This window comes from Nycticebus coucang, chromosome X (genome assembly GCF_027406575.1).
Source record: "Nycticebus coucang isolate mNycCou1 chromosome X, mNycCou1.pri, whole genome shotgun sequence".
NCBI lineage: Eukaryota > Metazoa > Chordata > Mammalia > Primates > Lorisidae > Nycticebus > Nycticebus coucang.
In genome coordinates this window covers 144,988,359-145,132,537 of record NC_069804.1, presented here as the reverse complement: position 1 = coordinate 145,132,537, position 144,179 = coordinate 144,988,359, and the positions used below count along the sequence as shown (strand labels likewise).

The 144,179-nt window shown below is 41.5% G+C and overlaps 2 protein-coding genes and 1 long non-coding RNA gene across 8 annotated transcripts; 2 read left to right on the top strand and 1 right to left on the bottom strand.

The window, feature by feature from the left end:
• Positions 1 to 34,048: 34,048 nt before the first annotated feature.
• TMEM255A (transmembrane protein 255A) lies at positions 34,049 to 96,802 on the top strand. Of its 2 annotated transcripts, XM_053580922.1 has the most exons (10): positions 34,049 to 34,333; positions 41,027 to 41,169; positions 52,143 to 52,205; positions 54,381 to 54,470; positions 59,424 to 59,492; positions 60,967 to 61,038; positions 61,427 to 61,515; positions 69,297 to 69,459; positions 85,711 to 85,854; positions 94,467 to 96,802. In XM_053580922.1, exons 1-10 carry the CDS (start codon positions 34,276 to 34,278, stop codon positions 94,623 to 94,625), a joined length of 1,050 nt encoding a protein of 349 aa, XP_053436897.1. In that variant the 5' UTR covers positions 34,049 to 34,275; the 3' UTR covers positions 94,626 to 96,802. The 2 variants fall into 2 exon arrangements, with proteins under 2 accessions (XP_053436897.1, XP_053436898.1); XM_053580923.1 differs by lacking the exon at positions 60,967 to 61,038 and having other exon boundaries at positions 34,110 to 34,333.
• A 261-nt stretch (positions 96,803 to 97,063) lies between these two features.
• On the bottom strand, positions 97,064 to 104,705 carry ZBTB33 (zinc finger and BTB domain containing 33). 3 transcript variants are annotated; one of them, XM_053580543.1, is made up of 2 exons: positions 104,444 to 104,705; positions 97,064 to 101,994 (listed from the first exon to the last, which is right to left on the bottom strand). In XM_053580543.1, exon 2 carries the CDS (start codon positions 101,990 to 101,992, stop codon positions 99,959 to 99,961), a length of 2,034 nt encoding a protein of 677 aa, XP_053436518.1. In that variant the 5' UTR covers positions 101,993 to 101,994; positions 104,444 to 104,705; the 3' UTR covers positions 97,064 to 99,958. The 3 variants fall into 3 exon arrangements, with proteins under 3 accessions (XP_053436518.1, XP_053436520.1, XP_053436519.1); XM_053580545.1 differs by lacking the exon at positions 104,444 to 104,705 and adding an exon at positions 104,209 to 104,260; XM_053580544.1 differs by lacking the exon at positions 104,444 to 104,705 and adding an exon at positions 102,690 to 102,732.
• Positions 104,706 to 109,939: 5,234 nt separating this feature from the next.
• On the top strand, positions 109,940 to 121,668 carry LOC128578444 (uncharacterized). Of its 3 annotated transcripts, XR_008377722.1 has the most exons (5): positions 109,940 to 110,394; positions 111,922 to 112,083; positions 112,673 to 112,758; positions 114,131 to 114,219; positions 118,698 to 121,668. It is a non-coding gene; the product is annotated as an uncharacterized LOC128578444 (long non-coding RNA). The 3 variants fall into 3 exon arrangements; XR_008377720.1 differs by lacking the exon at positions 114,131 to 114,219; XR_008377721.1 differs by lacking the exons at positions 111,922 to 112,083; positions 114,131 to 114,219.
• Positions 121,669 to 144,179: the final 22,511 nt, after the last annotated feature.

The following is a 144,179-nucleotide window of genomic DNA, read 5'->3' as shown; positions in this document are numbered from 1 at the left end:
TGTAGTCATTACCTGGCTCCCAACCAAGACCCCAGTTAATTTCTCACCACCTTGACTCACTCATTTGCTACTTTCTATTTCTCATCCTGTGAGGATGGACATCCTGCTTAATCAATTAATTACTTAAACAAATGTTTATAGAACATTGATGATATGTTAGATACTGCGCTTGGTTCTGGGGATACACTAAGTAGAAAATGAAAAAGACAGTCACCACTCTCACAATGTTTTCCCTTTAGTTGGGGAGACAGACATTAAACAAATAAATCACATAAAATTATTGGTCACTAGGAAAGCATAACATTCTCTTGTTTCACTCATTTGATCTGTGCTGCACCACGGAGAGCTAGACACTGTCCAGATTGGATCATATCTCTTACCACTTTTCCTTGATGGAGTCAGACTTCACTCCTGGGCCCTAACTAGGTGAAAGGTCAGTCTAAACTTGTAGACCAGCTAGGATGTAGAACACTCCAAGGAGTGGAGTCCTGTTACTTTCCAAGACAGGCAGTGACGCCGGTGATAGAAAGGAGGGTCAGGGGAACAAGGTAGAATCTGCCGAAGCCTTGAAAGACTAGGTCTCAGTTGGCATTAGTAGAGCCATCCTTTAGGAGAGAACACATTTGCCAAAGGGGTGTTTGGAAGCAAATCTGCGAGCCATCGCTCCTAAAGAACCTACACAGTGTCTTCATTTTTGGCTATTAATTAGCTGCACAAATCTTCCTCCCCTTCCTCAAAGTTCACCCTTTTCTCTGCCTATAAAGAAGGGATCACGTACTCCAAACTAGTGAGATATTTCCCTGGATTGCTACTCACCCTTCCTCCTCCTAGGTGAATATTTTCTCTCTCCAATAGGATTATGAGAACCTTGAAGACAAGGCCTGTACTTTACACTTCTCCTGTAATTCACTTCTACTCCTTCCATTCCCAGCACAGCTTGCATCTGTTCAGTGACACAAACAATCTGTTCTTTAAAAAGTAACTAGCTAAAAAAAGGAATAATGCTGTGAAATGGCATGGTGTTTACAAGCAGATTCATGGTTATTTTATTTATAAAGATTTCCAGGCTTCTTTGGTCAGTCACCCTTATGGTATCAACAGAAACATCTTCCCAAGGAATTTGGGAAAAAGAGATTGGTTTTCCTAGTTTAACAGATAGAAAGTCAGGTAGGTGTTAGTTTGAACCAATCACATGCTAGTACAGTACTGCTAGGAATAGAAGCAAAGAAACATTATCCCCAACTCTCACTTTAATCATTACCTTGTCCTCTTTCTTAGTTTAATCCCTTTGGTCATGAGTCAGGAACCTTTCCAAGCATAATGCCAAAGCTTCTGCCACTGTTCCTCCCTGAGGCAAGGAGCACAGGGTAATTAACTTCAGAGGAGGGAGTGAGATAGAAGGTTGTTACCTCTCAGGTATTGCAACTTGAACATCAAGGAGAGAAATCAACTTTTAGGAGAGAGCAAGAGGAGGGTTAAGGGAGGGGAGGGGGTAGGCCAGGTAGAGGGAGGGTAATTGGTTGGACCTCACCGATGGTGCATATTGCAAGGATACATGTCAAATCTATTCAGAGTAGAGTATCGATGTCTTAGCACAACAATTAAGTAAGTGAGGTAAAGGCTGTGTTAACCAGTTTGATATAAGCATTCCAAATTGTCTATAAAATCAGCACATTGTAACCCCATTAATGCATTAATGTACACAGTTATGATTTAATAAAAAACGAATTATGAGCACATTTAAATGATAAAAAGCAAAAAAAGAACAAAAAACAGATGTGGCAGCAAGGTGACTCTCCCAAGTAAGGAAAAGCAAAAAGCTATGACAACTGCAAAAATTAGCCCAGGTACTGAGTCTGGCTGTTCACTTATCAGGATTAGGCTTGGGAGATCTTGGGAAGTCCATAATTCCTAACTTGAGTCTAGAGAATAATAATGGTGTAATAGGAAAAGCATAGAATGTAGGCTTTGATATTGCAGTATACTTGACTAAAGTTAACATATTGATGCATCTACTAAAAAATGAAAGCATCTTAGAACACTATAACTATAATCACTTCTGTCCAGATAGTTCTTCCTTTTTAAAACTTGTGAAACATACATACAACAAATTGAATGGCTTTTTTAGAGTTTTGATTCACAGAAAAAGTGAGGGAAAGGTACAGAGATATAACATATAATCCCTGCCCCACACATGCATAACTCCCCCATCATCAATATCACCCACCAGAGTGGTACATTTGTTACAATTGATGAACCTACATCAACACATCATTATCACCCAAAGTCCATAGTTTACATTGGGGGTTTATTCCTGATGGTTTACATTCTAAGGGTTTTGACAAATGTATAATGACATGTATCCACCATTATAGTATCATTCAGAGTAGTTTCACTACCCTAAAAATCCTTGTGCTCTATTTATCCCTTCCTTCCTCCTAACCCTAGCAACCAGTGGCCTTTTTATGGTCTCTATAGTTGTATCTTTTCCAAAATGTTATGAGGTTGGAATCCCACAGCATATAGCCTTTCAGATTGGTTTCTCTCACTTACTTTCTCTCACATTTAAGGTTCTTCCATATCTTCTCATGGCTTCATACCTCATTTCTTTTTATTACTAATTACATACAGATTTTATGCATAAAATATCATTGTGCAGCCTAATGAAAAATTATAAAGCTAATACCGTAGGGTAATCACTACTGAGGTCAAGAAAGAGAAGACTGATAGCACTCAAGAAACAACATATCTCCCATGAGGACTTTAAAAGACAACTAGTCTGAGTCCAGGCGGGGTGCCTCATGCCTATAATCCTAGCACTCTGGGAGGCCGAGGCAGGTGGATTGCCTGAGCTCACAGGTTCCAGATCAGCCTGATCCAGAGTGAGACCTCATCTCTAAAAATAGCCAGGCACTGTGGCAGGCGCCTGTAGTCCCAGCTACTTGGGAGGCTGAGACAAGAGAATCACTTGAGTCCAAGAGTTTGAGGTTGCTGTGAGCTGTGATGCCACAGCACTGTGCCGAGGGTGACAAAGTGAGACTCTGTCTCAAAAAAAAAAAAAAAATACAACTAGTCTGGACTCTTCAAAATTTCAATAACATGAAAAGTTAGAAGGTCTGTTTTAAGTTAAAGGAATCTAAAGAGACAAAGCAATGCACACTATTTTAAATTGCACATGAACTTCATGGCCACCCTGTATACTTGCTCTCCATTCTTCTCTCGGCTCCTACACAAATCAAAAAATTAAATAAAGTGACAATTCTAAGAAATATCGTGTCAAATTTGTAAAATTTGTGACTGTTACATGTATAGTAATAATATCTAAATAGGAGGAAAATGAAATGCAACTAAATAGGAGTAACATTTATATTTTACAACAAATAAGTTACTATAAATCAGAATGTGATTCTGATAAGATGTATAGGGTAATCCCTAGACTGACCACTAAGGAAATAACTAAAAAGTATACTGATCATAAAAATATTAAAATGCAACCTAGTTTCTTGAACCCTCAATGAATCCCCAACAATAAAAAAAATATTAAAATGCCTCATTAAAAATTCACTTGCTACAAAAAAAAAAAGAAAAGGAGGAATATAGGAACAAAGAAGACATGATACATATATAAAAAAGCAAAAAGAAAAATGGCACACATAAATTCAACTATATAAATATGACAATGTGAATGCATTAATCCAACCAACAGGCAGAGGTTGCAAGAATGGATTAAAAAAATAAATTCAATATATGCTATCTGGTTTTGGAACCCATCAAAGATAAAATATATTGAAAATAAAAGGAAGGAAAATAATAATCATGCAAACAGCAACCACAAGAAACCTGGAGTGTCCATAACAATATCAGGTGAAACAGACTTTCAGACAAAAATTATGAGAAATTAAGAGAGATACTTTATAATGATAAAAGTATCAATCATCAGGAAGATATAACAATTATAAATATGTATATACCTAAGAAAAGAGTATTAAAATACATGAAGGAAACTGACACAATTAAAGGGAGAAATAGACAAATCAACAATAATAATGGATACTTCAGTGCCCACTTCAATAATGCATAGAACTACACAGAAGATCAATGGGGAAATGGCAAACTTGAACAATGATCTAAACCAACTAGACCTAATAGACATCTATAGAAAACACCACCCCACAACAGCAAAAGGCACATTCTTCTCAAGTGCATATAGAACATTCTCTGGGATACACCATATGCAAGGCCATAAACAAAGTCTCAATAAATTGAAAAGTACAGAAATAATATAAAGTTTATTCTGTAATCACATGTAATAAAATTAGGAATCACAAACAAAAAAAAATTCAGAAATTCAGAAATACTTAAAAATTAAACAACAAACATAAATAACTAATAAATCAAAGAATAAATCAAAAGGTAAATAAGAAAACATGTTGAGATGGATGAAAAAGAAGACACAACATACTAAAACTTATGGGATCCAGCAAACAGTGCTACAGGGAAATTTATAGCTGCAAACATCTGCATCAGGAAAGAGGAAATATCTCAAATCAATAACCTAAAGACACATTAAACACAAATTAAGCAGAAAGAAGGAAATAATAAGGATTAGAGTGGAAATTAATAAAATAAAGAGAAAAAGTTTGAGAAAATCAATAAAGTCAGAAGCTGTGGCTTGGCGCCCGTTGCACAGTGGTTATGGCACCAGCCACGTACGCTGAGGGTGGCGGGTTTGAACCCGGCCCGGGCCAGCTAAACAACTGCAACAAAAAAATAGCCAGGCATTGTGGTGGCACCTGTAGTCCCAGCTTCTCGGGAGGCTGAGGGAAGAGAATCGCTTATCCCCAAGAGTTTGAGGTTACTGTGAGCTGTGACACCACGGCACTCTACCAAAGGTGACATAGTGAGACTCTGTCTCAAAAATAAATAAATAAATGAAGTCAGAAGCTGATTCTTTTTTTTTTTTTTTCGACAGAGTCTCCCAAGTAACTGGGACTACAGGCACCTGCCACAACGCCTGGCTAATTTTTTTGTAGTAGTTGTCATTGTTGTTTTGCAGGCCTGGGCAAGGTTCAAACCCACCAGCCCCAGCTGGCCCCCTAACCACTGAGCTACGGGTGCCAAATCCAGAAGCTGATTCTCTGAAAAGCTCAACAATACTGACATACCCTTAGCTAGATTGACTAAGAGAAAAATAGAAGAGTCAAGTTACTAGAACCATAAATGAAAGAGGGGACGTTACTATCGATCTTACAGAAAAAGATACGGTTATTAAGGAATACTACAATCAAACTGTATCACCATAAATTCAATAATGTGGATAAAATGGATAAATTCCTAGAAAGGCACAAACTACTGAAACTGACCCAAGAAGAACTAGACAATCTGAATAGACCTATAATAAGTAATGACAATAAATTGTAATCAAAAAATAAAAACTCATAAAGAAAAGCCTAAGACCAGGAAGCTTCCCTAGTGAATTCTATCAAACTTAAAAAAAAAAATTAACACCAAAATTTTGCATATATTTCCAAAAACTTCAGAGAAGGGAACTATTTCCCAACTCATTCTCTGAGACTAGTAGCACAAGACCAATACCACAACCAGACAAACACATCAGAAGAAAACTAAAGACTAATATCTCTATGAGTATGGATGCAAAAATCCTCAACAGAATACTAACAAAACTGAATACAGTACCATGAACAAGTGGGATTTTATTCCAGAAATGCAATATTTTGGTTTAATATCTGAAAACAAATTAATGTAAATGATAACTCAATAGATGGTATCAAATGCAGAAGGGCATCTGACAAAATCCAACACCCTTTCATGATAAAAAAAAGAAGAAGAAAAACACTCAACAAATTAGGAATAGAAAAAGACTTCCTGAACCTGATGATAGGCATCTACCAAAAACACACACACACATATACAGCTAACATTATATCTAATGTTGAAAGCAGGATGGTTTCCTCTCAAGATCAAGAACAAAACAAGAATATTCATACTTACCTGTTCTATTCAACATTGTAGGCAAGAAAAAGAAATAAAAGGCATTCAGGTTGGAAAGGAAGGATCTATTCAGAGATGACATGACTTTGTACAAAGAATCCACAAAAAAATGTTAGAACTGATAAACAAATTCAGCAAATTTGCAACATGTAAAATTAATACATAAAAATCAATTGTATATCTATGCGCTAACAATGAACAATCTGAAAAGAACATTAAGAAAATAATTCTAGGCTTGGTGCCCTAGTGCAGTGGTTATGGCGTTGGCCACATACACCAAGGCTGGCAGGTTTGAACCTGGCCCAGGCCAGCTAGACAACAATGACAACTGCAACAAAATATAGCCGGGCGTTGTGGCAGGTGCCTGTAGTCCCAGTTACTTGGGAGGCTGAGGCAAGAGAATTGCTTAAGCCCAGGAGTTTGAGGTTGCTGTGAGCTGTGACGCCACAGCACTCTCATGAGGGCGACATAGTGAGACTCTGTCTCAAAAAAAAAAAAAAATAGAAAAGAATTCTATTTACAATAGCATCAAAAAAGAATAAAATACTTGGGTTGTGCCTGTGGCTCAAAAGAGTAAGGTGCTGGCCCCATATGCTGGAAGTGGCGGGTTCAAACTCGGCCCTGGCCAAAAACTGAAAAAAAAGAAAAAAAAAGAGTAAAATACTTAAGATTAAATTTAACCGTGGAAGTGCAAGACTTGTACATACATAAATTAAAAACTAGAAAACATTGTTGAAAGAAATTAAAGACCTAAATAAATGGAAAGACATCCATCCATGTTCATGGATCAGAAGACTTAATATTTTTAATAACACATCTCTAAACTGGTCTAGAGAACCAAGGCAATCTCTATCAGAATTTCAGTTGGCCTCTTTGTGGAAATTAGCAAATCCTAAAGTTCATATGTGAATATACAGGACCCAGAATAGCCACAAAAATCTTGAAAAAGACAAAAATTGTATGACTCACACTTCCTGTTTTTAAAATTTACTATAAAGCAGTAGTTATCAAGATCATGTGGAAACAACCAATTGCTGAGCGATAGCTAGGTCAAGGAGGAGATAAAATCATTAGATTCCTTGAACAAAATTACATTGAGGCCATAAACTATCAAAACCTGTGGGATACTACAAAAGCCGTCCTAAGAAGGAAATTCGTTGCATTAAATGTCCACATCTAGAAATCAGAAATAGTGCAAATCAACAATCTAATGAATCATCTCGAGGAACTGGGAAAGGAAGAGCAATCCAATCCCAAACCCAGCAGAAGAAAAGAAATAACCAAAATAAAATGAGAACCAAATGAAACTGAGAAAAAAAAATAAAAAGAACCATTCAGAAGATTGACCCCCCCCAAAGTTAATTCTTTGAAAAGATTAATAAAATTGAAAAGCCCTTGGCCAGATTAACCAGAAACAGAAAAGTAAGATCTCTAATAAACCCAATCAGAAACAAAAAAAGAAAATAACAGATACCACAGAAATACAAAATATCATCACTGAATACTGCAAAAATCTCTATCACAGAAATTTGAAAATATGGAGGAAATGGACAAATTTCTGGAATCATACTACCTTCCCAGACTCAACCAGGAAGAAATAGAACTCTTGAACAGACCAATATCAAGCATTGACATTGAAGAAACAACAAAAAAGCTTTCAACAACAACAAAAATTTTGGACCAGATGGATTTACACCAGAATTCTACCAAACCTTCAAAGAAGAGCTTGTATCCATATTGCAGAATCTATTCCAAAACATTGAGAAGGAAGGAACCCTGCCACACTCCTTCTATGAAGCAAATATCATCCTGATACCAAAACCAAGAACAGATACAACAACAAAAACTACTGACCAATATCATTAATGAATATTGATGCTAAAATGCACAATAAAATCTTAGCAAATAGAATTCAGTTACATATCAAAAAAATAATTCATCACAACTATGTGGACTTCATCCCAGGGATGCAAGGCTGGTTCATCATACACAAATTGCCAGGTGCAATGGCTCACACCTGTAACTCCAGCACTCTGGGACGCCAAGGTGGGTGGATCACCTGAGCTCAGGAGTTCAAGACCAGCCTGAGAAAAAGTGAGACCTTGTCTCTACTAAAAATAGAAAAACTAGCCAGGCGTTATGGCAGGTGCCTATAGTCCCAGCTACTCAGGAGGCTAAGGCAAGGGTATCACTTGAACCCAAGAATTTGAGGTTGCTGTGAGCTAGGATGCCACACCACTCTACTCAAGGCACAGAGTGAGACTCTATCTCCAAAAGGAAAAAATATATATACATATATATACACACACACATATACACAGATCTATGAATGTAATTCACCACATAAACAGAAGCAAAAACAAAGACCATATGATTCTCTCAATAGATGCAGAAAACACATTTGACAAAATTCAGCATCATTTTTTGATAAGAACTCTTAAAATTGGCATAGATGGGACATTCCTTTAAACTGATACACATAAAAACCATCCATAACAAACCCACAGCCAACATCATACTGAATGGCGTAAAACTGAAAGCGTTCCCACTTTGAACCAGAACCAGACAAGGATGTCCACTATTGCCACTACTATTCAACATAGTGCTGGAAGTCCTAGCCAGTGCAATCACGTAAGAGAAGGGTATCAACAGTATCCAAGTGGGGACAGAAAAGGTCAAACTATCAATCTTTGCTAATAATATGATTTTATACCTAGAAAACCTCAAGGACTCCTGGAATTGAACAAGAAATACAGCAATGTCTCAGGTTATAAAATCAATGTACACAAATCAGTAGCCTTCATATATGCCAACAACAGTTAAGCTGAGAATCAAATCAAAAACAAAATACCCTTCACAGTAGTATCAAAGAAAATGAAATACATCAGACTATATTTAACAAAGAATGTGAAGGGTCTCTACAGAGAGAACTACGAAACGCTGAGAAAAGAAATTGCAGAGGATGTTAATAAATGGAAGAACATACCATGCTCGTGGCTTGAAAGAATCAACATTGTTAAAATATCCATACTACCCAAAGCAATCTACAGATTCATGTTGCATGTAATTGTAGTTTATTAATTTCTATTGCTGTATATTATCCCACTGCATAAATATCTTAGTTTTTTTTTTTTTATCCTTTCTACTGCTGTCTAATATTGGGTTATTTTAGTTTAAGGGCTACTAAACCAATGCTGCTACAAACATTCTTGTACATGTCTTTAAACAAATACATTTCTACTGGGTATATACCTAGAAGTGGAATTTCTGGGTCATAGAAAATGCATTACCTTCAAATCTACTAGACAATGCCTTTTTTTTTTCAAAGTGGTTAAATCAAATTACATCTCCAATAGCAGTATGTCCGAGTTCCTTTTGTTCAATATCCCTGCTAACAGTTGGTATTGTGTTTTTTTTTTTAATTTTTAGCAATTCTGGTGGATGTACGATGGTATCTCATAATGATATATATTTTTTAGAGACAGAGTCTCATTCTGTCATCCTGGGTGGAGTGCAGTGTAGCTTCAAACTCCCGGGCTCACTAGATCATGCCTCATGTCTCAACCTTCTGAGTAGCTGGGACTAAAGGTGTGCATTACTATGCCTGGCTTTTTTTCTTTTCTTTTTTTTTTTTTTTTTTTTTTTTTTGCCATTTATCCAAGTAGTCTAGTTACTTTTACTAAGGAAGAATTAGATACAAAGATCTGGACATTAGATGTGCTTGTTGCTATTAGGGCATTATTACCATTAGACCTTATCAGTTAACAGAGACAAAATATGTAAGTAACATATATATTGAGAACCATGAGGACCTGTTGCAGTGGTTTGTGCCTATTATTCCAGCACTTTGGGAGGCTGAGGCAGCAGGATCACTTGAGGCCAGGAGTTCAAGACCTAGCTTGGACATCATAGCAAGATTCCATCTCTACATACACAAAAATATTAGCTGAGCATGATGGCAGGTGCCCATAGTCCCAGATACTTGAAAGGCCGAGCTGGGAGGACCACTTCGGCCTGGGAGTTGGAGGCTACTCAGGGAGTATTTATTAAAGAAAAACAGCTAAATTTTGGTAAGAACAGCAATGTCTGTGGAGTTTTAATTTGCTCTATGCCCATCCCCTTCTCTCTGGCTGTACAATAGCCTTTAAAACTGATATCCCACAATCATATGAAAAATTGGCTCTGAGGTTCTACATAAGCAGGAAATGATGGCTAAGACAAAGTTTCAAATAGTCTGCTTAAGTGTTGAATGCCCCCAAATGAACATAGAGCCCTTCAGTAAAGAGAGACTTATTGGTTCCAGGTACTTAAGCAAGTCTCTAATCATTAGCTGACCACCATGCTCACCAAGCAGAAACATCAGTGATCACATATAACAAAAATAAAACTTTCAGTTAAACCAGCTGCCTGAGGCCATAGGCCTGGTCAAAGTTCCATTGAATGCCTTCTTCAAGAGCTCAGCATTATGCATACTGAGAAGTGAAGCATGCCTTTTTACTCAATAATGTCCGGAACTCTAAAGAGGATAAGAATTATTCATGTATTGTGGCCTTAGTATATGTAGAGATGTGTATGACCTTGATTTATATTTTGAGTGTCTAGGAGGCAAGAGATTCTGAAAGTTCTTCATGCCAAAGGAGGCAACTTTTAGGCAACCACCCAAGAGTTTGTAAAAATGTGCAGATGGGACCATTTGTTGGCCAGGGCATTCAATGTTAAGATGAATGCCTGAAGTGTGGCCAATTGTACTGTCTCTTGGGCCCCATCCTTTTCAGGGACATTCTGGTTAAGGAATGAAAAGCAGTAACATTCTGCTAAACTCCATCATGGATGATGGTGGATGAATATGAATTTCCATTCTTTTTTTCTTTTTCTTTCTTTTTTTTTTTTTTTTTTTGAGACAGAGTCTCATTCTGTTATCCTGGGCAGAGTGCTGAGGTGTAATTGTAGCTCACAGCAACCTCAAACTCTTGGGCTTGAGTAATTCTTTTGCCTCAGCCTCCTGAGTAGATGGGACTACAGACAGCCAGCTAGTTTTTTTTTTTTTTCTGTTTTTAGTAAGATGGGGTCTCATTCTTGCTCAGGCTAGTCTCAACTCCTGAGCTTAAGCAATCCACCCATCTCGGCCTCCCAGAGTGCTGGGATTACAGGAGTGAGCCACCACACATGACCCTAAATTTCCATTCTTGATCACTCAGTTGACCCTACTAGGATCCCTAGGTCACCAAAGGGCCTGGGAAAAGGTTGATTTTCTCCAGCATCATGGCCTCTGGCAAGTTACTGAGGCTAGGAGAGGCCAATCCCTCCTGTAGGTGGGATCTACTAGAAAGCCCAGATTTGGCTCCATTCTGTAGCAAGGCGACCTCAGTAACTATGCTGTGGTTATGGGGTACTGCTTCAATAACCCAAGGCATAATGAGCAGCTGGGTATAGAAGGTCACAGTACAGGGGCTATAACAACTTGGATTTTCAGGAGAGCCTAGTATATGGCCAGCAACTGCTGCTCAAATGTTCTGTGTATGTGGTGCAGAGGGGAGAAGGGAAGCTTCTCATATCAGAAGCCTATAGACAATTTATGGTCATCATAGGTGGTCCAGAAACCCCAGCAGGCATGAGAAGAGGTGGTCAAAGCTTCTATGGTGAAATTGTCTTCGAAGGCGCTTATGGGAGTGCCTATTGATTTCAATTTGGACAGATTCTAGAGATTTTTTCTGGAGAAGATCCCTTTCAAAGTGGGCTGATTTGCAAATAACAGCATCAGTGAGATTAAGTAACATTTGTACATGAGGAATATGTCACTTCCAGAACCCAAAAAGTGCTAAAAGATGTTAATACTCTGAGCGCTGAAAGGGTCAATAGCTGTTTCCTGACAGTGTCAGGGATGGCACAGCCTTTGGTTTACTAAATCATTTTCAGGAACTTAACAAAGGTGGTGGGGCCCTGCACTATGTATGGAGCAATGGTCTATCCCATTATTACGAGCTCCTATGTATTTGTATGTCCTTAATAAATGGGTCAACTGAACCTCCTTGGAGGAGAATGTCATCAATGTAATGTCATACGTGTATCCCCAGAAAAAGATGAGTGAAGTGAGGATCCTGCCTGCAAAGATTGTGTGCAATGACAAGGCCTGGTAAACGTGTATTTTGTCTTTTATGAGGTGAAGACAAGCTGCAACTGAGAGGCTATTGAAATAAACACTGAGCAGAACACATTATGCAAATGTGTAATAGCAAAATATTTACTGGTTGCTGATTCCCTGGAGTCAGTAATTCTCATAATGTTGGGTATTGGGAATGGGAATGTTAATAGATAAGACCATAGCATTGAGGTTGCAGCTGTTTACTGCAAGTAACCATTCATTCTTCTCAGGTTTAAGAACAGGACAGATTGAGATGTTAATGGAGGAGCAACTAGGGTAATCGCACCTTTACTAATTAGATCTTATACATTAAGTGTCAATCCTGGAAGCCCTGTTTTAAGTTACATTGGGCTATATTAACTATTTTAACTAGGGGAACCGTGGTATCTCATTTATCCAAGCCAATTTTTAAGTGCCAAAGACTTAATTTAACTTTAATTTATTACTCGCAAATCGGAGTGTCTATGCCCCAATACAGGGTATTTTAGGGTAATGGGTGCTATGACCATGAAGAATTTAGACAAAACATTTCTAATGGTTAAGATGAGGTATGCTGGCCGGGCGTGGTGGCTCACACCTGTAGTCCCAGTGCTGTGGGAGGCCGAGGCGGGTGGATTGCCTGAGCTCAGAGGTTCAAAACCCATATGAGCAGCAGTCAGCCAGAGTAAGACCCCGTCTCTACCAACAACATCAAAAACAGCCAGCACCACAGGAGAAAGAAGAAAATCAACAAAAAAGGAGTACTTCAAACAAACATGAACAAGCACACTGAAATTAAAAAAAAAAAAAGATGAGGTATGCTTATTCATTCCCTATTTTATGTTCAGTAACTCCCTTAAGATTATGGGATGTACCTTATTTACATATAATGAGTCCCTTGATATAACTGTAATTTGAACCTCAGTATTGATTAAGTTCATGAAAATTTGCCAATTGTGCCATTTCAGCAAATGTTGATATTAGAACCTTTAAAATTGACCATGCCTAACTTTCAGGGTGGTGGTGTCCTTCTTTTCTACAAACCCCACAAAAGGCTATCCTAAGGCCATCCTAGGGTGCACAATCACAAACAAGGTTTGTATAGCTATGCCAAGCAGCCACTGATGTAATGAGGCTAGACACAGTGACCAGAGAGCTCTAGCCCCACCCTTGGTAAGTGGGACTCAGGTGCCAACTGGCTAGGCTTTTGTATTGTGTCATCTTCACAAGCAGAAGCCTCAGAGACTACCTGCCAAACACAGGCCAAACCTGAAAGCATATCATGCCAAGGTGTACTAAATAAACAACAGTTCTTGCCTTGAGGATTATAGCACTTAGAGTAGGAAGAGATGGTGACATCTGGCAAAGACAACACAGCGCCATGAAAGCCAAAGCACAAGTCCACCAGCAATTGGCAGTTCCATTCCAAGCAGAATTTGCCATACCATAAAACCAGTTAATTAGCCATGAACAGTTAATTAAAGCTTACAAGGTGTCTTTGGTCATGGTTGGTGCACCTTGTTCATGATACCAATTGTTTTGATTATTTCCTCTTTATCTCATTGGTGATGGAGGGGTCCCAACCTAAGGTTATGGGATTGCTGAACACATCCAATACTAGACAGATGAGATCAATAGCAATTTATTAGTCCTATATACTTACAACCCAGAGGAGGAAGATACTAGAGTCACAAGAGGTTTGCGCTCTGGAGCAATGAATAACCAGGGGCTGTGGGAGGTATGCTCTGTAGTATCAAGAAGACAAAGTGATCTTCGGTTACCTTGGGAGAATGTGATTGGCTTGTTTAAACAATTCTTTGGGCTGGCAGAAAACTAAAGCCACCTGCTGTTAAAGGAAAAAATTATTCAGTTATACCCATTGGAGATGGTAAGGCAGACTTTATTCAGTACCATAATGATAGGTGTAGGGACGACTGGCTTTGCACTGTGGGAGCTGTTTTCCAATATGCCATTGGAAATTAGGAATATATAGCCAAGGATTAGGGTGGGGATCAGAAGATGGAAAATTATCAAAGAGGAAGCATCAGGGAGAATTCTGACCAAACTGACCTAAGAGGATTCTTCCTGAAGGCAGGACAGGGTAATGAGACATCACCAGGGGGAGAATGGAGGATGAAGAACTCAATTAGATATGGAAGGTAGTCAATATCAAGGGTGAAATATTCTAGTTAAACTGATTTAGCAGGATTCTTGTTATAATTGGACAGTGCAAAGATGAATATGGGATTCCAAAAGTCAGACATCATTAAAAAGGAGTTCATGGGAGACTGAGTAGGGTTTGGTCAATGAGCAAATCTTTGTCACTACTCAGAGGTAAGCAAGAACTATGCCTGGTCCTCATGATAGAGAGGGTTGTTTGGCTAGATACCTTATCTGTGGAAGCAGAGTGGGGAAGGGAATTTGTAGTTAGGCCAATTTTATCATGTCAAGGCAGCACATTATATTAATTTTAGGCCTCATACCACATTCCCTCTTTTTCCTTTTTGGTTTAAAAGACAACTGCATAAAGCAATCATAATAAATCTGTGTTGGAACACACGCAACACATAAAAATGTGATTTGTATAACAGTAGTAGCACAAAGGAGGGAAAAGGGAATGGAGTTATATTGGAGCAAAGTTCTTTTATAATATTAACATTCAGTTATTATTAATTTCAACTAGATTTTTACAAGTTAATATGTTAATTGAAATCCCCAGGGAAGGCACTGAGGAAATATTATAATTCTAAATATAGCAAAAGAAACAGGGTGATTAAAATGGTAGACTAGAAACTACCTATATGACACAAAATAAGGCAGTAATGAAAGAACGGATGAACAAAGAAGACATGACATATATAGAACAAATAGGAAAACAGCAAACATATATTCTACCTTTTGTTAATTACATTAAATTCAATATATTAAGAACTGCAATCAAAAGGCAGAGGTCAGAAGAATGGATAAACAACATGATTCAATTATACACTATCTACAATAGACCTGATTTACATTCAAAGAAACAATGAAGTTGACAGTAAAAAGATGGAAAAAGACACAGCATGTAAACAATAACTAAAAGAGAGTTGCAATGAACAAATATACTCCAGACAAAATAGACTTTAAGGCAACAATTGTTACTAAGGAAAGGAAAGGAATTTTATAATGATAAAGGGGCAATAATCAAGGAAGATAAAATAATTATAAACATTTACACACTTAAAACAGACCCTCAATATATATGAAGAAAAAATTGACAGAATTGCAAAGAGAAATAGACAATTCAGCAATAATAATTGAAGACTTCAATACTGAACTTTGACCAGTAAATAGAATGATTAGACAGTAGATCAACAAGGAAAAGAAGACTTGAACAACAGTATAAACCAACTAGACTTAACAAACATCTATAGAATGCTCCACTCTGCAACAGCAAAATGCATTCTTTTCACGTGCACATGGAAAAAACATTTTCCAGGACCAGATAGCTTCACTGGTGAATTCTGCCAAGCATTTAAAGAAGAATTAAAGAAGAGTTAACACCAATCCTTCACAAATTCTTTCAAAAAATAGAAGAGAAGTGAACACTTTCTAATTGATTCTGTGTCAAAACAAAACTACAGACCAATATCCCTTTTGAATTTATTCACTAAAATCCTCAAGAAAATACTAACAAACAAATCCAGGAATATATAAAAAAGATTATACCTCATCATCAAGTGGAATTTATCACAAAAAAAATGCAAGATTTGTTCAGCATACAAAAAGCAATCAGTGTAATATAACATATTAATAGAATAAAGAAAAAATAACATGATCATTTCAATAGATTCATAATAAACATTTGACAAAGCCCCAAACCCTTTTTTTTTTTTTTTTTGTGATTTTTGGCGGGGCTGGGTTTGAACACGCCACCTCTGGCATATGGGACCAGCGCCCTACTCCTTGAGCCACAGGCACTGCCCAAACCCTTTCATAATAAACACTCAACAAACAAGGAATAGAAGGATGCCTCTTTAACATGATAAAGGGCATCTATAAAAATTCCACAGCTAGCATCATAATAGTGAAAACTTTTTTCCTAATGGCAGGAATAAGACAAGGATTTTCACTCTCACCCCTGCTATTTAAGATTTTACTGGCGGTCCTAGCCAGAGTAATTAGGTGAGAAAACTAAGTAAAAGGCATCCAGATTTGAAAGGAAGAATTAAAACTATCTTTTTCTGCACATGACATAATCTTGTATGTAGAAAATCGAATGGAAACCACAAAAAAATTAAAGCTAATAAATGAGTTTACCATAATCCTAGGATAAAAAATAGACAAAAATTAACTGTATTCCTACAGACTTCCAGTGAACAGTCTGAAAATGAAATTAAGACAATAATTGCATTTATAATTGTATTGAAAAAGAATAAAGTACAATACTTGTACACTAACAACCACATAACATTGATGAAAAAAAATACACCTAATAAGTGGAAAGTCATTCTATTTTCATGTATTGAAAAACTTAATATTATTAAGATGGCACTATTCCCCAAACTGATCTGCAGATCCAAAGTAATTTCTTTCCAAATCTCTGCTGCCTTTTTTGCAGAAATTAACAAGCCAATCCTAAAAGTCAAATGGAAATGCAAGGGACCCAGAATTTCCAAAGCAATATTTAAAAAGAACAAAGGTGCACACCTAACCAATTTCAAAACTTACTACAAAATGAAAGTAATTAAGACTGCATGGCACCTGAATAAGGATAGACATATAGATCAATGGAATGTAACTGAAAATCAAGAAATAAAACTCACATTTACCATCAACTGGTCTTCAACAAGGGTACCATCACCATTCAGTGCAGGGAAATAATAATGTTTTCAACCAACAGTGTTGAAAGAACAAATATACACACCAAAAATTAAAGTTGGAGCCCTACTTCATACCAAATACACAAATTAATTCAAATGTATCAAAGACCTAAGTGTATGTTAAAGCTATAAAACTTTTAGAAAAAAGGCTCTGCACTGGTAGTACAGTGGTTACAGTGCCAGCCAAATACATTGAGCCAGGTTCAAGCTGGGTTTGAACCTGGCCCAGGCCAGCTAAACAACAATGATAACTGCAACAAAAAATAGCTGGACATTGTGGTGGGTGCCTGCAGTCCCAGCTTCCTAGGAGGCTGAGGCAAGAGAATCGCTTCAGACCAAGAGTCTGAGGTTGCTGTGAGCTGTGACGCCACGGTACTCTGCCAAGGGTGACACAGTGAGACTGTCTCAAACAAAAAAAAAAAAAAAAACTTTTAGAAGAAAGCATAAACTTAAATCTTTGTGTACTTGGATTGGGTAATGGATTTTTAGCTGTAACACCAAAAGCATAAGTGACAAAAGGAAAAAAAAGCTAATTGGATTTCATGAAATTTTAAAAAGTTATGCTTAAAAGGAAACCATTAAGAAAGTAAAAACTGGGCGGCGCCTGTGGCTCAGTGAGCAGGGCGGGTGGCGGGTTCAAACCCGGCCCCCGCCAAACTGCAACAACAACAAAAAAATAGCCCGGCGTTGTGGCAGGCGCCTGTAGTCCCAGCTACTCGGGAGGCTGAGGCAGGAGAATCGCCTAAGCCCAGGAGTTGGGGGTTGCTGTGAGCTGTGTGACGCCACGACACTCTACTGAGGGCAATAAAGTGAAACTCTGTCTCTACGAAAAAAAAAAGAAAGTAAAAACTGCCGAGCGCGTTACCTCACGCCAGCACTGTGGGAGGCTGAGCTGGGAGGATTGCTTGAGCTCAGGAATTGGAGACTTGTCTGAGTGAGCATGAGACCCTGACTCATGAAAAGAAAAAGTTGACGCCTGGCACCTGTAGCTCAAGCCGCTAAGGGGCCAGCCACATACACCAGGGCTGGGGGGTTGGAATCCAGCCCAGGCCTGCCAAACAACAATGACAACTACAACCAAAAAATAGCCAGGCATTGTGGCGGACGCCTGTAGTCCCAGCTACTTGGGAGGCTGAGGCAAGAGAATCACTTAAGCCCAGGAGTCAGATGTTGCTATGAGCTGTGATGCCATAGTACTCTACCCAGGGCAACAGTTTGAGGCTCTGTCTCAAAAAAAAAAAAAAAAAAAAAAAAGAAAGAAAGAAAGCAGAAAAAAATTGAAAAACCCAGCCAGGTGCCACTGCGAAGGCCTGTAATCCCAGTAGCTTCAGGAGGCTGAGGCAACAGGATGCCCACAGCCTGAGTCTGAGGTTGCAGTGAGCTATGACGCCTCTGCACTTTGCTCAGGGCATAGGGTGGGACTCTGTCTCAACAACAAAAAAAAAAAAAAAAAAGAAAGAAAGAAAAAGAAGGGCGGCGCCTGTGGCTCAAAGGGGTGGGGCGCTGGCCCCATAAGCCGGGGGTGGTGAGTTCAAACCCAGCCCTGGCCAAAAACTGCAAAAAAAAAAAAAAAAGTACAGAAGGTGGACTGAAGTTATTAAAAAAAAAGAAAAAGAAAGAAAAGAAAAAGAAAAAAAAGTTAAAACTAACATACCATAGAATGGGAGAAAAAGTCTTGAAAATCATATATCTGATAAGAGACTTGTATCTAGAATATATTAAGAACTATTGCAACTTGAAAATAAAAGGATAGGCAGTGCCTGTAGCTTAGCGGGTAGGGTGTCAACCACATACACCAAGGCTGGTGGGTTCGAACCCAGCCTGGGCCAGCTAAAACAACAATGACAACTGCAACAACAACAAAAAATAGCCGGACATTGTGACCGGTGCCTGTAGTCCCAGCTACTTGGGAGGCTGAGGCAAGAGAATCACTTAAGCGCAAGAGTTGGAAGTTGCTGTGAGCTGTGATGCCACAGTACTCTACCCAGGGCAACAGCTTGAGACTCTGTCTCAAAAATAAATAAATAAAAGGATGAATAACCCAATTAAAAGATGGATGAAGGATCTGAATAGACAGTTCTCCAAAGATATGTAATATGTAGAACAAATGACAAGTAAGGAAATGAAGGAATTCTCAAAATCATTAGTCACTAGTACAGGCAGTCCCCAAGTTGCAAACATCTGACTGACATATGACTCACACTTATGAACAGAGGCTATTACAGCTAATAGGTAAGTGTACACGTTCCAAATAACATACAAATTCAACTTAAGAACAAACCTACAGAACCTATCTACTTTGTAAACTGGGGGCTGCCTACCTGTATTAGGCAGGGTTCTGTAGAGAAACAGAACAATAGGAGATTTATGTACACCTATATAAAACATACTTATGAGGTAGGACAATTAAGTTCATGAACTCATTCTACAAAATGTGCTACATACCTCATTGCTTAGTATCACTATGATGACCTTTGAAGTACTCTTCTTGGGAAGCTATGCACTAATGCCAGTGCCTAGTCCAATATTGGAACTCTTTTTCTGGAATAACCATCAGAGCTGTCATTATATGACACTCAAAAACACACGACAACAATAATCAACTCCACTCAGCAAGACCCTGCTCCATGTCAACATGAACACAAATGTGAGATACTGATATGTCAAGGTTGTGAAACCTTACTGAGTTGCTTGTATAGTTGTTTGGACAGCATACAGTGGCAAGTTCATGAACTTAATTGTCAGAATTTATACAGCAACAACTCTGATGGCCATTCCAGAAAATGAGTTCCAAAATTGCTTTGAAGGGTGGACTAGGCACTGGCATCAGTGCATAGCTTCTCAAGAGGAGTACCTTGAAGATGACCATTAGTGGTATTCAGCAAAGAGGAATGTAGCACTTTTTCTAGGGTGAGTTCATGAACTTAATTGTCAGACCTGGTATGTTAGTGAATATTTAGGTTGTTTACATCTTTTTTGGCTATTATGAATAATGCCACTGTGACCATTCATTTTCAAATATTTGTGTAGACATACGGTTTCATTTCTCTTGGGTATATATCTACAAATAGAAGAGCTATGAAGTATAATTCCATAATGAACATTTTGAGGAATTGCCAAACTATTTTACAGAGCGGCTCCACCATTTTACATTCCAACAAGGAATGTATGAGGTTTTTAATTTCTCCACATCCTCTGCAGCATTTGTTTTTATCTGTCTTTTTTGTTATATTCATCCAAGTGGTATCTCATTGTGGTTTTAATTTGCATTTCCATATAGTGTGATAGCTAATTTTTATTTGTCAACTTAATTGGGCTAAGTGATGCCCAGATAGCTGATAAAACTTCCAGGTGTCCCTGTGAGGACCTTTCTGGAAGAGATTAGCATTTGAATAAGTAGTCTGCATAAGGATGCCTTCACCTATGGTGTTAAGACTGTAGGGTATCATCCAATCTGCTGAGAACCAAAATAGAACAAAAAGTGGAGGGAAAATTCACTCTCTCTGATCAGTGACATCTATCTTCTCCTCCCCTTGACATTAGTGTTCCCGGTTCTCAGGTCTTCAGACTGTGATAGAATTACACCTTTGGCTTTCCTGATTCTCCACTGATTCTCCAGCTTGCAGGTGGCAAATTGTGAAACTTCTTGGTTTCCATAAAAACGTGAGCCAGTTCCTACTATAAATCAAACTCTCTTTCTTTCTTTTATATAGATAGATAGATAGCTATGTATATAGAGAATATATAGATTGATTATATATGCATATACATATATATACAGCAGAATCTCTATAAATAGACCACCAGGGGGCTGTAGCACACTGGTCAACCTATGGAGTTGGTCAACGTAAGGAACTAGGCCTACTGTACTGATATATAATGTGGTGCATGTCTGGTCTATGAAAATTAGGTCAACTTAAAGAGGTGGTCAATGTAGGGAGGTGGTCAACTATGGAGGTTCTACTGTATGTGTGTATGTATGTGTGTGGATATAGATATAGATATATAGAGAGAAAGTTCCTTATCAGATATATAATTTTCAAAAATTTTCTCCCATCCTGAGTGTTGTCAGTTTTTACTTTCTTAATGGTATCCTTAGCCAAAGGGTGGTACCAAGCAAAGTCTAGGAATCTTGAAGTTCTCTCAACTCCCCATGGAGTAATAGGGTGGTCAGCCCTTTCTTTGAGTTTAGAAAGAAGGAGTTCAAAACCAGACTGACCGGGCGGTGCCTGTGGCTCAAAAAAGTAGGGCACTGGCTTCATATACTGGAGGTGGCAGGTTCAAACCCAGCCCCGGCCAAAAACTGCAAAAGACCCCCCAAAAACAGCCTGACCAATATCTCTACAAAATAAAAAATAAATTAAAATAACAACAATTAGAAAGAGTTATTAGAAAGGGATAGCTCTATCCATTTGGGTTCTTTAGGTCCTGAAAGGCTACCCTTTCCACTACAAACTATATCCTTAATGGTTCCAAGTACTGCTCTCACCCCCAGTTGGGTCCCTGTGGTGATTCTGGGGTAAACTCTGGAGGGATTTCATGGAAATTTTCAAAGACAAGAAAGAAATCGTGACTAGCTCATCCAAACTATCTCTACTCCTGGGAAAATGTCTTACACCACATTTCCTGTAAGGAAGGCCCTGTATAGTCAGCTTGGATAAATGTATTGAATGTTATTTGAGCAGTAGGGGATGGCAGTCACATAGGTCTCTGCTGCGTTCCCTATGTGTTAAAGAGTATAATATGACATCAGAATTTCTCCAAGTCAGTGTAACAACCTCTGTGCTTTCGACAGAAGAGTAGGCCAAGAAGGGTTAATTAGACTGGGAGACTCCAGTCATTTTGTGAAAAGAGGCCAGTTTTCATTTCATTTAAGCCTAGACAACACCTATGGAGGGAGGGAAGGGGTATATGCATACATGTGTATATGTGTGAGTGTGTTGAAAGGAAGCTGTCAGTGAAGGCCTTGAGGCCAGGGGGAGGCCATTAGGAGTGATGGATCTGAGGGGACTTGAGGAATGGATAATGATAGGAGGGGGTTAAAGGAGCTGACAAAGAAGACCCTAGGGGCAGGAGGGAGGCTGACAGTAAAGGTCCCTGGAATGGGGAGGAACTGCCAATCCTGACAGTGATGACCCTACACGCCGCTGCCATGGAGGGGCTGCTGCTGTTTGCTGTATTTCCTTACTAGTTGATCCAGTATCCTAGTCAGGGCCTCCTGGGCTGGACTAATAATCTACGTGCTCCACTACAATGCCAACACATCAAACAAGCCACCATTAGAACAGGATCATTTTCCTCCAGGCAGCTGCTTGCTGCAATCATTCTGCTGATTAAATTTCATTCTGGAAAGTACTGCACAGACATCAATCAGGTGTCACAGCCACTCCATCCTATAGAGCCAAAGCCTCTCTGACCTTTAAAAATACACCAAACAGTTGCTAGAACACATCTCCCTGGGGAGGACAGATCCTCAGGCCAGCCCACAGACATCCAGGCTGTTCTCGCCCCCTTCCAACTGATCTTCCTCGCCTCTGGAGAAAGCAAAGCGAAAGAGATCTTTCTGATATTTTTGCCTCAGCAACTCTGGCATCCTTCTGTTTTGGTAATACCATCAACCCCCTACATATGTGAATTTGAAGGTCTGGAAGGGGTTCCGCATCTCAAAATAGCTTCTCCACTGGCCTGTTCCATTGCCTAACATTTTTACAGTAATAAGCACACCTGCTGGTGAAAAAATTGTAGTCTCTAGAAAGTCCCTTTTTAAACAAAATAACACAAAACCAGTTTATATAGAAGAACAAATTCATAAATAATAATGGCATCATACAATCACAGAGCGCTTTCCCTTCCTCTCAATGTATTTGCTATATGTTATTTCATTTTCTCTTTACATCAGCTTTGCGAAGAAGATATTATTATAATCCCCATTTTATAGATGTCAAAATAGAGCCTCAGAGAGACTGACTCAGTCAAAAAACTCAGGCTACAAAATGGTCTTCTGATGCCAAACCTTAAGCATTTTCTGTCATGCCAACACAAATGAATACTGGCAACTGAGAATTCTAGAAAGAAATATATTTTGATGGGGGTTGCAGGCAATGGCTAAGGGGGCCCCCTCCAAGCAGGATGTCAAAGAAATGGCCTAAAAACAGCTCTAGGGCATGTTGGAGACAATGAGACGTGGGTAAGGGAGGCTGACAAGTTGGGAAAGTGCCTTAAAGCAGCCTGATCTTCTCACCAGTGTAGATGTTAGTGTAAGTCCTCCCCTATTCCTTTCCCCCAAGCTGGTAGGTGGCAAATAAAGCGCCTTATCTCTAATTGGGCCTTTTTTCCAGGAGTGGTGAAGAGGTGTTGGATATAACTGGAGGAGGGACAATCACGTATTTGGGTAACCCTGGGTAGGGCTACCCTTGGTGACATGTACTAGCAGCCTCTGGTTGTCTACTTATTTCAGGCAGTGCCCATTCAAGTCTAGGACATTAGGACTAAGAACATTATAATACCGTATAAATAATGTAAGACAGTGCCCTGTCCTTACAGCATAATGTAATTTAAAATGCAGTGTGTCGTAGACTGCAACTTAATTGGAAAGGATGCCTTGGACCATTCAGGACACTACAGAACATTTGGCATAACCATTAAACACTGTTCTCCAGAGCCCAGGAAACTAATTGCAAATGGTTAGGTAATGCACAGCTGATGGAAAGAAGATGCTCCTTTAAACTGATGCCATAGTATATGTACAGGGATGTTTATTGCAACATTACTTGTAACTATGAAAAACAGGCACTAAATTAAATGTTCAACCATGGGAAGGTAGTTAAATAAGTTTGAAACTTTCACACAATGGAACGTTATGCAGTAGCTAAAAGAATGAGATAAACTTATATTTACCGACATGGAAAATATGTTCATGAAATAGTATTGGGTTTTTAAAAAAGAAAGTAGCAGAATAATATTTATAGCTTGCCTACATTTTTATTTATTATCTATTTGTGTAACTGTGTGTGTGTGGGGGGCACATATATTTGTATATGCACAGGAAAAGTGGGAAAGTCTGGGAAAATATACACCATATCTTTAATAAAGGTGACCTCTGAAGAGTGAGATTAGGGAGGAAAAGGCTTTCACTTTTTAATTTATACAACGCTTAATTGGTTGAAATGTATGTGCATATTTTTCTTTTGTAATTTTTGGGTGTTTTTTAAAGGAAGGCAGCTTTTGTTGAGCAACTCCCTTCTCGTATAGCAGGATTCTGGGTCCCTGAGGAGAGTTGAGCAAGGGGCATGGATTTAAGTGCATTTCACCTTCATTGGAACTTCTTACAGGTCCAATAGAGCTTCATTTCTTTTACTATTTTTTTTTAACTAAATCATAGCTGTGTACCTTAATGCAATCATGGGGCACCATACACTGGTTTTATATACAATTTGACATATTCAACCGTACCAAAGGAATCCACTCTAATAAACAATTGCTGATTTTATCTATTTTACCTTGCCCTTAAATTTCTTCCCCTCTCCCACCTAGCCAGAGTTCCTTTTATCTTCCCAGACAGGTCAGTTTCCCAGAAAGCTACTCCAATCCACAGAGTAGACAGCCCCCTACCGGTGTAATGTAGGGGGGATAGACAAAGTTAGACCAGAAAAAGTATTTGCCTACCTGCCAGCACCAACAAGCTTTAATCACACAAGGAGAGAAAAGTACAAATGCTCCTGAGAAAAGTGACACGTTACCTAAAACTTGCATTCTGGCAAGGAAGACAACGCAAAGTCGTGTGTGCACATGTGTGCGTGTGCGTGTGTGAATGTGTGTGTAGAGAGAGAGAGAGAGAGAGAGAGCGCGCACCAAAGTATAATCCGTGAGTCCTGAGCAGTCCAAAGCACACACTCCAAGGCAGAGTGCAATTTATGAAACATTCACTGTTTAATTCATTTATAAAATAGAACTTGGAGAGTTTTGTGCTTTTTAAAAATATATGCTCATTGAATGTTTGAAAGATACAGCCAAGTATAAAAAGGAAAGCAATTTCCTGTAATTGCACTACTCAGAGATAGCTACATCACATATTTGTGTCTATCTAGTCATTTTTCTGCATATATATGCAATTTTAAACAAATTGTTATCAAACTATACATGAACTTCTTAGCCTAATTTTTCACTCATTATTATATACATTTCCATGCCCTTAAATATTTGAAAACACGATTTTAATATCTACAGAACATATGCATAATATGGCTATGGTATCATCTAAATAATCATTCCCCTAATTTTGGTTGTTTCAAGGTTTTTTTCCAGTCTTTTTCTTACTTATAAATAATATTGATATGGACATCCTTGAACATAAATCTTAGTCATACAGATTCCCAGAAGTGGAATTACTAGGTCACAGAGTGTAAACATTTTTTAAAGGCTCTATGGAGCAGTTCAAACTGGTAGCGTGTCCATTGATTCCCAGGAACTACTGAACACAGAAATCCTCTCCAGTACAAACCTGAACCAAGCAGTTGGAAAATGCCACATCTAATTAGGTGCTTAATGAATGTTTTTTGATGGGGATAAGGGAAAATGATATACTGAACCCTGTAATTAATCAGAGGGAAAAAACAAAACAGGGCCAATATGGCTTAACTGAATCCTATTCTACTACGCCCACCAACTGTCATCTCCGGCAGGTAAGCCAGGACTTCTAAACTGTGAGATTCCCTAAATGATCCCCTAACCCAGTTCCTGTGGGCTTAAGGCCACTCTCTGTCATACCCTGCAATTTTCTCCCTGATTTAAAAGTAACACACATGGCGATTTTCTTTTCCTATATGGATGTTTTCCTTCAGTGAATAGTTTGCTGTATAAAATAAGCTACTTATGTTTAGTCATTGACTGATCTCACTCTAACCTTAACACTTGGTGGTTATTAACCTATGTTACATTTATTATAAAATTCTAAAACCCATTATCTAGCCTTTGTGAATATCACTGTGTCCCCAGTGTATTCATTGCTCCATGCGTTGTAGTTCTCTGTTGCTATTTTATGCCTTCGAATTGGGGAAATGTGAAATTCTGTGAAACAGAAGTACTGACCTTAAAAAGAAACTACCTCACTTATGTAGCAGGAAACATAGTTTGTTCTCAGTAGCTCAGTGAGTAGGGCGCCGGCCACATACACTGAGGCTGGCAGATTCGAGCCCAGCCTGGGCCTGCTAAAACAGCAATGACAACTGCAAACAAAAAATAGCTGGGTATTGTGGGGGTGTGCCTGTAGTCCCAGATACTTGGGAGGCTGAGGCAAGAGAATCACTTAAGCCCAAGAGCCAGAGGTTGCTGTGAGCTGTGATGCCATGGCACTCTACCAAGAGTGACAAAGTGAGACTCTCTCTCCAAAAAAAAAAAAGAACTTTCCTAACGAGAAGTTAGTTAGTACGTATACCTGCATCTTTTGATGTTTTTTGTTAATATTTCCAAACAATATACTCTGAAATCTGAATCATCTCTTTATATTCATTTTTATATAATTTTCCCAATGTTCTTTATTACACAATAGTGATCAGGAAGGAGATGTAATTTCCATTCCCTGCCATAATAGCTAAACAGGTATCACATTCTGAGTTGGAGGGAGTTTTGTTACGTAAGAATGAACCACTAGGGCGGCGCCTGTGGCTCAAAGGGGTAGGGTGCCAGCCCCATATGCCAGAGGTGGCAGGTTCATACCCAGCCCCGGCCCCGGTCAAAAAAAAAAAAGAATGAACCACTATAGGGTTTAATTGATTGAAGATGAACTTTGATGTGATATATTTGAAAGCTATTAAATGCAGCTAACAATGCTTAATGAAGAATATGATTTTAAAAATTTGCTTTTTAAAAGGGGTCTGCAGCTCTCAAAATCAATAACCAAACAAAAGCAAAAGTATAAATGGAAAAAAATCTGGAAAATGCATTTCAACCTATAAACTTCTGTTATATCTGGGAAGTAGAGTTGTGGGGGAAGGAACAATTTGCTGCATCAAGTGCCTCTGAAGTTTGGGGAATTTTTACAGTGTCATGTTTTATTTTAAAAGTAAGCAGAATAAAGTATAAATTAAAAGTGTTATGTATTCAACAAGTGTTTAGGGCGGCGCCTGTGGCTCAGTCGGTAGGGCGCCGGCCCCATATACTGAGGGTGGCAGGTTCAAGCCCAGCCCCGGCCAAACTGCAACCAAAAAAAAAAAAAAAGCAGGGCGTTGTGGCGGGCGCCTGTGGTCCCAGCTACTTGGGAGGCTGAGGCAAGAGAATCGCTTAGGCCCAGGAGTTGGAGGTTGCTGTGAGCTGTGTGAGGCCACGGCACTCTACCGAGGGCCATAAAGTGAGACTCTGTCTCTACAAAAAAAAAAAAAAACAAGTGTTTAAAGGCCAACTGTGTGTCAAGTGTAATTAAGTAAATGATCATTGTAAAAATTTTGCGAGCTAAATGTAAGGAAGACTTTGGGTATGTGCAACAGTGAACAATAATGAATACAACAATGAAAACACCTGAGCAGTTGGAGGTTGCTAAGGTACAGTCACGTGTGGCTCAACAACAGGGATACCTTCTGAGAAGTGTGCCATTAGGAGATTTCATTGCTGTGCAAACATCACAAGCCTGGATGATACAGCCTACTACACACCTCGGCTGTATGGGGTGGTCTATTGCTCGTAGGCTACACACCTGTGTAGCATGTTACTGTACTGAACACTGTAGACAGTGGTAAGTAGGTGTGTACCTAAACATAGAAAAGGTACAGTAAAAATACAATACAAAAGAGCAAAAATGGTACATCTCTATAGGGTACTTACCAGGAATGGAGCTTGCAGGACTGGAAGTTGCTCTGGGTGAGTCAGTGAGTGAGTGGTGAGTGAATGTGAAGGCCCAGGACGCTACTGCACACTACTGTAGACTTTATAAACCCGGTACACTTAGGACACACTAAATTATGAAAAAAATACTTTTTTCTTCAATAATAAATTACCCTTAGCTTACTGTAACTTTTTTACTTTACAAACTTTTTAATCTTTTACATATTTTTACTCTTAACACTTTGCTTAAAACAGACGCTGTGTAGCTGTACAAAAAATATTTTCTTTCTTTAATCCTTATTCTGTTTTTTTGTTTTTTTCTTGCAGTTTTTTTGGCCCGGGGCTGGATTTGAACCTGCCACCTCCGGCATAGGGGACTGGCGCCCTACTCCTTTGAGCCACAGGCGCCGCCCTGTTTTTTCTACTTTTAATTTTTTTAATTTTTAAACTTTTTTTGTTCAAAAAACACAAACACACACATTAGTCTAGGCCTACACAGAGTCAGGATCATTGATATCACTGTCTTCCACTTCCACATCTTGTCCCACTAGAAGGTCTTCAGGGGCAGTAACATGCATGGAGCCATCATCTGCTATGGTGACAATAGCTTCTTCTGAATACCTCCTGAAGGACTTGCCTGAGGCTATTTTACAGTTAACTCGCTTTTATATAAGTAGAAGGAGTACACTCTAAAATAATGATAAAAAGTATTGGATAGTAAATACATAAACCAATAACATAGTGCCTTATTATCATTCTCAAGTATTATGTACTGTACATAATTGTAGGTGTTGTATTTATGAGTTTCTTTTTCTTTTTTGAGACAAGGTATTGCTCTGTCACTCAGACTGGAGTGTAGTGGCATGATCATAGCTCATTATAGCCTCAAATTCCTAGTCTTAAGCAATCCACCAGCCTCAGCCTCCCAAAGGGCTGGGATTACAGGCATGAGCACCTTGGCTGGCTGATGCTGTACTTTTATACAACTGGCCGCATAGTAGGTTTACAAAAACAAAAATGTGAATAATACACTGTGCTATAATGTTATGGTGCTATGATATCACTATCACTAGGTGATAGAAAATTTTCATCTTTATTATAACCTTATGGGACCACCATAGTATATATGGTCTGTCACTGCCTCATTTTGTGGTGCATGACTGTACTTGTGGACTGTGACACAGTGTTATCCGGTGCTGAAACCCTCCCCCTTCTTGCTCCTAGATCTGTGGTTCCCATTGGATGCCTTGTGCCCAACTGAACTCACTTATTTTTTTTAATTTATTATTATTATTATTATTATTATTATTATTTTGTAGAGTGCCTTGGCATCACACAGCTCACAGTAAACTCCAACTCCTGGGCCTAGGTGATTCTCCTGCCTCAGTCTCCCGAGTAGCTGGGACTACAGGCACCTGTCACAATGCCCGGCTATTTTTATGTTGCAGTTTGGCTGGGGCTGGGTTTGAACCTGCCACCCTGAGTATATGGGGCCAGCGCCCTACCCACTGAGCCACAGGCGCCGCCCCTGAACTCACTTATTAACTGGCCCTTCTTGTTGCTGATTGTAAACAGGCGTGTCTACAGTTTTGAATATCTCCTTTTTCAAGGTGAAACCAAGAGGGTGTAGTGATCCAGACACTTTAACATGTTGCTGATGAGAATGTACTTTGCTACAAATATTTTGGAGGACAATTTGACAATACATATTCAAACCCTTAAAGGTATTTGGACTTGATGATAAAAATCAGAATAGTGGTTACCTATGGGGATGTTATTGACTGGGAAAGGGGTTCAAGGGAGTCATGTGGGATGCTGGAAAGGTTCAAAGTCTTGATCTGGGTGGTGGTTCACAAGGGTATATATGTCTGCATGTGAAAATTCATTGGTATGTCTGATTTACTACATGTATGTTGATAAAAAATGCTTAATTAAAAATATGTGTTCAGAACTTTTGAACCAATAATTCCACTGTAGTATTGTACCTAATGGTGAAAAAGGTACAAAGATTCACAAGGTCTGATAATTAATTCACAAACTCATCCTAGAAAAAGTACTACATACCTGATTGATGGATATCACTGCAGTCACCTTTGAAGTACTCCCCTTGGGAAGCTATGTGCCATTGCACAAGGTCTGACAATTAAGTTTGCGAACTTGCCACCGTCTACTTACATTGGCAGCACTATACAAACAACTGAGTAAGGTTTCATAATTGTGGTATGTCAGCGTCTCACAGCTGTGTTTGTGTTGACATGGGGTGATGTCTTGCTGAGTGGAGTTCATTGTTGTTGTTGCATGTTTTTTGTGTGCCATACAATGACAGCTCTGATGGTCATTCCAGAAAAAGAGTTCCAAAATTGCTTTGAAGGGTGGACTGGGTACCAGTGTCAGTGCATAACTTTCCAAGAGGAGAACTTTGAAGGTCACTGTAGTCATCGTCAGCAATGAGGTATGTAGTGCTTTTTCTAGGATGAGTTTGCAAATTGTCAGACCTTGTAGTTCATTGTATTATTTGCAATGTTGAAAAATTAGAAACCTCTAACATAACAGTGGAGTGGTAAATAAGTGATGTTTCATCCACTTAAAATCATATTATCAAAGATTTCTTACTGGTATTGGAGAACGTTCACTCATGACATAATGTTTGGTAACTAAGACAGGTCACAGAATAGAAAGAAAACAATTACCAAGTAAAGACAAGTACCAGTGCTGTTTCCTAGTACCCAAAGAAAATGACCAGCTGAAGTGGGATGGGAAGAAGTTAAGCTTTGTGGGTAAAATAATACCCTCAACATTGTTTCTCCTCAGTGAAGATGCAGCTGTTTGTGGTGCAGGCACTGACCTAAGGTAGTCTGGTGGGCACAACTCCAACCTCAATTAGGGATGTTTGGATGCTTTGAGATACTTCCATTATTCTGAAGCTCCTTTCTGTCCTTGGCACTCTGAGAACTGACGGTGGGTGGTGATAACCAAACTGGGATGTGTATGTGCATGTGCAATTTATAAATACTTGTGTGGCCACCTTTGTAAATGTACATGGATGGGTGTACGTCTTTGTTTGCATGTAGACGTGAAACCTTAGCCTACATTCCCAAATTTGGGATCAGGAAGGTACTATGGTAATTTAATTAGTCAAGTTGGTTATCCAACTACAGAGGTGATTGAGTACTATGGTTATTTCCAAGGTGAATGTGCTAGAGAAAGAGCGCCATCTGGCATTTTTCTAGTGGTCTGAAAGCTTCTGTAGAGGGCCCTCATCATTGGTTTGAAGAAGATGGAGAGAAATAGGCTGCAGCCCCATTGGCAAATGTTTCCTGATGCTATAAACAGTTTGCAACCTAGGGCAACACTGTATGCTTGATTAAGCTTGCAATGAAAAGGGTTTATTTTAAGCCAGTTTAATAATTTCTTTTTTATCAGAAGCTAACCAAGCACTTTTATAGTAGCCATCCCTTGCATGAAAGACGTATTTCTTCATCTAGGTGGATTGCCTCTTGGTAAATTTTACTACGAGCCTATTTAGGTATAAAATACACATGTGTTTTGACATGAAAGGAGTCAATGAAAAAATTGCCTCTTTCTTTTTCATCATCCAGCTCACTCTGAGTTAAAATAAACTTTCTTCTGGAGGAAAAGAGGTCTATATACCAGGCTTGGTTGAAATGTGGGTTTTCTTCCCCCTCGTTCCCATTCTAGTCCTTCCCCTTATCCTGGATCCTTTATCCAAACAAGCACACCATCTCTGGGGAGAAGACTGCTACTACTCTCCGAGCTGCTGCAGCTGCTGCTATTGTCACTGCTACTGGTCTCAAAGTCATTTTTAACTTGACTGAGTGCCTGCTGTGTTCCAAGTCCCATAAGGCACCCCAAGAGACAGAACAAAAGAAATATACAGCATGCAGTTCTTTAAAATAGCCAGTTCCTCTAGTACTTTTAAAAAATAATGCTCCATTTTCATGCCGTATTTGGGAATACAGATGTCGCGGAAAGCAAAGCTCACCCCCATTAAGGGCACCTCACTAGTGTGTGGTTTTGATTATAAAGGTCAAATTACCTACGCACTCTGCATTATTTGATGGGGAGAGTGTTTCTCTCTGAACCGAAAAGGCCTCAATCTGTCCATTGAAACCAGCATGTTAACAAGTTTCTATTTGGCTTCTTTAGGGATCTCTAGCTGTATGGTTGCCCTAGAGGAGCCACGCATCACTAAAGACGGTGTTAAACAGTCTTTCCCAGCCTGTATAAAAACCTCTTTTCTTCAAGGCTACTTTTACAGAAACAAAATATGTTAATTAGGAAGCACTCCTGAGAAATCAGTGCTGGTTGCAGGAGTTCTTCACACTAAATATGAGATATTTAGAATAGGAGGAGAAAGAGAAGTAAACAGGACTGAAAGATGATAAGTGCACGAGTATAAATATGGGATTTCTCTCTGCCTTTGTGGACCTTATGGAGACTCTGACACATAAGTCAAGCACACTTAAGACACACACACCTTTACAATAATGGGCATCTTGTTTCTATCTAGGACATATGTCACAGATTTCTAAACCACATCTATAGTGTAGGGCTGCTAATAATACCTGACACAGCATTCAGCTTGGCCCCTGGGGTGCCCAAGTTCTTTAGAAAGGGCTTCCTTTTTAACCTTCAAGAAGCATCTTTTCTTCCTTTGGAAGATGGGAAAGGGCAAGAGCTCTCAGTTCACCAGTAAAGAAACAAAGCTTTACGGTAGATTTGCCAGGCAGATCTGGAAAGAACCAAGTTATCTTCCTCATCCCATTGACTCTCAAGAGGGTTTTATACTCAATTTGGTTTGGGTTTTTGATGGTGGGGGGCTACATCGAGAGAAAGTTGCAGCAACCATCGGGAGGAGGTGTTTGGAAAGAGATCTGGCAAGGAGAACCTGGGAGCTCCTTGCTAGGACAGAACAGATATCTTCAAACAAGTATATTCCCTGAGATCTGGCAGGTCCACAGGGCTGAGTTTCCAAAGAGATGGAAAATATTATCCCTGTCCTCACCCTCTACCTCCCCTGGCTACAAGGAAGATATCTTGAGGTCATTCCAAGGAGTGCTTAACCTGTTCTGCTGCTGTTTTGAGGACATCTAAACCACCCTTCTGGGTCAACAACACAGTGCTTCTAGTCCAATATCCTAATGAGGTCTGGAAGAATAGTTTGGAGAAGAACTTGGCTGTCTTTAAAGATCAGGGACATTCTCATCTCATCCCCAGTTTCCCTTAGTAATCCATAGTGGATCTGCCAGCCATGACTTTATTTTCACTCTTTCCAAAGCTACTTGTGTTTTCATCCTGTTGCACCTCTTGAACTAATTAATTCCTTAGGTTTTCAATATGCTATAAAGAATAACAGTTCTTTTTGGATGCCATAGCAAGGAGAGCATTGCCCCCAGAATCCAAAAGATTTAGGTTTGAATCCCACTCTGCTACTGACTAGCTAAGTAAACACGAAACATCTTTGTCCCTTTTCTGAGACTCAATTTCCTCTTCTGTAAAATGGGATAATCAATAACTCTTCTTCCTCCCTTGTGTGGCTGCTGTGATGAGAAAATGAGATCCTTGATGCACATACATAAAAGTACCTTGAACAACAGTACAAACTCGGATGTTGACAGAGGGATCATATTTGCTTTAGCTGAATCTCCTTCTAGCTCTTAGGGTGCTGTTGGTTCTAGAATTCTCAGATCTGGTGAATAAGGCTGTATTCCCTCTCTCCATTTCTGCATAATTTTATACACTCTGGTCACATCCCTTCCCAGCCTTCATCGTTCTAAACTAAAGAGTCTGCATTTGTTTAATCTATCTTCATATGGCAACCCCCTCCACCACCACCCCCATCCCCTTGATTATAGAGTGGCCCTTCTCTGGATCATCTCCAGATCCATTATGTCATTCTGGAAGCACTAAGACCAGACCTGCACAAGTGTGTGTGTGTGTGTGTGTGTGTGTGTGTTCCTCAGCTCTGAACCTCTGACTCTGTCCCCCTCCCCAATTATAAATCCTAGAACAGGATGATTGCCCAAGACCCTCTCCAAACTACAGAGGAGGCCGATTGGCCCCTGGCTGAAGCCTCCCCCTCTTTCTCTGCGCAGCCCTGGCCCCAAGGGGCTAAAACGGCTCCCTGTCTGGCTTGGGAGGCTGGGAGGTGGATAACTAGGATGGGGAGACGGGGGGGGGGGGTCTTGCGCAAGCGCACGCGGCTGCACGGACCGCCAATGCTGCTGCCTCCCGGAGCAGAGGGAGGCAGAAGAGGAGGGAGAGAGAAGAGGGGAAGGGAGGGGGAGGCGGCACTTGGGCTGCATCTCGTAACCAGAGGCAGTCTCGCACAGCTCTGGGAGGGAGCGAGAGAGGCAGCCGCGGAGTAGGATGCTCTGTGGGGTGCCCTAAGCCAGGGGCGCTTGAAGCAGCTTCAGGGACTGGGGCAACCGGGCGGCTTTCACCATGCATCAGTCCCTGACTCAGCAGCGGTCCAGCGACATGTCCCTGCCCGATTCTATGGGTAAGTCCAGCCGCCCTTCCTCCGGGTGGCGGCAGCAAGGGGTGAGTGCACTGGCCTCTGGACTGTGAGTGCCCTGGCCGCCCCGAAAACCAGAGAGCGGGAAGCGAGGCTAGGGGGCTCCGCGCGCCCCAGCGTCTAGGTGGTGGACCAGAGCCCCAAGGGAGCGGCCCGGCTGCGGCCGGGGCGAGGCGCGGAGATTGGAGAGCCAAGCTTGCGTCGGAGTATCTCTGCCCCAGAGTGCGGGTGTGTGCGTGTTTGTGTGCGTGTGTCTACAGACTTACAGCCAGGGGTAAATCCCAGCTGTCTGAGGATCAAAACACTTTCCTGCAACCTGCACCTCGGTTTTCCATTCAACACTCCCTCTTTGCAAAGTACTCGTCACTTCTAAGAGCTCACGACTAATCATAAATAGAAGAAGCAGGGTCCTTGCCCCCTCCCAACTCTCTTGAAGCTGCCCTGAAATTCAGAGCTGCGGTGAGCAGGGGGGACTGATTTGCACCTCGCTGATGGGGGGTTTGCGCAACCCTGGGGGATGGGCGGGAGTAGGGGGGAGAAGATGGAAAGGGGGCTGGTGGGAGGGGAATTTCTGCGGAATCACTCAAGACAGCCCAACCCTGCTGTCTTCAGCAGCAGGATCAACATTCTTTGAATTTGATTCCTATCCTGCTCCAAACGCACGGAGTGTGCGTGAGTGTGAAAAAAGCGGTGGTGGGGGGGGGACGATTGAGAGCGCGAGAAAGAAACGTCGAGCGCGAGCCCGCGCGTCTTCTGAAGTCGCGCTTTTCTGCTCTGGAAGGGAGGGGGAGGGGCACTTTTCGACACCTTTCCTCACTGAAGCCGGGGGGCAGCTACCTTTGGGCACTAACTTGGCTGCCCCTCGAAGCTGTTTCTTGGTGGTTACCACCAAAAAACAAACCCAGCCCCCCTCAGCTGTTAGGCATCTTCCCAAGCTCTATGATTTCACTGCGCGGAGAAATTAATTTGGAGCCCAGGAGAGCGGGAGGGGATTGTCAAATCATGATCCCACCTAATTTTGAAATTCGCCTCGGATACACTTCAACCAAATCGAATTCTCTCTTTCCAACATACTTTACATTATGCAAAAACCCTCTCCCCGCAATTCCTCCGATCTAGCCTGCTCAGATCTTTGATGAATTTGCGGGGACATCTCGAAGGGAGGGGGCGGGGAAAAGATTGAGCCCTTACTAACTGAAAAAGACTCAATCTCAACAAAATTCGTTCACCGGAGGAGCCCCAGAAAGTGTTTTCTCCTGGGTAGTGTAAAGATCTATATTTTCAATGTTTTTGCACATTCAGTATACAAATTTGCTCTTTTTCATTTTTAAGGGTGTAGTTACTTACAGTGAGATACAAATGGGGTCAACAATTCGGGTCTGAATCCAGAGCCCAGCAGTACCAGACTCCCCCCTAACTCCCAGCTCGCTCTCGCGCGAGTGCTCGCTCTATACACGCACACGCAGATACACACACACACGCACACACTGCACTCCTTACCTTGGCCAGCTGTGGCGCCAACGCAGCTCTGGCTCCCCGACGCCAAGCTGTTGCGCTACGGAGGGCTGGGTGGAAGAGCGCTAGGGTTACGCAGCGCCCATTCCCGCTGCGGGTGACAAACACCTCCAACCAAGCCTTCCCTCCCGGCCGTCTGCGCGCGGGGAGTGGGCAGGTCGGTGGTGCAGAGCTTAAAGAGTTGCTACTTGGCACACTGCTCTGTGTGTTGGGGAACAAGACGAAGAGAGTTCTTTCTTGGGCTCCCAGAGGCCCTCAGCTAATCTTACGTTTCTAGAAAGGTCTGCGCAACAAGGAGCTGAGTGGGCTTTGCCCAGCCCAGTCTCGACGCTGCGGGGAAAGACTCATAAATCCCATATAGACGCAGAGTTGGCACCACGCATTCCGCTTTTTAAAGTCCGCAGACTGAGGACACTAGCAAATTCCTGAGTCGAGTGGTAACCCTGGGTTTCCACAGTTTGTACAGGGGAGTCTCCCCGGAGTTCCCTGGCGCTGGTCCCACACAGCCCAGGCCTGAATCAGCGTCTAGGCTACTTAGGAGCTACTCCCACTTAACTCGGCTCTGGCAACACCACCTTCTCTTGCACGAGGGGAGAGGGAGAATGGGTGGGTAGGTTAGTATTTCAGCCTCTGAAGGCAGCATTTCTGAGGGGATTCCCTTTATAGACAAGACAGAACCGCAGCCAAAACGATAAAATTTAGAACACACAGACACACAGTGCACCCTCAAGATGCCTGCACTGTAGCTTGCTGGCTTCCTGGTCATGGAGCGGTAAGTCCAAGGTTTGGCAATTGGTCAGATGGTAATTTGACTGCAGGGCCCCTCAATACCCTCGCAGCAACCCCCTTCTCCCTTTGGGTAACACCGCCCCCAGGCGCTACTGGCACCTCTACTACAGCAAGGCATTGCTTCCTACCCAAATAACATTCATAATTTACTGGCAGCCTTGGATGTCTCCATTCAAAGAATTGTCTGAAGTTGGGGGGATGTGAATTTCAGCCCCTCTAAGGAAATGTTTGGGAGTTTGGCAGGGCCTTGAGACGCTTGCATGGGTAGCCACCTGTCTCCACCAATGCTCAAGGTTGGGACTTCCTGGAACCCACCCTGTGTGGCAAAGCTGACTCAGGTAAGGCAAATCCTAATCAGTTCAAAAGATCAACCCGAAGAATTAGCCAGCCATCAACAACGCACTGTAACAGGCAGAGTACTGGGTCCCTATCTTTGCTGTATCCCAATGAAGATTATATAGCCTACCTGTTCTCTTGGGAAGGGGTGATCAAGAACATGTACAAGGTAAAAACACAAGTGATGAAGACAACATCCTCCCTTCTAGCAACTGACATCTTCTTTCCTGTCAGATACCTAATCCTGGAACTGATGGACATGATATGGATTGTGGACCAGCCCTGCAGTGACAATTGTAATGGTAGCAGTCACAGTTGATATACCCATTGAGTAAGGTATCTAGGAACTTGGGGACATGAAATAATGAGCAATTAGAGTGAGAAGAAAACATCTTGGAGGAGGGGAGTTTTGAGCAGGTTTCAAAGGAAGGGAGGAACCTAGAGTCAAAGACCGCAGTGCAGGTGGGGGCTCTGATTAGGGGAAAACTCGGAGGAGAGAAAAGCTGGTTGTTTTTAGAAGGGTGGAGACAGCAAATAATTGGGCGCTTTTAGAGCTGAGCAATACTGGTCGTCACTCCACTGGGGTGGAGGTGGGGCACTGCAGAGGGAGGGCTGCAGTAGTTCTGCAGGGAGGCTGCTGGAGTGGGGGGGCAGGCATTGCCAATGAGATTTCAGAGTCTCTCACCATTGTTGGTTGCAGGAGTGGTTGTTATTTAAACAGAAATGTACTGAGCACCAAGTAAACAGGGTCATGAGAGAGATTGAAATTGTGACACTCATTGGCCAGAAGGCTTTAATTTGGGGGAGCCCTCATGGGTACCCTATTTTAAAAAATCAATTCTATAAACATAGCCCATATGTATTCACACAATTCCTCCTACAGCCTTTTTGATTAGAAGGGAAACAATTCTGAGATGCCACTTATTGTTTATTCAACAAGTACTGCCGGCTCACTAGGTATCAAACACTGTGATAGGCACTGTTTTCAAGTACCTGCTGCTTTATTTAAGTATCTCACTGTGTCTTAGTTTTTCTTTGATGTGTCAATTTACTAAACAAAACAAAATCAGAATAAGATGGCCCTGTGTTCCATCTAAGGTAAGCCCCAAATTGTACCCTAATAAGAACAGGGCTCTACTTCTCCCTTCTAAAATAAAATAATCATCAGGAAAATGTCCTAAGCAGACATAATGAGCAGTCTCATAGGAGCCTGGGCCACACCTTCCAAGAACAGGTAGGTCTTGCTCTAAGTAGATGTGAATTTTTTTTTTTTTTTATTTGGCCAGGGCTGGGTTTGAACCCACCACCTCCAGCATATGGGACCGGCGCCCTACTCCTTGAGCCACAGGGGCCGCCCAGTAGATGTGAATTTTATTAAGTCAAATTGATGCTAAAGATAAATTGAGGGGTGATTCCTCATTTTCAAAAGGAGTCACGGGGGGGGGAGGGTTCCTTAACATAGTCAACTCCTCAAGTGCAACCAGAAATAATCTTATTTTATATAATTATGGTCTTTAGAGTGTAAAATAAGAAGTGATGGGGTGAGGAGATGTGAGGGACAGAGAATAGATATTCAACCTAGTGATAAAGTCTTCTTAGGAATTCAATCCAAAGCAAATCTTACCTGGGGGTAAGGCCCCTGTGGATCTGTAGGATCCTTATCTGGGTTTCTCAACTGACTGATTTTTCAGTTTAGGTTCTAAAGCAGGGTAAAAAAGACATAGATTTTCAAATGACACCATGTGGTTTGCTGAGTCACTTTTCTGACCTGGCTCCTGTGCTTTTAAGAGTTCGACAGATATTTGCAAAGAAGACCCAAGATCTCTGATTAAGATTAAAGGCCATTTGGTGGGGAAGTAGCAGAGCAGGCAAGTGAAACAACAACAACAAATTAGAAAGAGCATGCACACACACACACACACACACACTCCAATTTAGTCTCTCGAGTTTTCTGGGTAAGGTGTTGAGACACTGGTGGGTCACAAAGATACCCTTGGTGTATCCAGACGTCCCCTCACATTTTGCCAGAGGCAGGGGAGGGCTAGAGATCACATGAGTGCCAAAGGAGAAAGGAAGACAAGAATGGTAGGCAATGAGGCTAAGTTTGTATTAGAGCCCCTCTGTGAACCAACTCACAGATTCACTGAGGAGCATCTGTCATCAAATAGACTTAGTGACTCTGGTTAGAGACTCATTTAGGCTCCCTAGAAATCAAGAGGAAGGATAGGTAACCTTCTGGTAAACAGAAGAAATTAATCCTGTCCCCACCCCCATTCCCTTCCCAGCCTCCGCAGTCTGAATTTCCCAGCTTTTCTCATTGTGTTGAACACCAGTCAGCTTGTCCTTTGCATTCCTAATAACCCTCTAACGCAAAGGGCCCTGATGTCGCAGGTGCCTCTAGCGGGTCTCTATGTTTTTCCCCATGGAGTCTGGATTTAGGTCTCACTGGAGAAGCCTCATTTCCCAACTCTCCTTACCTCTCCACCCAGGGTGAGACGTAGAGGTTTAGTATGTGGTGCCTATAAGCCCTCAAACTACTTCTACATTTCAATGTAAAATAGTCTTAGAATAGTCCCCTATTAGAAATGACCCTGATGAGTCACATCCCTCACTTTCCAGGCTGACGTCAGGGTAGATCGCCAGCCCCTCCCACCTCCCTGGGAGGACTGTACTGGGGAAGACAAGATGGATGGTGGGGCTAACCCAGAGTGGCACTCTGACGCTTTTCTTCCATATCAGAGGGCATATCTGCAGGAGGCTGCCAGGCTGGCCACAGCCCCTCCTTCTCACCACCCACCACCAGGCCCCCTGGGTCTCACTTGGTTTTCTAGTCTTCCTCCCCCTTCCTCCATCCCCTCTCCCCTCCCTTCCAGTGGTGCAGTCTGGGCGGCTTCTCTTGGCAACTGATTCCTGAGGCTGCAGTGAGGCCTCCCAGAATGACAAGTCTTATGATCAGACCCAAGTGGTCTCTTTAGGGCCATAAATGACAGTCAAGCCACCTGGATGGGTGACCCCATCATAGGACTACCCACTGCTTCACCTTCTATGCTTCCACTAGAGAACTGGACTTTCATAGCAGTCCCCATTTGCTTTTTTTTTTTTTTTCTGAGATCTCCTAGGTGGGAATTCTTCCCTGGTATTTTCTGTTCAGGGCCCCCCCCCATGTCAGAGAAATGCCTGCAGTGTGTGGAGTGGTGCTGAGCTCCTTTAAAAACAATTAAATTGAAAAGTGAGCTTAGATGCCATTTTTCTATCTGACTTAATAAGCCTGGTTTTGAAAAAAATATTGGTTTGCTCTATCATGCCTGATAAGCCCTGAGTAGGAGAATGGGTTTCTCATCATTTATATTTATGTAAACCTCACATAAGCCTAAATGTGTATAAGTTGTAATCCTCCCTATCTACTTCCCCCGATACGTATCTTTATAGACTAATGGCTTCCAAACACTTACTTTATTACACACATTTGTTTTGTGACAAATCCTGCCAATGCACCATTTTAAAGTTTATACATGAGGTGGCAAATGTCAGATATAAATGAAAAAAAATTCCAGTAACCTGGCTTCGTTCTGATATTTACCCTGGAAATGAAATTTCATATTTCTAGCTTATGAAGAAAACCTCCTTAACTGCATATTGGCTTTAAAATATTTTCATTTAATACCCCCACACAGGCACTTTCCATTTATCATATGCCTTATAATTTGGCCTAAAAAATACTCTACTGAGTATGATACATCTTTTATAGAGTGCCAGAAGCAGAAACATTTGTTTTGTTTTTATGTAACTGGTAAAATTTTCTCTGTTGTTTATTTTTCAAACTGGAAATATTTTTGATTACAAAAATGGCACCCGATGACTGCAAAAATTAAAATTGTATTTCCCTAATTGTACTTCCCCTAATCCCACTCCCTAAAAATAACCCCAGTTACCAGTAGGAATGGGAAAGGAAAACCTTTCTAGTGTTTTCTTTTTTTCTTTTAGATACTCCCTTCCTCAGCTGACATGAACAATTTCAGTTTCTCTCTGTGCTTTCAGGAGCCTTCAATCGGAGGAAAAGAAACTCCATATATGTCACCGTGACTTTGCTTATTGTGTCTGTGTTAATTCTCACGGTGGGCCTTGCTGCAACCACCAGGACCCAGAATGTGACTGTTGGAGGTTATTACCCAGGAGTTATTGTAAGTATAGAAGGCTTTGGTAGGTCTTAATAGCTTGCTGACCACAGAAATTCAGGTTCTACTCCAATGGTTTTAATTCTGTTTGAATTTCCAATGTGTGCTAGGATTTCCTCCTTTATATCTCTCTATATTTATAGAGAGAGGCAACTCCGGGCCTGTTAATCAGAAGAATCCAGTACTATCCTGCCTTAGAGTGATCCTATGCAAGTCATCTCACTCTTTAACACCTTAGGTTTCTGGGTTAGGAAATGTTACTAACTAGCGTTATTAACCTTAGGCTAAAGTCCTTTCTTTCTGGGCATTTCCTATAACAGAGGTTACCTGACCTCACCTGAAATCTGAGGACCCTGGCAGCTTGACACTCTATAACCAATAGCGCTAATCACTAAAGTGATCCTTCATTCCTATCAGGAAAAAGATTGGGAAGATATATTTCTAAAGTATGTATATTTGTTCATTTATATATTATATACATGTTCATAATATTTCTATAAACACGGAAATCAAAAAATAGATAAAAATGAAATAATTTGTAATACTATTTCATGCAAACACTAACTAAAATGTCACAGGATGATATGCACTTAGTGTGAAGTTTGTCATTAAAGATAGTGGCTATAAGTACTTATTTCAAATGACCCACTAGTTCATTGTTAGTATTTTTGGCTGAATTCTTAATCAGATGTGATTAGATTGTCATTAGAATAATGGGAGGGTTTTTTCTTTTTTTTTTGAAACAGGGTCTCCCTTTGTCACCCAGGCTAGAGTGCAGTGGTGTCATCAAAGTTCATTGCAACCTCAAACTCATGGGCTCAAGCAATCTTCCTGCCTCAGCCTACGAAGTAGTTGGGGCTATCAGTGTGCACCATCATGCCTGGCTAATTTTTCTATTTTTTGTAGTGGCAGAATCTTGCTATGTTACTCAGGCTGGTCTGCAATCCTCTCTCCTCAGGCTCCCAAAGTGCTAGAATTATAGGTGTAAGCCATTGCAACTGGCCAGAATCAGGGTTTTTAATGTTGATCCCACGATATGGCTAATAAAAAGCTCACCCGGGGTCCAGGACATAACTGCAAGAGGGACTCCACCTAAGAAATTCAAATATTATGATTTGGTTGTTTTTACTCTCACATTAACCTGAAATTTAAAAAAAAAAAAAAAACCTCACCCTGGGAAGTAGGAGGATCAACTCTGCCATTTTCTTGTTGTTCATATGTGTTTACATTATTAGAGTCATCTTCAATTTGTGGCTTCTCAATAGGAATATTTCCAAACATCTTGTCCACTGTGTTGGGATTCATTGAGTTAAAACTGGATAATACAATCTAGACATACATAAAATGCCCCACCATCAACCCTTTGCTGCTTGAAACTTACTTTCCTATCTTAGGATAGATCATTTGATCACCTGGCATTCATACAAATGGAGGGTGCCAGTGACAGTCTGTTTATTGAATATTAGTAATGCCTAATTTCTTTCTTATTATTTTAGATAAATAACAAATAGGAAATGGGAGTTTTAATCATTTCTTTTCATATTATAGTGGATTATGTTTCCTATCCCCATCCCCATCTGCATGCAATTCCCTTTGGAGACTGCTGAACTTGTCGCATGAAAAAGCCTCATTTGGGTCTACCACACTGCTGTTGTCCAAAAACCTAACTCTAGAGGTTGGATCATAATTTTGATATCACTTCAGTGTCTCCCCCAATTGCAATTGCTAGAGAGTAGAATAAAGAAAAATATATGTATATATACTTTTTAGGGCAAAGAAATCAGATAAATTGTTTTGTTTCATCTCTCTCTCTCATCTTTTTTGAGAGGTGGAGGTTGGAGAGAGAAGCAAAGGAAGGGGAAGGGATTAAGGATGATGTCTTGGACAAGCCAGCACTGTGAATGACCAAGCCTGGAGTCCGTTGCCTAGGTCACTGACTCCAAGAGCCTTTGCTAAGCTGGGTTCTGACGTGGGTTGTGCCTCTCTGGAGCTGAAGGCTACCAAGGAAAGTGCTTCCACAGCTCTAGGGCAGGCCGAGCTCCCCACAGCCAATGGCAGGTGACCCACAGACACCAGTTTGGTGCCCTCTGTTAAACATGTGATGTGAGAACTCACCCAGTCCACTTCCTGTGGCAAGGCAATAAAACCAGACGTCAGCAGGATTGGTTTTTATTTTTAAACACAAGCGAGGGGGATAGGGCAGGGAGGAAGGGAGGGGGTAAGATAGCATTTTGGTGGCTTGGAAAAGTAATTTATAGGGTCGGTGTGACTTTGTGTGTTTCAGGTAGCTGCATTAGTGCAATACTTCTGAGTGATGAGCAAATGCTCCAGCCAAGATTCAGAGTCTCTGTGGGTGAGGGGAAAGTATTTTCCATGTCATTTAAGAGCACAAACTCCTATTCACGAACAGTGGCTATGAACCTTCTCTGTAGAATCTCTGACCATGGGTGGCTAGGTTGGAATACATTAACAAAGGAAGGAGGGAGCCTGATTGCTGCTATTCAAGTACCCGATGTTCAGCTAGCCCTGGAAGTTGAAGCCATGGGGGCATGTGTCTGCGTGTGTTCACTAAGAGCTCAGATGGAAGTGTTAATAGGAGAGCCACCCCTAACGGACAGTGTGCCCCCATGGTTTAACCTTTAAAAATGTGCTCTCACAGTTCCTGGAGATTGTTTCTTTAAAATGCATTTTAATTATAGAAAGTGAAGGAGGGGAAAATAGCAGTTTGAAAAGCAGAAAAATCCTTTGGAGTTTATAGGTCAGAAAATGTAACAAATACAGTTACAACTCATACTTCTGAACAGTACACACCTGAGAATTCAGATTTATCTAGGAATTAGTTTAGTTATTAGGGAGTTACTGTAGAAATTCTAACCCTGTGCTTCCCTCCCCCCCCCACCCTGCCACCCTGGTGTGAACAAGAATGACCTGGTGACCCCGTGAAAAATGCAGATCTCAACGCTTTATCCCTAGCGACTCTAATTCAGTAGGTCTAGGTGGCCCAGGAATCCGAATTTTCTTTTCATGAGCTAACCTTGGAGTGCAAAAGTAATACCTGTTGACTCCACATTTTAATGAGCACCCCAGGGGAGTCTAATTCCGGTGGACCCGCAACCACCTAGAGAATTAAAACACAATAAAATATGCTTAGCAGTAAAAACCAGAAGGAGCTTAATGTGGCATTTTAAGATTCTGCACTGTCAAATTGGACACTTTGAATATGAATTACCATTGTATAGAACTATAAAAAAAATTCAGGTTATTAAGAATTGTGGCTCAGCACCTGTGGCTCAAGCGGCTAAGGCGCCAGTCACATACACCTGAGCTGGGGGGTTCGAATCCAGCCCGGGGCTGCCAAACAACAATGACGGCTGCACCCAAAAAATAGCCGGGTTGTGGCAGGCGCCTGTAGTCCCAGCTACTTGGGAGGCGGAGGCAGGAGAATCGCTTGAGCCCAGAAATTGGAGGTTGCTGTGAGCTGTGATGCTACAGCACTCTATCGAGGGTGATAGCTGGAGGCTCTGTCTCAAAAAAAAAAAAAGAAAGAAAAAGAAAAAAATTCTGTTGTCCTGGGTGTTCACTGCTCCTTCTTCTTCACTCAGGAAGGTACAGATGTCTCTGATGCACCTTCTGTCACCTTGTGACCTAAGGGTATAGAAAAATCTGAAGGAAGATTCAGGGACACCGCAGAAGCCATAAAATGCACTACCTATTAAAGGAAGCAACTACCAGTCATTGGCAAGCCTGAGAGAAACTCTCGATTTTGGATATAGGATTGGATTAAGTGTTCAGTCAAATATTTCTTTCTTTCCTTTTTTTTTTTGAGGCAGACTCTTGCTTTGTTGCCCTCAGTAAAGTACTATGGCATCACAGCTCACAGCAATCTCAAACTCTTGGGCTTGAGCAATCCTCTTGCTTCAGCCTCCCAAGTAGCTGTGACTATAAGCATCCGCCACAACATCTGGCTATTTTTAGAGACGGGGTCTGGCTCTTGCTCAGTCTGGTCTCAAACTCCTGAGCTGAATCAATCCATCCGCCTCGGCCTCCCAGAGTGCTAGAGTCAAATTATTTTTGAAGACCAAAGATTTAAAAATGAGAAGAATATTTCTGAATGTGTTCGATATGATGGGTCATTCATTCAAAATTTTTTATTCTTATACCAACAAATAATGCCAAAATCTACAGTGAGGATCATTATGGTAAGGTGTTTACCCAGTCACCATTTTTTTTTTATTAAATCATAGCTGTGTACATTAATACGATCATGGGGCACCATACACTGGTTTTATAGACCATTTGACATATTATCATCACACTGGTTAACATAGCCTTCCTGGCATTTTCTTAGTTATTGTGTTAAGACATTTACATTCTACATTTACTAAGTTTCACATATATACCCAGTCACCATTGTTTAGACAACATCAAGGAATAAATAATTAGAAAAAACAATACATACCAAATAAAACTTCAATGTCCTCAATCCAGGACTCTACCCTAAATAATTATCAGTATATTTATGAGAGTAAAAATCAATGTAATAAACATAGAAAAATCTTGAACGAAGACTCATGCTCTAGAAAATATCAGAAAGCTCAATCTCTAAAGATCTAGTACAAATCTAAAAAAAATGGGAGAAAGTGTTTCATCCATGTTGCAAGCTTATTAGCCACTAAACTATCCATATTCAGGAGTATTTCTACAAATGTAATGAATGTGTAGAAGCTATTACCCAGTCACTACATTAGTCTCAAAATCAGGAAATTCATACTGGAGAAAATTTATACACATGGAATAAATGTAAGAAAGTCTTTAATCAGTCATCCAATCTAAGAAAATATGACAGAATGTTGCTGTTTTGGATTCTAGTTAAATGTGTTAACAATACATGAGATTTAAAATTTCTAAACAGACAAATTAAGAAGTTATTAGATTAGTAGAAGACTCAATATACAACAAATTAAGAAGTTATTAGATTAATAGAAGACTCAATATACAAATCATTTAAATATTGTGGTCTCTAGCATTTAAAATGAAATTCAATGTACATAACTCTCAATCATGCAAAACATTTCAGGGGCATCTTTGCTTTGTCCAGTCAGATGCCCTAATATAATGAGGTGCCTTCTTACAGTTTGTTAGCTACTCTACCTGAGCTAGAATGTGGTATCATCATTCTAGGAGACATATGCACACATGTATCTTTAAAGATGTTCTAATCTGCATAGGCTGAACTGTAAAGTTAAAAAGAAATGGGCGGCGCCTGTGGCTCAGTGAGTAGGGCGCCGGCCCCATATGCCGAGGGTGGCGGGTTCAAACCCAGCCCCAGCCAAACTGCAACAAAAAAATAGCCAGGCGTTGTGGCGGGCGCCTGTAAGTCCCAGCTGCTCGGGAGGCTGAGGCAAGAGAATCGCGTAAGCCCAAGAGTTAGAGGTTGCTGTGAGCCGTGTGACACCACGGCACTCTACCTGAGGGCGGTACAGTGAGACTCTGTCTCTACAAAAAAAAAAAAAAAAAAGAAAAAAAAACCAACAAAGAAAGACAATCTGGCTTAAGAATTTAACTGTCCTCAAATAGTCAAGCTATATTTCATTCTAGAAAGGTTCTGAGGAGCTTTCTGCTCTGAATGCCAAAAAAAAAAATCCAAGAGCAGTGTTGCCTGAAGCTGAAAAAGGCAGGTGAGAGAGATTGCTTAGATGCAGGAGAAAGAGGCCTTTAAATGTGTTTCCCAAGGAACCCACAAGATGGAGTTGGCCCCCTGGACAGTGGAGATAGCCTTTCATTCTTGTACCCTCTCCTCAGCTGTTGTACTTGTAGGGCCCATACTAGCCTGAGGGTTTTTTGTTGTTTATTTTTCAGGAAAGAAACCCGGAGTTTCTTTCCCATTACCTTGAGAGAGGGGATAAGTTAACTGAAAATCATGTCAGAGTTATTAGAGAACAGGGACAGCAGAGACAATTCAAAACAATTAACAGCCCAGAAAACTTCCCTGGGCCAGTGTGTGGCTTCTTCACATGTAAAGACTCCTGATAAGTCCAAAAAAAAAAGCATGATTAACTTGCATGCTCAGGAAATATAAGGAACTCTGGATAGTGGGACTTTGTTGTTAATTGTGAATTAGGCAGAAATATTCCCACCTCATGTTAAAAATGTTTCTAAAATCTACGTTCATTCTAAACTGTAACTTCCTAACTTAGTGTGTACAGTTCAAAAATGAGATTTGAATCTTGATTTGCTGGATAAGACTTTTATAACGCCACAAAGTTCTGTCACCTTGTGACCTAAGGATATAGAAAAATCTGTAAGGAGGATTTGGGGACACCACAGAAGCCATAAAATGCACTACCTATTAAAGGAAGCAACTACTGGCTTTCTGTTGCCCCCTTATCATGCCTCTACGCAGAGGCCGTCAGCCTGGTCTCCAGTTATTTCTCTTTGGCCAAAATCGTTAATTCACAGTCCCCTAAACATGACTTGGGATTTCCAGCCTTAGTGCTGTCACTCACATTACCCTGCCACACCTGCAAGGTGCTCCCTGCTCTCTGTCTGTTCCAAATACTCTGTCACATCCCAACTTAAAGACAACAGCAGAAACATTTCCCAACTGCTAGTGTCCACAGTGGTTGCTGGAAAATACTCATATCCTGCTTTGTGGCATGAGGTCCATAATCCCTTATCTGAACATTTGGGCTTGATGTGAGTCAGAATTCAGAATTTTGTTGTTGTTGTTATTTTAGAAAGATTATACAGTGCCTATATCATACATTATCTAACACCCCAACGGGGGCTTGAGAAGCACCCCATAATCAAGCATCATCATGTTTCTATAATAAAACATGAATTTTTACACTAAGTGGGATAAAGATTATAAAATAACCTCAGATCAGTTCAAGTTCAGGTTTTGTCACCAAGGTAGCTACAAAAAAATTCCTTCTGGTTTTGAGAGCTTTGTGGCTTTGGGGATTATGGAAAGGAATTATGGACCAGTTTACCTAATTATAATATGAGCTCTTTAAGCCTGAATCTCATCGTTCTTGATCATACCCCATCCCATTTCCTGGCTTTCAAATCACAGATTGAACACAGTGCTTCCCACAGAGATGATGTCCAATTAATATTTACTAAGTGACTAATCCTTCTGAGCCTCAGCCCTGGGTGTCTGGGGCAGTGGATAGGAATAGGCATAAGTGATAGGGTATGACCCAACAAGAGCCCCTGACTCTGACTTTGATTTCTAACGATTTGTCTTTTTGCTTCCACAAGTGGAGGGCAGCCAAAACAAAGCAAACTGGTTATTTGTTCAGGTAATGATGAATCAAGATGGAGGGCCAAAGGTCTGAAAGATTCCATGAAGCTCTCAATGGGAGACCACAGAGCTTATCCTTCTGAGGTTTTAGTAGCAAAGAGTTGATTAGCAGTAGCCACCACTTTTCAGTAAATGCCATTGGTTTTCCCCTTCTTTACTTTCAGCCCCTCAGCTTTACCTCAAATAGACCTTCTCACACCACCCATCCAGAGAACTTCTTCCTTAAGAGGCAATAATGAGGCCCTTGGTACTCGAAGGTCACTATTCTACTGACACTGGTCACAAATAGAGCACAGTGTGGCTGAAAGAACATTACCTGTTAGGGAACCTGAGGGCTAGTCCTGGCCCCACCATTAACTTGCTGTAAGACACGATAAATCCTTATACTTCTCTAGTCCTCCATTTTTTGATCTATCAAATGGGAATGATATCAGCTTCACCAAACTCCATAGCAATTCTGTGACCAAAGTGGGCGGCAGGTGCTTCTTTAACTTAAAATGCTTTTCATTTGTAAGGTAGTTTTTGTGACACTGGTGAGTTCATGAGCCTGTCATTCAGGGAAGTGCATTCTTTCAGGCATAACACAGTAGATATTCCCTGCTTGCCATACAAATGGCTCTTCCTCCATGAAACCTTTGAGCTACCATTTATTTAGCAGACTACCACATGCAAGTCATATTACAATGCATACTTTATCTCATTTAATCGTCACAGCAATCTGTGTGGAAAGTACTGTTATGGTTCCCATTTTATAGATGGGGAAGCCAAAGCACAGGGTGGTTAAGGGACAGGCCCAAGGTCACACAGTTTATAAGCAGCAGGCAAGGGATATCATCCAGAACGAACTATTCCTTGCTCCTAAGCCACTGTGTTCTTTACCTGTGGGTCCTTAACCCACAGTCTGTCTCTCCTTTACTAGACTATAAGCTCTTGGTGGGCCCATGTCTTCTTATTCATTTGACATACAGGTATTCAGTGAATGTTAGAAAATTGAATGCAGAGCAGCACCTGTGGCTCAGTAAGTAAAGCGCTGGCCCCATATACCGAAGGTGATGGGTTCAAACCCAGCCCCGGCCAAACTGCAACAACAACAACAACAAAAATAGCCGGGCATTGTAGTGGGCGCCTGTAGTCCCAGCTACTCGGGAGGCTAAGGCAAGAGAATGGCCTAAGCCCAGGAGTTGAAGGTTGCTGTGAGCTGTGTGATGCCATGGCACTCTACCGAGAGCCATAAAGTGAGACTCTGTCTCTACAAAAAAAGAAAAGAAAACTGAATGCATTGGAATGGAATAGAATGGAATGGGAGAAGGAGAGGAAAGCAGATGAAGGAAGTGTCTGGCCTGGGATTTCCAGTTCTGGAGTATCTTGTCTTTCCAATCAATTCCACAAAGCTTTCACCCACCCTTTCTGATAACTGCCATCAGGGAGTTATTTGAGAGTGTCAGGAATAGGGAGTGTCTTTGCTTCCCATCTTGGGCAGATTGTTATTAGGGTTCAGGAGACATTCTGTCAGTATCTATGGAAGCTGATGGACTGTTTGGTAAAAGGACTTATTTTCCCTGTAAGAAGCTGCCTCTGAATTTCTCTCAATCTCTACAAATGGCTCAGAGTTTCATAAGCACAGACTATTAGTGGGCTTCCTCCTGAAAAATAAAGGCCATGCCCTTGGTGTGTGCCACACCTTCTGGGGGCAGGACATGATTGCAAGAGGGACTTTACCTAACAAATGCAATCAGTGTAACCTGGCTTATTGTACCCTCAATGAATCCCCAACAATAAAAAATAAATAAATACAATAAAGGCCATGGAACATACCAGAGGGGGAGATGAAATAGAACAGGGAAACTCTCTTATGAAATAGAGCAAATAGGGGTATTTGCGAAACTTGGTAAATGTAGAATGTAAATGTTTTGGCACAGTAACTGAGATAACGCCGGAAAGGCTATGTTAACCACTGTGATAAAAATGTGTCAAATGGTTTATGAAGTGAGTGTATGATGCCCCATAATCATATCATTGTATACAGTTATGATTTAATAAAAAAAAAAAGAAATAGAGCAAATAATGCTAGGATTTTCCAGCTTAAGTCAAGTTAGAGTGGCTGAAAAGTTAAATGGTTTTTAAAAATAGTAACAACAATCACTAGAGCAAAATAATATTTATGGAGTACTTACTGTGTGTCAGGGACCACACAAAGTTCTTTGAACCTATCATCCTGGCTACCCTCACAAAAGCTCTATAAAGTGGTTTCTACTGTGGCCCCTAATTTACAGACAGGGAAATTGATGTTTAGAGAGCTTAACTCATTTGTTCAAGATTGTACAGACATAAGTGGAAGAGCTGGGGTTGGAAATCAGGCTAGTGTGATAACCAGGTTTTAATCAGTATGCCTTATGGCAACACATTTTAATTATGTTTGCAATAAGACAGGGTGGGAGACAGGTGTAGATTAGCTATTGAATGAGGATGTTCTCAAATAGAGGCCTGGGATATAGCCTCATGCACTCCAGTGTCTACTTCTCAAGCGGGCTTGCTGGTTGAGTGGCCCTGCGGAAAGAGTCCTTGGACACTCACATTCATGCCTTCTCTCATTCCCTTTTATTCTTGGGGTCCTGAGACAACTACCCAGTCCCCCTACATGGCCCCATCAAGCTCCTGCTCAGTCCACAGGTCTGTTAGATTTCCAAGCCTAGGTGCAAGATTTGGGGGCCTCGGAGTGAAGGATGCCCCTGTGAACCAAGGTAAGGCTGCAGATGGAAACCCAGACCATTAGTGAGGCTAAAGAGAAATGTAACTACATCACCGAACTTGTGTTAAGATTTATTGGTCCATTCTCACCACTTTTTACTTCTTCCATTTCCATCCCCATCAACAGCTATCGGTTAGCGATCATTTTCAGCTGTGACTGGCAGACTCGGTCCACTAATGGCAGAGCTGAGAGGGCACTGGGATCTGCTACACTGAGCCATAATCCCAGCCACTTAGACAGGGAAATTGGTTTTCAGGGTTTTACACTGCCATTTCTGTTCACCCTTTAATGAATGCTTTCTGTCCATAAATGAAGCAGAGATGGAAGAAGACGTGAATAAGCGCTAACATAAATTGCAATGGGTCAACCACAAATATAGGCTTTCAAAAAAAAGTTTTTTCTTTTTCTTTTTTTTTTGTGTGTGTGGGTTAAGGTGTTTGCTGATTTCTAAAGTACTTCCTGAGTTTGATTAGTATTCCAGATGCATCAAAAATTGCTATTGCAAACCTTTATTTTGTGATCTATGCATCAGAGTGAAAAGTCTTTTTCAAAGAAGATAAAGATCAAAATATAATGTGTGCTTTTCACCATTATATGTCTCTTACTGACTCACCTGATAGGTAATAGATATTGAAATTGAAATAGGCAAGCTCTGAAAAGCTGTGGTTGACCTTTACTTCCAGTTTTGGGGCACATAAATTTCTTTTTAGATGTGATTCATAGCTACACAGAGAAATTGGCAAATGGTGGGAGAAAATACTTTTATCGTACATGCTGTATTTGTGTAAGTAACAACTGCTTGTGGCCTTAGCGTCTATACCCCAGTTATTTTCCATTATCCTGAACCATATTCAGGAGCTGGAGTGATTGTGTGGTCAGCCTAACTGTCTTCCCACATGCTATGTTCGCCATGTTGCTTTACAGCTCGGCTTTGGATCGTTCCTTGGAATCATTGGATCAAACCTTATTGAAAACAAACGGCAGATGGTAAGTTTTCATTCCTATAGATTCAAATTCTTAATCTGAAAAAGCTCAACATTTATGTAGATAATTAACACATCTCTTACGTGTGCATAAATTTGCCCGTAAAAGAACGGCCTCTTCACCCTTTCTCCTAAGCCCCTAGGGAACTTGTTTTACAGTGACCCTGTGCTACAGGACTTGTTCTCATCTTGCCTGATGCTCCCTCACTGACCTAGCTAGTCTCAGTAAGGACAGGTATAGAATATTCTGGATCTTGCCCTTTGCTTTCCTTCTCAATCCTAAAGGTGTTCTCTAGTCAGGCTATTGTCCATGCCTAGAATGGCTTTGCTTCTGTGATTTCTGTTACCGTAGTCCTGGGTAATTGGTAACCCCACATCTTCCTCTTTGATACATAATCTTTCAGGAAAGTTTTTTTGCAGAGGGTCACTGCCTTTTAGGGGATTATCATCTAGGGTGCTTTAATCAAGAGAACAAATGTACTTGGGGCACAAAAAAGACAAAATGAAATTATGAAGCCATCCTAAAGTATCTCCCTTACCCATAGTTCAAAGCTAAGTGTGTCGTATGGGTGAAAGGAAGGATGAACGTGTAACAAAAGGTGAAGCTTAGAAAGTTCTATATCTTACTAAGGGGTTACCAGGAGAAGCTGTTGTATTTTCCTGGTTCAGCCTGAGAAGGCTTCTTCGAGGGAAAGGGTAGAAGGTACAGACCGAATTGCAAGCATATTGCAGTTTTATAGACTTGTAAATCAAGATGTCTGGTGAGTGGTCAGATGGCAGACTGATTAGGCTCCCCCTGTACAAGTCTCTGTGGCATTGAAACTTTGATAATGGGGTCTATTTAACAGCAAGTTTAATCAGATAACGTAATGGCTCTAGGGACAGAGAACTCTAACCATATGTTTTCTCCTAGCAATATGGGGAATCACCCTCGAGGGAGTTCTAATAGTTTTCTACTTCCATTTCACCTGGACTCCCCTCCCTGCCAGTTGTGTTTGCACTTTGGGCTTAAATTATTCAAAACAATGGAGGAGTTTTAATTGTAGAGCTGATCATAGCACAGCTAATAATGCCAATTTCGTGACATCGTTCATCCATTATTTACCAATTCTCTATAGCACTGTGAAGTGAGATTTATGGAGAGAGGTTTCTGAACAACTCCCAAAGGAAATAAGTATTTCCTCCTAGTCTACTGAGGTGGGAGAACCCTAGGGTGGCCTTGACTTTGATTTCCTCCTTCTCCCTGGAGATCGGCTTAATCCTATGTTATTATCCCTCATTCCCCCCAAACCTCAAGGAACTAAAATGCTGAGTCCATCTATCTCTAGGGGTTAACCCGGGCAAGTGATCGGCTCAGGTAGCACCTATCCTGGCCTCCAGAAACACTTTAAAATACCTACCGTTCCCCTCATGTTGTGTTATAGTATCATCTTTGTAATAGTAGACAAATTGTTAGAAAAATTTTTGTCATCTAACACGATAAGAGAATAGGACGATCTGGTTCGAGCAAATGTTTTTCTTACTTGAAAGTTTTTATATCTACCACACAGAGTTGATCAGTTTCAGAGACTTTAAGCCCCTGTAAAATGTCCTTGCCATTTAAGTCTTAATAAATTGAATGTCCTCTTTCATCACTGTTGCCAAAGGCCATGTAGGTTGTGCAGAACCTCAGAATCATCCTTATCTTCCTCAGCACCTACTATAGCATTGAGCAGAAGTGGGAGGGGGTGGAAAGAACACTGGACTAGGAGTTGGCGGCAGCCAGCCACTTCCATAAACAGATGGAGACCCTGGGTGCACAACTTCCCCTCGCTGTGCCTCCATTACCATATAAATAAAATAGAGTTGGACTACATGATGTCAAAAATCCAGCATTTTTCTGAGTCTGAGGGTGGAAGGGCCACCCAGTCAAATTCCTTCCTGGCCCTCTTTTTTCACTTGGCACTCACAGAGTGAATTTCTTAGCTTGCCCTGAAAATGTTACAAGTGCTTCATTAGCCCCTTTCCTTTGTCCCCCACTTGTCCCTGCTGTCACTTGTCCTGTAAGACTAGAATGAGCACCTCCATGGGGCTGCACACTAGAGCTTTGCTTTGACTACCAGTCTCTTGGGGACCATCTAGTCTCTGAAAGCAGCAAGTGGAAGGCTAATGGGTGCTTTTGTTTTGTTCCTCCCTGCAGCTGGTGGCCTCTATCGTGTTTATCAGCTTTGGTGTGATTGCGGCCTTTTGTTGTGCCATAGTGGACGGGGTCTTTGCTGCAAGACACATTGTGAGTATTTTTAGTTCTGGGTTAAAGTAAATGTGCAGTACGGCAAGGCTTTGGTGAATGTGTGCTGCATGTTCAGTGCTATGCTAACATGCTGTGAGGTATACTCAAGAGGGAGAAGACAGGGTCCCTTTCCTCAAGGAGCTAATAGTCAAGATAAGGACATTGATAGTCACACCGGCATCTAGAGAACCAGGTTTAACCTGGAGGGTACAAACTTCAAGTGCCATAGTGGTTTTTCATAAAATGTGAGTAAAATAAACAAAATATGATTTCAATTTCTTTTTTTTTTTGAGACAGAGTCTCACTATGTCATCCTTGGTAGAGTGTCGTGGCATCACAGCTCACAGCAACCTCAAACTCTTGGGATTAAGCGATTCTCTTGCCTCAGCCTCCCAAGTAGCTGGGACTACAGGTGCCCGCCACAATGCCTGGCTTTTTTGTTTTCTTTTTCTTTTTTTTTTTTTTTTGTATTATTGTAGTTGTCATTGTTGTTTGGCAGGTCCAGGCCGGGTTCAAACCCGCCAGCCCCAGTGTATGTGGCAGGCGCCCTGGGGGCACTGAGCTACAGGCGCCAAGCCGATTTCAATATTTTTTAAGGGAGAATGAGGTCCACACAGGCAAAAGAACTTAGGGCTCAGTGAAGTTGAAAGCATCCCTGATCTGGCCCACAAACTAAAACCAAGAGTGAGCCACAGCAAGTTACTGAGTCCTCCAACAAACTCAAAGGAGTCCATTTTCCCCCCAACTGAACCAACATTAGAAGTGAAAACATCTCATGAGTTAGTTGGAAATCATATTTTTTGAAATAGAGCAAAATTGTACTATGAGAATTTTCTGTGGATCAAGTGATACTTTATTCCATTTTGGCTACTGGCTGATTGTTATGGTCATCCTGAGGAACGTCATTGGTATGGTTGGATCTGGGTTAGGATGATTTGAAACATCAATATTTCAATTCCAGCTCATTCTTAGACCCTTCTCCTAGACAGTAGAACGTCATTGTTATGGTTGGATCTGGGTTAGGATGATTTGAAACATCAATATTTCAATTCCAGCTCATTCTTAGACCCTTCTCCTAGACAGTAGAGTCAGTTTCCCATTTGCCAAGATTACAGCAACTCATATGGTCAATGCTGTCCTCCAAGCAGTCTGTGAAATGACCTCTCAAGAAACAATATCTGGACAGGGAGAAAAATAAGGGTTGCAAGAGAGAGGCCCTTTCCCTAATTTTCTTTCAAGACCAGGATTATAAACATAGGCCCCCTATCCTTCCCATCTCTTCTGATTTTAGCTGAGAATACCCATCTTTTTCTTCATCTCTTTCTTCTAAAAAGCACATCAGTAACTTCAGCATCTATATGCCTACCACCCTAACTTGGCAATATTACTGGTTTTGCATATTACCTTCTGAATATATACCTACTTTTGTAGCATGGTTACCGTCAATCAAAGTGTATACATGCTATTTTGCATTCAACAGGTGCCATCCTCATGACAATAATTCCTTGTTTTTATGTAGTGCATTTAGCTTGCCAATGTGCCCTCACACCTATTATCTCATTTGAGACCCACAGTAATCCTGTGAGATATGTAGGGCAGGCATTATTATCCCCGTTTGACAAGCAGTATTCACTCCCAGGCGGTCTCCATGGCAACAGGGGCCTAGTGGCTAAGAAGCCCACAGTAGATTTTTGATGGCATCATGAGCTAAGATGGCTTCCTTCTTGTCCCTTCTCTCCCACTACTAATGGTTTTTAACTGCTTTATTGAGATATAATTTATATTCCATACAGTTCACCCATCTAAACTGTATAATTTGACAGTTTTTAGTATATTCTATATGTATTTCTTATATATCAGCTGTATGTAGCCATCATCACCACAGTCCATTTTAAAAGATTTTCATCATCTCAAAAAGAAACCCCTTTCCCGTTAGCTGTTGCCTCCATTTCTCTCCATTCTCCCCAGCCCTAAGCAACCACTATTCCACTTTCTTTTACTGTAGATACCCTGATTATGGATGTTTCATAGTAATGGAATCATAGAACATATTTTCTTTTTTGATTGGCTTCTTACGCTTAGCAGGTTTTCAAGGTTTATCCATGTTGTAGCCTGTGTCTGTGTTTCATTCCTTTTCATGGTCCAATAATATTCTATCGTGTGGCCATAGCACATTTTGTTTGCACCAGTTGGTGAACATTTGAGTTCTGCCTTTTTGCCTATTACAAATAATACTGCTATAAACATTTGTGTACAAGTCCCTGCATGGATATATATTTTCATTTTTATTTCCTTTCCACCCAAGGGTGGAATTGCTAGGTCACATGGTAACTATGTTTACTTGTTTGAGGAGTTACCAGACTGTTTTCCAAAGTGGCTGCACCATTTTACATTCCTATCACCAGTGTCTAAGGGTCCTGATTGCTCCACATCCACATCAACTCTCATTATTATCAGACTTTTTGTTTTAGAGACAGAGTCTCACTTTGTTGCCCTCGGTAGAGTGCTGTGGCGTCACGGCTCACAGCAACCTCCAACTCGCTGAGGCGATTCTGTTGCCTCAGCCTCCCGAGTAGCTGGGACTACAGGTGCCTGCCACAATGTCTGGCTATTTTTTTTGCAGTTTGGCCAGGGCCAGGTTTGAACCCGCCACCCTTGGTATATGGGGCCAGCGCCTTACTCACTGAGCCACAGGCGCTGCCTATTATCTGACTTTTTGATTCTAGCCATCCTAGTGGTATAAAGAAGTATCTCATGATGGCTTTGATTTGCCTTTCTCTGACACTCCTAATGTTTTTGATCATTGGCCTTAGTCAAAAGCAATGGGAAAAATCCAAATTATCTTTACTGGAAGATTCCTCTAATGACCACCTATTTGCCTATGAGTCCAGGCCCTCTGTACCTCCTACTGTTAGTGACCTGCAGTATAGCATTTCGTTCAAGGATTTGGGGGCAAATCTGGATGAATCTTTAAGAAAATATTTATGTTTACACTGTACCTGCCCTAAAACATCTGCCAATCCTCACTGACACCAATAAAGTTTTGAGGAAGGAGGCTTTATTAATCTACGGTGATATCTGTTGGCCAACTTAAATGAAAGGCACATTTGAACCCTAGCACATCTTGTGTGGATTAGAGCCAGCCTGTCCAGAGGTTGAGGCCCAGTAATGTCATCTTGCCCTGTTCCTTTGGCTTGGGTGAATCTGAACTTGTTCTCCGGATCTCCCTTCTCACACATCCTTCTTTGACTATCTTGTTCCTTGTCTCTCTTGTCTCATATTTCCTTCCTTTTCTCCTCTCCCTACTATAACCATTAACTAGATGAGAAAACCACTTTACCTTCTTGTGCCATAGTTTCCTTCTCTTCTAAATGAATGTAATATGTAGTAGTAGCCTAATTTTCAGAGTTAGCATGAGAATGAAATTAAATCATGAAATTAATTCATTCTCATGATTTAACACACCCTAAGAGGGCCTGGCACAGAGAAGACACTCAACGTAAAGCCATTTCGCTTTCCACCCCTTCACTCCATGGTTGGTGGCCCCTTCAGATTAAAGAGGTTGCCAAGCCCTGGCCGAGTGACCTTTTCTCACCTCTCAGTTGCCTGTTCTTGCTCCTCTTTGGGGGCCTCAATAGCAGCCAGAAGCAACACACGGACAATCATCACACGTGTTTATCTCCATTCATGACAGTTGGTCGCTGAATGCTTTTTGCAAAACCAGCAAGTAGGGAGGGCGACCAGCACATGGAGCCTCTTCTTCAACAGAGGACTAATGACTTCTACCATTACCCAAACATGGAAAATAAGTTCTGCCAGGTGTGAGCACACCTTCATTCCTTTCCAGCCTGACTCCATGCTAAACTAACAGGCCAGTTTACTTTCAGAACACTGAGCAGCCCGGAAGTGCATGCAGAAGTAGCTGATGGAAAGTCCTAGGCCTTGATGGGGTGGCCAGCTAGAAGACAGGAGGCACCAAGGATAGGAAATGGTAAATCACACATGCGGGGGGAAAAGCAGCTACCAGGATTATTGGAAATGGTGTGAGAAGAGGGGGAGGAAGGAATGGAGGCAATACATAGATTCCCTCTGGCTAGGCACTTATGCCAACCCCCTAAGGTCTGTTTGCATATACAGCTTGTCTTTTCCTAACCTGTCTTTTGCAGAAACCCCCTACCACTGGGGGATGTGAACAGAAGCCCCTGCTTACAAGTTTCCAGGAAGCTCTGGCTTGTGTCTGTCTGTTCTACCCCAACCCTCATGCCTGAGAGCTTCCTCACTGGGAAGCCGGCCAAGCCAGCAGGGTAAATCAACTGTCCTTGAGCCTCTTGTTAGTATTTTTGGGCTTTAGCAGTGTTTTGAAGTTCACTGGCTTTATCTAAGCTGTGTACTTGGGTGAAAATGGCTCATAGTTCAGTTGAGTTAAAATCTACAGCAATCTCGAGAGCTGCCCATCCTACTGGGGTTACTTCCGGAGTTCTTCCTTCTGAAAAAAGCAGTGGAAATGACAACAGGGTGTACAAGTCAGCCAGCCCTAGTCCTGTCCTCAGGCGATAATTAGACCTGCTGTTGGAGCTGGACTCCCTCTGTTTGAAAGTGTGATGTCACAATAACGTAGAGTTTAGAATTTTGGTCCCCGAGGACTGTTTGCAAGAAGACAAAGATAGAAGCAAAAGAAAACCCAAGAGGAAATTTCAAGAAACCCATTTCTATTAACCAAATAACCCAACAGAAAGCATTATTAGCAGTTAGTAGAGCATGTTTGTCTAATCCTAAATCTCCGTCTCCCTAGATAGGTAACTTTTAGAAATTAACCCAACCCACTGCTTGCTCCGAGGTGAGGGTATGTGTGTGAGAGAGAGTATGTGTTCAAATCTTTTATTACCAACCAGAGAACTTGCCGTTTTATTTTCCAAAGCCAAAATCCCTTTGGTTTTGTGTTTTCCTTTCCAGGATCTGAAACCACTGTATGCTAATCGGTGCCACTATGTTCCCAAGACATCCCAGAAGGAAGCTGAGGAGGTGAGCCAGAATGAAGCTGGATGTCTTTACCTTCTGGGAAAGTCCCCTCTTCTGGCTGAAACTTCCTTTGTTTTATTCCTTTTCCCAAGCCTAAGGTTTACTACTAGGTGTCTGTAGCTGATTTATTCATTGGGTCCGAGCACAGTGCTAATGAGGCCATGGCCATAGGTTGGAGCCTCATGAGGCCTAATCAGATTTACTTTGTTCTGTGGTCACAGGCTAACCCTCTGACCCCAGCTGGCAGCCTCTCGGTGTGTGGCTTTGATCCCAAGAGGAACAGATAAGAGTGCATAGGCCACGAGGCATGCCCCTCCTCCATCTCTGTGGCTGATGCTTCAGTTGCCTGAACTTGTTGTCCAGCTACAAGAACAATGGGAGCCCCACCAAGGCACTAGGCCTGGACTAAAGAGGCAGAGCAGGACTGGAAGGGATCTGGAAGCTGAATGAGGGTAATTGAGAAGCCTGGTCCACTTTGATACTCTGGGGAGGCCAAGACTATTGGCCAGGACCCTCTCATGATGCCTTCAATAGACCAGCCTAAAAAGGCTTGAGTATGCACAGAAGATGATCTCTCTCCTGCCCCATACACCTCTCCTTGTGTTCCCTGTTGCCTCAGACAAAACTAGAGGCAGTGGACAGGGAAGCCAAGCACAAATCCAGGTCATTTTTGGAGCATTTTTATTTCAGTGCACAATAATTGCCCCCAGCTCAGTGATACCGTCATATGAAACCCTATCTATGCTTCCAGGAACCTTGACAATTTGGTACTTTATAAGCCTAGAATTGAAAGTTGATCCCCCAGAGAATTAGAAAAATGGTAAGCCTGTGACTGGGAAGAGAAAAAGAAGGCAAGTGGATGTAAAATGGCCACTGTATGGCACTACTTCAAGGGAAGCCATTTAACAACAGCAACAAAAATGCGATGTGAACGGCACATTTGTTAGATGGAGCAATGGTCCTGTTCTCAAGGCATCATTGAGAGTGGTAAATACAGAAGTGGCAAATACTTTTATTATGGCTCTGCCATTCACTTGCCTCTTTTATCTTTTAACAACTACTAATGTACTATTCTCAGGTTAGAAGGGAGGAATCAAAATGTGTATATGCTAATAGCTTATTAAAGAGGCAGTATGCATTTGGATGAAGGACTCAATATAGAAAAAAATGCCCATGTGCTGTGACTATTCTCTATAACAAAGCAAAACAAATGCACAAGCGCTTCATTGTATCTGTATGGGGAGGGGGGTGAGAGCCTGGAAAACTTCTTGCAAACAAGAAATGAAATGAAAACTAATTTTGTTCTGTTTTTACAAACTTTTTGCAAACCGGAAATGTGTACAATATCATTGCTATTCTCTGGATTTCATTGTAATGGCTTTCTTGTGTTAACTTGGTGACTGTAAAAATATTAATAATGCCTTCCATAGGTTCACTTGTAACCCTGGTCCCCCTAACCCTATTTTTCCTATATAAGGTCATAAGTTCCTCAACCAAAAATTCTCCTTCCGCGAGGGTTATGAGGAACCTTACCCAGGCAGCTAGAGAGGTACTATTGTACTTCAGAGTGCATGTGATGGCCCCTCTGTCTTTCTTCCCACCTGATCCTCTTTCCTCCTGTACCCTGACTTCCCCTGTCTCCTTATCCCCATTCCCTACAGTCCGTTTGTTCTTCCATATGTCCTTCCATCTATTCTTCCTCCCGTCCATCTCCACCCTTCAGGGATGGGGCACTGAGGCTGCAGCTGAGGCTGGACACGAGACCATACACAAGTTCCCTCAGCTCCCTGCCCAGCCCCATCCCTCTTGTGCATTGGTGTGCTCATTTCACAGCCATCCTTACTGTCTCCATCAGTCACTAACTCACATTTCCAGTCCCAGAGGGTCCTGCCTCCCATCCAGTGCTAGCTGATCTCCTCACTGTTGTCTGCCCTCAGGTGAACTGCCCTCACCTCAGCCGTGGATTCTGCACACCTCGCATCCGGGGCAACACCTGCTTCTGCTGTGACCTCTACAATTGTGGCAAGTACGTGTTGAGCTCTAGGCATAGGAATTATGGTCACACCGCAATGGACACCAGAACGGCTAAGGGTGGAGAAGGGTACATGATAGGATCAGAGAAGTGGAAGACATTGATCCGTCAACCGAATTCAGCCAGGAGACTTAACCGGCCTTCTCTGTGCCTGGCATCATGCTAGGCAGTTTCATACGTGTGATCTATTTAATTCTTACCTATAAGGTATGTAGAGTTATCCCTATTTTACAGATGAGGAGAGTGAAGCTCAGAGGAAAGTGACAGCTAGTCCAAGGACACACAGAGCTTAAAAATGGTAGAGGTAGGATTCAAACCCAGCTCTGTCTATGCCCAAATTTAATAATGTTCAACAGATAGTTCTGAGCACTTTCTCTGGGCCTGGCCCTGTTCTAGACACTGAAGATTCAGCAGCCAACAAAACAAAAGTCCTTGCCCCCTGGAGCTTATATTCTAGTAGAGGAGACAATTGATAAACACCAAATATATATTATTTGATCAGAGACTGCTCGGAAGAAAAATGAAGCAGGAGGGGTAGATAGTGACAAGGTTTGGGCTGTGTGTGCTATTATAAAGTAGTCAGAAAAGGCCTCTTGGAAAAGGTGGCATTTTTTCAGAGGTCTGAATGAAGTAAGAGGGCAACCTAAGTAGGTACCTGGGGAAAGAGAGTTTCAAGCAAAGAAAACAGCAAGTGCAAAGACCCTGAGGCAGGAGCAGGTTTGGTGCTTGTTCTGTTATATAATCAGTCTGGCTCTCCGCCCCCATGTGCCAACATCATTTAGGGGCTAGGAATATAGAGATCGCCACCAAGGAGCTTACACACCACTAGAGAAAACAGACATGTGAACAATTGATCACAATGTTGTGTGACAGACGTAGTGGGGTCACTGGATGTGACCCAAATGGGCAGCCCAAATGAATGAAAATCAGAGTTTTCTGGGGTGAGGGACAGTGTCAAGGAGCAGGTGATGTGGAATCTGAGACTTAAAAGATAAGTAGGGAGTTAGGAGACAAGCCAAAAAGGGGTAGAGGTGGGGAGGACATTGCTGGCAGTTGTCAGGAGGTAGGGGGTGGGGGTAGTTATAGAAGATGTAGTAGGAGGTGAGAACAGAGCTGCAGCCAGAGGTCAGATGATAGAGAGCCCACTGGCCATAAGAACAACCTTGGACTTGATGCTGTACCAGGGGTCCTCAAACTACAGCCCGCGGGCCACATGCAGCGGTGTGATTGTATTTGTTCCCTGTTTTGTTTTTTTACTTCAAAATAAGATATGTGCAGTGTGCATGGGAATTTGTTCAGAGTTTTGTTGTTGTTTTTTTTTTTTAACTATAGTCCAGCCCTCCAACGGTCTGAGGGACAGTGAACTGGCCCCCTGTTTAAAAAGTTTGAGGACCCCTGCAGGCAATTGGGAGGCATCGAAGGGTACAGCGCGGAAGATGGACTTGAATGGTTGGAGTCTGGAGGCAGCTAGGAGTGCACTGCAAGGGTGCAGACCACAGAGAATGGAGCCTAGATCAAGCCGGTGCGTGGACTAATGAAAGCAGGCAGTATTTAAAGAGCAATTTACATGATACATGAGAAGAAGAGATGCAGAGCGAGAGGGAACCACCCCTCCGTGGAGGGCGTGTTGGCCAGTGCCTGCCCCTGCATGTATTTCAGACTCTTCGTGCAGAGAGCCCAAGGCCAGGGGAGGGAGGGAGGAAGGGAGGAACTGGCAGAAGGGGGCTGGCCAGAGATAGATTCTGAGGCACCAGGTGGATGCAGCCCCCTTCTCCCTCGCATTCCTTACTCTTGGTATTTGGGGGGCCAGTTTTTCTGGTTTGAGGATTAAGGCCTGGCAGAGCGGAGGCAGGGAGGAGAAAGCAGAGACCTCACCCCAGCCCTTTACCTCCTTTGCTCCCAGTCGCATTTCTTTGAAAGGTTTGGCAGTGGAGAAAGAGAAACTTATAGACTCGAATGAGGCTTAGAGATTATCTGGGGGGTTTAATTATTCATGTTGTAATAATAACTATCACTTGTAAAGGACTTCCCTCCTCAGCAGTGATGATTGAGAGCTGCTATAATTGTACTCGCTGAGACCATCCTTCCAAAAATAATCAAAGGAATGTAATATAAGTCCTAGGGGGATTTGGGTGAGTTTGCTATCTTTCTTCTCACCTTCCCTTAGCCCTCCCTCCTGTGCTGTGTCCTTCCCTCACTTTTCCCCTCAGTCTATCCTCCTGCCATCCTTCCCTCTTCCCCTTGCCGCTCCCCTCTCCTCTTCCATTTCCTGGCTTCCTCTAGAGAACTGGGCCTGAAATCCCAAGTAGAGAGAAGGCCCTTGGAGAGGGCAGAGAAGTGCCTCCAGGCAGACACACCTTTCTCTCTGCAATGGGTGTGTTTCTGAAAAAGGTTTGAATACCCCAAATCCTACTTTAATTTCCATTTAGCTGATCCCTCAGGTGAATTATGTTTTAAAGTAGAAGTTCAAGCCAAATTTATCTTCCTGTCAATCTGAACTTCATAATAATTGACTTTCTTGCTTTCTTAAAGCAAGTTTAGACCAGTATTGTTTTCAACACTCTAAAGAAATTTTATGAGGAGCTGTGCTAAACTATGGGCTCCCTAAGGGCAGGGAATATGACTTAATCTTATTTGTACCCTCTGACCCCAGCACCAGGCTGGTTATGAATAAAGGGGTAATGAAAAGGGTGTGACATTTATTGAAAAGGAACAAAAAGAACTCCCTTTTCACCAGGAAAATAAAATATTGCCCTAGGCAACTGAGAAGGGTCACGACAATACTGGTCCTAGCGATGTTCAAGCCTACCTGGAGGTCAGTCCCAGACATCCCTCAAAGCCCTTTCCCAAGTCTAAAATTCCAAAGACAGATCCAGTACAAAATGACTTGCTTAGCTTTCAGTCAGGAACCAGTCCCAGCAGGTCATAAACCCAGTCCAGGAGACTTAAGAGGTGATGGTCCCACAATAGAAGGAAAAGGTTTTCATCGACCTGGAGCTTTTTCACCCAGAGCCAAACAGACCTCAACTCAAGGCCTAAATATAGCTAACAACAAGCATTTGGAGGCTTGGAGACTTTAATTTTGCCAAATGTGTATTTATTTTCCTCACACGAAGCCTATTTTTAATCAATTGCCAGCTTCTTCAGTCCATTTCCTGGAAAGGAGGCCAAGAAAAAAAAAAAAGTGGGAACAAAAACATCAGGCAGTCATTTTGTACAATGCTATGGAAACAGAGTTTCTACTGTCCCTCGAACCCGCAGACCTTCTTTGACGTCAGAGGTGGTGAGGTTTTAATAGCAAACATAGATTATTCCATTTAGCCTTGTGCAGGAAGGTGGCTTTCTCTAGGACACAGCTCCTCAGCAGCTGCCTTTCAGAGTACTTCAGGCTTTCATCTACTCACTCATCTTTGGAGAGGTCAAGTCAATATCACTGCTTTTCAGTGTGTAACCTAAAGGAAATGAGAGGAAATGGAGTGGTTTGGGAACTGCTTCAGCTGGTAATAAAATGAAACAAGGTAGCTTACTTCCATTCATTCCTTCCTTTGACAGACTTTTATTGAGTTCCTACTATGTGCCAGGGAGGCTTCTAAAAGAATGGGTATCAATAAGACATCGTTTTGCCTTTAAGGAACTCAGTTTCCCAGGGGGTTGCCGTGAGCGGGATTTAGAGATTAAACAGATTTAGAGAACACATGAGTGGGAGAGTTGCATGGGCGCTGCCCATTGCCGCTGCCTGTCCACCAAGATGGCTGAGTGGTTCCGGGCTCCACTGGAAGACCAAAAGGATGCCCTCCTTATTTACCCAAGATCATCTGCCTCCTGCTTTATTAAGTGGGGTCAGCAACGCAGAGAGGTTATCTGTTTCTCCAGGCCAACCTAACAAGTGGAAAGCAAGGGGGCGAAAGCCCATATTGGGTAACCAATCTCATGATCAATGTAATGATCAGTCCTTGCACTCAGTTACTCATTCACCGAGTATTTATTGACCACCTTTAACTTGCCTACTGATGTGCTAAGCAGTGAAAGAGACACAAAGAAATGTAAAACATGACCCCTGCCCTCAAAAGGTTTCGCTTTCAACAGAGACATCCTGTTGGCCTTGGCCTCGGCTTGTAGCTTCAGCAACCAGCACAGCAGTCAGCACTGAGTAGGCTTTCAATACATATTTGTATTAAATAACTGACTGAATTATTGACATATGGAAAGTACCAACTAACAGGAATAGATTCTGAGGCTGTGGGAGTCCAGGGAAAAAGCTAAGTAACAGGCACTGGAGTCCTTGAGGAAGGTATTATTGAAGTTTTGAGAAGTGGGAGAGATTAGAATAGGCGAAGAACAGAAGGCAATAACTTCCATGCAGAGGGGGAAATCGGCATGAAGGTCTGGATTAAGTGCCCAGTATGGCCACTGTGGGGCTTCTGAGGACTCCAGCCTGGCTCCATCTTGGAGCTGGATTGTAGCAGACTAAGGAATTGGACACTCCCCTGAAGGTCCTGGGAAGCCCTGAAAGGGTTTTGATTAAATGACTGGCATAGTTTAGCAGGCCCAGGCCAGGTTCGAACCTATCACCCCTGGGGTACATGGCTGGCACTCTAACCATTGAGCTATGGGTGCCCAGCCAAGACTGGCATAGTTTAAAAAGCATTTTAGGAAGACTAATCAGGCAGTGGTAGGGTCTGGCAGGAGGGCCTTGCAGTCATGAGACATGAGGTGGGAGCGGAGGAAATGCAAAAGATGCAATTTCAAAGGAAGCTCTACTCAAACTGAACCAAATGGGATCATGAATCTCAAACAGAAACAACCCACATTAATTTGCTAAACCCTGAGCCATATCCAAGAATTAACTTTCTTTGTTTCATGATTCAGTTAAAAAAAAGATCAGTAGTGGCTGAAGCCACTCACACTTGAACCAAACGTTTATATTTTCTAAAATTACAGTATGTTATTAAATTTATTTATTTATTTTTTTTTTAGACAAAGTCTCACTATGTTGCCCTTGATAAGAGTGCCATAGCGTCTCAGCTCACAGCAACCTCAAATTCTTGGGCTTAAGCAATTTTCTTGCCTCAGTCTCCCCAAGTAGCTGGGACTACTATTGTATATTTTAAAGCAAACTACTAACCTATCTCCATATTGTGATCTATTCCTTTAATGCCTTTAAGTACCTTTAAGAACAGGGTTCAAAGGTTTAAATTGAGGTGCCAGAGGCTGGCTCTTAGAAGGGACAAAATACAGCTATATGTTTTGGTAGGGATTCTTATTATGTGCTGGAGTACCACTTTTATGACTGCACTCATTAAATCCCCCAGGGTCAGAGAGGTTAAGAAAATTTCTCAAGGTCAGACAGTGCTTAAATGACAGAGCCAGGACTCAATGCAGTGACTCCAGAGTCGGCTATATGGCATACTGCCTGCCTGCAAATACTGGTAGCCCTCTCTCAGTGTTTTAGGAGGTAGGAAAAGATAATTTGGGGGACCTCAGATGCTTGCTCCCAAGCCACTAAGGTGTCCCTGCAATCCCACACACATCTTTACACACCAGCCTGCCCTTTTCAGGGCATAGTCTTTGTACAGCTCTGCCATTTGGGGCAGTTAGTAATCTGTATCCTTACCATCCATCCCTGGGGCCAAATACTGTGCTGACAAATAAGCGACCCTCAACATATGCTTATGGATGGGCTTTTCAGATATGTTCTTAAAAATGCTGAAATCCAATTCAAATTCTGATGATTGATGCACCCTTAAAATTCCACTATGGAAGTTTACACCAAAAACAGTGAATCTCAAACTTTGGCGAGCCTGTTAACACAGACTTCTGAACCCTACCCCCAGAGAGTCTGCCAGGTTCAGTAGGTCTGGGGCTGGGCCTAGAAATCAGCATTCTGGACTCTCAAAGACATATGTACATACACAGAGATACACAGAGACACCCACGGGCACACACAAATAACACACTGACACATACAGGTAGGCGTACAAAGTCATGACCACAGGTGACTCTGATGCAGTCTGTCCTATAACCACATTGATTTCAATTCCTTAGGGAAATACTGATTTAAAAAAATCCAGTGATAAATTCATCTGTAAAGCTTACAGGTCTTTTCTTACACGAATAACTCTCGTTTATTCATTTTGGAGATTAACCTTTTATTTTTTTTTTCCTTTTCATTTTTGATGTTCTCATAGCAATAGCAGAGGAGTCTCATATAATAACCATCCTGATGCCAGGGTGTGTGGTGTAACTTTAATTTTCAGAACCATAATGTTTTAGATTCATTATCAATTCCAGTGGCCAATTTGTAAACTAATTTGCACCACCAATCCTGTTGGATTCGGATACCACTTTCATAACCTCATTTAAATTTAATTATCTTGGGCAGCGGGTTCAAACCTGGCCCCAGCCAAATTGCAACCAAAAAATAGCCAGGTGTTCTGGTGGGCGCCTGTAGTCCCAGCTACTCGGGAGGCTGAGGCAAGAGAATTGCTTAAGCCCAGGAGTTGGAGGTTGCTGTGAGCCATGTGACGCCATGGTACTCTACCGAGGGCGATAAAGTGAAACTCTGTCTCTATTAAAAAAAAAAAAAAATAATTATCTTCTAATCACCCTATCTACACATATAGTCGCATTGGGGGTTAGGACTTCAACATAAGAATTTTGAAGGACACAATTCAGTCCATAGCAGGTAAGGTGAGTGACTGGGCTGACGGAGCGATGTCTCTGGACAAAGTGGTCGTCAGAAAAGGCCTCCCAAAGGAGGTCATATTCAGGTTTGGTGCAGCAACTCAGCTTTAATTCTTTACCAGGACATTTTTATTTTGTTTTGTTTTGAGAGGGGAGACACCTTTGAAGACTGAATTCAGATCCCAATTTTACCACTTATGACTTGGGCAAGTTCCTTAATCTCTCTGTGCTTTACTTTCTTCATCTGTAACATGGGAAAAGCCATAGTTCCTACCTCATAGAATATTGTCAGGATTTGCAGCGCTGTCTAATAGACTCTGTGATGATGGAAATGTTCTATAGAAAGTGTTTCTCTGTCCAGTACAGTAAGCACTAGTCATATGTGGCCATCAAGCACTTGAAGTGTGGCTGATGAGACTGATAAACTGAATTTTTTTTTTTTTTTGAGACAGAGTCTTACTTTGTCACCCTTGGTAGAGTACCGTGGAGTCATAGCTCACAGCAACCTCAAACTCCTGGACTCAAGCAATTCTCTTGCCTCAGCTTCCGCAGTAGTAGCTGAGACTACAGGTGCTGCTACAACACCTGGCTATGTTTAGAAATGAGGTCTTGCTCTGGCTCAGAATGGTCTGGAACCTGTGAGCTCAGGTAATCCACCCGCCTCAGCTTCCCAGACTGCTGGGTTACAGGTGTGAGCCACCACGCCCTGCTTAATAAACTGAATTTTTAATTTTACTTTAAATTTAAATAGCCACATGTAGCTAGTAGCTATCACATTGGACCTCACAGATTTAATCAATTCACACATGTAAAAATGCTTAGCGCTATGCCTAGTCCATAGCAAGTGTCAAAAAATGTTATCTAGGATTAGTGTTAGTGAGGTTATAGGTGTTTCTCTAGCAGATAGTATTTTTTTCCATAAACATCAATCACACTTGCTCCTCAAGTTCATGATTATGATGGCCCTTATGACAGTTTCTCATCTGCCCATCTGTCTCTGTTGATCTGTATGGTAGTCCAATCCCTGGAGGTTTGGGGGAGGAACAGTCTACTCCCTGGGGACTAACTGGAGCGTGTTCCTCCCTGGCCAGCCGGGTGGAGATCACAGGTGGGTACTATGAATACATCGATGTCAGCAGTTGCCAGGATATCATCCACCTCTACCACCTGCTCTGGTCTGCCACCATCCTCAACATTGTCGGCCTGTTCCTGGGAATCATCACTGCTGCTGTGCTTGGAGGCTTTAAGGACATGGTAAGGAAGGAAATGTCTTTCCACTTCACCGTGGCCCCTGTAGTGGGTAGGAGGCAGGGCTAAGAGGTTGGGGGAAATAGGCACCTATATTTTGAAGGAAAGAATCAGAAGTAATTGCTTCTAGAATATAACTGCCTTAAAGACAGCTCAAGTTGAAGGAGCCAGATTATGTCATCAGTCTGCAAACACTTCTTGTTAACGTAAATTACCTATGTTCTTGAGGAACATTCTAGGAGTGAGGTGGGGGGAAGGAGGAATGTTCTCAGTACCCCCCATTCACACTGGTTATGTAAACATAGCCTTTCATACCTCCTACACCTCCCTCACACATACATTTAGCAGAAATTTGGGGGGAGGGAGTTTTCCTCCTAACTGATTTTGGGAGACATGGGAGGAAAGGTCATTTTAGCCATAGGTAAGAGTAATCTCCTCTCCAGGAATTACATCCTGGAGTTTCTCCAGAAAGAACATCTCCCCTCTTTTTGCATTTGAGGAGTTCAGCCCTAGGCTAAGCTGCCAGGTCTTGCTTTCAACTTCAGCCTCAACCTCAGCCTCCCACTTTCCCATTCCTTTCTTCCAAAGCCTTTCCCTATCTGTGTGTGTCTGCAAAGGCACACCAGGACTCAGCACCCAGTAGGTAGGTGTTCCAGAATAGTAGGAGCCTTCCTTCTTTTGCTTTTAAAGGGTTTCTAAGTATTTATTTGCTTTTGAGCTATGGTGAGCAACCTGGCTTCATATAAGAATCACCTGAAGTGCTAACAAACAAAAACAATAAGCCAGATACCTGGACCCTCCCTCCAGAGATTTTGATCAAATTGGTCTAAACTGAAGCCCAGGCATCAATTTTTTTTTTTAAGCTCCCAGGAGTGAGAACCATTGCTTTAAAGCAGGGGTTCTCAACCTGTGGGTCGTGACCCACACACAGGAACTGTATTAAAGGACCACAGCATTAGGAAGGTTGAGAACCACTGCTTTAAAGGAATATCCCATGCATAGTTAGGGAATTATTTTGTGCCTAAAAGGGGCTTTCCTTTGACCTCAGAAATGAGGCAGATGGCGCCTAAGGCCTTGGCTCTTTCTGCCCAGTTTTGGGGTTTCTGAAGGATAGGGACTGGAAAGGCAGTTTGTAATTTGATCCTAGACCATCAAAAGGATGGGTGATGGGAAATGAAAGTGAGGTGGGACAAGGGAAAAGAAAAAACTCTGTACTTTGAGGCAGCAACTCCCCGGCATGGCTGGGCCGACTGAAAGTGCTGAGCATTCCTGCTAGTGACCCTAAGTCAACAGAAATCCTTTCCTGCTGTCCCCAGTCTGTTCATCTTTCTCCTTTTTTATTTTTTTTGAGACAGATTCTCACTATGTCACCCTCGGGAGAGTGCTGTGGCATCACAGCTCACAGCAACCTCAAACTCCTGGGCTTAAGCGATTCTCTTGCCTCAGCCTCCCAAGTAGCTGGGACTACAGGCACCCGCTACAAGGCCTGGCTATATTTCGCTGCAGTTGTCATTGTTTTAGCTGGCCTGGGCCGAGTTTGAACCCACCAGCCTCGGCCACTGTGCTTACGGTGCTGAGCAGTTTCTCCCTTTTTTCCCCTCCCTCATTCATACACACATTTCTCATCCCTGCTCCCCTCCCCAACTCCAGAAAGTCCAAGCACTAAGGAGTAGTCAACATAGGTGGGGCTCTAAGAGGGAGAAGGATTTCCTGTAAGTTTGGGCCTGAGGGAGCTTGTAGGTGAGAGAGCTAGGAAAAGCTGTTTCTTGGCTTCTTTGGAGAAAAGAATGCTCTTTGTTCTTAGAGACTTTCCCCAGGGGGCAGGTGAAAGTAGAGGCTTTGTGTAGAATCTGAGCAGCTCTGGCTGGAAGAGAAGCTCCCTGGGTTGGTGAGTTGAGAATGGACCCCGGGACAGATATTAAGAGCTCTCTAAATTGTCCCCAGAGGTTTCAGGTGGTCGCGACTTGGTAGGCCCTGTGGGGGTTCCTGCAGTTTTACTCTACTGTGGGTCACAGTGCTGAAACTTCTGTCATTTTTGATTCTTTACTTTCCACTTTGAAAATATATATATTAAACAAAGAAAAAGGCTAATATGCCACAGAGGAGTTAGTATCTTAAGTTACTAAACTCTCAGTATGAAGAATTTGAAAAGATCCTTTTCGATGGTGACAGAAGGAATTGGGATTTGGAGGATTTGGATCGTCTGGGGGAAGATAGAGAAGGTGGCTGGGTGCATGTCTTTCTTCAGGTAATTTCTGGAAGTTGGAAAGAAAGGCAGAATGGGAAGGTGGTGTGCTAAGGAATACAGCCCTGCTAAGCTTTTAGCCATCGCTTCTGACCCATTTGCCCTCACTGTGCCCCTTATTTGTAAAAAACTTAAAGTGGAAGTCACAAACACAGAATTAACCATCAAAGTGTACAATCCAGTGGCATTTAGTATGTTCGCAGTGTTGTGCAATCACCGCCTCTGGCTAGTTCCAGAACTTTTTCATAACCTGAAATTGGGGCCTACTACATAGTCACTCCCCATTCAACCTCCTTTCCCAGATCCCTCAGCAACCACTAATCTGTTGGCTGTTCCTGTGGATTTATCAGTTCTGGATATTTCATGCGAATAGAATCATATACTATGTGAGCATCTGTGTCTGGCTTCTTTTGCTCATCATAATTTTTAAAGATCCATCTAAATCATAATATAGGAAGTATGACAATTAAGTCCACGAACTTGTCCTAGAAAAGTGCTACATACCTCATTGCTGAATATCACTACAGTCACCGTCAGAGTGTAACCAGAATCTCTCTCTCTGCCGTGTTCTGGTCTCAGAGATTCAAAGAATGAATCCATGGGCCACAAGTAAGCAAAAGGATAGATTTTATTGATACATAAGAAGAAAAGGTAGATAAAGCCTCCAATGCAGCAGAGGGGCCTTCCATCTAGGGGGTTATATGCAGCTTTTCCTATCCTGTGGGCAGGAGGGTTTGGGGAGATGGAAAATATTTCCAAAATAGGTCACAACTGTTTTGTGCCAAGGGCCTGTGGGCAGAACTTAATTTTAAAACTGCCCTTGTGTCTTTTTTAGGGTGTATTCTGTGCCCTGGGAGTGGTAGCTTAGTAGGAACACTTGCTCAAACCGTTTCTCTTATTTAGGGTCTCTGATCAAACTAATTATTCAGCTTGCTTAGCCCAGAACATGGGGTCCATGTCCAGCCTTGAGTGGTGGAACCTGCATCAGAAGTACTCCCCTTGGAAAGCTATGGACTAATGCAGCACCTAGTCCACCCTTCAAAGCAGTTTGTCTAGGATGAGTTTGTGAACTTGTCAGAGCTCATATGATAACAGCGCTTATGGCCCTTCCAGAAAAAGAGGTCCAACATTGCTTTGAAGGATGGACTAGGTTCTGGTGTCTGTCCATGTCTTCCCAAGGGGAGTACATCAAATGTGACTGTAGTGATACTCAGCAATGAGGTATGTACCACATTTTCTAGGATGAGTTCACAAACTTAATTGTCTGTCTGGTATATCAGTGTTTCTTTCTTTTTTTTTTTTTTTTTTTTTTTTTTTTTGTGGGTTTTGGCCAGGGCTGGGTTTGAACCCGCCACCTCTGGCATATGGGACTGGCGCCCTATCCCTTTGAGCCACAGGCACTGCCCCAGTGTTTATTTCTTTATGGCTGAATAATATTCCATTGTATGGATATACCACACCGTGTTTATCTTTTTATCCACTAAGGACATTTGGGTTATTTACACATTTTGGCTATTGAGAATAATGCTGCTGTGAACATTTGAATACAAGTATTTGTTTGACTATGTTTCCAGTTCTTTTGGGTATACACATATTGGTAAAATTGCTGGGTCATGTGGTAATTCTATGTTTAACTTTTTGAGAGACTTCCAAATTGTTTTCCACAGCAGCTGTGTCATTTTACGCTCCTGCCAACAGCATACAAGGGTTCCAATTTCTCCTCGTCCCCACCAACACTTTTTAAAAATATATATATAGCTATTCTGGTGGGTACAAAATAGTACCTCACTGTTTTTACATGCATCTCCCTAATGACCAGTGATGTTGGGCATCTTTTCATGTGCTTGTGGGCAATTTGCATATCTTCTTTGGAGAAATATCTATTCGAGTGCTTTGCCAGTTTTTTCTTTCTTTCTTTCTTTCTTTCTTTCTTTCTTTCTTTCTTTCTTTCTTTCTTTCTTTCTTTCTTTCTTTCTTTCTTTCTTTCTTTCTTTCTTTCTTTCTTTCTTTCTTTCTTTCTTTCTTTCTTTCTTTCTCTCTCTCTCTCTCTGTCTCTTTCTTTCTTTCTTTCTTTTTTTTGAGACAGAATCTCACTCTGTTGCCCCTCCCTAGAGTGCCATGGTGTCAGTTTAGCTCACAGTAACTGCAAACTCCTGGATTCAGGTGATTTTCCCACCTCAGCCTTCCAAGTAGCTGGTGCTACAGGCACATACCACCATGCTCAGCTAATTCTTCTATTTTTAGTAGAGATGAGTTCTCACTCTTGCTCAGGCTGATCTCCAATTCCTGAGCTTAAGCACAAGTAATCCTCCCCTCTGTGTCTGGCTCTTTGCCTATTTTCAAGCAAGTTTTTGTTGTTTTTGAGTTGTAAGAATTTTTTATATACAGTGAATACTAGACCCTTATCAAAGATGTGATTTGCAAATATTTTCTACCATTCTATGAATTGTCTTTTCACTTTCTTGATAATTTCCTTTGAAGCATGAAAGTTCTAAATTTTGATGAAGTCCAATTTGTCTATTTTCTCTTTTGTTGCTTGTGCATTTGGTGTTATATCTAAAAATCTATTGCCAAGTGCAAAGTCATGAAGATTTTTCCCTATGTTCTTTTCTAAGAGTTTTATAGTTTTAGCTCTTACATTTAGACCTTTGATTCTTTTTTTTGTAATAAATAAAAGTCTAGCTTAATTTTTTTCATATATATTTGCAGTTTTCCCAGCACATTTTAAAGTTGAAGGGACTATTTCACCATTTTATGATGATTTGGACTCTTGTCAAAAATCAGTTAACCACAGACATGTAAGTTTAGTTTTGGATTCTTAATTTCACTGTTATCTTTGATCTCTAGAGGAAAAAGGGATTTTTTGATGGTTTATCCTGATAGATGCAGGATGGGCCTTTATCTCTAAAAAGTGCTTTTGCACAATTACTTTCTTCTGTCTTCACTATTACTACCTCATGAAGTAGGTATTACTGCCCCTGTTTAACAGGTGAGGAAACGAACCAAAAGGAGTCAAGTGACTTCCCTAGAGCAAGTCACAGAACTGGGACTGGAGCCCAGATGTGTCAGATGCCAGGGAGAGCCTTTGCTCTTTCTACTTCATCCCAGCTGCCCCAGACTAACATTTGGATAGCCCTTTCTGGTTCTTCTACAAATGTTTTAACAGACATTACCTCCATTGCTTAGTTGCTTTAATTAAATAATAATAATAAATAATATTATTATTATTATTATAATAATAATATTTATTTATAATATTTATAAATAATAATAATAAATAAGCAAGTTATTTCCAACTGTTGGGAACTTTGTAAACAGTAAAGAAGGAAAGCAAAGGAAGGAGTCAGCATTACCAAATGCCAGCCTAGGAACTCTATCAAGGACCAGTGAAGAAAAAGAAAAATGACGGGCGGCGCCTGTGGCTCATTCGGTAAGGCGCCGGCTCCATATACCGAGGGTGGCGGGTTCAAACCTGGCCCCGGCCAAACTGCAACCAAAAAATAGCCGGGCTTTGTGGCGGGCACCTGTAGTCCCAGCTGCTTGGGAGGCTGAGGCAAGAGAATCGCTTAAGCCCAGGAGTTGGAGGTTGCTGTGAGCTGTGTGAGGCCACGGCACTCTACAGAGGGACATAAAGTGAGACTCAGTCTCTACAAAAAAAATAAAGAAAGAAAAAGAAAAATGAAAGCAAAGAGCAGGGGAGGAGATATTTGATTCACGAGATGAGAGAACACTGGCAGGGATATAGATGGGGACCCCAAGGAGGAACCATTACTTAGATCACTTTATTAAAATAAAAACATCATATAGAAAGGTGACCTTAAGTAGAATCAATGGCCTAGGTTCAAATATGGTTGGTAACTAGAGGTGTGCCTTCCCTCTAAGTAGAGTGCCCTGGGGTCTATAGGGAAGCCCAGGGCTGCTAGCTAATGGAAGCCATTTCTAGGGAGTGGTGACAGGAGCCAAGAGCTGTGAGCTGGCAGCCTTCAACAGAATCAGCTAGAAGACACCATTTCCACAGTTGCAAGACTTGAAAGGAAAAATAATGTTTTCATTCCCTGCCCATAGGTACTTGGTGAAAAAAGATCTATAAAGTAATGTCTAACAAAGTGTTGACCAAAGGTAGGAAGATTTGAGCTAAATCTTTAAAAAGTGAATATATCTTGCCATTTTCTCATAATTGGTGTCTCTGGTTTGGAGTAAACTGGAAAGGAATAAAAGTGGCATTCTTTCCAAAGTCCACAATCATTGTCTCAAAATAGACTCAGTTTTGTCCAGGCAAGATTGCTTCCACCATTTCCTGTGCTACCTAGTAACCTTTTGTTTTACTAGAGCTTAGAATGCTACTGATCAATAATAAGGGTCTCACAACTTAAGCTCCAGAATTTTAACAGAAATACACACACACACACATACACACACTTCTATATGTGCACACGAATAAGGACAGAGCCCAAATTTATTGTAAAATCAGGTTATTGGTTTAAAGTACAACCAAAATATGTGAAACTTGGTAAACGGTCTGTGAAACTAGTGAATGATGCCCCATGATCATATCAATGTACACAGCTATGATTTAATAAAAAAAAAAAAGAAAAAGAAATAAATAAAGTACAACCAAACCAATTATTTTGGGCTATCACTTTTGCCCAGTCCCTGCCCAACTCTTCAGTCCATCCACTATCTTTTTTCCTTTTTCTCTCTTGTTGCTCTGTCCATTTTTTTCTATATCCTCTACCTTTGACTCTCTTCTTTTCAGTGGCTTTCCTATGCTCATTCAATCCTCCTCACATGTTTTCCTCTGTATTTCTTTCTATATATACTTTTAAAAAATATATTTTTATAGAGATCCTTCATGTCCATTGTTCGGTAAACTCCCAAATATTTCATTTTCTTTAGCACTACTGTGAAAGAAATAGAGTCCTTGACTGTTTTTTCAGCTTGACTATTAGTGGTATATATAAAGGGTACGGATTTATGGGTGTTGATTTTGTAACCTGAGACGCTGCTGTATTCCTTGATCACTTCTAAGAGTTTTGTAGTAGAACCCCTGGTGTTTTCCAGATATACAATCATATTATCTGTGAAGAGCTAAAGTTTGATCTCCTCTGACCCCATATGGATACCCTTGATCACCCTTTCTTGTTTAATAGCGATGGCTAAAACTTCCATTACAATGTTAAAAAGCAGTGGAGACAATGGGCAACCTTGCCTGGTTCCTGATCTGAGTGGAAAAGATTTCAATTTAACTCCATTCAGTATGATATTGGCTGTGGGTTTGCTATAGATTGCCTCTATCAGTTTAAGAAATATCCCTTCTATACCAATTTTCTTTTTTTTTTTTTTTTTGTAGAGACAGAGTCTCACTGTACCGCCCTCGGGTAGGGTGCCGTGGCGTCACACGGCTCACAGCAACCTCTAACTCTTGGGCTTACGCGATTCTCTTGCCTCAGCCTCCCGAGCAGCTGGGACTACAGGTGCTCGCCACAACGCCCGGCTATTTTTTTGTTGCAGTTTGGCCGGGGCCGGGTCCGAACCCGCTACCCTCGGCATATGGGGCTGGCACCCTACTCACTGAGCCACAGGCGCCGCCTATACCAATTTTCTTAAGTGTTCTGATCATGAAAGGATGCTGGATATTATCAAAAGCTTTTTCTGCATCAATTGAGAGAATCATATGGTCTTTGTTTTTTAATTTGTTTATGTGATGAATTATATTTATACATTTACTTATATTGAACCAGCCTTGAGACCCTGGGATAAAACCCACTTGATCATGGTGTATAATTTGTTTGATGTGTTGCTGGATTCTGTTTGCTAGGATCTTGTTGAATATTTTTGCATCAATATTCATTAGTGATATTGGTCTATAATTTTCTTTTCTTGTTGCGTCTTTTCCTGGTTTGAGGATCAAGGTGATGTTTGCTTCATAGAATGTGTTGGGTAGTATTCCTTCTTTTTCTATATTTTGGAAAAGGCTAAGTACTATAGGTACTAGTTCCTCTTTAAAGGTTTGGTAGAATTCTGATGCAAAGCTATCTGGTCCTGGGCTTTTCTTTTTAGGGAGATTTTGTATAGTTGATCCGATTTCAGAACTTGATATAGGCCTGTTCAACCTTTCCACTTCTTTCTGGCTAAGTCTAAGAAGGTGGCGTGCTTCCAATTATTGGTCTATTTCCTTCAAATTTTCATATTTCTGAGAATAGAGTTTCTTGTAGTATTCATTGAGGATTTTTTTTTTTTTTTTGTAGAGACAAAGTTTCACTTTATGGCCCTCCGTAGAGTGCCGTGGCCTCACACAGCTCACAGCAACCTCCAACTTCTGGGCTTAAGCGATTCTCTTGCCTCAGCCTCCCGAGTAGCTGGGACTACAGGTGCCTGCCACAATGCCCGGCTATTTTTTGGTTGCAGTTTGGCCGGGGCCGGGTTTGAACCCGTCACCCACAGTATATGGGGCCGGCGCCCTACCGACTAAGCCACAGGCACTGCCCCATTGAGGATTTTTTGAATTTCTGAGGAGTCTGTTGTTATTTCATCTTTGCCATTTCTGATTGATGAAATTAAAGATTTTACTCTTTTTTTCCTGGTTAGATTAGCGAAAGGTTTATCTGTTTTATTGACCTTTTATAAAAACCAACTTTTTGATTTATTGATCTGTTTATTGTATAATCCTTTTGTTTTCAAATTCATTTAATTATGCTCTAATTTTGGTTATTTCTTTTCTTCTGCTGGGTTTGGGATTGGAATGTTCTTCCTTTTCCAGTTGCTTGAGATGTCCCATTAAGTTGTTAACGTCCTCTCTTTCTGTTCTCTTGAGGAAGGCTTGCAGTGCTATAAATTTCCGTCTTAGGACTGCCTTTGCAGTATCCCAGAGGTTCAGATAATTTCGTGTCTTTATTATCGTTTTGTTCCAAAAATTTGGTAATTTCCTTCCTTTTTTTTTTTTATTCAAGAATGTAGGTAATTTCCTTCTTAATCTCATCTATGACGTAGCTATAATTCAGCATAAGGTTATTTAGTTTCCATGTTTTTGTATGAGTATGCAGATTCCTATTGTTACTGAGTTCAACCTTTATTCCATGACGGTCCAAGAAGACGCAAGAAATAATTTCTATTCTTTTAAATTTGCTGAGGTTAGACTTGTGACCTAAGATGTGATAAATTTTGGAGGATGTTCCATGGGCTGATGAGAAGAATGTGTATTCAGTTTTGTTAGGATGAAATGTTCTGCAGATGTCTGTTAAATCCAATTGTTGAATGGTTAAGTTTAAGTCTAAAATTTCTTTGCTTGGTTTCTTATTGGAGGATCTATCCAATAAAGCCAAAGGAGTGTAAAAATCTCTGACTTCTGTGATGCTGGAGGAAAACAAGTTGCTCACGTGTGTTAGAGTCTCTCTTATAAATTGAGGCACATTCTGGTTGGGTGCATAAATGTTAATAATTGAAATCTCATTATGTTCAGTGTTACCCTTAACAAATATGAAGTGACCATCCTTATATTTCCTTACTTTTTGGTTTAAAGCCTATTGTATCTGCAAATAGAATTGCAACACGTGCTTTTTTTTCTGATTTCCATTTGCCTGAAATATAGATGACCGTCCCTTCACCCTGAGTCTATATTTATCTTTCAAGGTAGGATGAGATTCTTGTATGCAGCATATATCTGGCCTGAGTTTTTGTATCCAGTCAGCCAACCTGTGCCTCTTCAGAGGACAATTTAAGCCATTCACATTAATTGAGAATATTGATAAGCCTGGTAGAGTTTTGGGTATCGAGTTTTTCAAAAGTCCAGTGGACATATTTAATCCTTTCACCACTGTGGAAGTTGGAATTTGATCAAAAAGTTTCTGAGTCAGTTTATTTCGGTGGTAGAAGATTGCACTGGTCATTATGGAGGATAGGTCTGAGAATATCCTGAAGAGCTGGTTTAGTTACGGAAAATTTCTTCAACATGTGAATATCATGAAAGTATTTAATTTCTCCATCATAAATGAAACTCAGTTTAGCTGGATACAGGATCCTGGGTTGAAAGTTATTTTATTTTAGGAGATTAAAAGTTGATGTGCACCCTCTTCTAGCTTGAAAGTTTTCAGCAGAGAGATCTGCAGTCATTCTTATATTCTTCCCCTTATAGGTTATGGTCTAGCTGCTTGCAAAATTTTCTCCTTCATATTAACTTTGGTGAAATTAATTATAATGTGTCTGGGAGACATCTCATTTGGGTTGAGTCATGCTGGGATTCTGAAACTGTCTGCTCTCTGAATTTCAGAATCTCTTGGCATATCCGGGAAGTTCTCTTTGATTATCTCATGGAGAAGAGCATCTGTGCCTTTTGAAGAAACCAGATAGCCTTCAGGAATTTCTATAAGGCGAATATTAGTTTTTTTAAATTATCCCAGAGCTCTCTGAGAGAATGATCCGTTTTTGCTCTCCACTTCTCTTCCTCTTTGAGCATTTGGGAGTATTCAAAAGTTTTATCTTCAATGTCAGAAATCCTTTCTCCTGCCTGCTCCATTCTGTTACTGAGGGATTCTACTGTATTTCTCAGATCTTTGAGGGCTTCAAGTTCTTGTCTCACTGTGTCAAAATCTTTGGTGATTTTGTCTTTGAATTCATGGAATTCTTGAGACAACTTTTGAAATGCTCTTTGAATTTCTAACTTCAACTTTACCTCCATTTTATTAATCTTATTTACAATCCAAATTCTGAATTCTATTTCTGACATCTCATCCATTTGTTTATGAATGGGATCTTCTGGTGTGTCTGCCACGTCGTTCCCTGGGAGAGTTGATCTACTCTGATTATTCATGTTGCTGGATATTTTCCACTGATTCCGCCCCATGATTATTATTATTATTGTTTTGTTTTGTTTTTTTTGTAGAGACAGAGTCTCACTGTACCGCCCTTGGGTAGAGTGCCGTGGCGTCACACGGCTCACAGCAACCTCTAACTCTTGGGCTTACGCGATTCTCTTGCCTCAGCCTCCTGAGCAGCTGGGACTACAGGCGTGCTCCACAACGCCCGGCTATTTTTCTGTTGCAGTTTGGCCGGGGCTGGGTTTGAACCCGCCACCCTCGGCATATGGGGCCAGCGCCCTACTCACTGAGCCACAGGCGCCGCCCCACCCCATGATTATTTTACACCATTTGGCTAGATGAGCAGATAAGGTGAAGTTGGGTTGGGGGCTCCTGGAGTAGTGATTAACCAGCCCTTTGCCCAAGAGCTGGGACTGGTGTCTGTACTGTTTCCTCTAGAGCCTTGCAGAGGACCCATACAGTGCTACAGCCTGAGACACTGGGGACCTGCTTGGTGTGGTGGGGCTAAGCGGCTCTGTCTTGTTTTCAGCTGGTCTCTGTCCTGCCCTAGTGAATCAGTAACTCTGGGTTGAAGTCTCAGCTGTGGAGAAATACCAACAACTAAGGCACCATGCCCCTCATGGGCAACAACTGGAAAAGGAAAATCAAACCTATCACACACCCAGGGTACCACTTTGGATAGTCCTTGGGTGATTGGCCCAGTTCAAGAGTTCCAAATCAACCGTCCCAGTCAGCACCCAGTCTCAAGTGGGAGAGTTCAAAAGATCTCCAGCAACTAGATCGCTGGGGTCTGCTGGCAGCTCGAGTATGACTAGCTCCATTGCTCTGTGGAGTCAGAAGGACCCACCCAGCAAATGAATTCGTCCAGGAATGTTGATGCCTGCTTCCCCACCTTGCACCTCTGTCACACCTAGTCACTGGTAATCCTGCAGGGCTGTGACCCAGTTCCCTCCAATGAGCAGACGCTCCAGGGGTTTGCACCTGCCAGAGTCACAGGGAGATCTATGTCCCTTCAGCTAGGCCACCGCACTCTGCCACCAGCTGGCAGGGGGAGCTGAAGTCTGACGACCTCATGTGCTTAATGGAAGCTGGGGCAGTTCACTCAGTTCCATCCCCGCCCCTAATTGATGTTGCTGCCACTCATATTTTCACAAAATTTGTTCTGTCCCAGCTATATTTCCCAATGGGCCAGGTGCTGTTTGAGTTAATTGAAACTGCAACTCAGCTCTGCCCTGTGCCACTGCCCAGAGCTGATGTCTCTGCTGCACTCTGTGTTGGGTTGGGCACAGTTAGAGCTCACACTCAGCTCTCAGTTCCTACCTCTCCCTGGGCTGGTGCTGTTGCCCTGCCTGCTTTTGTCTCAGCTATGATCCCCTGGGGAGCTAGGTGCATCTTAGGCTCACTAAAGCAGCACTTATGACTCATCCCTGCCCTGGGAGTATGCCATCTCTGAGTGTGCGAATTCTAGTCTCCGTCCCCGCCACACTTTGCCCAGGCAGGTACTGCCTCAGGCATACCCTTTGCTCATGGGGCCTGCGTTTCTGTCCCAGATCTTTTCCACTAGTGGCTGCCACTGGATTAGAGGCCTGGCTTTCTCTGGTTGCCAAGACAGTTGGGGAGTATCTCTCCAAAGTATCCCCAAGGGTGTGAGCCCTATTGTTCCCACTGCTGCCGCTGCTGCTCTGTGCCTCAGGGTACTGCTTCTCCCTCTCCCATATGGCTCCCTTGGTCCAGTCCTCTCTTTACACCCATGCCACAGAATCAGCACAGACATTCAATAGCCCATGCCTTGTCCACACCTCTTGAGAAAATGCCCCAAAATCTGGATTCCATGGGGGACAGTTTCCAGACCTCAGGGTGAGAGTGGAGGGGAGTATTGGGAGTTCAGAATTGCAGGTAGAGAATATATACAGTTTTATGCCTGGTGGGAGAGTGCCATGGCGCACTAGTGGGTCCTCTCTGGGGAAGGGGTTCTGGTTTTTAGAGGGTCTCTCCCATGGGTCTCTCTTCTGGTTTTTAGTGGGAGAGACCCTCTAAAAACCAGAACCCCTTGGATAAAATAGGAGGAGATATGAACTCTGCTCACTTGTTTGTAGAAAGTATGCTACAAGCCATTCTCATGGGGGAGGGGACTCCCGTCTGCTTGGCAATGGATTTTGTACCTATTGTTTGTTTCCTTGGGGTTGCAGCTCGCCTCAGCAGGGTTGATGTGCATTCTTCAACCTTTTCTCTTGGATCAGCTCCAAACCATCAGCTTACTTGCTAAACTTCTGTCCTTTAACTCTCCTTCTGGATGGGAACCTCTGTGGAAAGCTGGCTCCAGTCGGCCATCTTGCCTCCGCTCCCCTTTCTTCTTTCTATATCAGTGGTTCTCAACCTTCCTAATGCTGTGACCCTTTAATACAGTTCCTGTGGGTCACAACCCACAGGTTGAGAACCACTGTTCTATATAATAGCCAACTTCTTTTCAAATACAGTAGACCTTCATAGTTGACCAACTCCCTACATTGACCATAATCCTTAAGTTGACCTAATTTTCATAGATTGGACATGCACATGTACCTATCAATATAGTATGCCTAGTTCCTTATGTTGACCACCTCTGTATGTTTGCCAGTTTGTTACAGTCCCTTGGGCACTTAACTTACAGAGATTCTACCATGTTATCCTAGACTTCTGGCCTTGTTGAAGACATGAAAACTTTTATAGATACAGTTTACCTGGCATGATTGTTTCTCCATAGTTAGGCTTAGTTTACTTAGATAGAAGAGCTGGTTTCATTTTGCAAAAGCTGGAGAATGTGTTTTTAATTGACAGAAGGCCAAGAGAACATGATTTCTAATGCTTCTCCAGGAATGAAATTTCTTCTTACAATTCTGGTGGGGAGGTAAGGGGCTTTTCTGAGTGTTCTTCCTCTGTAAATCAAGCTAGCCCTTGGAATACTCAAAATCACAGCCCTCTCTCACACATTAGAGAGGCTGACAAACATTTCTCTGGGTGTCTGCGAGCTGCATTATAATGACAGAGGATTATAGCTCTTCAAACTTCCTAAAGATGTAAACAGTAACCCACTCCAAGAAAGAGAGCAGAATTGTGTTGAAACTTGCTGCAAGGGAGTTTCTCTTGCCAACGCCCTAACGTGGTTGCCTATGCCACTGCCAAAGCTTGCTTACACATTTTCATCACTCGAGAGAAAGCTTCTGCTCTCTGTTAATGTGGCATAAATATGTGCCAGAAAGAAGACAGATTTGATTTTTCAGACAGCTCTTGAATATCCACACAAATGGAGGATTCAGTGACATAGAAGATAGAAAAATCATTTACCCTACACCTTTACCCATGTGGTACAAAGCATAGTCTTATTTGGGAACTAATGAGCAGTGGGAAACACCTTTAGAAATTCTTTGACCCTGTTGAGAACAGAGCCTCCCTCCTGGACAAGATTATCTTTAATCCTTGAAGAACGGCACACATCACCATGTTATATAATAATAAAAAGCATATAAAATTATTTCTATACTACCCTGTTTCCCCGAAAATAAGACAGTGTCTTATTTTAAGGTGTGCTCCCAAAGATGCGCTAGGTCTTATTTTCAGGGGACGTCTTATCTTTCCTGTAAGTAGGTCTTATTTTTGGAGGATGTCTTATTTTCGGGGAAACAGGGTATTTTGTTTACAAAAAGAAGAAACAATCAATATATTCTGCTTGGTCTTTCACGGCTTCTGTGCACTGCTAGGATTTCACCTCTAGCCTCTAGGGCTGATGAAAAACAATACTTTTCACATCTGTAGGGTAGCTCTACTTAGGAAGGTTGCAATCTCCAAGAATCTTCACAACTTTTGCAAACTCTGTCATGGCAAGAACAGTAGCCTGTTTAGTCTTACTTATTTGATATTCTCTCTCTCTCTTTTTTTTTTTTTTTTTGAGACAGAGTCTCACTCTGTTGCCCAGGTTAGAGTGCCCAAGTGTCAGCCTAGCTCATAGCAACCTCAAACTTCTGGGTTCAAGAGATCCTCCGGCCTCAGCCTCCCAAGTAGCTGGCACTACAGGTGCCTGCTACAATGCCTGCCTAATTTTAGAAGATGGAGGTCTTTCTCTTGTTCAGGCTGGTTTTGAACTCCTGATCTCAAGGGATCTTCCTGCCTTGGCTTCCATATCCTAGGATATGGCAACTCACTAGCATACCACCATGGGCCCCTGTCCAACAGTGGCTTTTTCCATTCCTCTACCATGGAGGGAGGCCTAATCCTGTTCCTTAATCCCAGAGTGCTAGGATTACAGATGTGAGCCACTGTGCCCCACCTGATTTATATTTTATATTTTGAATCTTATTTTATTTTCTTTTAAAATCTTGTTTCTAAAAAAAATCACATAGGGCGGCGCCTATGGCTCAGAGGGGTAGAGCGCCAGTCCCATATGCCGGAGGTGGCGGGTTCAAACCCAGCCCCAGCCAAAAAAAGCTGTGCAAAAAAAAAAAATCACATAAATGGCTGGGCGTGGTGGCTCACACCTATAATGCCAGCACTTGGGAGGCTGAGACAGATGGATTGTTTGAGCTCAGGAGTTCAAGACCAACTTAAGCAAGAGTGAGACCCCATCTCTAAAAATAGCTGGGTGTTGTGGTGGATACCTGTAGTCCCAGCTACTTGGTTCTCAGCTGAGGAAAGAGAATCGCTTGAGCCCAAGAGTTTGAAGTTGCTGTGAGCTATGAAGCCATGGCACTCTTCAGAGGGTGACAAAGTGAGACTCTGTCTCAAAAAAAATCACATAAATTATTTCTACTTTTCTGTAGGTATGAATTTTGCACATCAAAAAATGGGGGGAAATGACACAATACATATTAGTTGTAAAAACTTTGGCAGATATAGTAGAAAGTTAAGAGTCTCCATTATCTCCTAATACTACCACTCTCTCTAGACATAACCACAATTAATAGTTTGCTTGTGAATCTGTCCAGGTTAATTTATTTGCATTTGCATGCATACATATATAATTGTTTAGGTCTATTTTACATAAATTTGGATCATGCTGTATTAATTTAATATGGTAGATTTTTCAAAAAGTAAAAAAATATATCCTGTATAATTATTGTTCATCAATAGCTCAGAGTATTCCATAGTATAGATGTTCCAAGTTTTTTTAACCATTCTCCTAGGGATGAATTTTTAATGTTGTTTCTAATTGATGTTTTTCTGCAGAATCCAACTCTCCCGGCACTGAACTGTTCTGTTGAAAATGTCCATCCAACTGTTTCTTACTATGCTCGTCCCCAAGTGGCATCCTACAATACCTACTACCATAGTCCTCCTCACCTACCACCCTATTCCGCTTATGACTTTCAGGTATGTTCTGAGACAAAAAGGACTCCCTGTTACCTTTATTCTCCCTCATGCTGTATTGTTGTCTCCTTAAATTCAATTATAGAATCTTTCCATTGTATTCATGATATGTATGAGGTAGCCAGGCTCTTTATCTCTGATAGCCTTTAGCAGTGGGTGGGTACTAGATTAAGGACTACATAGGCAGACAATAATGGGAGAGATGGGGAGGGTGGGAATTTCCAAAGAAGAGAAGAAACAGAGATGGAAGAAAAAGGGAGAGAAGGAGGTAAAATCAAGGTGTCCAAAATTGTCTTGAACTACATCAAGAAGACAAGTTGGCTAGGATATGGCAACTCACTAGCATGCCACCATGGGGCCCTGTCCAACAGTGGCTTTTTCCATTCCTCTGCCAAGGCTGTTCCTTAGCCTTAATGGCATGCTGAACCATACAGGGTTTTGAATCAAACTTGTAATAAGGAAGAAGATCCCTTTTTTGTCTGCAGATTTCCTAACTAGGACTACACAGAGAAAAACATTTTTATAACACCCCATCCCCTTTTTTTGCCCTGTTACCACATAGGTCAGAATGTTACCAAATTTGCACTTTCCCCTTTTCCTTTTGAGCTGAGACTTCAAGACCCAAAAAGGCATGTAATTAAAAGGAATTCACTGAACTAGGAACTTTGGAAAAACACTGAACTAGGAACTTTGGAAAAACAAATGAAATCGTCCTTTAGCCATGTACAGAGAAGTGGAGTCACACTAAAATCTAGTTAATTAAAAACTAGAAGACTAAAGGAAATACCTCTTAAGGAAGGGAAACTTATAATGAATTTGTTTCTCTCTCTCTCTCTCTCTGTCTATATATATATATATATATACACACACACATATATATATATATATTTCTTTTTTTGAGAGAAAGTCTCAAGCTCTGGTCCTGAGTAGAGTGCCATGGAGTCACATCTCACAGCAACCTCAGACTCATGGGCTTAAGCGATTCTCTTGCCTCAGCCTCCCAAGTAGCTATGACTATAGGCACCTACCACAACGCCAGGCTGTTTTTTTGTTGCAGTTCTCATTGCTGTGTTTTAGCTGGCCTGGGCCAGGTTTGAACCTGCCAGCCTCAGAGTATGTGGCCAGCGCCCTACTCACTGAGCTAAAAGAACAGGCGCTGCCCTGAATTTATTTCTGTTGATCAAGAGCTCATGAATGCTCCAAGGGGATATAAAGACATGACTATTTAGGATCACTTACAATTACTAGCCAGTTTGACAATACAAAGCCCTTGTGCAACCTGTTTTCAGCATAAGTTTAGCAAAATAATTGAAATTTAAAATCCCTATTAAGTTGAATAAAGTGAGGTTGTGTGTGGTTTATATGCTCTTTGGAGAGGCTAGGGCCCTATAATGTAGTAATAATATATATAGTGTGAAAATGGACTTGTCCAATGGTATAAAATACAGTACTAGTTCAAGGAGGCATCCATCAAAACTTGGAAAAAATGATGTTAGAATTTGTTCTAGCCAGGCACATTTACTCACACCTGTAATCCCAGCACTTTGGGAGGCTGAGGCTGGTGGATTACCTGAGCTCAGGAGTTGGAGACCAGCCTGAACAAGAGAGAGACTCCATCTCTACTAAAAATAGAGAAAAACTAGCTGGGTGTTGTGGCAGACACCTGTAGTCCCAGCTCCTCGGAAGGCTGAGCCAAGAGGACCACTTGAACCCAGGAGTTGAGGTTTTTGTGAGCTATGACACCATAGCACTCTACCCCCCAGGGCAATAGAATGAGACTCTGTCTCAAAAAAAAAAAAAAGAAGAATTTGTTTTAAAGCCTATTGTATACACAGGTAGGCAATTCAGGTAACTTGTTACCCAAATAGGTGATACAGACTGGAAACCACAAATACGTTTAAGAAGGGCACAGATAATTTCAGTAGTGACTGTCAGAGGCAAAAGGAATCTTTTAAGAGAATGTAGGATATTGCAGCTAATATTACTATTCTTTTTGGGGAATCCTTACAATAAAAAGTCTTTGCGGAATGGAGTGGCTGCACATGGGTCCAGCCCAGAGGTTTCCTCCATGTTTATATTGAAGTAAATGACAATGACTTTAGGAATTTACACTTTATAATGAACCCTTTGAGTAGGGACAGTAATATCCTTGGTGATAGTTGCTGCAAACTCTAAGAAACCCTTCTTTAGGATATGGAGCCATCTCTCTGTCAATCATTCCTCATTCAAACCCTACCCTGAGAATGAAAATGAGACTGACAATACCAATGGTGACCCAGGCCGTTGGTTTCAGTTCAATCAATGTTTACTCTGAGTTCCCTTGTGTCAGGCACTGAGCTAGAAGCTGTGGATTTAGAGGTTGAATGAAACAGTACCTGCATTAAAAGATCAGTCTAGGGAGTTGGCCGGGGGTGTGGGGTCAGAGGATAGCAGTAGGGACAAAAAAGTAAATAGACTCTTACCCTGAGTTATGGTAACAGGGTACCTAACCTAGAGAAATGCTTCAGATTTAGCCACATAGTCCAAACCTACACTGTGGGCTTATATTAAGGACTTCATGGCTTGTAGAAGCCTCTCCATTTAATAACAGCTACTCTTCGTTGAGCACTTGTTAGGTACTGAGCATTGTGCTAAGTGCTTTACATATATCATCATTCAGTCATTTACCCCCTCGAGAGAAGCACTCTTGTCATCACCATTTTTAAGATGAGATGACTGAATCACGGAAAGGTTAGGTGACTTCTCCAAAGTTACAGAGGTGGCGAGTGGAAGAGCAAGCAAGGTTTTATATCCAGGGCTGTCTAATTTCAGAGAATGACTTGAGGGATTCTTTGGAGAAGCTATGAATTTGAGTGCTGTATATATTTTTCCCAGTTAATTTGGGGATATTGTAATGTATACAGTTATGATCTACTAAAATAAATAAATAAAAATTGGGGGGATATTTATACTTTCTGCTGGTTAAAATTATCAGCTTCCTAATCACAGATCTCAGAAAGGGTATCTTTACTCTTTCTCATTAAATTATGAAATCGATCTCCTTTCCAGAGATTCCCTTCCTTCATGCATCCCCAATCAGGGGCTGCTTGGACATTTCTTATCCATCTCCCAGTTCTTCCCTGGGCTCAAGCTCTCTTTTATAGTTCTTGTTTGGAGACTTTATAGTTGGGTGACATAAGTCTTGAGGAGTATGTTTCTAAGTGATTTCTCTGTTGAATTTAAATGGTGTTTTGTTATTGTTAGAGATGGGGTCCCCCACTGTCACCCAGGCTGGAGTGCAATGGCCTGATGGTAACTCACTGCAGTGTCAAACTCCTGGGCTCAAGAGATTCCTTCTGTCTCAGCCTCCCAAGAAGCAGGGGGCATTGTGAGACAGTGACTCCACCTGGCTAGTTTTTCTATTTTTAGTAGAGATGGAGTCTCTCTCTTGTTCAGGCTGGTCTCCAACTCCTGAGCTCAGGTAATCCACCAGCCTCAGCCTCCCAAAGTGCTGGGATTACAGGTGTGAGTAACTGTGCCTGGCTAAAACAAATTCTAACATCATTTTTTCCAAGTCCCCGCATGCTACCACACCCAGTTAATTTGAAAAATTTTGTAGAGGGTCTTGCTATTTTGCCCAGGCTGTTCTTGAATTCCTGGTTTCAAGTGATCTTCCCACAGGAGCTTCCCAAAGTGCTGGGACTATAGGCATGAGCCACCACACTCAGCTAAATGGCGTTTTTTTTGTTTTTGTTTTTGTTTTTTTTGAGACCCAAGCTGTCACCGCAACCTCCAACTCCTGGGCTTACGCGATTCTCTTGCCTCAGCCTCCCAAGTAGCTGGGACTATAGGTGCCTGCCACAGCACCCAGCTATTTTTTGGTTATAGTTATCATTGTTGTTTGCCCGGGCTGGATTCAAACCCGCCATCTCTGGTGTATGTGGCTAGTGCCTTAGCCGATTGAGCTACAAGCGCTGAGCCTAAATGGTGATTTTTATTTTAGCATTTCAACTGAGCTTTCTTTTATTCACTAAGTTCTAGTCCCTTATAGTTTCATAGGAGAAAATACCGGTCTTTATCCAGGAAAGCCAAGAGGGCAGACAACATCTGCTTATGTTCCCTGATAAGTAAAAAAGCAGTCAGGAAGCACACAAGCACTCTGACAATAAAACCAGCAGAAGCACAAATGTGATTGGAAGATGACTTAAGTGACAGACAAAAAATTGACCTTTCTGGACTTTGTTCTGAATAACTTCCCCTTTTTGGTTATTTCCAAATGAGACTATTTTTGTAACTTTGGGTTTGATGATTTCTGTTTCCTTTTGACCCTGAGGCTAATAGAAGGATGAGGAAAAAGACTAATAGGGTTTGTTTTGACCCCTACAAGTCATGCCCTGATTGTCCAGTTAGGAAGCTTGGGAAATATTTCTTATGGTCAGACATGAGCCATGAGCAAGGCCCTGGGTTTGGTCAGCTGGCCCTGAGGAGGTTTTAAGTGCTGAGCTTGGAGAACTAAGGCTCTCTCAAGCACTGGACTCCAGGTTGTGCTTGCTTAACTCCAAAGCAGGAAAAACATTAGCTGAGGCTACTTGTGCCTCCTTACTCATCATCCCCATTACTCACTTTCCTTTCTCTCTCTCTCTCTCTTTTTTTTTTTTTTTTTTTTTGAGACAGAGTCTCACTTGGTCACCCTCCGTAGACTGCCATGGAGTCTTAGCTCACAGCAACCTGAAACTCTTGGGCTTAAGCTATCTTCTTGCTTCAGCCTTCAAGTAGCTGGGACTACAGGTGCCCGCCACCACGCCCCATTCTTTTTTAGAGATGAGGTCTCGCTCTGGCTCAGGCTGGTCTCGAACCAGTGAGCTCAGGAGATTCACCCGTCTCGCAAGTGCTGGGATTACAGGCGTGAGCCACCACACCTGGCACACTTTCCTTTCTCTTTGCACTCATTTCCCCACTACCCCTTTAGCCTCAGCCAAGGAGTCCAAAATCTGTAAGGCATAAAGCATCAGTTTCTGCTCCTGCTGAGGAATTAAACCCAGTGTAGCTTTTTATAAACCTCTTAAGGTTCCCAGCCATACTTCCCAGTCTGGCATCCCCGGCCCATGCTCCTACTTCGTTCTAACCAGACTGGTCCCTTTCCATTGGGTGAACTGCCGAATTTAAACTTAAAACAAAGTCTCAACCTATAAAAAATGCAAGCACCTCTGTTTATGCTGTTTATTAAGTCACTGTGTTTCACCTTGGCTGCTAAAAATGACTCATTATAAATTTGGACCATTTGATAAAAGGATTGCTATACTCCTGAGGGAGGCAGTGTATGGCACGAGTTGCTGAGAGCCTTGTAAGACCGTTGCTGCTGTCACTCAACTTTCTTTCCCCCTCTCCTGCCAAGTCTTTTCTTCCTCTCCTCCCTTACCTTGGTCCTGCCTCCCTTTTTCTTTTTCCTTTTATCCATTCTTCTCTCCATCTCTCTGGCCTTTGCTTTCTGGGGCAGAACAGAGGGGGATTGCTAAGAACCCACAGATCTTGGATTTCACCCTTGGGACACAGCATCTGTAACTAGTAATTATCACTAGCCAGTTCTATGGCTGTTACTGGAGTCACTGTCTCACAATGCTCCTGAAGAGAGAAGCATGCCCTTCAGAAATGCACATTGATCTTGAGGAGTGTGGGTCAGCCATGAGGCAGAGAGGAGGCAGGCTAAGGTGGGAGGGGAGAGCTGTCTGTGTTCCTAAAGGGTGGTGCTCCTCTTTGAGCACCATCAGCCAGTCAGCCACCCCAGCCTCCAAGAAGGAGCTCTGAAAGCTGGAGATGACTAGGGCCAGCAGGCTATTTAGATGCTCTTCAGGCTTTGTGGTGTGCAAGGATTGAAAGCTCTGTTCTCTTGAGCCGCCCCTGGCATTAGTAAAGTCAGACTCTCAGGCAGGAACCAAAATACACCAGGCCAGCTCCCCAGCTGCAAAAAAAGCCAAATCTTTCCCAAGGTGCTTGCCTGTTGCTAGGAAACTACACACTAGTACTGTGGGCCTTTTCCCCCTGAAATCCCAAGGGTGTGTGGACTGCAGCCAGTTAGCTCCCTAGCTCTGCCAGGAACCCTTCAATTTTATCCTTAAGAGTTCCAGCATTCTCAAAGGGAAGTGAGAACCATCCCACCCCCTTCCCCTCAGACTTTCCGAACACGAAACTGAGAAGTGAAAACCTGAGGGCTGTTATTCCACCCCCTTTTATTATCAAAGTGTACAACTGCCACCCACAGCAGCTGCTGCCCACAGAAGCCTTTTAATACTTCCCAGGACAGAACTGCCTTTAGCATTACTGCAGGAAACTTGCCCTTCCCTCTGTGGCTAGGAGCACCTAAAACCGGCCTGCTGCCTCTCCCCATCCCTGTAGTGGGATTTAGAGAGGCAATGTGCTACATGCCCGGGCACAGAGATTCTTGGCCTTGGGTTTTGTGATCCTCTCTAGTTAACTGGCGGGAGTCCTTAGTTGAACAGGAGGGAGGGAAAGAAGGAGGAAGGGAGAGTTTGAGGATGTAAGGTAGAAAATTAGGAAATTACTGTATTGATATTTTAGCTAAGGGTATCTTCTTGGAGGGAGAAAATTTGAGTTTTTAGGAAGGATTCTAGATTGTGTTTTGAGTCCACTGCCTCAAGTTATTTTGCCTTTAGAGCGCCCCCAAGTTCTTCGACCCTGTCATTCCTGTACTCACAATGAAATAATGGAAGGAGTGGGGCAGGAGGAGGAGGATGTCGTTCCTTCCAGCCTTCAGGCTTCACCCGAGCAAGGCAATGATATTCACACCTGAAGTTATAGTCACTCATTCAAGATTTATTGAGCACATCCTACGTGCCAAGCACTGTTACAAGTTCTGGGGGGATATAGCCTTGAACAAAAGAGGCCAATTCTCCTTGAGCAGGGAAGTCACTAGGGTTAAAGGTATAAGTATACATAGGCCAGGGAAAGAGAAGAGCAAATGACTCCTAACATGCTAATTCACTGACCATTTTTATTTTTTATTTATTTCAGAAACAGGGTCTCACTCTGCCCCCCAGGCTGCAGTGCAGTGGCTTTATTATAGCTCACTGTAATCTGGAACTCCTGGACTCAGGCAATCCTCCTGCCTCAGCCTCCCAAGTAGCTGATACTATAGGCATGTGCCACCACTTCTAGCAAGTTTTTTTTAGACAGTCCCAATATGTCACCCTCGGTAGGGTGCTATGGCATCACAGCTCACAGCAACCTCAAACTCTTGGGCTTAAGCGATTCTCTTGCCTCAGCTTCCCAAGTAGCTGGGACTACAGGTGCCCACCATAATGCCCGGCTATTTTTTAGTTGCTGTTGTCACTGTTGTTCACTGTTGTTTAGCTGGCCCAGGCCGGGTTCAAACCCGCCAGCCTGGGTGTATGTGGCTAGTGCCCTAGCCACTGAGCTACAAGGCACTGCCTGCTCGTGCTAGTTTTTAAACTTTTTTTTTTTTTTAATGGAGCCATGGTGGTGGTCTCAAAATCCTGGTCTCAAGTGATCCTCCCATCTTGGCCTCCCAAAATGCTAGGATTACCGTTGTGATCCACCATGCCTGGCTAGGTGGTTTTTAAAAATCCTTCCCTCTTCCTTTCCCAAAGACTACCAAAATTAGACAACAGAAAGGAAAATTGAATCTGCAGTGTCTCTGCAACCTGACATATTGCTTCACATTTTTACGTTAGTATTCTCACCTCTATGCCTTTGTTACTCTTTGCTCTTCAAGCTACTCTGCATTTGGAGGTGAGGGGGCAGCAGTTAAGGTAGAATAGAAAATTTTGGACTTGGAGTCAGAAGACTCCAGATCCAAACTCCCTGACCTTAGCTTTTTGTATATGAGATGGGCTCCTAGCCACTGTAATACCTCCTTGTGATATATTATTGCTTTAGCAAAGACTCTCCTAATGGCTTAACCTCATTAAACGTTCTTAAGATCCAAACTACCTTCTGAAGACTAGTTGGGGTGGTATGGCCATCCCTCAAGGATATTGAAGGCTTGAGTTAGAAATGTGAGAAGGGAGTGGTGGACTCAAGAGACAACAGAAGTAAAAGAAATATTGCTTGGATATGGGCTTCAAAACGGGGTTGGGGGGAGGAAGATTTCAAGATGTCTTTGCATGAAGGTTGCAGCCCAGGTGACTGAGTAAATGTGGGACCACCAATTCCATGCACCTTTGTGAGGCGTAGAAGCTCTCTGTTGTTCCAAATAGAAACAAACTTGGTCTATATCCATTTTGTTGTGTTTTGTTTGAGACAGAGTCTCACTGTTTCCCTGGATAGAGTCCTATGGCATCATAGCTTACAGCAACCTCAAACTCCTGGGCTGGATCTTCTTGCCTCAGCCTCCGGAGTAGCTGAGACTACAGGAGTGTGCAACCATACCTGGCTAGTTTTTCTATTTTTAGTAGATATGGAGCCTTCCTCTTGCGCAGGCTGGTCTCAGAACTCGTGAGCTCAGGCAATCCACCCACCTCGGTCTCCCCGAGTGCTAGGATTATAGGCGTGAGCCACCACACCTGGCCTAAATTCATTTTTAAATAATAATGACTGTTTGGGACTTGGCAAACTCACTGCCTATACTAGTGTGTTTATTGTTTTGTTTTATCACACAGCATTCCAGCGTCTTTCCATCTTCTCCTCCCTCTGGACTTTCTGATGAGCCTCAGTCTGCCTCTCCCTCGCCTAGCTACATGTGGTCCTCAAGTGCACCTCCCCGTTACTCTCCACCCTACTATCCGCCTTTTGAAAAACCACCACCTTACAGTCCCTAAAGAGGAACACCTGCTGGCTATTGAGATTATTGTGGCTTTTGTATTTCTGCTTTAGTGGAAGTGTGTAGGGTACAAAATTTAAACTGTGATTCTTACGCATAAAGTTTTACAACGGCCTGCCAAGCTAAGGAAAGACAGGGATGAGGCTTGTTCATTATCAGTGCAGGCAAGGGTGGACAGGCTGAATCCAGAACTTCCAAGGCTGGGGAGCCAGCCCAGCAAGAAGCTTGTCATGTTTGGACCTGCGTTACCCTATGTTCCACCTCTGTATTCAGCAGAAGAGTGGTTGACATCTGTTTCACTTTATGTAAAGGAGTGCTGTCCTCAGGCCCTTGGCAGATTGCCACTCTAGCACCTTGTTTGAAGCACCTGGCTTACAGGCTATCTCCTTACCCTTAAAGTCAGTCCCTAAGAAAAATATCCTAGCTAACAGGGTTACACGGTAGTTCTGATACAGAGAGTTCTAGCTAAGATTTTGTTCGCTTATGTCTGGATGTTGAAAGCTGCCCATCTTACTCCTTTCTTCTAAGTATTGTAAAAATGGCTGTTGTGATCATTCAGCTCAGCTTTTGTTCTTGGTACCTCCTTAAGGGAAAGTACAATATTCCTGCATCTTTTTTGGAGAACAGGATTGTTCTGGAAGCACTGAAATACAGAACATGTGCGATCTCAGTAACACAGCTGATAACTTAGGAGATGGTAGTTGTGTTATTACAAAATATATTTGCAACAGGAGATAAAAATCTTATGGTTGAAATTCAGTTTTAAAATGTTAGATTAGGTTCTTGGGTTGCAATAAGAATTGTTATTAATCTTTGTGACTATTTAATCTTTAAATATTGTGCTTCAACCCCAGCAAACCGCACGTATTCTGCGCCCTACCCCAAAAGAATCATCTGTATTTTTAATGCCACTGCTCTTAATTGGTCCTTTTTTCCGTTGAGACCAATCATGACAGCATTCAAGATTATGAAAGTATTACAATGCCGCTTCAAGTCTGCAAAACCTCAAATGTAGCCAACTTGACAAATACTTAAGTGTTACGGTAGATTTAAAATCCATCTGGCACACTGTGGTAGGTATTTGTACAGTTCTTTAATTATAGCTTTAAACCATCAAACTCAGTTTAAAAACTTTTGCACCCTACCTTCACTTCAGAATGAACACTTTCATTGTGAGCTTATGTTAACCTGAGAATTGATTGAATTAAAGAAGATTGATAACCCTACACTTATATAATGTAAAAATACAGGGGCTACAGGAGGGTACCTAATTAGACAGTTCTGCAAACAGAACATATACTGGAAAATTTTCCAGTCAATTACGCTACCTCCCATCTTGAAGGGTTCGAGGTAGCAGACAAATGCTGGTGCTCCCATCTACCTTGTAGACACCCAGCCATCAAGAATCAAGGCACATGTGCACTCACTCACTGGTCACAGTAAACGTTTGCAAAATACTCAGTTTAACTTTCAGCATCACAGATGTTGTCTTATCCAGATTTCAAAACTGAAAAACTCTTGAATCCTTTTGAGTTATACAAAATTTTTTACAATTCTAAGCATATTAAAATTCTATTGGATTTCAAAAAGGGACTAATAACCAATTGACTTACTATACAAATATCAACTTGTAATACTCAATTTTTTTTTTGCCATTTACACTTTACCTCTTGCTTTAGTGAATGTGCATATTTAATTTTAAAGGCACCATCACACAGTATATCACATTTCTTAAAGTGTTAAGATTCTATGACTCATTTCTATGTATTTTTTACTTTACAAAATAACTTGAAACAGTATAGATTTTGTAACACTTAATTTGAGCAGCTTTTTTTATCACACTGAATTATATAAAATGCATGTTACCTTAGAAAAATTAATATTTGCTGCTTTACTCTTTTGCAAAACATTTGCTGTAATGAAGGGAATTTGTATTTCCTATATATATATATATATATATATGTATAGAGAGAGAGAGAGAGAGAGACTGCATTTTGTAATATTTACTGCTTTATTCCTAATTCTGCTTTAAAATATTGAACTGGGCATGAAACATTAAAATATTAACCCAGAACCTGTACAAACTGGATATTGCTTAAAATCTGTATCACTGCCATGTTGGAAACCCAGACCGCTTTTGTGATGTTTCAAATTAATAAAACCATCCTCCCATTATCCCATGTGTGTCTTCAATGTATCTACAAAAGTATAGCAAATGCTCTAAAGCAACTGACAGCAGCTGACTCACTTTTGACTATTTATGGTTCAAGATACAAGGGGATAAGATTAACCAACGTATAAAACCTAATGGGAAATTTTGCCATGTCTTCAGAAATACAGCTCCAGTCTTCTACTATAAAAATTGAAAACAAAATAGAATATAAAAGCCTATATAATTTCTGAAAGATAATCTTATAAAAAACACACCCAAAAATAAGAATTAAAACATTTTATTTTGGCCATAAGAAGCTCTACGAACTAGTATCAAGCAATGGTTAATGAAAAGTAGAATGTTAAAGTCATGACAAGGAAGATTGTACAAGTATGAACATTACATTATTGGGAGAAGTGAACAAGGTTTTTCATATGATTGACAGATGGCAGGAAGCCAGTGCTATTGAATTAACATTTAATTCTTTAGAACATACACGCCTCGACAATACAAAATACCTTTATACATGTTTACTGTTTATCTTTTTTGTTCAATGGAAAAAAAAACGTGGCACCATTCCTTCACAGTGATTACATATGGGAGATCATTACCACCAAAATCATAATTATCATTTAGAGTATATTTTAAAGTTAGTCTTGCAAGATTCCTATGGCATTTTAAAATCTTTGCTTACTTTGATCATTGCATTTTGTCATCTTTTAACAAATAACCATTTAAAATAGTTCCTATCCAGAATATTTACAGGTAATTTAGCTTAGGAGCAAATCTGAAGCCAACTTGAAAGAAAAAAGGAAGTTCATTGGCCAGAAAGCTAAGTATAAAACAGAAAAACCCTGTGGTAAATTTTAAACAGCATCTTGCTATAGATTTCCAATCCAATAAATACCAGGAGTAAAGAGTTTTCAGCCCAAAGGAGTATTTCACATGAACTCTAAACTTTGGATATGGAAACTTCTAGAAAAAATGAAGACCCTGAGGTACATGCAAGTAAGAATCTTTTGGCAAAAATACAATTTAATTTTCCAGTTTTCCTCCTCCCCAAAAACTCCAGAAGATACCTATAGTAGGCACAAAGTTCAAATTTCATATTCAGAATTCACAGAGCGCAGCAGCAGCAAACAATTATAATTGTATTATTCAGAATGATAGTTTTCCATTATAGAATTAATTCCTGGTTTGTCATAATAAACTTGTAGAAACTACTAAGTTTTTTATGACTAATTTATCTAGCAGTTGAGTCTGAAAAATCTGGAAGCTCTGCTGGCATCAGTATTCACATTGGTAGAATTATAGCTAACTGGTAAAACAGCATTAAGGAACCTCAAATTTCCATTGAGAACATTTCAGAGTGCACCTTACAGTCAAAGAGTAACACTATCAATATCTACACAGGAAACAGATATGGTGATTTCAGAGATCAGAGTCTTAAGTTTCAGGTAATTTCAAATTTCCCAAGGGTTAGTTTACAAAATGGTTTGAAGGTCTAGAAACTTACAGAAAACACACAAATGCTCATCACTCTAGCCCCTGGTAAGCAAAGGATATTATTTTTCTTTCTCATTGTATTATTGCATGTATTGATGCCTGATACCCTCAGCTACCAACTTAAGAAATACTGAAACCATTATCTTCAAATCTAGCTTACCATCAGAAGAATGATGCATATATGAGAAATTATGATTAAAGCTTTAAGTTCAAGGTCAAGAAATAGACTATTTTTAAAAATACATGGTTAAGGAGAAAGAAAATATCTATGCTGAACTAAGAAATACTTAAGAATTACAAATGACTAATAACTATGCACAACAATCTTTTCCAATATCTATTAACTTTTTTCCTTTGCAAAAAATCATTTACAGAAGTTCCACAAGTTAATTCCGTTATAAATGCTAGGCTATATATTTTTTGTTCCAACTTGCTTCCTTTTAGTACTAGCACTTCAGTAAGTTTTAACTTTATTTTCTAAATGTTTAAATATGTGTAATTTTATAAGAAAGGTGATATTTATTGTTGTCAAGATAAATGGGAAATGACAAGCCTGTATAACATTCCAGATGTAGTTTCTGATTGCTGTAATATTGTAGCAATTTGCAGATGGAATAAAACTTACTTTAGAATAGGTAAAAACCTAAAAGATTCTGTTGAAAGGAAAGTACTAAATCACCAATTCAACTATTTAAAATAAAGACTTCCTCTTGGAGATTCTAAGTAATATGAACATTAAAAAATATATGCCAATAGCCTCCCACCTAAAATATATAGAAGTCTCATCTATGGATTCTATCATTTACAAAGATTTATACATAATTTTTTGGTGGCTTTTAGATCAAAACTTGAAAAAAAATTGGGGAGTATTTTTAACCATAGCAAAAAGGAAATCTCCATTCAATTCCATCCTCTATCATGTAAGAGTACAGAAATAAAAATAAGTGCAGCAGAACTTTTTGTCTCCTCCTGTCTGCATTGATTTGTTTTTCCACTATTTTGCCAGCAGAGACCACATTACAAAGGTATACAGTGGTCTAGCTACCAAAGTCTTTTAGGCTATGGCAATATAAGCAAGGATTAATCCTAAGCAGCTAAATCTAACTTATTCTTCAGATGAGAGACTTGTCTGCATGGCTATTTTCACGGGGGGCGGCAATTATTCACTTGGACTAGCAGAATACCCAACTGAGCAGAAACTTATTCTAAAAATTTCCAGAACGACTTTAGAAGTTCTTGTGTACTTTTTATGCCATATACAAGATACAACACACATTTATAGTCTCAATGTTTAAAAAATTGAGAATTCAGCAGTAAAGTGCTAACGTGGAAGGGGAAAGTTGTAAGATGTACTAGGGTATGCTAACAACTCCAGTTATTTTCAAAGAACATTCAGACTGCTTCAAATTCTATTCAGAAAACTATCTCTCCAAGCTTATTTTTGTTTGCATCTTAAATGAGCTGAAAGCTAACTATATACACAAATACTTGGGGTGACCTCTCAATCTCTACTCAAACTTTCAGAAAAATTTGCTTCTAAATATTATCAACAAATAATCCCACTAGACTACCTTCGGATAATGTGGCAGATCAAATTTTGTTTGTACCTTGTTTTACAGGTCTTCTCAAACCCGTCCCTTAATCCAAACCAAAACTTTCTGGTATTTCAAAGTTTAGTAAGATTCTGGTATTATAAATTCAAACTCAGTACTGCCATCTGTTACATTCTGTTTAAAAATTGAATCATTTTCCTGCTGAATAAAAATATCTTCCCAGGTCATTGGCTTGTTCTGAGGAGTAGATGTGGTGGTCCCTACCGGAGGTTCTTTTCCAGCATCAACCTTATACCCAATACCATCATCCTTCATTACAGGCACAGTGCTTGACCTATCAGAAAGATACGCATATTGTCTGATCTGTAAAGACCTGCATGGATGTAAACGATAAAGCTTCGAGTCCCCAGAAGGATCTTGACTATGAACTGACTTTATATGTGAAGACATAAACTGATAGTTGATGAAAGATTTGCCACAGGCCAAACACTGATACCTTCGCTCCCCTGTGTGATGAATTTCATGCTTTGTGCGATATTCTGCAAGAGGAAATACCTTCTCACAGTACCGGCATGGATACTTCTTTTCCCAAGAATGAATGTTAAAATGTCTCCGCAAGCTTGTCAGACAGACATATGACCTTTTGCATACAATACAGATATAATAGACCCTTCCATCTACTATTAACTCATAGTGATCATCATGTTTTACTTTCATACGTTTGTTTGTCGACTCACTGCCAGATGTTTTTGGTGTCTCATTTTCATGTCTGGCCTCCCCTTCATCAGGGTCATCTTTGACAGGGATCACTATGTCATAAGTATCTTCACCAATATTTGCATAAACCTTGCAACCAGTCGACAAGCCTTCAATTTCAGTAGCTGTATCTAAAGTAATGATCTTCTGGCCCTCTGTCAGGTGTTTTGATCCTAAACCTGGATCATTAGTGTTTCTAGTAATTATATCTGAAATTTTTAAAGAATTGGAAAGTGGTTCTTGCACAAGTGTAGGAATCTGCATCTTCTGTATTAATGATCCATTAAAACTGGTATTTTGGGAGGTATCAGCCTGTGGAACCAAAGATGTATTACTGACTGCTGAGTCTGGACTGGAGCTAATAGTGTCATCATCATCATCTATAATTTCCTCCTCCTCCTCTTCACTGGCCTTGTTTCCTGTTAAAATAGCACTGTTTGGTCTCTGCTGATTCTGCACAAGTAAATTGATTGAAGAGGACATATGATTTGGAGGTGAAGAACTGACTTTTGGTGGTGGTGTAAGTGGTGTCTGATTTAACAAAATAATGTTGGGAGTCAGATGTGGTGGAGCCGAAGATACCAGCAATTTTTCACTTCCTTGTGTTTGGCTCAGAGTCGCCTGATTCACAGGAGTAGGAAGTTTCTGAGTAGGTGTGATATTTGTTAAAGGGGGAGAGTTATTGCTAGTGCAAGGTGCGACATCTGAAATATCAACAGGGCCTGGGTTAGGCTGGACTTGTGCCACTGCATTGTTACTTGGCAAAGTCTCCTTTGCAGGCAGAATCTCAGAGCAGAAAATGACATCATCATCATCATCATCATCATCATCATCAGAATCGGTAACAATGATCTTTTTCATTTCATAATCTTCAGCACATAATGAAAAAGACTCTGTTATAATAGGCATTATAGTAGCCCCATTATCTAGGGCTTCATCTTTTGATTTTTCTATTAAAAGGTTCTTGTCACTAGAACCAGGAGGTAAGGTTTCAGCATTACCATCCTGAGCTGTACCTGAGATGCTTTTAACCTGGGACAATGGAACACCAAGCTCTGCTATAAATTTCACTCCTAATAACTGCCCTGATTTAATTAACTCATCAAGCAAATCTGATCTAACACGAACAACTTTAGAACTATAGATATAATTGAGAATTTCTGCAAAGATCTCTGCTCTTATAAAGCTCAGTTCAACAACTTGCCCGGCAACTGAGAAGAGTTGATGGAAGTAGGTACTAGACGCTGAAAGAATATTCTTGTGGGCCCGAAATTTTCGGTCTTCCACAATAACAGTAACATCACAGAAGAGTCCATGGCCGCGTTGCTCATTCAAGGAGTTCAACAGACTGCCAGAATATTGAATGTCTGTAGCAGAAATCAGTTTTCTACTCTCCATGCCTATAAGAGAAAAGGAGGAAGGTACAGGACTGGATTAGAGAAGAAAAACAAAAGTACTTTATCATTCAGAATTTAGGTTACAGCACCATTAAATAGTTGATTCAAGTTTTAACCAAAGTTTGGTGTAACTTTTTGGCTTTTATAGAAATTGTTCATACAGGCTGGCTTTCAGACTATTTATCAAATCTCCTGACTTCCTCCTGAGAAGAGTCAAGCACGTTTTAAACTGTTATATGGATCTGGACAGTAATCTCCAGCCACCTTCCTTTGGACTTCAGATACATGCATCTCCACTAAGTGATGTTTTAAAGACTAGAATTAATTTTCTTAGTCCAAATTTTTGGTTTTCTCCTTAAGAAAAGAGTTAATTTTTAACTGTCTTAAAATTGTTTTGAAGGAAAATCTTCATCATGAACCCATAGAAATCACTTTATTCATAAATGAATGATTTAAATGTTAGAAAAGTTTAGTGTATACAATACTGAATCTAAATAGGTCTTACTAAACTTTAATATTTAAGAACATATTCAAAAGCTACTCCCTGCAACCAGTGGCATTTATAAGTACTGATAATTATTACCTCATTGCCCCATTATTTTTCTGTTCTTATTTAAATTGGAGTGCTTCATCTTGACAAACTATTAAATATCTTTCTCATCCTTTCCTCTCTCTTCACCCTCATCCCTTTTCCTCACCTCTCTACCTTCACAATCTCCAGAGGTGAAATGTTAAATACAGTGCCAAGTGAAGTCAATGGATGCTGTCATGAAAAATAAGACAAAGGAAAAGGAAAGTTTACCATTTCTTAATGCTTATTTGCATGAAAACATGACATTTAATTTTGTTAGTAAAGAATTATGTGCATTGGTATGAGAACTTTCTTCACTATTATTCTTCCAAAACAAGAGTTAGTGAAAATGAAAACATTAATTTATTGAAACACAGCAGATAATACTCTAGAAAGGGGAGAATGTTAGTAAATTGCATTGCTTTGTAGCACCCTCAAAACATCTTTTTTTTTTTTTTTGCACTTCACAGAAGATATTCCAGTAACAATTATCCCAGAGTTGTATGTAAATGCACACATACACACCCCCGGTATATTAAAAATATATGGATATTATATGATAACAATTAGTTGATAAGTACCTTTAGTAAAGAAATACTAATATTCTCCCTTTAAACTTACCGTATCACTATCCCAGTGCTTATGTGATGTGCACGTGGAAGCCAGTACATCTAAAATACCTTTTAAATTTTTCAAAATTATAGCTTAAGAACAAAAAGTAGGCACAAAGTCTAAATATCAAGGATTTAAAACATTAACTGTTAGAAGGTGTTGCTTGTTAACAGTACCAAGGAATTCCAGGTTACCATAAAGGCATGCATCAGGAAGGGTGACCTTTGGACAGCATGCCAAAAACCACAGCTTCCAAAATAAGGGGATTTCGACAGAAGTCACTTTCAAGTGGAAAGATTTTCTGAATATGGTTCAGAAAAAGATTTTCAGAACATATTTTGTGGTTTGCACATGGATTTCTCTAATGTGGGAATGCGTCAAATGTACGTGTCCAGGTGACGCTGGGACTTGGTTTCATTTTGTTTAGGTGTCCCCCTCTTCCCGGTCACGGTGGGCCCAAGCAACAGCAAAGTCGGTATGAACCCACCCCCGTGATTTACAATTTGACTATGGCATAAGCCATTCCACATCATTGTGAGATAAATCCTTGACCGAGGGTAGGTTCGGAGGGACTGGTGAAGGTGGAAAAGAGATAAAAGCCATCCATGGGGGACTGAAACAAACCGACACGCGGCTCCCTGCAGCAGCTGAACCTCATCTCCCTTCCTCCACCTCCCTCTTCCCCATTTGCACCCTGCCAGCTGCAACCGAGGTTTTTAACCCCAATACACGCGAAAAGCCAGTTTCTTGAAAATACAGACGGAGGTTCAAACAGCAGAGTGAGGCGGGAGGAATAAGGAGTGCCAGGGAAGTAGGTGGTGGCGAACGGCAGGGTGGGGTGTTGGGGTGGGGGGATGAGGCGAAGTAGGCGGCATTGTTATGCCCCGGGAAGGGGACGGAGGGGGAGGATGGGCCTGGCAGAAAAGCTCTAAATCAAAGTAGGGACTAGGAGGAGAAAAACAGGCACAAAAAGGCATACAGAGGGGCAAGGGAAAAGGGGTCCCTGTGCGGGTTCCCCACACCCCGGGGCCTACCCAGGGCACAGGCAGCACCTTGGCCCCTGACGGCGAAGGGAACCGCGAGGCGGCTCTCCCAGTTCGTCCTCTCCTTCACTCCCGGGCCCACACAAAGAAAGAGCCTGAGAAGCTGAGCCTGCGACTCAGCCGCTTCCTGGTTCAAGTGAGGCTAATGCAAACGCAGGCGCGGCCCAGGGACGGAGGAGGCAGGCGCGCTCCTTCGCCCCCTCTCGGATCGGGGCCGGGTCCTCACCTGCTTCCCGGCGCCGCCGCGTCTCCTCCTTGGGCCGCGCGGAAGGGTGGAAGTCCCCAATAAGAAAAAGCTGCACTCCCCGGCGATTCTGCCTCTTCTTTAAACGTCGCTCCAGTCTTAGGCAATGTCGACGCGGCTGCCGCCTCCTGCCGCCACCGCTGTTACTGCTGCCCCGCACCACCGACAGAGGGCACAGCGCGGGGGCGACGCGCCGAAGTCAAACGCGCCCTCCTCTTCCGAGCGCAGGCCGGGTCGGTCCGGAAGGGCCCGAGCTCGAGGCGGCTCGGCTTCGGCTTCCCACTCTACCTTCGGCTCTTTCCGCAAGGGGGCGGAGGAAGAGTGGGAAGCTCTTGCGTGTTCGGCTCTTTCCGGAGGGCGAAAGGGTGGGAAAAAGAAAAGGGAAAGATCCAGCAATGCGGTCACAAGCAGTTGGAGTTGGAGGGAAACAAGGGGTTTCTTCTAAATTCAGTGTAAGCCTCCGGGGCATGAAAACTTTTAGAGATTATACGGCTTTCACTTCCTTTACAAGTTTGAATCTGCTCTATTCGCCTGTTTGTTAGATGATAAACCATCTTGAAATATAATCTGAATACATATAGTCAAATAAAATGCATTAGCTCTTTATGATGATTCAAGTTCTAGAATAACAACTACATTACAGTAACTACTTTTACGAAAGACATCTAGTGTTGGGGCAACTGCTATCTTCTTAGTTGAATGGTGCAGTACTATGTTAATTCCCTTATTTCAACTAACTTTTACTGCCCACCTGTTTGATCTGTAGCAAACTATGTTAGGCTCTGTAGAACATGAAAATGAATAAGCCAAGAGTCTCTACCTTTTCGGAGAGCTTATTAGATTTACAAACGTGGACAAAAGTATTCGTACAAGATGTAGCACAGAAAAGAGAATAACAAACCGAAAGTTGTCATTCGAGCTGTATCTTGGAAGATAAATAATATTAACACTTGCATTGTTAATTTATTATTATTATTTCCATAGTATTTAATCCTCAGCTTTAGTGTCTAACACATATTAGGTGGTCAGAGATTGCCTAATGACTGAATAAATAAGTTGTGAGTGCCATAATTTTTTTTCTGCAGTTTTTGGCTGGGGCTGGGTTTGAACGCACCACCTCCGGCATATGGGGCCAGCGCCCTACTCCTTTGAGCCACAGGCGCTGCCCTGTGATAATTTTTTTAAAAAATCTTCTGGTAATACTCTTCCAACCTAATACCATGATGAATGAAACCATAGGATGGGTGCTGGGAGAGCAAAATATTTCTCTTTAGACTGGTTTCTGATCACATTCAACTAAGGAATCAAATCATTACCTTCATTTTCTTTTTTAAAGATATATTTAGGATAACACAGCATCAGTTTCCCCAAACTTAAATTTGCACCTATTTACCTTTCAGTTGGAATACCTTGTGCTTCTTTCATACAAAAATAGTGCTAAAAATGTCCATCAAGATATTACAGGGTGAAAACAAATCTAACTGTATCTCATTTTCTCCAACAGAAATCAGACATGGGTGTTATCATCTCTCCATTCTTAAACTATTCCATATTCTCCTCAATAAAGTTAAGCCACATTGCAAAACACCAAAGTGGTATAGTACAGCTATATTTTCAAACAGAAATGTAAAATTCCTTAAACTTTCCTCCAAGATTTTGTATTGGTGGGAAAACAAACTGTAAGGGAAAGTATTGCATTATTTTTTTTGACTAGGACTTAACATTATGAAAGTTTCATTGTCTAATATAAAGACATTTCATGCCAAATAAAAGTATGCAGTTGTAAAAGAAACTAAGGTAGATTAGTATTTTCCTGACAACCGAGAACTTAACAAAACTAGTTAGCAGATTAATGACCATTTTTCCGAGTTATCCTTCCCCAAAATTTAGTAGAAAAAAAAATCTTAGTAAGTAAAATAAAGTACTGTATACCTTAAAAATTTAGGATCTATTTATCTTTCAGTTGCTTACTTAACTGAAATTAAAATAGTTGAAATACAGATCACAGTGGCAGTAGATGCCACTCTTGATATCATTTGTTGGTCCCTTTGGTAAATTGGAAGACACAATATAATTTATTTTGCACCGGCATTAACATCACCAAGGCTGCCAACAGAATTGCCTTGCCTTTGTCTCTTTCCTGAAAGGGCTTTAAAAATGTAAGGTCCCAAATGAGGTATAATGAAAACCTGTTAATTCAAAGCACAGGAACTTCTTCCCTACTGGCTATGTCCCTCACCTCCCCACTAAGCCACAACTAAACTAAAGTTAAAAAGCTACCTATAATGAAAGGGGATCTATTGATCAGGAAAGGAATTTTATTTGTAGGAAAGCAGAGCAGACCAAGAAACTTGAGCGGCTGCAGTAATTGTCTTTGAGACAGAATCACTGGAGAGTTTCATTAATTTTCTGTTCTCTATGAGGTATTTCACCTTTTGCTTTCTTTTTATCTGAAGGCTTAACCCTACTTCAAACAACCCTGTAGATTTTAAACAGAAGAACCAATATCAAACAGACTGGGAAGTATTAATTGTTCCCCATTCTAGAAAGGTTTTGATTGGCTGAAAATGGAATCAGTTAGGTTTTACAGCCACATTGTCAGTGTTTGCTTGCCTTGTTTGTACTTGATTTTGAATTCTACAAGAGCAGTAATTGTCCTCTCCTGTGTTAAAATGCCAGCAATCTTGTGCATGCTTAATACAGGGTAGCCATAAAATTCTTCTGCAATTTAAAATAGTGTGCAATTTTAAATTGCACAAAAACTTTATGGGCACCCTGTACATATTAATTGGTGGTGATAAAAGAGTAACATTCATTCCTAGTAACATTCAACCCTTACTCTGAGTTATTCTTAGGGTCACAGTTTTGGTAAGGTCACTACACAGGATAAGAACAAACCCCAGTAAGGCACAGTGGGAAAAACAAAGTTTGGAGGAGTAGATGTGAGGAGGTTGGAATTTTGGTACTGCCACTTGCTAGCTCTGTGATCTTGAGCCTGATTTAATTCGTCTGTAAAAGAGGAATAATAATACCTTCCCAAAGAGTTGTTTCGAGGATTAAATGAATTAACTATGCAGTTTCCAGAATATGCCATGTTGTTTCCTGCTTCCAAGTCTGTGCCTGTTCCTGAGCCTGGAACAGTCATTCCCTTCATATCCACACCTCACCTATCTTTTGTCTGGCAAGTGCCTAGCCTTCCATAAAGACACAACTCAAGTATTAACTTATTTGTGAACCATATCTTTGTCCAACAAATGGTACATATATGTGGCTAATTAATGATGAATGAATGAGGGTCTGGAACCCCAGAAGTACCAAATATGAATTATCTTTCTCATCACTATCCCTTTTTCTGCTTTAATTCCAACAAATCTCTCCTTATGTGACCTGTTTAATACTACTGATTGCCCCTTTCTTCTTAAAACCTTCCAAAGTTGGGCAGCGCCTGTGGCTCAAGGAGTAGGGTGCCGGTCCCATATGCCGGAGGTGGCGGGTTCAAACCCAGCCCCGGCCAAAAACCACAAAAAAAAAAAAAAAAAAAAAATTCCAAAGTCAATTGGATAGGGATATGTAACTTTCATACTGGGAAAGGGGAGTGGATAATTGCTAACAATAATACAATCTACCAACAACAAAAAAACAGGGTGTTCATTCCAAACATGAAAAAAATGAGGGAATATACTACCCATGAGTTGCTATTAAAAATTACCCGCCAATATGGATTCAAATCAAGAAATGAGTCCAAATAGAGAAATAAGAAAAGATATTTTGCAGTGAACCAATCTATTTAAATAAATAACTAAGACCAAACAACAGATGACTATATAACAGAATGAAACTTGTAAACCCGGACCCAATAAAATTACATTCATTTCTTCGATAAATATTAAATACATATTATTTAGTACTTACTCCATGCCAGGCAGTGTTCTAGGTACTATGGATGTAGTCATCAACTTGAAGTCCCAGTCTTCATGAAACTTACATTTTAATGGAAGAGACATACAATAAACATATGTGCACAAGTAATCTAAATATATAATACAGTATCAGTGATAAGTGCTATGAAGAAAGATAAAGGTATAGAGTATGATAAGGTGCTATTGTACACATTGATAGTGTGGTCAAGGAAAAGGTGATGTATGAGCAAAGAATGGAATGAACTAGGGGAAAGCAGGCCATGCAAGTATCTGGAAAAGAACATTTTATGTAGTGGAATATAGCAATGTCCTTCAACCAAAGACCACCAGAAACACACTCATGGTTGACAAGTTATATTTATTACTCTTTGCAGGGAAATAGAACATACACCATAGGGAACTACCATGACTCTCAGTAAGAGGATGTTGGAAAGCACCTATTGTAGGATTTGGGTCATTTGAGGGAGGGTTTAAGGAAGCAGTTTAACTCAGATGCTCTCAGAAAGCAGGGACAATGGCATGATTGCATATCTGAATAATTCTTATAGAGAGCAGACTAGAGCCAGCATAAAGCTATACTGTAACTGACAAAGTAGCAGCCACCTATCTTGGCCAAGAACATGTGTTTGGTGTTTTCTGGGTGGCATGGTGGCCTCATTTTTGTATGTGTTGCACAAAATTATGAGGTGGTTTTGTTTTGTCTCATTTGGTCAGTCACCTAGTGACTTTGTCTTAGGTTGGTGTTCTGTGAGTTTATGTCTAACAAGAGAAGAACATTCCTGTGAGTGCTATGCCAGGTTCTGGATATCGGGGCTGCCTAATTTCCCTTTCTCAAACAGCAAGAGAAAAGCATTAGAATATATAGAAAAAATTGTATAAGTGGTGGGAGAGGAAGTTAGAAGTACAACTGTAGCTATCACCTCATCTTTGATAGAAAAGTAGTCACTTAATAATACAATATTATTGTACATAACACACATTAAAACATTTTTTTGTTCTTTATCCTGAAATTCAAATAAAAGACTAGTGTATATTTTCTTTTGGATAAATTTGATGACACAGAAATAAACACACTGTCAGTTGTTTAGGAAACACTTTGAATTCTTTGTCCCTTCCCATCTCACTCAGAAAAGATATGTAAATCTATTTGAGTCATTCCTATTGTATATGTACACATATACACACATAACTGTATATAGTATATACACATACATATATACACACGTAAGACACACCACAAAATATTACAGAATATGAAATACACGCAGGGAAAGCCCCCGAGATACGAACAGAATTAGCTATGTTGTTGGTATGGTTACTCAGTGAAACGCTTCCTGAGGTCGATCGTATTTCGTGAGGCTGAGAAAGAGGTGGTCCCTGCCTGATTTGACCTGGCGAACCTCATGCGGAACCAAAGGATGAGCGAAATCGGTTGTGGTAGCGGCTTATTTACACCAATACACACACCCCTTCACCTCGGCTAGAGGCCACGTAGACCTGGGGAAGGGTTTTGCCAACGTACTAGGAACGGTTTCCATGGTTTCCTCTGCTTCGGGCGGTTGCCCGGGGCGGGTTCTGGGAACCCTGGCAACGGAGCTCTTCCGAGGCCTACAAGAGCGTCCCCTATTTTCTCAGCTGCAATAGCTCTGGAGTCCTGTTCTGCAATACCGAGAGGGAGGCCTCGGGCGCAGAGGAGGATTGTTACAGTCGGTCGAGGAGACCCAAGCCCAGCAAAGCCGGCCGCTCCGCGCTGGGGCGCAGCTCGCGCGCGCGCGCACGCACGCTCCCTAGCTCTCGGTGTGGGGAATGAATGGCCTCTGCCAGGGAACCCGGAACTAGCCCTGCCGCCCCCGCCTGCCGTCCCATTCTCAAGAGCGGTCCTGGGTTCCTTGGAGCACCCCCTTGTTTCTGCCTCTTCGTCCTCCTATTGCGGTATCTGCTTGCGCCGCTACGGGAGCCAAAGGCTGGAGCGCAGCCTCCTGGACTGCGAGAGGGAGCCAGCGCGTGGCAGAGGTGAGCCAGACAACCGCGCCTTCATTCTGAGGAGGCCAGTTGCCTTCGGAGTCCGCTTCATCTTTCACCCCCCTTCTGACTATTCCATCAGCAGTTCTCTCCTTCTACCTTCCTTGCGTCCATTTTCATCCTTTCCTTCAATTAAGCCACGGCAGCCCCTTATTCGCACTTTTTCTCCCTTAAATTCTCACTCATCCTCGGGCCCCTTCGTAAAGTGTCCCAGTCTCCGTCCACCGTCTTCCACTGCTGGCCAGACCTGGCCAAGGCTTACAGACCTACGTCTAGCTTTTCTTTTTTGTTTTTATTCTTTTTTTTTTTTTTTTCCAGTTTTTGGCCGGGGCTGGGTTTGAACCCACCACCTCCGGCATATGGGGCTGGTGCCCTACCCCTTTGAGCCACAAGTGCTGCCCCTGTTTTTATTCTTTATTAGACTGAGCTTGTGGAAAGAAGCAGTCCTATTTTATTCATTACTGAATTGTCAGCACCTGGCACTTAGTAGGCACTCAACCGTTGTGTGTCCAGTGAATGAACAGATTGGTTTGAGAACGTAACAGGATATGTAAGTGGAAATTCCTTGTAGGGAATTTGAAAGGTTTGAGATTAAGGGGTTAAATTGGAAAAAAGAAACCTTCCCCTGAGCCGAGATCATTGGATGAATGTAGGAAAAGCGATATGCTAAACTGCAGATGAGGCTACCTTGAAAAAGGTCTTGTTAAGTGGTCATAATATTGACCTTGAAGAATGAGAGGAAGGTGAGATCAGTTTTCCTCTAATGAGAGTAAATATTAGAGTCCAAAATAAATAGTTGGAGAAGGAGAATACTTTAATTATTGCTGTGTCAGTATTCATATCTAGCATTTGTGTCAGGTGCCATACTAAGTGCCTTACATGCACTATGGTCAAAAAATGAGCAATTTTAAAACATTACCGTCATTGAAGGATAGGTTGAAATTCCAACAGTTGGGAGATGCCTTGATGATTTTTTTCTTCTATTGTGAGGTAATAAAGCATAGATGAGGACAGCCTCTGGATTCAGTCTGCCTGACTTTGAAGCCCAGATTGGTCACTTTGTGACCTTGGGCAAGTTACTTAACCTCTCCAAGCTTCATTTCCTCACCTGTAAAAAGGAAGTAATACTGACGATTTGTAGGGTTGTTGTAATGATCTAGTGTCTTGAACATGAACATTTCACAAGTGTTGGCTGTTAGGGTTTTGTGCCTGAAAGCAGCAACAGTAAAAACATCCTCGAGTCAGGTTGGAGACACACCTATCACCCCTGTGGGAGAGGTGAGTGAGACTGCTGCACTTGTGGTCTGAGGAGCCCTCCTGCCTTCTGGTTTGAAAGGTCCTCCCAGTCTGTGTCAATCAAAAAACAAACAACTTCATATTTTAGAATCCTAACCAAAAGATATAAGAACAACTTGGATGCAGTTTGTATTTGTGAATGTAGAAGATAAATATCTTAAGAGTACAGATAAAACCAGGTAGCATCAAGGGCTGTTTTAATCATCTCTGTTCCCACCCTAGTGTTGTGGACTGGCTAAACACAGGACAGATGATATCAACAACAGTTTATTCATCACATATCCTCACAGCTAGCAGAGTGAGAGAGGAGGATACAGCCAACCACCAAGGGCTGCACAGGAGTTGCTACTGCTAAGAGAGTGAACAGCCAGGGGTTTGTGGCAGGTAGGCTTTGTAGTATTAAGTTGTCGAGGTAACTCCTGGTTCCCCCTGGGAGGATATGATTTTTGTTTGAATAATTCTGCAGGCTGCCAGGGCACTAAAATTTGCCACCCAGGAATAAGCTGCAACTGCACTTGGTCTCTTTAATAGGAGGGCTTTTTGGCTAGGGGACCTTATCTGCAGGAGCAGAATGGGAAGTGGAATGAGCAGTTAGGCCATTCAGAGCCCTCCTGGTTTCCCCAGATGTCAAGGTAGCACATAATGTTGGGCCTTAAATTTGTGCCTTACACCACAAAGACTGTGTCTGTCTTTATAGTTTGGCAGGCGTACTTGGTCCCTATACTCATATATTCCAAGTCCTCTTGTTTGTATGTCTACTTTTAGTTTGCCTGCTCTTGAAATGGGAGATCCTCTGAATCTAACTTTGCATAGTTATAATACCTTTTCCCTTCAATAAAAAGTTAATATTTATTCAAACAATAAAAATATTTATTTTGTAAAGATTTTAAAACAGACATAAGCAGCTAAAATTTTGGGAATTGAACCTGGGTTTTTTTTTGTTGTTGTTTGTTTTGTTTTGTTTCTTTTTTAGTTTATGAAGAACAGCAAAAAATTAAAACAGAAAAGTGACAAACATTATATATAATGAAACAGAAAATAGTATCCTCCAAAGAACAGGTAAGTAACACATATACTCCTTTTTATAAAGGAACTGAAGATAGTCTCCCATACTTAAGAATTAAAACATGTTGCTAATCAATTTTAGCATGCTAATTATTCTCTTTAAATTTTAATTCATGGGGTAGGAATTTCCTATTAATGGGAGGGGTCAGTATTAAATAATACATTTATATTATTTTCAATTATTTTTTCTAAACATAATAGTTTGCATGCCAGATTATAGTATTACAAAGGGATTTTTAAAAATGAGCATACCGGTATGATATTGTTTAGCTAATCTTCCTATATTCGTTACTATCTGAAAGCTTAATACTTTTTATTTTTGCTTACTTCTTTTCTCTTTGGTTTAATTCATAAGTTTCTTCTTCCTTTTCTATTTCCATGTCTACTTTAGGTTGAGTTAAGACAATGTGCTTGACAGGTAAACCTGTAATTTGTGACAGGATGATAAAGCATTATTATCTGAAACTTGTTCTTATAGATACTTTCGGAAAATGCTCCAAGAACCTAAATTCATGGAATTAGAGTTAGAAGAAACCCTAAAAATAATTTGCGCCTGTGGCTCAGTGAGTAGGGCACAGGCTCCATATACCGAGGGTGGTGGGTTCAAACCCAGCCCTGGCCAAACTGCAACAACAAAAATAGCCAGGCATTGTGGCAGGTGGCTGTGGTCCCAGCTACTCGGGAGGCTGCGGCAAGAGAATCGCCTAAACACAGGAGTTGGAAGTTGCTGTGAGCTGTGACGCCACAGCACTCTACTGAGGGTGATAAAGTAAGACTGTCTCTAAAAAAAAAAAATAATTTTCTAGTCAATACGTAGATTATTCCAGGAGTGAGCGTCAGAGGAAGAGGTTATATGATATGGAAACTCCCTTTCTAAAATATTATAGAACTTACTCATTTTCAGAATTCTCTGCAATAAAACTCTCTTTAGACTATAGTTTATTAGGTTCTTCTTATCCTGGGGATATAGACCAGTTGCTGCCCCTACCATGTGTCCTTTGTATGCTTAGAACAGAAGTATGAAGTCTTCTTTCAGCCTTCTCTTACCCAGTTTCTCTTATCTTTCCTTATGGTTCCTGTTACTCTTGCCCTGTAGCTGCTTCTGAAAACATGAATCCTCCATTCTGCTTTCAGTTTGAATAGCACTTTATAATCTCTAAAGCATTATGCAAATTTAAGTTATGTTATTATTATGAAGGTGGTGAACCCTTGAATTGTACTCATATGAAAGTAGTCTGGTCCTTGCTTTTAGTAGTTCTTGAACAATTATCGTTGTTACTGAAAATTTTTAAGTCTATATTTTTATACTCTATGGTCCATATCTCATTACTTTTCTAATTCTTACAATGATTTTCTTTAAATTTAGCTCTGAGAATGTACACCAGTAGAGGATGATGAGCCAGAGCAAAGCAAGCAAAGCAATGAACCTGAGTTCTTCAGGTTCTACGTCAGGAGGTATTTTTAAAACACAGACCTTTTTTGAGAAATTAAAAAATAAGTTTATGGGGTGACACCCATAGTTCAGTGGGTAGTGCACCAGCCACATACACCAAAGCTGGTGGGTTTGAACCCGGCCTGGGCCGGCTAAAACAATGGCAACTGCAACAAAAAAATAGCTGGGTGTTGTGGCGGGCCCCTGTAGTCCCAAACAACGTGGGAGACTGAGGCAAGAGAATGGCTTAAGCCCAAGAGTTGAGGTTGCTATGAGTTGTGATGCCACAGCACTCTACTGAGGGCAATGTAGTGAGACTTTTGTCTCAAAAAACAATAAAGAAATAAGTTTATTAAGACTCGAATACTAGACTTTGCTTTTACTCAATTTTCCCAGCATATATTCCTTTTTCACTATTTTAAACACAATAAAATACTTCTTTAGAAGTTAGATTTTTTTATTCATAGTATTTTCTTTCTTTCTTTCTTTTTTCTTTATTTTTATTATTATTATTTATTATTTTTTTTTTTGCAGTTTTTTTGGCCGGGGCTGGGTTTGAACCCGCCACCTCTGGCATATGAGGCCAGCGCCTTACCCCTTTGAGCCACAGGTGCCGCCCTTTTTTTTTTATGAGACAGAGTCTTACTATGTCGCCCTTGGCAGAGTTGCCATGGCATCACAGCTCACAGCAACCTCAAACTCCTGGGCTTGAGTGACTCTCTTACCTCAGCCTCCCAAATAGCTGGGACTACAGGTAACCGCAACAACGCCTGGCTATTTTTTGTTGTTGTTGTAGTTATCATTGTTCTTTCAGCTGGCCCAAGTTGGGTTCGAACCTGCCAGCCTCGGTGTATGTGGCTGGCACTCTACCCACTGAGCTACAGGTGCCACCCGTGTAGTTATATATTTTTTTTAAGAGACAGAGTCTCACTTTGTCGCCCTCGGTAGAGTGCTGTGGCGTCACAGCTCACAGCAACCTCCAGCTCTTGGGCTTAGGCGGTTCTCTTGCCTCAGCCTCCCAAGTAGCTGGGACTACAGGTGCCTGCCACAATGCTCGGCTGTTTTTTTTTTTTTTTTCGTAGAGACAGAGTCTCACTTTATGGCCCTCGGTAGAGTGCCGTGGCCTCACACAGCTCACAGCAACCTCCAACTCCTGGGCTTAAGCGATTCTCTTGCCTCAGCCTCCCAAGTAGCTGGGACTACAGGCGCCCGCCACAACGCCCAGCTATTTTTTGGTTGCAGTTTGGCCGGGGCCGGGCTTGAACCCACCACCCTTGGCATATGGGGCCGGCGCCCTACCAACTGAGCCACAGGCGCCGCCCTCTCGGCTGTTTTTTTGTTACAGTTTGGCTGGGGCTGCGTTCGAACCTGCCACACTCGGTATATGGGACTGGCGCCCTACTCACTGAGCCACTGGTGCTTCCCTGTATTTTCTATAGAAGAAAAAAGTAGTAGTCATTCAAATGAAAGGTCCAAGCAGGGAAGAAACAAAAAAATCATCTAAAAGAAAACGTAAGACATATTCTGAAGATAGTGCCAGTGACTGATTCTGAAACAGACTCTAGTGGTAAAAAAGCCAAAGTCATTATCCAAACCTTGCTTTAAAACTAGTTTTACTTCTTACAACTTATTTTAGAAGAACTTTATTAAAAACAATGATAATAGTGAAACGTTTTATAACATTCACTGACTTTGTGCCAGGCACCTTGATAAGTGCTTTATATTCATTACTGTCATTTAATCTATATAATACCTATTGGGCACATGTTACAGATAAAGAAATGAAGTCATGGAACAGGTTGTTAAGCACCACACCCAAGGTCATGCAGTTGAGATTTAAACCTAAGCAGTCCAACTCCAGATGGGTTATACATAGGTGTATAAGGCGTGTGGCACAAGACCAACTCAGGGATCAGGCTGCAAGATGTGTAGCACCAAAGTAAGCCTTACAGGGCTGCATCAGCCGGGTGGAAGAGCTCTTTTATGTAATTCTCATGCCCAGTAGTTCACTGCTATACAATTTTCAAAAAGGCATACCATAAAATACGCCTTTCAGGCTGGCTGCCAATTTACAGAAGGCACCCTGTCTGGGGTACCGCAACACAAAAAGCCACCTTTTTGTGTCTCTCCTGGATGATTTACCAGAGGGTTCTTCTCTGGGATTGACACATTACACAGATGCTCTCCTTCCTCTGGTATTTCCTAGGATTCCTGGCCCTCGATGTTACCTTACTTCCTTACTGCTGGAAAACTAAACTTTCTTAAAGTACAAACTTGAGCATGTCAGTCCCCTAGTTAAAATCCTTCAATAGCTTTCCGTAGCCTTCAGAGTAAAGTTCAGACCCTGATTGATCCCTCTCTAATCACATGTCACTCTCTCGTGCCATCCTCTGTAGCCCGACAACTTCTTTACGTCTCCTTGGTATTCCATGTTGTTTCTCTTGACTGTGTTACTTGGTACAGAAAGTCCCTTTGCCTACAATGCCAGCCTCTCCTTCTATCTAGCTTGGCTTATTCATTGCAACAGTGGGCATGCATTACTTTGTAATCAACTGATTTTTAAAAAGAACTAGCTTAAAAGTCACCTTTTTGTGGTCAACCATTCCTCAACTACATGCCCCAAATCAATCTGCTTTTGAGATGCCTCTGTATGCCCAGAGCACTCCAAGCATCCCTCTGTCACTCTGGATTGTGTTTATCTCTTTACCTATCTCCTTCATTAGACTGAGCTCCTGAAAAGAATTCCTCTCCCCTCCAACACACACATAGATTGTTTTCCCTTTTTATCATGAAAATATTGAGAAAACTAAAGAGGATAGTATAAATTTTAAAAGTCTTTATTTTAATAGACTTAGGGAATGCAGGATGTATTATGTAGTGTACCCATTACTCAAATAGTGTACATTGTACCCATTAGGTAATTTTTTATTCCTAAACCTCCACCCTCTCCCATTCTGAATCTCTAGTGTCCATTTTATCACTGTGTGTGACCATGTAAACCCATAGCTTAGCTCCTGAGAAAAGTAGAATGAATACCTTATACTTATTACCCAGATATAACAGTTCTTGGTATTTTGACATATTTCCTTCAAGTATGTTTATTTTTTGCTGAGATATTCAAAGTAAATTACAAATATCATATGTCCACCCTAAATATTTCTGTATGCATCTCTAAAAAATAGTTTCCGATCTACCCACAACACAATCTCAAGCAATAAAATTAATGTTAATACCCTATATCACTTAATACCCAGCATGACTTTAATTTCTGTGTCCCTAGTGCCCAGTATACTTCCTGACAAACGGAAGTGTTTCAGTGAATTAACTTTTCTTTTTTTTTTTTTTTTGCAGTTTTTTTGGCTGGGGCTTGGCTTGAACCCGTCACGTCCAGCGTAGGGGGCCGATGCACTACTCCTTTGAGCCACATGCGCTTCCCCTGAATTAACTTTTCTATAACAAGAGGGACAGGGTGGTGCTGTGGCTCAATGAGTAGGGCGCCAGTCCCATATGCCGGAGGTGGTGGGTTCTAAACCCAGCCCTGGCCAAAAACCACAAAAAAAAAAAAAAAAAACAAGAGGGACAGCAAAAGCATATTTATGTATTCAAAACTGTTGAGGTTTTAGAGGTAAAATTTTGTTCAATTGGCTGGGTACCGTGGCTCACACCTGTAATCCTAGTACTCTGGGAGGCCAAGACAGGTGGATAGCTTGAGCTCACGAGTTCGAGACCAGCCTGAGCAAAAGCAAGACCCCATCTCTACTAAAAATGGAAAGATAAAACTGAGGCAAGAGGATTGCTTGACCCCAAGAGTTAGAGGTTGCTGTGAGCTATGACGCCACAGCACTCTACCCAGGGTGACAGCTTAAGACTCTGTCTCAAAAAAATTGGGGGGAGGTTCAATTATAATGTATTTTAATTTCCAGATGAAGATACAAAATGGAGAGGGAAAAAAAACCTAAGAAAAAAAGGAAAAGAAGAAATACACATGGCCACTTTTTTTCCTTTAATTTTTATTATGGACAAGGTCAAATATATGTAAAAGTACAGAGAATAGTGTAATGATCACCCATGAACCCCAGCACCCAGCTTGAACAATTATCAACTGCAGGAGGTTGCCATCACCCTCCAATTATTTTTTTTTTTTTTTGGCCAGGGCTGGGTTTGAACCCGCCACCTCTGGCATATGGGACCGGCGCCCTACTCCTTGAGCCACAGGTGCCACCAACCCTCCAATTATTTTGAAACCATGCCAGGTATCATTTCATTTATAAACAATTCAGCATGTTTCTCTTAAAGATAGACATTATTTTTGAAAAACATAACCGTAATACCATTATCATGCCTACAAATTTTGATAATAACGCCTCAATTCTCATCACACTCCATTTTTTTTTATTTTTCTTGTTTTCTAGCCTGGCACTTTCACATAAGAAGACAGCATGAAGAAAGCCGAGGTCTAATGGTCTGACTGCTGCTTTTTTTTTTTTTTTTTCTTTTTAAGACAGGGTCACCCAGGCTGGAGTGCAGTGGCAGATGATAGCTCACTGCAGCCTCAAACTCCCAGACTTAACCAATCGTCCTGTCTCAACCTCCCAAAGTGCTGGGATTACAGTCATGAGCCACCATCCCAGCCAAAACTGCTGCTTTTCAATGATCAGTTAATCTGAAATATTAATCAGGTGACTGTTTTCCTTCCTTACTTCCAGCATCACTCTTTTAGTGTTTAATCATCAGGAATGAGGGCCCTCTCAAGGATGTTGAATGAGACAAAATACATTTGAATGTATAATTGTCAGCTTTTGAGTGGGGAATGTTCAATAATATGCCTCCTGGACTTGGGAGAGGGGAGAAAAGTAAGAACAGCATCACTCTGGGTTTGATAGAAATCTCCTCTTGTGTTTCCTTTGATGCAGAGGACCTTTGGATCAGAATAGCTTCTATTTCCCTATGTCCTACATAAAAAGGGAGGGTAGTGAACAGATTTTGTAACATACCAGATATTTGGCTGCCACCTTCCCATAAAGCCCTATGAAGGAAGATTCCTTTGGAAATGGGCTCTGTCTTGAAATACATCGTTCCCTTACAAGGCACTTTCCTTGCCCCCATTTTGCACATGTATGTATTTGAGATGTGCAGGGCCTATTCATGGTGACTTGGGGATATTATCTCATGAAATGAGGCTTCCTTATAATTCTGTTATAATGACCTTTCTTTAGCAATTATTATCCATACTCCTTTTGGCACACAAACAAATAGCAGTTGGCCCTTGAACAACATGAGCTTGAAATATGTGGGTACATTTATGCAGATTTTTAAAAATAAATACAGTTTGGCCCTCAATATCTGCAGGTTCTGCATCTGCAACCAAATGCAAATCAAAAATACAGTGTTCGTGGGGTGCAAAACCTGCGGATACATAGGACCAACTCCTCATATAAGTAGGTTCTGCATGGTCAAGTTGAAGGATTTTAAGAGTTCATTGATTGTGGTATCTGTGGGAGTTGTCCTTGTGTATGCAAAGAGATGACTGTTCAGTGAATTCACATCTTTATTGAAAGTATAAAATGTGCTCTACAAAAAAAGATACACAATTTTTTTAATTTTTTCAATTCATTTAATAAGCATTTGATAAAACTGCTCTTGATGGTGTGCTATGCAGAATTTGAATCTTGTCAGAAAAACCCTTGAGAAAAACTGTCATAAAAAACAGACCTTAGAAAATGGGGACTACAAAATGGATGCTGATGACAGGGGCCCATACCAGGCAAAACAAAGCCAGGCCAAAGGAAAACACAGGCAGACAAGGCAAGGACTGCATTGGTACACTGGTTGTTCAGGGCTGCAGAGGCACCAGAAGAACCCAACTCCAGTAGGGCTCCAGAATAAGGATGGTATTAAAGATCCCATCCAAGATATGACAAGATGGCCCATGGCAATGGGTGGCATATTTCTGAAAACTAAAGCATTCTGACATCTCAACTTGGTTCTCCTATTCTTTTCTTTATTTCTTTTTTTTTTTTTTTTGGTTCTCCTATTAAACCAATCCTTCAGAGAGAAAAAAAAAGATGAATTTGGTATATTGAACAGTTAATATCTTAATAGAAAAACACAATGTGCAAATCTATTTGCTATTGAGATTTTAAACTACAATGGCAGAAGCTGTTTCCAGATTGCTAAAACACCTTAAAGAAGTTAACACTGCATCCCCTCCCTTCAGTCACCCTTAGTGAGGGTGGTTTGTTTGCCAAGCTCTGAAACACCAGGCTTATGGCTTTGTTTCTGTCCAGTTTTAATATTCTTCTACGTCTAGCTTATGAGTTGCACCACATCCTTGCTGTTAATGCTATGCTTGGTTACAGCGTAGAGAAATGTTAATGTCATGAGATCTGATCATCAGCAATCCAGCTGCTGTGCCCCTCCTTACTAGAGATAGTGTCAACACTGCTCATGGGGGGAGGCTGAGCATCATAAAATTGAACCCTTTTAAAGTCATACTGAGGGAAACAGTCTCGTAGTTTTTAATAAGAAATATATTTCTTCGCCCCTAGTTCCTGTCACAGAGATCTTAAAACACTTGGAATTTATCCTGAGTGATAAGAGTATCTTCTATTTATAATGAGCCCCCCCCAACCTTTTTAAGACAGAGTCTCAAGCTGTCGCCCTGGGTAGAGTGCTGTGGCATCATAGCTCATAGCAACCTCCAACTCGGGCTCAAGTGATCCTCTTGCCTTGGTTTTTCTATTTTTAGTAGAGACAGGGCCTCGCTTTTGCTCAACCTGGTCTTGAACCCCTGAGCTCAGGGCAATCCACCTGCCTTGGCCTCCCAGAGTGCTAGGATTATAGGCGTGAGCTACCGCGCCCAGCCTATAATCAGCCCCTTTTGATCACATCTGATTTTATGCTAATGAGGTGACTTAGAATGGGACCCCTAGATAGCCCAGGATGGGATGGGGCTGGTGAAAGACCAATTTATGAGAGTATTTTTCGCAACCTCCAGGAAAGGTAGGGAGATAGGGCTACAGCTTAAGCTCTATAAAAGTCTTTTAAATGTTTGTAAAATTTTAATTGACACATTATTATTGTACATATTTATGAGAGGGCCAGTGTCATCTTTTGATATGTGTATACATTGTGTAATGATCAGGGTAATAAAGATACCTACCAGTTCAAACATTTATCATTTCTTTGTGGTGGGAATGTACAAAATCCTCTCTTCTTGCTATTTTCAGATATACAATACTTTATTGTTGACTATAGTCACATTACTGTGAAATAGGACATCGAACTATTAAAACTCTTGAACAACTAGATGTGATGAGCTTCCAGATTGCTGAACACATGGAAGTGCCTAGAAGGTGGTGTGGCTGGCGAGGGCATGGAAGCCTTGCTCCCTGTCCCTTGTATCTCTTCTGTATCTCTTCCACTTGATGTTTATCTGTATTCTCTGTAATATCCTTTATAATAAACTGGTAAATGAAAGTGAATGTTTCTCTGAGTCCTGTGAGCCACTCTAGCAAATTAATTGAACTTGAGGATGGGATCATGGGAACCTCTGATTTATAGCCAGTTGATTAGAAGTGTTGGTGACAACCTAGTACTTGTGACAAGCATCTGAAATGAGGAGGGCAGTCTTGTGGGACTGATCCCTTAAACTGTGGGATCTGATATTATCTCTAGGTAAATAGTGTCAGAATTCAGTTAAATCATAGCACATCCAGTTAGTGTCTGCAAGGGAATCTGCTGTCAAAAGTGTTCCGTGTTTGAAAGTAGAAGGGGGGAAAAAAGGTTTTTTTCTTCCTTTAAAAGCCCCCTATTTGAAAAGCCCATCTTTAGGCTGTATTAACTAATCAATAGGAACACTTTGGATTTTTAGACAGAAGTTTTACTTCAAGCATAATTAATGGGTAATTCATTTGGGGGGGATCTCTTGAGAATTAAAAAGATTGTATGGCATGAGAGGGGTTTGTGGCTTATCTTACTGGGATATAAGCATTACTCAAGCCCTGGACAGTGCCTTGATATTTCAGCTTTTAATGCTGAGGAAAGTTTAGTCTAACTAGGTTTAAATTCATGAAAACTTAAAATTTCTGCCAAGCCAATAGTTTAAAGGGGAAGAGGCATACCACTGTCAAATGTGCATGTTCCGATCTGCCCCCACCTTCCATACATCCCTGGATTTAGTGATAACTAAACTTTTCTAGCTACATGTGCAGGATTCTGGACAGTGGTTGATGCCATTGAATGATGGAGCTTCCTAGGCCTTGCCAACCTCATTCCTTAACTCTAGGTGATCCCAATCCCATCATCAATTTCGAAGGCAAGAAAGCAGAACTAGGCATTCTAGTACAAGTTAAAACAACAAGGTGGGGATGGAGTCACAAAAAAAGACTTCCCTTGTGTTAGTTTTGTTGCATTGCTGTAAATGAAATACCTGAGGGTGGGTATAATACCTTTATTTATAAAGGAAAGAGGTTTATTTGGCTCATGCTTCTTCATGCTATACGATAAGCATGGTAACAGCATCTGCTTCTGGTGAGGGCTTCAGGGAGCTTCCAATTAAGGGAGAAGGTGAAGGGGGAGCAGAAATGTTATATGGTGAAAGGAGCAAGCGAGGGAGGAGGTGGTACCAGGCTCCTTTAAACAACCAGCTCCCCCAGGAACTAAAGTGAGAACTCATTATTTCTGGGAGGGTGCCAAGTCATTCATGAGGGATCTTCCCCCGTGCCGCAAACACCTCCCACCAAGCTGCACATCCAACACTGGGGATCAAATTTCAACATGATTTGGAGGTGACAAATATCCAAACCATATTATTCACCCCTAGGCCCTCCAAATCTCATGTCCTCACATTACAAAATATAATCACCCTTTTCCAATAGTCCTCCAAAGTCTTTGAAGTTATCCCAGCATCAGCTCAAAAGTCTACAGACCAAAATCTCATCTGATACTGAAGGCAAGTTCTTTATAGCTGTGAGCCTATAAAATAAAAAATTGTTTACATCGATGATAAAATAGTGTATAGGCATTGGGTAAAAATTCCCATTCCAAAAGGGAGAAATCAACCAAAAGAAAAGGGCAATAGGCCCCACATGTCTGAAACTCAGCAGAGGAAATATTAAATCTTAAAGCTCCAAATGATCTCCCTTGACTCCATGTCCTACATCCTGGGCCACTGGTACAAGGGTTAGGCAGCCCCTATCCTGTGACTTGGCTAGGCATAATCCATGTGGCTGCTCTCATGGGTAGGAATCTGATGTTTGTGGCTTTTCCAGGCTGAGGGTACATGCTTCTGGTGGCTCCATTCTGGGGTCTGGAGGGTGGTGGTTCCTTTCCCACAGCTCCACTAGGCAGTGCCCCAGTAGCTACTCCATGAGGGGGCTCCAACCCCACATTTCCCCCTTGGCACCACCCTAGTAGAGTCTACCTTCGGGGGCTCTGCCTGGGTACCCAGGCCTTCCCATATGTCCTCTCTAATCCAGATGGAAGCTGCTCTGCCTCCATCACTCCTGCACTCTAAAAGACTGCAGTTTTAAAACTATTTGGAAGCTATCTAAGCTTACAACTTGTGCCTTGTAGAGCTGTGGCCTGAGCTGTGATTGGAGCCAGAGGGGCTGGGATGCAGAGAGCAGTGTCCTAAGGCTGTGTAGGGTGGTAGCACCCTGGGCTTGGCCCTGGAAACTATTCCGTTTTCCTAGGCCTCTGGGCCTGTGATGGGAGAGGCGGCCTGGAATATTTCTGAAAAGGCTTTGGGGATTTCTCCAAAGATTAGCTGGCTCCCTTTTAGTCATGCTGATTTCTCTAGCAAGTGGTTGCTCCACAGCCCGCTTGGATTTCCCTCCTGAAAATGCTCTTTCCTTCTCTACCACATGGCCAGTTTTGGAGGGGCCAAATATCCAAACCATATCATCCCTAATGCCTTGATACTACCCAAAAAGCAGAACAAAACAACCCTGTCAATTAGGCTTCACTGTCCACTCAGCATGCTCATTAATGGAATTGAAATGGTATTTTCTCCTTTTGAAAGTTCTCAAACTGCAAACTGTGACACTGCAGACTTCCTTTTCCTGCCTGACTCCTTACTTTTACTCTCCCGTTTTAGGTTGTAGGCTCCTTCCTCTGCAAGAATATATAGTCTAAAGAAGGCCAGTTCAATAGAGCTCTTTTGGGGGGTACAGATTCAAATGTACCGATGATAAAACCTCTAAACAGACAAAGCCCACAGTGGGCTAGCCACTGTATGGGCCAATATTAGGTCCCTATTTCCAACACTGATTACATAAAACAAGTCTATTATACTTCCAAGGAATAAAAAGGGGGAAAGCATCTACTAAGATTTTCTTGGGAGAGGTTCATACTGTAGAATTTGAAAATAGTTGAGAACATTTTCTCTTATTTGTTTCTCGTGTCTCCTTTTCCTTTCCAAACTCCATTAAGAGACCACTATGCAAACCCAGGAAAAGCAACTCACCACACCTTAAATCTTTCTTACCCCCTGAACTTGCTATGCCTTCTGAAGCAGCGGAGGTTTCATCCTCCCAAGCTGATGCCAAACCTGATTGTGAGCTCTGCCTGTGGTGTTAGGATGCCAGCACTCAGTGGCCGCTTTCCCGGACACCCCACCATCAGGTCTGCATCACCTTTCCATTACTGCACACACACACGCACACATGTGCACTCTCAGCCAAAACTAATAATAAATGCATCCTGATACTTCCCCCTGCCAATAGCTCTTTCATACAACTTATGGCTCTCTATGGTCTCAAATAGTCACTTTTTTTTTCTTTTTTTTTTTTTATTAAATCATAGCTGTGTACGTTGATGTGATCATGGAGCATCATTCACTAGCTTCACAGATCGTTTACCAAGTTTCACATATACCCTTGTTCAAATAGTCACTTTTTAATCTTATGACTGACAAATAAATCCGTCACTGCTTGAGGGAATGGAAAAGTATTAATTAACACAGGTACAAATGGTGAATTGATAGCCACCCTACCACCACCAAATTCCATAAAACCTACACCTTCATAATTGTGCCACCAAGAGGGAAAAAGCAATTCATTAAATATTAGAAATTCATCAAGAGAAGGTTCACTTATACATTTGGCAGTTTTATAATGTTGAATTTGTGTGATATCGATGAGGCACATTTTGATTGATTGTATAGGATTCTCTAATTTTTTATCCTAATTAGGTCTGGAACTTTATTTGTAATTGTTCTTTATTTTGTTTTTTGGAAAAATATAGAGATTCCACTCCCTCCATTGCTTTACCAAATGGTTAAGAACAACAGCAGGGAGACTTGGCCTTTTAAACTATCTCCCCGCTTCAATCTCATTGTTACTAAATATACAATAGTGTGTTCTGGGGTGAATTACTTCCTCACACCAGTGCCTAAATTTTTACAAAATCACTTATTGTAGCTCAGAGGTTATCCTTTGTTTCAAACATTTCAAATAACTTAGTACAATTGCACCCTTTTATAACCCAGCTCCTCAGTGCATTAATTTGAATATTTCCAGGTCAGATTGAGTCCCAAGATACACAGAAGACAGTAGTATTTCTTCCTTAGGGATGGCTAACATTCTCTATATTTACTAATCCCATTTCCACTCCTTAAAACTCCAAAAGTTCAAAATTTATGTTACAATCATAGAAAAGGAAATAAAAACACCAGCACCCTCCAAGTTCTTGTCCATGAGCTCCTGTGTCAACATGATTGCTGCTACTATCTCCTCCTTCTCCTCCCCTCTCGTCTTCCTGCTCCTCCTCTTCCCTCACCCTTCTCAGAACTATCTTCCTGAATTGAAATCTTGATCCCCACTGCGAAGTGTCAAATAAGAGGCAGGCTATGTTGAAGGCTCTATGGTTTTTCAAGAAGTGTTTTACCGGTTCCTGTTACAGGGATGTGTTAATATCCTGAATATTGAGAACAGCTTTTAAACCTGGGTCCTATGCTTGGCACTGCACGTGATTTATCCTATTTTTACCTGCACAACTACCATCATCATTCCCAGTGTAAAATAAATTGAAGTAGGGTGGAACAGCTATACCTCACTCATAGACAAGCTACGATCCACTTTGATGAATGAAGTGGGTTCACTCATTGGACTTAACAAGATGTGGCCCCTCTTCCACTAATTTGGAATGGAAAAGAGCAAGTGGACAAAGTCCGGATCTGTTGTATCAGTAAACTCACCTTTGAGGAGATAAGGAAATTTGATTGAATTTTGTTTTAGGTACCTTTACCCTGGAGGACATTAATCATTTTGGGTCATTAATAGTGCCTGACACAGTAATTAAGTGCTTGATCCATGTGAGCTTTGCCATTACATGCATTGTTACTCCCATGTTATTGATGAAAATTAACTAACTCAGAGGCTCTTACCCACGACATCCAGCTAGGAGGGAGAACTGAGCCTGGATAGGGCTGATGGTTAGGCATCCAATATAGTACATAGCTGAAATGGGAAAGGTTTGAGCCAAAGTCCTGGGTCAGGAGTATACAGGTATGTCCAAGAAATGGAGGAATGTCCAGGGATCCATAGACTGTGTATATAATGAAAGGGAGATTAAAGTATAGTAGGACATAAGATTGAAAGGGGAGAAAGCAAAATTTGGCTATGCTGTACCAACCTGGCAAGTATTGATTGTACATATCACAGAAAACCAGGAGATATTTTGAGCAAAGGATTACATAAACCCATTCATGTTTTGGGAAGGTAACACAGTCTGCAAAGGGCAGGAAAGAAGAGAGGTAGAAGCTAAAGTTAGGAATCAAGTAGGAGCTGTTGCAATAATACAACAGGAGTAGGATCAAAGTAGGATCAAATGACATATGGAAACGGGAACTGGAAAAAAGGAAGAATCAGAGAATTCAAGAATTTGGAGTCTGGTTATAGGAGAAAGTATGGAAAAACTAAAGTATATAAAAACTTATACATAATGAGCATATGTATTTCTGGGGTACATGTGCTATTTTGATTCATGCATACAACACACAAGGATCAAATCAGGGTCATTGAGATATCCATCACCTTAAACATTAATCATTTCCTTGTGTTGGGAACATTTCAAATCTTCTTTTCTAGCTATTTTTAAATACACAATAAATTATTCTTAACTAAAGTCGCCCTACTGTGCTATTGAACACTTGTTGCTTCTAATTGCGTTTTTGTACCCATTAACCAACTTCTCTTCATCCTCATTCCCCAGTCTTTGGTAACCACCGTTCTACACTCTATCTCCACAATATCAACATTTTTCGCTCCCCAAAATAAATTAGAACATGCAATATTTGTCTTTCTGCACTTGGCTTATTTCTCTTGACATAATTTCCTCCCGTTAGATCCATGTTTCTTCGAATGAAAAGATTTCATTCCTTTTGTAGCTGAATAATATTCCATTGTGTATATATACTACATTTTCTTTGTCCATTCACTCCTTCATAGACCCTTATGTTGATTACATAGCTTAGCTTTTGTGAATAGTGCAGTGGAATTGCTGGATCATATGGTAGTTCTATTTTTAGTTTTTCCGACGAAACTTCATGCTGTTTTCCATAACGACTGTAATAATTTACATTCCCACCAACAGCGTATGAAAGTTCCCCTTTCTCTACATCTTGGCTGGCGTCGGTTATTTTTTGTCTTTCTAACTAGGGTAAGATGATATCTTGGGCTTTGGATTTGCCTTTCCTTAATGATTGGTGATGTGGGATTGGTGAATTTTTTCACATACTTGTCGGCCATTTGTATGTCTTTGTTTGAGAAATGGTATTCAGATTATTTGCCCATTTTTTAATCAGATTATTTGGGGACTTGCTATTGAGTTGAGTTTCTTATGTATTTTGGATATTAACCCCTTATCAGATGGACGGTTTGAAAATATTTCTTCCCATTCCATAGGCTATCTCATCACTCTATCAATTATTTCCTTTGCTGTACAGTTTTTAGCTTGGTGTAATCCCATTTGCCTATTTTTGCTTTTGTTGTGTGTCTCATTTAATAATAAAAAAAAGTTCCCAGACCAATGTCCTGAAGCATTTCCCCAATGTTTTCTTCTAGTAGTTTCACAATTTCAGGTCTTACATTTAAGTCTTTAATCCATTTTTTTAGAGATGGGCATCTCGCTATGTTGCCCAAGCTAGACTCAAACTCCTGGGCTGAAGTGATCCTACTAACTCAGCCTTCCAAGTAGCTGGTACTACAGGCGTATACCACCATACCCAACTTCCCTTTAATCCCATTTTTATTTGATTTTTGTATATGGCGATAGATAGGGATCTGGTTAAATCCTTCTGTTTATGGTTATTCAGTTCTCCTAGCACCATTTATCGAAGAGACCGTCCTTTCCTCAATGTATGTTCTTGGCACCTTTGCCAAAAATGAATTGCCTGAAAATGCATGGATTATTTCTGGTTTTTCTATATAGTTCCATTGGTCTATGTGTTTGCTTTTATGCTAGTACCATGTGGTTTTGGTTACTTTGGCTTTATAATATTTTGAAGTCAGGTAGTATGATGCCTATCTTTGTTCTTTTTGCTCAGGATTGCTGTGGCTATTTGGGATCTTTTGTGGTTTCATGTGATTTTAGTACATGTGCTGTTTTCTCTATTTCTGTGAAGACTGACGTTGGCATTTTGACAGGGATCACACTAAATCTGTAAATCCCTTTGGGTAGTATGGATACTTTAACAATATTAATTCAGCCAGGCAGGGTGGCTCATGCCTGTAATCCTAGCACTCTGGGAGGCCGAGGTGGGAGGATCACTTGAGCCGAGGAGTTTGAGACCAGCCTGAGCAAGAGCAAGACCCTATCTCTACTAAAAATACAAAAAGTAGTCAGGCATTGTGGTATGTGCCTGTAGTCCCAGCTACTCAGAAGCCTGGGGCAGTAGTAATGCTTGAGCCCAGGAGTTTGAGGTTGCTGTGAGATAGGCTGACACCACCCACTCTAGTCTGGACAACAGTGTGAGACTCTAAAACAAAAACAAAAAAATAGTATTAATTCTTCCAATCCATGACAAGGGGATATCTTTCAATTTCTTTGTGTCCTTTTTAATTTCTTTCACCAGTATTTCATAATTTTCTTTGTAAAGATCTTTCATTTCTTGGGTTAAATTTATTCTTAGGTGTTCACCCTATATTTTGTGATGTATAATGCACCCCCATGTATGTATAACGCATACCCATGTTTTTGGCCCAAATTTTCAGGGAAAAAGAAAACCCTTCTTTTCTAAATTCAAGTTTTTGTTTGTTTTTATTTAGGTACTTGTTTTTTGTATTATAAAGAACTTTTGAAAAATATCATCTAGATTGCTAGCCTCTGCCTAAATAAAGTATATGAAGAGAAATATGTTGCTCCTTGTTGGTCAAAGATGCTTTTGTTGCAAGTTCCTTGTAAGCTCAACAAAACTTTCTTGTTCCAAGGTATTATTTTGAACTCTGGTGGTGTTATTGCTTACTAGACTTACACTTTTAATGCATAAACACAAATAAAAGAATTAAAAACATTTATATAGATACAAAATTAGTACTACCCATGTATAATATATGTTCTTCTTTTTCTTTCTTTTTTCTTTTTTTCACACCCTGTATGGTGGTGTGATGCATCCTTATTTTTCCCTCAAAAATGTGGGCAAAAAGTGTGCATTATGTACAGCAAAATGCAATAGTGTGTGTGTGTGTGTGTGTGTATGTGTGTTTGCTGCTATTTGGTTATTTTTTCGGTCTTTGCTGTCTGGGTTGGTCTGGCCTTTCTATTGTATGTGTGTTTACAGGTTCCGTGTGATTTGCTTGTTGATTCCCTTAACCCTAGATCACTTCATCCTTTTTGACACTATATGGCACCCTAAGTCCAGGTTTGCTGCTGATTTTGCAAAAGACCCAAGCTCTAGGAAGCCCCCTACGTGTGTGGGGAGGCGGGCAAGGGGTTCAGGCTCAGAGGCCTGTGGAGCATGCCTCCTACCACGTGGTGCTACCAAACCACCTCTCTGACTTGGCATCTCCTTTGTCTAAAGCAGCGGTTCTCAACCTGTGGGTCGCAACACGCAGGAACTATATTAAAGGGCCACGGCATTAGGAAGGTTGAGAACCAGTGGTCTAGAGTGAAGAGCAGCCACTGAGTTTTACATGCTGGGGTCTCTAGCCCCATCTCCAAACTCTGTCTCCACTTGCCCTCAAGGGTCCCTCCTCCCTACAGAAACTTATGATTATTTCTGTGGGTTGAGGCTAGAATGACTCTGGCATAGGAACCCAAGTTGATAGAAAATTGGATGTCCACCTCAATCTCACTTTTTCCAATGGAGACACCATGAGTCTGGGAGGACTTTTCCATTCACTGAGGGGAAGTTTGGGGGAGGAGTATTGCAGAGAGAGAATTTTGTTCCTCTCATTTTTTGCTCACGGTTTTTCACTTTATTGTGGCCCCAGTGATTGCCACCTCCTCAGTTTTGTGTTTTTGGATATTGGTGGTGATAATCTAGGCACTGGATTATCTAGTTAATTTTGGTTTCCACCGGTGGAGAGTGAAGTCAGATTACTTGTACCCTGCCTCTGGTGATGTCACTCTCCAACTTTGAAGTTTCGGGCATAAGTGACTAAAAGATGGTAAATGCTATTAACCAAGTTAGGAGATGTGGGACATGTCATGGTAAACAAATAGTTCAGTTTTTACATGTTGAATTTGAGAGTCATCTGAGAGTCAATGAACTGTTAGAGTCATGATCCTGGCATTTAAGAGAGAGAGCAGAGATAAAAACATAGGTTTATAAATTATGAATGTAAAAGGATGATTGTTGAATCCATGAGCGTAGAAGGGATCATAAAGGTAGAGAGGATGGTGTGGGAGTTCAAGAATGTCACAACTGGACTTTGGGCAACAAAGTTTGGGTGATGAACTCCTATACCTTGAGGATTGGGTAATGAGAAGTGAGCAAATAAGACAGAGAGAGAGAAAGAGCAGCTGGAGAGATAGGAGAAAATTCCAAACAGTACTAGCTGTGGAAACCAAGGGAGGAGAGAAATTCAACAAAGAGAAAGTAGCCAACAACAGTGTTAATAGTACCGAGAAAAAGTAAACCAAGATCTAGATTTGTTGTTTTGCAAGCACGTGGTGAATTGAAATAGTGTTTTGTAAGGCATGCGTCAGAATAAATGGATTGCAGAGAAAATCAGAGGAAGAAAAATAAATTGACAATAAACTCACAGTACTATTTAAATAAGTTTGAGATCAAAAAGAAAGTGGGGGGTAACAGATTGCCACTTAATTATCACAGACGATTTTTTTTTTCAAAATCAAAAATTTATTTCTATAATCCTGTACCTGATGTGCAAATTTGGATGTAAAGTAAAAAGCACCCGAACACAGTTGTAGGATTTAATTAAAGAAACTGGGTGAAAAGCAATTAAGCATAATTATAGGGATTAGAACTTATTCAATTCTGGGAGCTGGAGAAGAAGTCTATGAAAGGCTAATGCCCTTGCATTTGATGCAGTCTGAAGTCACTGTAGACATCTGGGGCCTACAGTTAGGAAGTAGAGGTGCATATAATGTGGAGGAGAGCAGGGACAAACTGGAACCTTCAGAGGATTCACTTGAATACGTGAGGACAAACTAAAACCCAGGAACACTTACTGAAACCTGCATCTGTTTCTTATTGACTCCAGTTTGAAGAAGGAGGAGCTGGCATCCTTTTCCATGGAGCTGCACAGACACCTAGCCCCGTACATGGGGAACTGGAAAAATGAGATCTTGGCAGAAGTGGGGTTGCTATAGCTAGCAAGGCGTGCCAGCGGATCAGTACCAGTGTGTGCCAGTGGTAATAACACCCGGTCATTCATCAAACTTCAGAACATGATGTTGGTTACTCTACTTTCACCTCCCAAACCTTGCCCCAAATTTCCTTCTGTTCCACCCTGAGAACCACTTCCACAAGTGTGAGACAAATAGAGACTAGTAGAATGTAGCTTGTCACTATCACAAAAAAGAATGACACACCATGATGGGGGGGAGGGGTCATTCTGTGCACCAGTTATAGACAAAGACTTCCCAGTTTTTGGTGTATGGAGTCAATAAAATCTGTGTTCATAAAGTACTCATTAAACCAGTAATATTCACTCCAACAATCCTGAGGGTCTATGTCCACAATGTTCAGTGGAGCAGAAGAGGAAGGAACAGTAAGCAGTTTGGAAAACTGGTCACCATGATTTTTGATCACTGACTTCCAAAATAGGTCATCCCGGGCGGTGCCTGTGGCTCAAAGAGTAGGGCACTGGCCCCATATACAAGAGGTGGCCAGTTCAAACCCGGCCCTGGCCAAAAAACTGCAAAAAAAATAGGCCACCCCAACACTGAAACTTCCAGCTATATTTTCAAAGAGGGTGAGGATTCCCTTATTTTTTTAACAGCCACTGGAAAAATACAGGTGACGCACAAGTTATATTAACTATGCAAGCTAGGGGAGGAATAATGATTAGTTTCCAAAGCTTCAGATGGGAACATCAATCTGAAATTCATCCCAGTGTGACTCATGGATATTGTTCCAGTTTAAAAGCAAAGTTTCAGAGGTGACAATTTCTGCTTCTGCGTCTCACACACTTCTCTGAGGAACGTGAAATACTTGCGGGGAGGAGTTCATGGAGACAAGAGGAGAAAAGGAGAGTAGCTTGAAGGTACTGGGCAGCGGACAGGGGATTGCACATATACTCTGCCGATTTTATGGGATAAGCTGTGCTTTGAACCTTTTCCAAAGAGGAAAAAAAATATCACAGGAAACTTTATTATAAAATAGTTGATTTTTCTCTAAGAACTTCTGTGTTTTGGATATTTGTCTCCTCCAAAACTCAAGTTGACAGGGCGGCACCTGTGGCTCAAAGAAGTAGGGTGCCAGCCCCATATACGAGGTGGCAGGTTCAAACCCAGCCCCGGCCAAAAACTGCAAAAAAAAACAAAAGAAAAAATCTCAAGTTGAAATTTAATTCTTAGTGTGGCAGTATTGAATGGTGGCACCTTTAAGAAGTGATTGGGGTGGCGCCTGTAGCTCAGTGGGTAGGGCGCCAGCCACATACCCCTAGGCTGGCCGGTTCGAACCCCGCCTGGGCCAGCTAAAACAGCAATGACAAATGCAACAACAACAAAAATAGCCGGGCATTGTGGCAGGCCCCTGTAGTCCCAGCTACAAGGGAGGCTGAGGCAAGAGAATCGCTTGAGCCCAGGAGTTTGAGGTTGCTGTGATCTGTGATGCCACAGCACTCTACCCAGGGCAACAGCTTGAGACTGTCTCAAAAGAAAGAAAAAGAAAAGAAGTGATTGGATCATGAGGGTTCTGCCCTCATGAATGGACTAATCCATTTATGGATTAATGGACGCCCATGGTGTGATGTCCATGTACTTGGGACCCTGTTCTGCCTCAGGAGTCTTCAGAGTCCATAACAGCAAGAAGGCCCTCACCAGATGTGGCCCCTTGACCTTGGACTTCTCAGTTTCTATAAGAAATAAATTCCTTTCCCTTATAAATTATCTAGTTTTAGGTGTTCTATTATAAGCAACATAAAATGGACTAAGTCAAGAACCTTCGATGAAAAGCTACATTTTAAAAATTTCGACAGGCTCGGCACCTGTAGCTCAGCAGCTAGGGCACTGACCACATACACCAGGGCTGGCGGGTTTGAACCTGGCCCGTGCCTGCCAAACAAAAATGACAACTACTGTAAGAGGGACTTTACCTAATAAATGCAATCAGTGTAACCTGGTTTCTTGTACCCTCAATGAATCCCCAACAACAAAAAAAAAAAATTATAAAAAAAAATGACAGCTGCAAAAATAGCCGGACGTTGTGGCAGGCGCCTGTATTCCCAGCTACTTGGGAGGCTGAGGCAAGAGATTGCTTAAGCCCAAGAGTTGGAGGTTGCTGTGAGCTGTGATGCCACAGCAGTCTACCGAGGGCAACATAGTGAGACTCTGTCTCAAAAAATAAATAAATACATACATACATAAAATAAAAATTTCGACTGGTGTTAAGTTATATAACCAGAACATAGTAATTAGCTCAATAGCCCACATATAATTTAAATTTATTATTTTTCCTCAGGATAAATTAAGTTAGGGAAAAGGAAATCTTAGTTTAGTTACCAAAGTTTTGCACCTAAAAACTTCCTGCAACATCGGTTACTCTCTTTTACACATTGATGGAAAACCATGGGCGTTATTTTGAAGAGCCAGTCTTCTTCAGGTCCTACAACACACTTCAGAACATGGTTGTGGGAATAGGTAAGCTGAGACCATATGGGCCCTTCAAAAGCCAGGGTAAAGCCGAGGGTAGAGCCGGCAGGCAGACAACTTCTGTGCCCCTAATTGAGAAGAAAGGAGTCTGAAGGTGCCCAGTCAGGGGAATGTCTGGCTGACTGTCCCTGCATGGAGAAATCAGCAGTGTAGGCAGCTGAGACCGTCAACTAGTAGCTTAGGCTACAGAAGCTGAGATGTCTGTCTGAGGAGATGAGACTTGCTCTCCTCTCTCTCTCTTCTTTTTTTTGAGACAGAGTCTCACTTTGTCACCCTTGGTAGAGTGCGGTGGCGTCATAGCTCACAGCAACCTCAAACTCTTGGGCTTAAGCGATTCTCTTGCCTCAGCCTCCCAAGTAGCTGGGACTACAGGTGCCTGCCACAATGCCCAGTTATTTTAAAGACGGAGTCTTGCTCTTGCTCAGGCTGGTCTTGAACCCGAACCCGTAAGCTCAGGCAATCCAGTCCGGCTCGGCTTCCCAAAGTGCTAGGATTACAGGCGTGACCACTGTACCCAGCCTCCCCACTCTCTTCTTGTTGCACTGTTATCTGGCCTCTTTGGATGTTACATTATCCTATGTCTCTTTTTACCCTTTACCTAACCTTCCCGGGGGCTATAATCTCCCCTCTCTCTCTCTTTCTTAACCTTGACTGCTGACTGCTGTGCATCCTTGCATATATACTGTTATGTACCCAATAGAAAGACTCCGAGAAATGGGACAGGTGCTGCATTGTTCTCATGCGGCCCTCCCAGGCACATGAACAGTGTATGCCCTTACAGGCTTCCAGTTTTATGCACTAACTTCGGTGTAAGTTTCATCCTTTCCTTAGCACTATCTCCCTTGTTGGCCACTGTCTCAGGTTAAGGTCAAATAGATGCCCGACACTTGATAATAATAATAATAACTAATATTGATTTGGGATTTTCCATGTGCTAGGCTTTAACCATTTTGTGTCATTTTATCCTTCCCAAACCCCTAAGTGATCAGTAGTAGGATTACTTTCCTCTTTAATGAGGAAATTGGAGCCCAGCAAGGTTATGACCTGTATAAAGGCACATAGTAAGTTCCAGAGCCAGAGCTAGCATTGCATTCCTACAAAAATTCACACTGATCAGTAGGTAGACACCACTTCAGCAAAACACGTCTGAAGAGGAATGATTAGCTCAATGTCTTTAACATTTGCAAAAGCTTGTATGTCTGTCAATAAGGGACTAATTAAACCAGTGAAGGTGTATCCATTTACTAGAATAGTTAACCATCTGTTAGTAATTATATTATAAAGAAGTATGGATGATGTGATTGAATTTTAGTAAATACAGTAATATAGTAGAACCTCCATAATTGACCAACCCCCTAATTGACCTAATTTTCATAGACCAGAAATGCACCACATCAATAGAGTAGGCGTAGTTCCTTATGTTGACCACCTCCATATGCTGACCAGTTTGTTACAGTCCCTTGGATGGTCAACTGACAGAGCTTCTACTGCATAACATATTTACCAGTATTCATACACATTAAAAAGTCAGGGAAATTATACAGAAAATACTAACAATGATCATCTTGAGGTAGTAGGTCACTAGATAATTTAAAGCATTAACTTCTCCTCGTATTTCCTACAATAATCATGTAATAAAGTACAGAATAAAATCTTTAAAACTTACATCACTGTCCTTTCACTGAGAAGCACTGCTTCCCTCTTGATCTGCAGACTGGAAATCAGCCCTGATTGCAGGCTGTGACCTTAGACAAGTCACTTATCCAAACTGGGTCTTCCACTTCACATAGAAGAAGGTGGCTTAATTTTTCAGATTCCTTTGAGCTCTGATATTCTTGGACACAATGAATCTCATTCTTAGTGAAGTTCTTTTAAAAAAGACCAAACTGTGTGCAGGAGTTTCAATGTAGATCAATGGTCGCTTCACACCTTATCTGTTTTCTTTGGCATATGAAGCTGTTGTTTCCCTAATTCCCTTTCCACTAGTCTTTTGAGAAGAGATGTAGTTAATGCATTTCGCCAGAAATGTGTCATATCATTGTGGAAAAATAAGTGTTACTTTAGAAAACAGTTTTTAACCAATACATTAACAAACAGACATATTTTTAAAATACCATATGTTAGAAAAACACACCCTCACAACCCAAGCAGGAAAGAGAAACTAAAGCAAACTATCCAAACACAATCCTGCACCCACCCTTATTTCAGATGCTTGGCGTTTTTGTTGGGATCACCTGTTACCTATACATCTGATTAATGATAATACTGATGGTAACTAGCCTTCTTTTTTCCACAGAGATCCATCAGGCCACTTAAAATGTTCTCACAGAGAAGTACAGTAAACCATGCCAAGCAGAGGAGGGAAAGAAGAAAGAGTAGTTTATTTTTTAGAAAGGCGGTGGCTAGCTCGAATGGCTCACTACCTGTCAAGGGATCCACCCTGGCAGGCAAGGAAACTGCGCTAGCGAGAGCGCGTCTCCCCCACTGCCTGTGATGAGAGGCTCTCAGGTGCCCTCTGCTGTAGAGTCGGCCCCGCACCGCCATGCCGGACGGTTCCCCAGGCTGCGTACTGGGCTCTCTCAACACCTGCGCCTTCCTTCCATACTTGTTTTTCACAAATGTTCTTTTATCGTTATTTGTGGGGTGACATGATGCTGAACGGTGATGTGACACCTAAGGGGTGAAGCTTGGTGAAGCCGAGCTTGGAGTGGGGGCGTCGTGGGGGGTGTGGGGAGCCTGAGATGTAACATACAGACTGGGAGATTGTGAAGGGGAGTCTGTGGAGTGGGGTTGGGGTGACATGCAGTTTGGTGCAGCTTGCCAGGGTGGGTGGTGGTGGGAATATACAACCTGTTGCTTGTACAGCCTCCAGAATTGAAAGCCAAATAAACCTTAAAAAAAATAATTTACCCATCCTCAGATAGATATTCCTTCATGTTATAGCAACACAAATGGACTAAGACACCACCTCAATCCTGAAAGTTGGCTAGCACCAGGATCATCTTGTTTTTGATACACAGTAATGATTTCTTCCAGAAATCTGCCTCTTTCCATCAAATTCACTGATATAAATAACTGGCAACCATTTTTTCCTACAAATAAGAAACTATTATTGCAGATAATGAAGATGAGTGAACTAATAGTAGAATTTTACAAAGATGGCATTATAGAAAAAGCAATCATCATTGAAATAAAAACCAAATTATCAAGATAAGTTATGAACCTACTAAATTAAAACCAGATTGCTAAACTTTAGAATTAAGATAGTAGCTATAGGGCGGTGCCTGTGGCTCAGTGAGTAGGGCGCCGGCCCCATATGCCGAGGGTGGTGGGTTCAAACCCAGCCCCGGCCAAACTGCAACAAAAAAATAGCCGGGCGTTGTGGCGGGCGCCTGTAGTCCCAGCCACTCGGGAGGCTGAGGCAAGAGAATCGCTTAAGCCCAGGAGCTGGAGGTTGCTGTGAGCTGGGTGAGGCCACGGCACTCTACCGAGGGCCATAAAGTGAGACTCTGTCTCTACAAAAAAAAAAAAAAAAGATAGTAGCTATAGGCCAGGCACGTAGCTCACGCCTGTAATCCTGGCACTTTGGGAGGCCGAAGCAAGTGGATTGCCTGAGCCCACAAGTCCGAGACAAGCCTGAGCAAGAGAGAAACCCCATCTCTAAAAATAGCTGGGCATTGTGGCGGGTGACTGTAGTCCCAGCTACTTGGGAGGCTTAGGCAAGAGAATTGCTTAAGCCCAAGAGTTTGAGGTTGCTGTAAGCTATGACGCCACAGCACTCTACCAAGGGGGAAAGTGAGACTCTGTCTCAAACAAAAAATAGTAGCTATGATTTCTTAAATTTTTCTATTTCAACAGCTTCAATTTTTTGGATAAAAGTTCACTTGTTCACTTGTTTTGGTACCCTGATGAGCAGAAACATAGACTAGATCATATATAAAGGACAATCAGGAAAACAGAAAACAAATAATTTTATAACCTTGAAAGCACCCTAGAGATAATGTGAAGGACTGTTTGCAAGAACTAAAACCCCTGGCAAAAACATAATATGGATTACATATGGTGAATGCACAGTAGAACGGGGCCATAGGCAAATTAAATAATTCATTTCAGTAAATTGACCATTTTAGCTTGAAACGCCAGGGTGAAGAACAACAAAATGGCTCTAGTTTGATCAAAAGTCTAAAATGCATAAACCCTAGGAGATGGTATCAAAGGTGACTAGAAAAAGTAAACATTGTTTTATATGCCAGTCCATGGCTTGCTAGGGGCCAGACCAAATGGTGAGAACATTAGCCATAGCCAATGATTCAGTGGAGCTATAGCAGGGCTCCTTTGTTGGGGTGGCCTAGATAACCTTCTATACTTACGAAGAGACCTACTGTGCTGAGTATCCCTTACCACACTTGGTAGGGAAATGGTCTCACTCAGGTTGGATGGCAACTGTACCTCATGCCTTCTTGGTAGTAATTAATTGAGTGGACCCATCGATGAACTGGACCCATTCATAATCCAGGAGATTTTTATATCGAGGCCTTCATTGGGCCAGTGGAGGCGGTGGCTCCTTGGGCAATATGCTGGGGAGTCAGAGAGGCAGTCCTGAAACCATTTTTAGGAGCTGTGAGGCTCCAGCTGGACTGAGTTTTGCTCACTCCTATATGTGCCATTTACATTTTAGTATAAAGATTCCTGAACCACCCCCAGCTGATGATTTGAGACATCTTCTTGGATCCATGACGTGATTGGTATTTCTGGTCTTAAGATTACTTCACAGCCCTGGGTCATGTGCTCAGGATCCACCAAGGCCCAATAACGGGCCAATAACTGTATCTCACAGAGGGTGTGCCTTTCAGTTGGCTCTGGGAGCTTACAGGTCCTAAAGCCTAATGCATGCCTTTGATTGTGGTGGTAATCTTTTGCCATAAGCTCCAATAAACAAACGGGGAGGTTCCTAAGACCTATGAGTAAAACAGAAAATATTAATGAGTGAGGCCAAGGGAAAAACAAACTGAGGGGGCCATTAAAAGGCCTGCAGGACGTTCTGTGTGTCTAGGCCCCACTTAAAGGTAGCATCCTTGTCGGAAACCCAGTAAATGGATACCATACATATATCTGTGTGAGGGAAGTGAGAGCGCCAGCAGCTGAATATTCCCACCAATTTCCAGGCTTCCTTTTTATTGGTAGTGGCAGGGAGGCAATCGACTCATCTGGAATGAGATGCTGTGCTCCTTCCCAGATTATGCTCAGAAATTTTACTTAGGGGGCGGCGCCTGTGGCTCAGTCGGTAAGGCGCCAGCCCCATATACCGAGGGTGGCGGGTTCAAACCCGGCCCCGGCCGAACTGCAACAAAAAAAAAAAAATAGCCGGGCGTTGTGGCGGGCGCCTGTAGTCCCAGCTACTCGGGAGGCTGAGGCAAGAGAATCGCCTGAGCCCAGGAGTTGGAGGTTGCTGTGAGCTGTGTGACGCCACGGCACTCTACTGAGGGCCATAAAGTGAGACTCTGTCTCTACAAAAAAAAAAAAAGAAATTTTACTTAGGTATTCAGTTATTTTGTTTGTGTTAATGGTCCAACTATGTCGTTGCATGTAGGTCAACAGGGTATCCAGACCTTGCTGGGTGTTGTCCTTGTCTGGGCCCAACAGGAGGATGGCATCAATTTAGTAAAAAGTCCTTCCTGCTCTGTCTCTGGGAGTAGGGCTTTTTCCAAGTCATAGTCTATTCATTAATGGCCAAAATAAATTTAGACAGCCTTATGGAAAGACATTAAAAGTGTAACTCATTCCACATAAAGATAAACTGATCCCGATCATCTAGGTCAGCAGTTCTTAACCTGTGGGTCGAGACCTACAGGAACTGTATTAAAGGGCCGCAGCATTAGGAAGGTTGAGAACCACTGATCTAGGTGAAAAGGGATGCCTCTGACATATGAATTGCTGCATAACAAGTTCCCTCAGCGTGGGCAATAGCCTCTGTAACAGTCACAGTGTCAAGTAATTCTGGTGCCAAAGATGGCATTGAGCTGCCTATAATAAATGCTAAGTCGCCAACCATCCAAGGTCTTATGTACTGACTGGCCCGGTGGTAGTATTGAATGGAAAAGTAGTCTCATGGAGCACTTTAGCTTCCTCAAACTCAAGCAATGATGAAGGTTATTTCTTTTTCTTTCTTTTTGAGACAGTCTTATGCTGTGCCGTGGTGTAGAGTGCTATGACATCATAGCTCACAGCAACCTCAAACTTATGGGCTCAAGTGATCCTCTTGCCTCAGCCTCCCCAGTAGCTGGGACTACAGGCACCCACCACAACACCCGCCCGTTTTTTAGAGACAGGATCTCACTCTTGCTCAGGCTAGTCTCAAACTCCTGAACTCAGGTGAACCACCTGCCTCAGCCTTCCAGCATGCTAGGATTACAGGTGTGAGCCACCGTGCCCACCCTGACAGTTATTTCTTTTTCTCTGCCAGAAAGCTGATATTATTTGGGTGGACAACAGCAGTAGGTGCTGGTCATCAGATGGGGTCACAGTCTTCTACATGCTCCACTAAGATGGCTGTAACTATTGCAATTTCTGTCAGGGCTTAGGGCAAAGGCAAGTGGGGGTGCACATAGATAAATAACCAATGCCAGTATCTCATTCAGTAATGGGGGCCATAACAATAGAGGTTAGTATGGGTCCCAAATTGAAGAACATTAGCTGTTTTTCCCTCTTCTTGATGCCAGTGATCATGGGGATCAGTCATCTGTTTACTAGAATTTAAAAGACCCCCCCTAAAAATGCAATTCCCCTCTACTCTTACACTGAACTCTAACCTTGGCATAGGGCTTCTGAGACTCTTGGATACAACAGGATCTTGGTGTAGCCCCTAATCTTGTTTATATTTGAAAGCCAAGTGGTCAGAGCAAAAGTTGCTCAGGCTCTCCAATTCATTTCCAAATACACCAGAAGAGGTGGAAGGCCATCACCATGCAGACCCTAGCAGGACATGGTACCTGGCCTTGAGTTCCTTAGTGGGGAGCCAGTCAATCTCCTTCTTTGATGTTTCATTATTGAGTAATCAGATCCAAAGATCTCTTTGGGAAGGCCCTTGCCGGAATTGTCCAGAAGAGGGCACCCAATTACCATTTTATGCCCCCTTTTCAGGCCACTATTTGCTATTCTTTCAGTAGCTTTCTCAGTAGCCCACTCTCACTAGCTTTTTCTGTGCTTGGGAATTTCTCAGTTAAGATCTGGACTGTGTTGCAGGTGGATGGACCTGACTTCATGAGGTGGTTTAATTGTGCTTGATAACCAGTAAGAGTAGTATAAAAAAATCTATAAATCTGGGTCAGGTTAATTTCATCATCTGCTGTACTCATTCCCTCATAGTAAACCCAAGAGATCACCAGGACCGCAAGATCACCATAGCATCTGCGAAGGTGCTGCAGATGTTTTTCAGTGACAAGGTATTCATCATGTGTAGACCAAATCTGACAGAGACCAAATAGTATCCAGCTGAGAAAGAGAGGGTCTCCGGTACATACACCCTCTCCTCTCCTGCCTCTTGCTCTTCCTCCTTAGTCAAAGTGGCCACTGTCAAGGCACTCCAGAGGAGGGGTGTCTATAGAGATGCAGCTCTCAAGGAGCCACTTTTCTTCACGAAGTTTAATCAGATTGTCTCATTTATAATGGAGGCAAACTAGCCAAGTCTCTAAAGTCGCTTCAGATCACTGGACAAAGTGACCCTGAAAAGCACTACATTCTTTTTTATTAGAAATGTAAGTCTCAATGACACACTGTGTGACAGGTTGTCTGTCAGTACCAGGGAATTACTTATATCAATAATAATTACCGAGTAAAACTCAGTTTATGAGGTCTCAAATAACTTCTGGTCCCAGCATCAGAGAACAGGAGCCAGGAAATTGCTTCTCTGGCTTTCTTAGAGCCCCTCTGTTGTATCTCTAATTTGATCCATCAGGTGATCTCAGTCAGAGTGGTGGTGGCTTAAGAGAACGTTAGAACCAAAAGGTTTATATGAACGATATTCTTTCTCCAAGTATGCCCTGTGACTTCCAGTAGCCGTTCCTGAACCCCCATCAGCATGGCTGGTGACGTGCCCAATGGTATCTGCTAGCACTTCCCAAGACCCATTGGCAAAGTGTCCAGAGAGACACTCTGACTGGCAAAAGATCTACTAGCACCCTCCAGGGGTGTCCTGCAAACTTCGCTGGTACCCCATTGGTAAAATGCCCCACGAGATGTTCAGATATATTGATCTTCAACAGCAGCATTGTGTGCAAATCAACTACCCCCTTTGCCCTGCCAATTTTTCAAGAGCTGAGCTAAGCCAGAGAGTTGAGCCGGTTAGTTGATTACAAGTCAAAAGAAAAGTAACAATCAAGACTTTGTGAACAAATATGAACCTGAAAGAATCAATCCTTCAAGATAGATCTCAAGTGGTTTACTGTGCCTACATTTTAGAACCAAGCAGTCATTTGCTAACTAGCGGACACGCACCTAATTTGAGCTTCCCCCAAACCTACACCTCTGTTCAACATCCGGACGTCCAGAGCTCCCGTAAACCAACCAATCAGAGCTCACCTACTTCGACCAATCAGGGCTCAGCTGTATCAGCCAATCAGAATTAAGTTAGTTTGACTCCTCATTTGCATAAATGGACCTAAGGGGAAATCCGGGCGGAAACTTTCGCTACAAAATTCAAATTCTCCCTTGTTCTCTGGAGCACACTTCATTTTACACTGAAGGTCGAATCTTATGTTTGCAAATTGTCCGCTAGAATAAAATCTCTCCTTCAAAATCCTTTTATGAGAACGTTTTTGGTTTTTTTACATCTTTAATAGATTCCTTTGATAGCATAAGCCAGGCACTGAACCAGACTGCCCTACTATTCCTTATTTCCACGGCTCGGCAAAGGTCAGACGCATTAATACAGATGCGGTGATGGGGGGGGCAATCATCTCACTCTGGAAAGAACGAGGACAATGGGCTTCTGACATTTTATGGGCCCAGGGGTGGGAGAGGGTGAGGATGAGTGGGTACAAAAAATGTCTTTAAGCAACCTCCACCCTAAAAGAAGGTCCTGGCAGAGGTGCCTGAGGAAGTCACAAAATGCCTCAAAAGACGCCTCAAAATGGTGGGGTGTCTTTTGAGGCACTGAAGACGTGTAGAGCATGATCAGCTAAAAAGGCCTGAGTCCTTGACTACACCTCCCTTCAGAGACTGCAAAGCACTGGCTGTGCTTTGAGGCTGTTGTGGGAAGGGCACTTCCCCCCATAATCCCTGCCAGGAAAGCTTTTGTAATTGCTGTAGTAGGGCTTGAAAGATCACACATAGGTTTTTGGCCGGGAGCTGGACTCCTCAATATCCAGTGGTTCTAGCACTTTCTATGAGAAAGCTTGCTAATCTTATCTCCAAAAGCTTGAAATAACCCAAATTAAAGCGCAAATAAACAAAATTGAAAATAAAAGAAGAACAGTAGGAGGGAGGGGGTGAAGGAAAGGAAAAAAAAAAAGAAAAGAAAAGAATGACTAATTCTCACATAAAATGGATTTAATTTTGACCAAAGTACATTACTTGAACATTAATTTTTAATTCAACTCGTTAATATGTTGTCTAGGATATTGCATCCTCATTTATAAGTGCAATATATTTGTAATTTCCCTTTATAATAATATATTTTTTCCAATTTTAATATCGGGTTTAT

Coding starts and splice junctions, on each gene's coding strand:
- TMEM255A (XM_053580922.1), top strand. CDS start 34,276: ATGCATCAGTCCCTGACTCAGCAGCGGTCCAGCGACATGTCCCTGCCC. Junction 41,170..52,142: donor GTTATTACCCAGGAGTTATT/GTAAGTATAGAA, acceptor GTTGCTTTACAG/CTCGGCTTTGGATCGTTCCT. Junction 85,855..94,466: donor ATTCCGCTTATGACTTTCAG/GTATGTTCTGAG, acceptor TTTATCACACAG/CATTCCAGCGTCTTTCCATC.
- ZBTB33 (XM_053580543.1), bottom strand. CDS start 101,992: ATGGAGAGTAGAAAACTGATTTCTGCTACAGACATTCAATATTCTGGC.